Source organism: Panicum hallii, chromosome 3 (genome assembly GCF_002211085.1).
Source record: "Panicum hallii strain FIL2 chromosome 3, PHallii_v3.1, whole genome shotgun sequence".
Lineage (NCBI taxonomy): Eukaryota > Viridiplantae > Streptophyta > Magnoliopsida > Poales > Poaceae > Panicum > Panicum hallii.
Genome location: NC_038044.1, coordinates 61434810 through 61566370, shown reverse-complemented (window position 1 = coordinate 61566370; position 131561 = coordinate 61434810). Strand labels below are relative to the sequence as shown.

At 51.5% G+C, this 131561-nt stretch overlaps 16 protein-coding genes and 3 non-coding genes across 23 annotated transcripts; 7 read left to right on the top strand and 12 right to left on the bottom strand.

Moving 5' to 3' along the window:
• Positions 1 to 1914: 1914 nt before the first annotated feature.
• LOC112886087 (protein JINGUBANG-like) lies at positions 1915 to 3955 on the bottom strand. The gene has a single exon (XM_025951867.1). The coding sequence runs from the start codon at positions 3800 to 3802 to the stop codon at positions 2348 to 2350; it is 1455 nt and encodes a 484-aa protein (XP_025807652.1). The 5' UTR covers positions 3803 to 3955; the 3' UTR covers positions 1915 to 2347.
• Positions 3956 to 23072: 19117 nt separating this feature from the next.
• LOC112887936 lies at positions 23073 to 26152 on the bottom strand. 2 transcript variants are annotated; one of them, XM_025954231.1, is made up of 8 exons: positions 25919 to 26152; positions 24463 to 24600; positions 24277 to 24339; positions 24095 to 24142; positions 23946 to 24005; positions 23577 to 23634; positions 23422 to 23492; positions 23073 to 23292 (listed from the first exon to the last, which is right to left on the bottom strand). In XM_025954231.1, exons 2-7 carry the CDS (start codon positions 24586 to 24588, stop codon positions 23422 to 23424), a joined length of 426 nt encoding a protein of 141 aa, XP_025810016.1. In that variant the 5' UTR covers positions 24589 to 24600; positions 25919 to 26152; the 3' UTR covers positions 23073 to 23292. The 2 variants fall into 2 exon arrangements, with proteins under 2 accessions (XP_025810016.1, XP_025810015.1); XM_025954230.1 differs by having other exon boundaries at positions 23073 to 23492.
• Positions 26153 to 30978: 4826 nt separating this feature from the next.
• Positions 30979 to 36091, top strand: LOC112885038 (extra-large guanine nucleotide-binding protein 1). Its single transcript, XM_025950710.1, has 8 exons — positions 30979 to 32159; positions 33287 to 33424; positions 33505 to 33609; positions 33698 to 33874; positions 34050 to 34227; positions 34379 to 34626; positions 34724 to 34890; positions 35247 to 36091. Exons 1-8 carry the CDS (start codon positions 31137 to 31139, stop codon positions 35842 to 35844), a joined length of 2634 nt encoding a protein of 877 aa, XP_025806495.1. The 5' UTR covers positions 30979 to 31136; the 3' UTR covers positions 35845 to 36091.
• Positions 36092 to 36207: 116 nt separating this feature from the next.
• On the bottom strand, positions 36208 to 37673 carry LOC112885039. The gene has a single exon (XM_025950711.1). The coding sequence runs from the start codon at positions 36711 to 36713 to the stop codon at positions 36426 to 36428; it is 288 nt and encodes a 95-aa protein (XP_025806496.1). The 5' UTR covers positions 36714 to 37673; the 3' UTR covers positions 36208 to 36425.
• Positions 37619 to 37816, top strand: LOC112888220. The gene has a single exon (XR_003227761.1). It is a non-coding gene; the product is annotated as a U2 spliceosomal RNA (small nuclear RNA).
• A 140-nt stretch (positions 37817 to 37956) lies between these two features.
• Positions 37957 to 38915, bottom strand: LOC112885041. The gene has a single exon (XM_025950712.1). It carries the CDS (start codon positions 38518 to 38520, stop codon positions 38248 to 38250), a length of 273 nt encoding a protein of 90 aa, XP_025806497.1. The 5' UTR covers positions 38521 to 38915; the 3' UTR covers positions 37957 to 38247.
• Positions 38916 to 39236: 321 nt separating this feature from the next.
• On the top strand, positions 39237 to 39434 carry LOC112888218. Its single transcript, XR_003227759.1, has one exon. It is a non-coding gene; the product is annotated as a U2 spliceosomal RNA (small nuclear RNA).
• A 403-nt stretch (positions 39435 to 39837) lies between these two features.
• LOC112887208 lies at positions 39838 to 40377 on the bottom strand. The gene has a single exon (XM_025953333.1). The coding sequence runs from the start codon at positions 40291 to 40293 to the stop codon at positions 40012 to 40014; it is 282 nt and encodes a 93-aa protein (XP_025809118.1). The 5' UTR covers positions 40294 to 40377; the 3' UTR covers positions 39838 to 40011.
• A 4064-nt stretch (positions 40378 to 44441) lies between these two features.
• LOC112885604 lies at positions 44442 to 45029 on the bottom strand. The gene has a single exon (XM_025951190.1). It carries the CDS (start codon positions 45027 to 45029, stop codon positions 44442 to 44444), a length of 588 nt encoding a protein of 195 aa, XP_025806975.1.
• Positions 45030 to 45198: 169 nt separating this feature from the next.
• Positions 45199 to 45736, bottom strand: LOC112885603. Its single transcript, XM_025951189.1, has 2 exons — positions 45597 to 45736; positions 45199 to 45505 (listed from the first exon to the last, which is right to left on the bottom strand). Exons 1-2 carry the CDS (start codon positions 45734 to 45736, stop codon positions 45199 to 45201), a joined length of 447 nt encoding a protein of 148 aa, XP_025806974.1.
• Positions 45737 to 46544: 808 nt separating this feature from the next.
• On the top strand, positions 46545 to 46741 carry LOC112888222. Its single transcript, XR_003227763.1, has one exon. It is a non-coding gene; the product is annotated as a U2 spliceosomal RNA (small nuclear RNA).
• Positions 46742 to 47403: 662 nt separating this feature from the next.
• Positions 47404 to 53218, bottom strand: LOC112884302. The gene is made up of 6 exons (XM_025949680.1): positions 52536 to 53218; positions 51910 to 51986; positions 51535 to 51577; positions 51170 to 51302; positions 48447 to 48666; positions 47404 to 47932 (listed from the first exon to the last, which is right to left on the bottom strand). The coding sequence occupies exons 1-6, from the start codon at positions 52897 to 52899 to the stop codon at positions 47519 to 47521; spliced, it is 1251 nt and encodes a 416-aa protein (XP_025805465.1). The 5' UTR covers positions 52900 to 53218; the 3' UTR covers positions 47404 to 47518.
• Positions 53219 to 59036: 5818 nt separating this feature from the next.
• On the top strand, positions 59037 to 60673 carry LOC112885602 (basic salivary proline-rich protein 2-like). The gene is made up of 4 exons (XM_025951188.1): positions 59037 to 59373; positions 59515 to 59653; positions 59749 to 60226; positions 60332 to 60673. The coding sequence occupies exons 1-4, from the start codon at positions 59037 to 59039 to the stop codon at positions 60671 to 60673; spliced, it is 1296 nt and encodes a 431-aa protein (XP_025806973.1).
• A 33288-nt stretch (positions 60674 to 93961) lies between these two features.
• LOC112886615 lies at positions 93962 to 96714 on the top strand. Of its 4 annotated transcripts, none has more exons than XR_003227407.1 (4): positions 93962 to 94198; positions 94295 to 94401; positions 95393 to 95472; positions 96385 to 96714. XR_003227407.1 is itself a non-coding variant. In XM_025952561.1 (4 exons), the coding sequence occupies exons 1-3, from the start codon at positions 94035 to 94037 to the stop codon at positions 95410 to 95412; spliced, it is 291 nt and encodes a 96-aa protein (XP_025808346.1). In that variant the 5' UTR covers positions 93962 to 94034; the 3' UTR covers positions 95413 to 95444; positions 96385 to 96714. The 4 variants fall into 4 exon arrangements, 3 of the variants coding, with proteins under 3 accessions (XP_025808346.1, XP_025808345.1, XP_025808347.1); XM_025952561.1 differs by having other exon boundaries at positions 95393 to 95444; XM_025952560.1 differs by lacking the exon at positions 95393 to 95472 and adding an exon at positions 94922 to 94987.
• Positions 96715 to 96939: 225 nt separating this feature from the next.
• LOC112886610 (B3 domain-containing protein Os12g0592300-like) lies at positions 96940 to 98938 on the bottom strand. The gene is made up of 5 exons (XM_025952556.1): positions 98915 to 98938; positions 98672 to 98791; positions 97917 to 98346; positions 97525 to 97763; positions 96940 to 97277 (listed from the first exon to the last, which is right to left on the bottom strand). Exons 1-5 carry the CDS (start codon positions 98921 to 98923, stop codon positions 97002 to 97004), a joined length of 1074 nt encoding a protein of 357 aa, XP_025808341.1. The 5' UTR covers positions 98924 to 98938; the 3' UTR covers positions 96940 to 97001.
• Positions 98939 to 99756: 818 nt separating this feature from the next.
• On the bottom strand, positions 99757 to 103204 carry LOC112886614 (B3 domain-containing protein Os12g0592300-like). Its single transcript, XM_025952559.1, has 5 exons — positions 103178 to 103204; positions 102966 to 103085; positions 101698 to 102127; positions 101306 to 101538; positions 99757 to 100265 (listed from the first exon to the last, which is right to left on the bottom strand). The coding sequence occupies exons 1-5, from the start codon at positions 103202 to 103204 to the stop codon at positions 99990 to 99992; spliced, it is 1086 nt and encodes a 361-aa protein (XP_025808344.1). The 3' UTR covers positions 99757 to 99989.
• Positions 103205 to 104142: 938 nt separating this feature from the next.
• LOC112886612 (B3 domain-containing protein Os12g0592300-like) lies at positions 104143 to 106787 on the bottom strand. Its single transcript, XM_025952558.1, has 5 exons — positions 106692 to 106787; positions 106493 to 106612; positions 105516 to 105945; positions 105000 to 105235; positions 104143 to 104687 (listed from the first exon to the last, which is right to left on the bottom strand). The coding sequence occupies exons 1-5, from the start codon at positions 106692 to 106694 to the stop codon at positions 104412 to 104414; spliced, it is 1065 nt and encodes a 354-aa protein (XP_025808343.1). The 5' UTR covers positions 106695 to 106787; the 3' UTR covers positions 104143 to 104411.
• A 17665-nt stretch (positions 106788 to 124452) lies between these two features.
• LOC112886608 (anthocyanidin 5,3-O-glucosyltransferase-like) lies at positions 124453 to 126130 on the top strand. The gene has a single exon (XM_025952552.1). It carries the CDS (start codon positions 124589 to 124591, stop codon positions 126017 to 126019), a length of 1431 nt encoding a protein of 476 aa, XP_025808337.1. The 5' UTR covers positions 124453 to 124588; the 3' UTR covers positions 126020 to 126130.
• Positions 126131 to 127000: 870 nt separating this feature from the next.
• LOC112886611 (B3 domain-containing protein Os12g0592300-like) lies at positions 127001 to 129554 on the bottom strand. The gene is made up of 4 exons (XM_025952557.1): positions 129405 to 129554; positions 128341 to 128776; positions 127985 to 128220; positions 127001 to 127853 (listed from the first exon to the last, which is right to left on the bottom strand). Exons 1-4 carry the CDS (start codon positions 129522 to 129524, stop codon positions 127578 to 127580), a joined length of 1068 nt encoding a protein of 355 aa, XP_025808342.1. The 5' UTR covers positions 129525 to 129554; the 3' UTR covers positions 127001 to 127577.
• Positions 129555 to 131561: the final 2007 nt, after the last annotated feature.

Below are 131561 nucleotides of genomic sequence, written 5' to 3'. Positions count from 1 at the left end.
AAAGAGGCCGGGCAGCCGCTCCGAACCGGGCCGCTTTATCGAAGGGGCTGAGCCTGTATCTGGGCTGGACTAGACCAACCACTGTTTCCAGAGCCCGACACTTTCGGATAGGTCATTTCAAACGAGGCTATGCAGTTCAGATTGTCTGTGCAGTTCTTTTGTGCGTGCCGAGCCGTGCACGTCCGTTTGCACGGCAGGCCAAGCGTCGGTGACATGACAGCAAGGCATGACGACTTCGGAAGTTCGGATAAACAGGGACCGTCTCGTGTCGCATGCAGCACTTCTCCTGGAAGAACAAGCACTCCCCGGCTGCTTCTGCTCCTGCCGGTTTCGACGAACGTCTTGCTCCGCGGTTTCTGCAGGGAGCGTCAGCCGTGACTCAGCAGGTAATAGGTAAGTAACTTCACCGTCTTTTTCTCCGCCTGCCTGACTGACTAACTGACGTGAATCTTCCTCCTAGCTCGATTCCAAACCCAAGAGGCCAAGACCAGGAACTCCTTCCTGCCAAAAAGAAAGACCAGATGTGAAATTGCCAGATGTGGAAAGCGGTTTGGCATCTCCCGCGCGTATCCGGCGGCGGGCGTAAAAACCAGGCGGCGGAAGAAAAGAAACCCGATGGTCTAGTCGGAATACAGACCGGAGGACTTGGGATGGTCCGGCACTCCGCCCTGCTCCCGTTTTGACCCCGGGCTGTCCGGCGAGATCTCGGCAGCCACCAGCAGCAGCCAGAAACCCAGAAGGGGTGGTTGATCTTCTGAATCTCCTGCGCGGCGCGGTCAGCAACAAGTTCCTGATCTGATTTCCTCAATCATCATCTCTCTCCCCCCGTTTCTTCAACGGGCTCCGATCCAAGGATCGTAGCGGCGGCGCTGCCTGTCAAATGGATTGCACTTGCAGCATGCGGCAAGGCTCAACTTTTCGCTTACGAAATCCAGTCCTCTGATGATGACAGGGTCGACTAGTTTTTTCCATGGTGCAGATATATACTCAATTTTCCATTGTGTTTCCTTAGGAAATGTGCAGCGGCCAACAAAAATAATAAAAGAAAAACAATCACTAGCATTTCTTGTGTGTATACGACTACTGCACACGAGCTGCGTGTGTAGAAATGTACCTATAGAACAGGTGTAGTGTACGGGTGCTGGCGGCTGAAAATGGTCGACGAGTACGCCCAAGCGCGGCCAAGGAAAACTCTGAAGAATTTCCCAATGGACTTTCATCCCTTGGCCGGCCGGCGTGGCGATCTTAGCAGACTCGAGAAATCCAGACGCATTGCTTCGCGCGCACGGAACTCCGTTGCCTTCCATTGATGCCGAAAGAAAGGTGCCTGTAGACTAAAGGGGGAAAAAATTGGAAAAGGGTGGGAGATTAAAGGTGCTGGCGAGCAGTGTAGCAGCATTGTCATCATCTGGACCATGCATCACAAGCAAGAGTTCGGTTAATTGCTTTTATCCGTTCGAACGAACAAGATGGTTCATCGCTTATCCTATTTTCCCGAACCGATATGGATTTATTACTGATTTTGGTGCCACTGCTATGTCTATGTGATGCTGTATTTGTCGCGGAAAGTGTGTACATCTGAGATGCGAGCCACCAACACCAACAACCTGCATACATGTACAATGATACCATGCATTCAGCCGTAGGCTACGATGGTACGTGGGTGCATTAACCTAGTGACATGCGAAGGTTTCTAAACATACATACATGTCACCACGAAACAAGTTTAGAACTGTTAGCAGTGTGCTTGTTGTTTTCTCCTTTGCTTATTTCTTCATGAAGCAGTCAAAAGTGATGCCATTCTAATTTATCACAAGGATTACTTTTTTTCCAATCTTTCAAAACCAGTGATGCAAGGGGACCTTGTGCAGATTTTGAAGATGCAAATGTGCAACCGAACTCGTGACGATGAGATGGGAGCAAACCATCACCGTTTTTTCTTCTTTCCTTTGCTCACAAGCAAAACCAATCTGTACAGCTTTCTCACAAACGAAAAGCAAACCGAGAAAGTCCAAAACCACACAAAAAACGTTCACATCTCCCGACTGAAAACCTCCCAATTTCTCCCCCTTCAACTGTCGTGCCAGCAGGTTGCTTGGGAGCTTCCACACTCCCCCTCACACCTTCCGCGGGGCCCACCGGCCGCACCGGTCACCGACCAAATCGCAACCACACACGCCAAGCCGTCCACGTCAGCGGCCCAGCTAGAAAACACGACCGATAAAAAAAATTATTACGCAACGCCATACGTAGATACGGCGTACAAAGAATTTCCATTTCTACGTACACCCTCGTGTACACCCACTAGCCTATTCTACTCCGGTGCGCGCCGGCGGCATTGCGTCGCTCACGCCGCGCCCATGTGCTTGGGCTCCGGCGCCGCCGCGTACGGCGTCCACGGCCGCAGCGGCGACGGCGAGGCGCCCTTCCACGCGCGCGCGGGGGTCGCCGCGTCCCCGTGCGCGCCGCCGCCGGAGGCCGACACGCGCCACACCTTGACGGACCCGTCGAGGCTGCCGCTGTACACCACCCACCGGCGCGCGTCGCCGCTGCCGTCGTCCTCCTCCTCCTCCTCCTCGTCCATGGCGACGCACTTGACGGGGCCCGTGTGCCCCGTGAGGACGGCGAGGCGCGCGTGGTCGGCGCCCTCCTCGCGTCGCCACACGCAGATGGTCCGGTCGGCGGACCCGCTGACGACGACGCGCCCGGCCACCGCGAGGCACAGCACGGCCATCTTGTGGCCCCGCAGCGCGCCGCCGTTCCTGGGCGCGGCGCCGGGCGGCGCTCCGCGCCGCCACTGCCAGTGCGCGACGGCGCCGTCGGAGGAGCCCACGTACACGACCCGGGCCTCGGCGGACACGGCGATGGCCGTCACCGCGCTGTCCCCCTCCCGCAGCACCCGCTCCATGGTGTGCCACGTGTCGCGGCCCCTCCGCCCCCGCGCCCCGCGCCGCCACACCTTGACCGTGCCGTCGGCGGAGCCCGTGAGCACGAGCGCGTCGAACCCCGCGGCCGCCACCGCGTTGACGGCGTCGCCGTGGGCATACACGGACTCGAGGCACCGGGAGTCGGACGCCCGCCACACCTTGAAGGTCCGGTCCCAGGAGCCCGAGTAGATGAGCCCCGCCGCGGCGTCGAGGCATAGCGCGGAGACGGCGTCGAAGTGGCGCATCCAGAGGCCGCTGCGGCGGCGGCGCGTCTGCACGTACCGCGACGGGCGGAGCGCGCTGGCGAGCACGTCGCGGAGCCCCGGGAGCGAGCCCACCCGGCGGTGCGTGGCGGGGTCGTCGGCGGAGGCGCGCCACACGCGGACCTTGCCGTCCTGGTGGCCCGTGTAGATTCGGCCGTCGGCGGCCACCACGATGGCCTTGACGAGGCCGCTCCCCGAGCGGAGGCCGCCGAGGTCGCGCCGGTCCCGCCACACGCGCACGGTGCGCGAGTCCGTGCCCGTGTACAGCAGGTCCCCCGCCGCCGCGAGCGAGTACACGTGCCCGTCCGCCTTGACGAGCGAGCCGAGGAGCCCGGTTTTGTTGGCGACCGCGCCGCCGCCGTACCCGTCGCCGGCGCCGAAGCCGAGCCCCGGGAGCTGCGTCCAGGGGGACATGGCGAAGGGCGACGCCGCCGCGGAGGTGTTGGTCGTCGTCGGCGTGGTGGCGCCGGTGGTCGGGGTGGTCGGCGCGGAGGAGCTCGCGTAGCCGTCGTCCTCATCGTCCGACGACGACGACGGCTGCTTCTTGGCCGCCGGCGCCGGCGCCTCCGGGTCCGGGCGCAGGAACTGGAGCAGCTTGTTGTGGTTCCCCATGGCCGTAGTCCGGGTCGCACGTATCCAAGCGAGAAGAATTGCCGATAGGGGGAAGCGAGAAGCAAAGTCGCGTTGCCTTGCAGGAGGTCGACGAAGCGTCTGTCTTGTGTGTCGTGCTTGATTTTGGGATTGAGAAATACTCGTAGCTGAGGTGAGAGCGAGACGGCGCAGCTGGGGAGGGTGGAGTATATATAGAGGCGTCGGGGCGGTTGTACCGTACGGTCGCGGGGGAGGCCGTTGTGACAGGTGGACGGCTGCGGCTGCTGCTGCCTAGGCGGGGAAGCGTGCGCGGTCTGATGGGGGGCTAGTGGGACGCGTGGCGGGATGTGGAGACGGTCAGTACAAATGATTGCCGAGTGGCGGGCTGGTGGTGCGCAGTGCACTCGACTCGACTCCACCGGCCGGGGGGCCTACGCGGGAGGGAAGAGGTTGGTCGCGAGCTTGGCCCACGGGCTTGCCTGCCTGCTGCTAGCACGCTACCATACGCCGTACGCCGCCACATGTCACGCGGCACGAAATATACGTGTATAGTACGCATATACTGTACTGCTGGAATACGCTCGGAAACTTCAATTCTCGTTCGTCACGGATTCACCGTTTCTCTCCGTCCGGATTACCGCTTCCGTTGACCGGGAGATCATGTAACGTACAGTGTCTCCGGGCCCCACGCGCGCATGCCGCAGTGTCAACGCGGGCTTAATTGCAGGGCGCGCGAGAAGCTTACGCTAATTTGGCGGGAGCCACACGAGGGGGAGAAGCAGAAGCAGCGGCGTGGCGTTCGCGACGACGGTCGAGAGGCTGCTAGCACAGGCACAGCGTAGTAGTAGTAAGCACGTGCGCGCGGTAAATAGTTTGGAGCAGCTAACAGCTAGCCAATTGGCGGCTGGCTGCACACGGCGGCACGCGAACCGCCGCCGGAGGAGGGAAGCCGTGGCGGCGCACCTGGCGGGCGGGATTGACCTGCGCGCCAAAAGCAGCGCAGGCCGGCCGGGTCAAACACGAACGCGCGCGCGCGGCTGGGATTTTGACCGGATTTATTCGATCATGTGCGGATTGGAACACTAGCTCTAGATGCCGTTCTTTATTTACCACGTTTATACGTGCATGCATCATGCTGTAAGATCTCGATAGGTCGGTCCAGGACTGAGTTAAGGGGTGTTTGATATTCAGATTAAATTTTAGTTTCTGTCGCTTAACACTAATTAGGAGTATTAAATATAGAGTAGTGCGAGGCGATTTTAAATCCAGTTAGTCTAATATTTGATAATATTACGCTACCGTAAATATATATTAATAATAAATTAATTAGCACGTTTAGTCGAATCTTCTGGCCGGCGTGCGAGGATTTGAAACCCGTTTATAGTATGTTCCCGTGTGAACACGGCGGCGCCACGTCGCGTCTGGACCTGGCGGAAGCAGACAGGGACGCGTCCCGCTGCGGATACGCTAATAATTGGCGCTAGTAATACGGAGCAGCATCAGGTTTGGAACGGGGAACATGTGCCGCCTGCTGCCGTCGTCGCGGGCACCCGCAACAACGGCGTGCAGCGGCGCCGATCGATCTCGCGCGCGTCCCTGCCTGTTGCCGTCGCCGGTCGAGCAAATTTCACATGCATGCTGTGGCCTCTCACGAAGGAAAAAGGATCGGACAGACTAGCCAAGCTGTTGATTCTGCGGTGGGGCAGCGGCATCGTGCGCGCGCACTGGTGAGCGGCCTCGTACTGTCGTACCACTTCCCCCCGGCACTGGTGAGTGAGTGATCGCACTCGACGGAGACGTGTGGATTGTGGTGGGTCCACCAGGTGATGACGGACAGGGCGTGTAGGAGGAGCATGCATGCACGCCGGTAGCTCCGCGCCACCTGTCCGAGTCCCCCATGTGCAGTGCGGTGCAGCCATGGACCATCACTGCTGCAGCGCCGCTGCCTGTCCGACCCCTACCGCTAGCTAGCCTAGCCAGCCGTACGTATTGTTCCTGCCATCCGAAACGGCCACTTGGGCGGCGGGGCCCGCTGCTCTAGGCAGCCAGCAACGCACCGGGTCGACACTCGACACGTGCATGCTCCTTCACGTGATGCTACTACGTCCTCTCAGGCGCTGACGCCCGGGCCCCCCGTGCGTGAGGTGGCGTGAGGTGACGCGAGGACGAGACGCCAACGCCAGGGCCCAGGGCTAATTATTTTTTTACAGACTAATTATTTTACGCAAATTGAGAAAGAATTCTGTCGGAGGAATTCTCCAGCCGGGTGGCGAAAAGCATCCGCCTAATCCTAGTTAAGGATGGGTTTGGAGGAGACTTAGGAGCGCTCGATCGGTGGATAGATGAACGCAGGAAGGACACGAAGTTTTAGAGTGGTTCGGGCCGCCGGAGCGTAATACCCTACGTCCACTTTGGTGTTGTATTGGCTGCGTGAGCCTGAATGGAAAGCAGCATAAGCTTGTGTGCGTCTGATTGCTGAACCTTGTCTTCTAACGAGTGCACTCTCCCTTTTATAGTTCAAGGGGAGTGCTTACACTGTGCGGGACCCCGACAGGTGGGCCCGGCCAACAGGGGCCGTTCTACGAGAGATAAGGAGGTCTTCTCCTCGAGCTCCTCTCCGTAGTCCTCTCGATCGAGAAGTTGATGTGCGTATCCACAGCCAGGATATGGCCGTGTACAGCCTTGTCTTGCACAGTGTCCGGTGTCAGCGCCGCACAATAGTGTATCCGTGCTGTCACTGTTGAGATGGAACCTCCTGTCAGGCGGTGAAGCAGCGATGACCCGTCGCGCATGCACTGTTACAGCGCACGCCGTGGCTCGCCTATTACAGGCCATCATCACGCGCGCAGCGCCGTGACGGGACAGCACACAGCCCGCGCACTGTGCACGGTGACATGACGCGCCGCCTTCAGAACAGGCGGGCTTACCGTAGTGTCAGCTTACCTGCCCCGTGTGTCAGTGGCAGGCCGCACCTTTTGACTTTGGCGCGCCCGACTCAGCTACCGCATTAAATGCTGGTAGGTGGGGAGGCGACCCGCAAGGGGCCTCGGGCCGCAGGCACGCGGCGGGGCCAGCCCCGCTCCTCCCGCTGGGCAACACATGGCGGCACCGGACCCCTTCCCGGGGGAAGGGAGGCCCGGGGCCCCCGAGGTCGGTCGGAGTGGGCTGGCCTGTGATGGTCCGGTCATCACACGTGGCGGCCCCGGACCTCCCAGGGGAGGCCGGGTCCGCAGGGGCTACCCGAGAGCTCTCCCGCCCACCTGGGTGTGCAGAGACCCCGGGCCTCATGGAGCTCGGGGGAGGGTCCGGAGACCGCGGTCCTAGCTGTCAGGCCCGGAGGCCGTATGCCACGTGGCCCAGAGGCGAGGAGGAGTATGGATTATGGGAAGCCGAAGGCCTGGACACCCTAGCGGGAGGTACCCCTATCTGTATGTACCGACAGAGGCCCCCGGGCCCACCTTGGGAGAGGGATGAACCCGCAGGTGGGGCCAAATCCCAGCACCGCGCCGGGTGGACAGCTCGTTCCCGCCTGGCAAGGGCATGGATGTCCTTTCGCCCGTAGCGGGATCCCCGAAGGGCCCGTCCTCCGCGCGCACCGTGCGCGTCAGACGGTTCAGATTCTTGTCTTATTCGAGCCCGTCGCGCGGCTCGGGCGGTTCGGATTCTGCCCTTCCCACGACCCTCCAGCACCCATGCCAATGACTGGTGGGCCCGAGCCCACTGGTCATAGAGTGTGAGGGAAGGGGAAGGCGGCGCTGGCGACCGCTCGACTTCTCCTCGGTCGCCGCAGGACGCTAAGGCGGGAGCAGCCTTTTGCATAAAAGGTATGCGCCGAAGGGAACGGCTACCTTTTCGCTCTCGCCAACAACGGACGCCGTAGCGCCCCTTCGTCTCCGCATCCCTTCTCGCGATCGGCTTTCTTGCGCCCGGCTCTTCTCTCTTCCTTGCTCCTCCGCAATCCACCCCAAAAATCATCATGGCCTCGCTTCCTTTCCCGCGCCGCTTCCAGAACCAGGAACAGTTGGACGCGGTGCGGCGCCTTCTGGGGTGGACCGCGCCGGCGAACGCCGGGAAGGTCAGGGCCGGCGAGATTCCCCTCCGCGACCTTGCCGCGGGGGAGTTCGTCCTCTTCAATTCGTACATTATGTGCGGGTTGGTTCCTCCGATCTCCTCCTTCTTCCTCCTGCTCCTGGAGGAGTTTGGCCTCCAACTTCACCATCTCACCCCCCACTCCGTTCTCCTCGCGGCGGTCTTCGCCCACTTCATGGAGATGTTCGTGGGGGTGCGCCCCTGCACCACCATCTTCAAACACTTCTACTCCCTGGTTGGGACCGGGAAGAAGCGCGGCGAGATTGGCGCGTATTACTTCCAGCTCCGGCACGGGATGGCGGGCGCCTACATCGCCGCCTTCTCCAGCTCCAAGTGGGAGGACTGGCGTGAAGGCTGGGTCATCGCGGTAACCGACCCCCACGACCGCCTGGAACTGCCGGCAGAGGGTCCCCAGAGCGATCGGGGCACGTGGAAGGCCAGGCCAACGATACCGGTGGAGCTCGACCCGGTACTGAGCCGGATCAAGAAGCTGGCTAGGAGCGGCCTGACTTCCATGATGGTGCTGGGCAACTTCCTGAAGCGGCGAATCGCCCCCCTGCAGCAGCGGTCCCGGATGGCCTACGTGTACACGGGGCTAAACGACTGCTGCAAGATCGCGCGCGGGCCCAGCGGCGACTTCACCAGGGCGGAGCTGGAGGCGGCGATCCGGGCGATGACCGGCGAGACGTTCGTTCCAGAGTCCCTGGTCCTCCCGAGCGGGTGAAGGCCCTGTGCGAGGACCAGGCACTGCGGTCATCGGTCCTGGCATCGATGCCGACCCTGGACGAGGGCGGCCTGGCGGTCCGACAACTGGGGGGCGATCCCAACCGCGGGCTCCAGATCCCTGGCACCACGCCGGACCGCCAGCAACGTTCCAGCGACAGTCCCGGGGGGCCGGGACCCAGAGGTCCGGCCCCCAGCGGGAAAGGGAAAGAGAAGGCGCCGGTGCCAGAGCACCGGTAGAAGGGCCACGCCGGGGCTGCCCCAGCAGAAGGACGCGGTGAGGCCCAGGAGCCAGCACCGGCCCGGAGCTGCCAACCCGAAGGGAGCAAATCCCGGAGGCTCCAGCGAGGCGATGGCTCCTTGGTCGGGGAGCCGGCGCCCAAGCGCCAGAAGACCGCGGGAGCGGAGGAGCAGAGCAGGGCTGCACCTCCTCCACCGCAACACCGGCCTGCGCCAAGACAACAGACTCCTCCGCCTCCACCACCAGAACGGCGGGAAGAGACGCCACCACCACCGTCCGAGATCAGGCCACAGTCCCCGTCGCCGCCGCCCGAAGCTTCGAAGGGCGGGGACCCCCACCAAGGGTCCGGGGGGTCCTCGACAGGGAGGAAACTCCCCCGAGCGACACGGTGCAGGTGGGAGTGGTACGACTACGCGTAAGCATCCTCCCCAGAGTTTTTTCAATATTCCTCTTGGATTCTGGTTCTTAACTATACCGGTGATTCGGCAGGCCGCAATCCCCAGACGTACCAACTGGGGGAGCCGGCCCCCAGCCAGTGCCGGGAGGCCCGACGCCGACCCCAGCAGGGCCCCCGCCTGAGACAGCTCCAGAAACCTCCGGACCCGTGGGCCCGGAGCCAGAGGCCGCTTCACCGCCACAACCCGAAGCCGCCCCCCAGGAGGAGGAGGACACCAGGTCCGCTGCAACGACCGAGGCGCCGACGACAGCGCCGGGAGTCGAGGTCGGGCCCTCTCCTGCTGAGCTAGCAGCAGAGGGGGCCGCTGCCACGGTGGAGGCTGCAGCGCCAGAGGCAGCGGAGGCGGCAGAGGCGGCGGCACCGGAGCCAGCAGAGAGAGCGGCACCGGAGGTCGCCGAAGTTGCCAGCAGCGCCGCCCCACCGGCAGAGGAGGAGGAACCGGAGGTGGTGCTGGGAAGGCGCCTCCTCCCGAGCTCAGCGGAGGTCCCGCTCCCCCGGCTCATAGCCAAATGCCAGCAAGCTCAACAGGAGCTAGAGGCTGGCATGCGCCGGGAGTGGGAGAAGCTGGAGGCGGAGCGCCAGCGGCTCTTCGACTGGGAGGTCCGCCTAGGGGGCCGCATCAATTCTGTCTCCGCCCGCTACGCCGAGGAGCGCGCCAAACTCGTGGCGGGGCGCGAGCTCCTGCGGGAGGAGCTGGAGCAGGCACGCGACCGAGAGTCAGCAGCGCGCCAGCGGGAGTTGGCGGCCACACGGCGGGAAGCAGAGGCTCTCCAGGGGCTGATTGCCTTGGAGAGGCTGAAGGAGGCGGCGGCGAACAGGGAGCGGGCCGCCCGGGAGTTGGCAGACGCGGCGAGGGAGGCGTTTGCCACGGCCGAGGCACAACAGGCCGCCCTCGCGGATCAGGCGGCGGCGGCAGCAAAGCAAAAAGAAGAGCTGGCCGCCCGAGAAGCAGAGGAGGTGGCCCGGCTGCAGGAGCTCCAGAAGCGGGAAGAGGCCGTGGAGGAGGAGCTGGCAGCCGGGAACCGGAGGCTCCAGGAACGCGAGGCCGCGCTCCAGGAGAGGGAGGCCAAGGTGGAGGGACTCTTGGCAGAGCAGCGAGCCGGCACCGGCCGGTTGACAAGATGGGTCAACGCGGTGAACCCTCTACTAGAGGAGCTCGGAGCCAACCCCATCGGAGTGCCGGAGGCCCCTTCTCCGTTTGGTGCCGCACTCCAACTGCTGGACACCACCGCCAGGCGGCTTCAGGACGCGGAGGCGGGGATGCAGGACCTCCTGGAGACGGAGGGGCGGATAGTTGCTCGGGAAGTGGCTGAATACATCCTCACCAACTTCCGGAGCCATGACCCCTCCATCCAGCTAACTCCAGTTTTAGTTGGACCCGTCCGGGCAACGGCGGCCGCCGCGCGGGAAGGAGTCCTGGAGGCAGCGGAATGGTTGCATCACGCCTCCGGCGCCGTCCTGAACCTGCAGAAGGTGGGAGCGCCTCCGGACCGCTAGGGCAGTAGTGCCAGTAGCTTTTTAGTTATCTCTTTTGTAATGTAAATTCTGTTATTATAAGATAACTTTATATTATTGTGCACATTTTCAGTAATGCGTTTAAGTATTCCATATGTCTACTTTTTTGCAAAAAACTTAGCTGTTTTCCTGGTTGTCGATCTGCAAAGTGCCAAAGTGCTTTTGGGCACACCGAGGTCCCGTGGCCCCCTGGGAGGTAGTCGCGATAGGATGGGACTAGCTGCCATAAAATCGAGGTCCTGCACACGACTTAGGATCGACGTTTAGTAGACGTCCCCACGGGTTCTCAGTCTGGCCAGCGAAGGCCGCCTAAGTTGCGTAGCAAGCCAGAGCACTAGGACCTACATTCGAGGATTAAAAGGGGTCCCGGTCCCTTGGTACATGGTTCGAGGTACGACGGCGCTCACCCTAGGAGGGTAGGGCGTGTAGGCTTAGGGTACGGAATCAGGCTAAGCGGCTACACAACCTTGGACCCCAGCAAAGGGCGAGCGCGTCTCCCTGAAGCCGTTCACAGGGGTCCGGTATCTTTCTTCCTGTGAAACAGAGGTCCGAGGCAGAGACGTTGCGTAGCAACTTAGGGGAGGCTTTTGGCACAGCACAGACGTGAAGAACACGCGGGGGGTTAGCGTAATAAGAAGCGAAAATATAGGATCACATAGACTTCAAGGACGCATTTGAGAACAAATTTTCCCTTAATGAATTGGTACGGAAGAGTTTGTGCGTTGTACGCCAGGGGCCGGGTTTATGAGGGCGGACCTCTACCGCCCTGATCCGCACGGCAATGCTACCAATTACAAAGGAAAAATTTCCTCTCAACCAGGTCCTAGGGATAAAACTTACGGAGCTTCTGGATCTCGCGGCACTCGGTGGCGCTGTGGCGAGCCCCCGGATGAACAGGGCACGACCCGGGGTCGGTGCGCTGCTGTCGCGGGCGCTTGCCACGGGAGTTCTGGCCCCCGGTCGTCGCAGCTGCAACGGCCGGACCCCCAATCCGTGACTTGTCGAAGCCACGGACCTTCTTGTTCTTCTTCTTGCCGCTGCCAGGGGCAGCGACGCTGGGTCCGCTCGTCTGAGCGGGACCTGCCTGGGTTGCAGAGTGCCATGCACGGCCTTCTGCAGCCCGGGCGCATTTGTCCGCCAGAGCGAACAGGGTGGTGACGGCTTCCACTTGGTGGGTCGCCAGCTTCTCTAGCATCTTCTCATCTCGGACCCCCTGTCGGAAGGCCGTGATAATAGACGCATCGGAGATACGTGGGATAGTTCCACGTACCTTGGTGAAGCGGGAGATGAAGACCCGGAGGGTTTCCCCGGGTTGCTGCCTCACGGCGTGGAGGTGGGCTTCCACGCCATGCTGCTGGTACGCACTGGCGAAGTTCGCAGTGAACTGTGCGCAGAGCTCACCCCAGGACTGGATGGTTCTTGGGGTAAGATTCATGAGTCAGGTCCGGGCTGGCCCGGTCAAGGCTACATGAAAGTAACTTACCATGACGGCTTCGTTACCTCCGGCCGCCGTGATAGCGGTGATGTAGACCTGCAGGAACTGTGACGGGTTGGAGGACCCGTCATATTTTTCCGGCAGGTGAGGCCGAAACTTGGACGGCCTGGCGACTGCGCGGAGGTGGTCTGCAAGCGCTGCGCAGCCCACACCCGACACCGGCGCCTGGGGGAGTCCCTGCGACCTGACCTTAGCCGCATCGAGCTCGGGCGCAAGGTTCCGACCCTCAATATTGAGTCGTCGGTTGCGCGCCCGCTCGATGGAGACCCTGGCGCCCTCTCCCGCATGCCTGTGGTTGAGCTCCGCCCGGAGGTTTTCGGTCCGTGCACTCCTCACGGATGGTGAGTGCACGGAACCGGATGCACCGCCCTGGCGACAGCGCTGCCTGGAAACAGACCCCCCCCCCCCCCCCCGCAGAGCCTGGGGAAGCCTGTGCCAGGTTGAGGAGACGGTCGACGTCGTCACGCCATTGTTTGTGCGCGTCTGGCGACGCTGCCTCGCCAGGGGGGTTGCGGAGCAACTCCCTGGCTGCCATGAGGGGCCCGCTCGATGGGAGCACCGATTGGGCCACAGAGGCCCGCTCCGCTGCACACGGTGGAGCAGCACGCGGGGCCACTCTGGAGGCGGGATGGCGCGAGGCGTGTGGCGCCGTTGACGCCACTTCTTCACCGATCAGGAGGTCATGGTGACCATTTTCCTGCGCCATTGAGGTCGCGAAGGTCGACCGAGCGCAAACCAAACCTAAGGCCCCTACCTGGCGCGCCAAATGTCGGAGGAATTCTCCAGCCGGGTGGCGGAAAGCACCCGCCTAATCCTAGTTAAGGATGGGTTTGGAGGAGACTTAGGAGCGCTCGATCGGTGGACAGATGAACGCAGGAAGGACACGAAGTTTTAGAGTGGTTCGGGCCGCCGGAGCGTAATACCCTACGTCCACTTTGGTGTTGTATTGGCTGCGTGAGCCTGAATGGAAAGCAGCATAAGCTTGTGTGCGTCTGATTGCTGAACCTTGTCTTCTAACGAGTGCACTCTCCCTTTTATAGTTCAAGGGGAGTGCTTACACTGTGCGGGACCCCGACAGGTGGGCCCGGCCAACAGGGGCCGTTCTACGAAAGATAAGGAGGTCTTCTCCTCGAGCTCCTCTCCGTAGTCCTCTCGATCGAGAAGTTGATGTGCGTATCCACAGCCAGGATATGGCCGTGTACAGCCTTGTCTTGCACAGTGTCCGGTGTCAGCGCCGCACAATAGTGTATCCGTGCTGTCACTGTTGAGATGGAACCTCCTGTCAGGCGGTGAAGCAGCGATGACCCGTCGCGCATGCACTGTTACAGCGCACGCCGTGGCTCGCCTATTATAGGCCATCATCACGCGCGCAGCGCCGTGACGGGACAGCACACAGCCCGCGCACTGTGCACGGTGACATGACGCGCCGCCTTCAGAACAGGCGGGCTTACCGTAGTGTCAGCTTACCTGCCCCGTGTGTCAGTGGCAGGCCGCACCTTTTGACTTTGGCGCGCCCGACTCAGCTACCGCATTAAATGCTGGTAGGTGGGGAGGTGACCCGCAAGGGGCCTCGGGCCGCAGGCACGCGGCGGGGCCATCCCCGCTCCTCCCGCTGGGCAACACATGGCGGCACCGGACCCCTTCCCGGGGGAAGGGAGGCCCGAGGCCCCCGAGGTCGGTCGGAGTGGGCTGGCCTGTGATGGTCCGGTCATCACACGTGGCGGCCCCGGACCTCCCAGGGGAGGCCGGGTCCGCAGGGGCTACCCGAGAGCTTTCCCGCCCACCTGGGTGTGCAGAGACCCCGGGCCTCATGGAGCTCGGGGGAGGGTCCGGAGACCGCGGTCCCAGCTGTCAGGCCTGGAGGCCGTATGCCACGTGGCCCAGAGGCGAGGAGGAGTATGGATTATGGGAAGCCGAAGGCCTGGACACTCTAGCGGGAGGTACCCCTATCTGTATGTACCGACAAATTCGTCTGATAAATCCGAGCTAAAATATAAATAGAAGCCACGTGAATCTATTTTTTCGCTGTCACGACCCTAATTTTTAGAAAAAAAATACGTGTAAGAATTTTTTGGGAACCTGGCGTTTTTGCGCGCTTGCTGCTCGGACCACTGCTAGCTTAGCCCACGTACGCATGCATTGTACCGAGAAGAAACGTACGCATACGCGAAGGCCCGTTGGATTGGACACGTACGACGTACTGTGCTACGCCTGGCGCGCCGCACGCCGCTGGCGAGAAGCCGCCAACGGCAGCCTCCGATCACGGCCGCCGCGCGGAACGGAGCTACGCTGGTAGGCTGGTAGTGCACTAGTGCGTGAGAGGTGCCCTGGAGCACAGGTCGTCTGCCCGGATCGCAGGTTTCGTTCGAGCTAGTGGATTCAGAAAGAAGTTAAGAGGCGGGCGGATCGGTGGCTTGTAGCCCCCGGCCGCTCGACCGGGGTGTTCTGGCTTGGAGCGGAGGAGCTCTCGCTGAGCTAGGTTGCCGTTTCTTCTCCTACCGATCGAGACGCGTACGCCTGCCGTGCCGCACGCACGCGCGCTTCATTAATTACGGGGGCCAGATGCCAATGCACAAACGTCTGGCTGTCGCGAACGTCAGGTGCCCTGAAGCCGAGGTCGTCCGCTCGGATCGCAGGTTTTCAGTGGATCCGGACGAGCGCGACGGCGGCGGATGGCGGGCCAGCGATGGCCGGCCGGTGCGGCCGATCGGTACGTGTGCCGCCGATCGGCCTGTGATTCCTCGCTCCCTTCCTTATCCGTGGATGCATGCATGCATGGTGCGTCTCGCTCCATGAGACTAGCTATGCATGTAGAAAATAGGGGACAACGGTAAATTGGCCTACTCCCTCCGTCCTGCATACGTAGGGTATTCTAATATTTTTATTTAAATTAAGAAGATGTACCTCTATGGTTATCATTTTATGATTTTATAGCATGTTGGAAATAATTACTTTGCAAAATACCCTAGGATGCCTTATATTCGAGTACAAATTTTGAACCCTTCAATGCTTTATATTTCAGGACGGAGAGAGTAGTTCGTTACGTACAAACTTAAAGCATCGGGACTCAGCAACACCTTCAAGACACACTGAGCATGTTTTCTAATTAAAACAACGACATGAGCTATACAAACGTTGGATGTGAAATTCAGTTGCCAACAAGAACAAGATATCAACACAAATGCCATAGACTATATGTGGCATCCAACTTTGGGAAGCCATGTGTCAGAAAACCTGAGACCCATTTCTAATCTATTTGCCTGATTGAATGCATTTTTGCACCAAAGCATATATTGCCCCATACTTCTCGATTGGGATGATAGATCTTCCAAAAATCGTCTTCACATGGGATGAAAGTGTGGTGTGTGTATGTGCTTTTGGACAGATTACATACAACTATTTTTTTTAACAAAAATCGTACAGCAAAATCTAGAGCTTTCTCGGGGGGCACACACACCCAGCCTTAATTGAAGCAAAAGCTAACTCCTTCAAACTCTTTTCATGGAGTCTTAGGCTCCAAATAGTAATTGGCGCAAAATGACTTAAATTTTTATATCAAGGTGGAAGTAATATGTAGGGACATCAAATCAGTGAATATCCTGCTTCGGTACATATGCATCGATTGGAAAAATCTCTCGATGTCACCCACACGAAGTAAACTCTCAATCTCCTAACCATCTCTCACCTCTCGTGCAAAACTACAATGTGAAATTGTTAGACTTTGGCCTTGTAAGGAGTGGCCCAATATGTGACAAGAGCTACGTGAGCATGGAAGTCATGGGCAACTACGGCTGCAAGCCCAGAGTATTTGGGTACATGTAAATACACTCGCCAATGCATTGGAAAAAAAGGGAGTAAAGACCAAGTCGTCCGTTATTTCCTTGTCCACATTCTTTTGATGAGACATTATTTATGGAAAGAGTTGCGCATGATGCACGATAAAAATGTAACCAAACTTATATGGTTTGTCTCACTCATTTTCAAGGGAACCTATACAAGAACTACTTGAACGGATAATATTAGATGTATAATTCGATTGACAACGGGAACACTAGATACATCACCAAAAGAAATGCATGGAACCCACTAGGTCTGGAAACCTCCGCTGGCTTGCGTGAGATGGGGGAGCATGTGCCCCCCGAGCCGGCAATCAAATTGTGTGAGAAGGAATGCAAATGGCACTGCTTGGTCCTCCCAATCGGCTTACCTCTAAACCAAATAATTAATCTATAGGCTGAAACATATATGAATGATGATAACACCACGCCAGACATTTGCCTTGACGTGCACGCATTGATTAAAGGTCTGCACAGGCTTCGTGTCGCCGTCATCTGGCTATAGCTAACTTGGTCGCACCCGATCCATGCCGAAGGATTTATGAAAGATCATTTTTATTGCATGGAAACAGGTGTAGGTATAAAAATAGGTGTGAAAGATTTTGTCACCTTGCGGGGAGTAGAGCGATGAGTATAACAAATACGGAAGGTGTACATGTACTAATAATCAACAGCTAGCTGATTAATTAATAAAGCGTAGCAGATATTTTTGGCGCCAAGGCATGGCGCGCGTACTCTTGTTCATTCTAACCCTAGAGATGAGAGATAGAGTGCACATATACGTAATCAAAGTGCCGCGTGATCAGGCCGTGAACTAATGCTGAGCTCCGTACACGTGGCCCTGTCATCTCATCCGTCTCCGCCCTACAAATGCGCCGTTGTTGCTGACAGTCGCCACAAGAAGAAGCAAGATGCATAGGAGTATCATGCCAGTAGCTATCCCTAATCAGGAATAATGATCCACGTACGTACGTCGTCTCCGGCGCGCGCCCAGGCTCCTTTTTTTTCAATTCGATCATCAGGCCACGTACACATCAGTGTCCATCCTTATCCACAGCTGCCTCTCATCGTCACCATCATCATCACCACCAGCATCACAGTTGCGGAGCAAGACTTTTAAAAGGTGCCGCTGTCAGTGGCAGTCCGATCGATGAACGATGAAAGTGTCATCGGTGTATCGTCGTAAACATTGGAAATTTATGCTCCTAACGTTACTACATACAGGCAGCTTGCCTAGCTAGTTAATCCCTGCGCATGCATGCTGTCCTGGGCTACGGCTTGCTTATCATGTTGTTGTACAGGGAGACAAGCAGGAACTTCAAGACCGTGACGACATGCAATGATCATCTACTAAGCCGTAGCCCGAATAAATAAAGCAGATAATAATTAATTTAGCGCAGCCGTTAGTGGACTAGCTACTCCATGAGGCATCAGCTAGCGCCACGACGACGACGCACCAATAATAATATGATCTTAATCTTTTTGCTGCTACGTAGCTCGAGTTAATAATGGTAGCCCGATCGATCGATCGATCTGCCGCGTACCGCGTCGTGGGCAGTACGTGTAGCGTGCGCGCGTCATCCCTACGCGCGCCAGAGATCTTCCAGCTCCGGTCGGTGCCGGACTCGATCGTACCAGAGATATAAAAATGGCGGCAGAGATCCAGCTGGCAACAACGATTTTCAGGAGTACTTAGTTTTATTTTCTTGCTGTCTCCTCGTGGGGTAGCAGGTTATTAGAAGGTCCCCTATACAATATATGAATCACTACTCCAAAATTAATACGCTGCTTGGTCAAAATTATAGCTTGTTTTGACTCAATTCTCTGAACATATAGTTTTTATTATATTTCAAGATGTACACTATGCATGCAAAAGTTAAAACGGCCTACAATAATTTCGAACAGAGAAGGTGCAACGTCTCTCCTGCTTCACCGTGTTAACTGCGGCATCGACGACTGTCTTTCTCGCTCCTTTCAACACGCTGTCGGTTGGTCCGTCGTAAGCGCCGCCAAATTCGCCGCCGGATTAAGTGGGGAAGGGTTTCCACGGTTTTATATATGGTGACTACAATTTGCTAATGCCGAAAATCTACGTGACCAATTTTCTATAGGTGCTTGTAGGGATTGGGTACGCTCGCGCGCGTGTATGTATGTATGTATGTATGTATGTGTATGTGTATATATATCAGTACATCACATGCTCGTGGGAGAAAATCCAAAGAAAAAAAATTCTCGCCCGGCGGCTGCTCTCGTGAGAACTGGCCGGATTATTCGTGCATGCGCATGCTGCATGCAGCAGCGAATTTCATGCTGGTCTGGTACGCTAGCTAGTAGCTTGGTACGTACATACGGTGCCGCGATCGCTAGGTCGGTGCACGCGTGTACATATATACGTGGCTCGCTATTGTTGTCTAAACCGGCGGCCGTACGTACACGTCGTCGTACAACATACGGATAAAGACTCGATGCACATCGCCGTCGTCGTTATCTACTAACGGCCTCGTGAGTGACCACCGTGTGTACTGTACTGTACTGTACTGTACTGGACTCCATTTCCAAGGTAGCTTACGCCATGCCGATCGTGGAATAATGCCTCCAGATCAGTAGTTTTCAGAAGCAAGCAAGCGCGCTACTTAACTGTCGTCTTATAGTTCAACAGCCATTAGCAGCAGCACTCATGTCAATAGTACCGTTGCTTTGCTCAATCTAAACTTCCATCTTCTTTTTAATATAATCGGCAGCTCTCTAGAGTTGTCTGGTTCAATTCGTTTCGAAAAAACAAATATTGGGATTGAGCTTTCTGGCCTTGAATTCTTGCAGCCCCACCAGTCCACCACTCTCATCTGCACTTGCAACTTGCAAGATTTCTTGTGGAGTGCAAGCCAAATAATCGTACGTCTGGTTGGATGGAACTCTCCATATATAAATCCGTCGTCTGCAGGAGAGCTCACCTACATCGCCAGCTTATTGAGAAAACGAGATGCTGGCAGTCGATGTTGCTGCTGAATGCTGATGAAATACCACCACTCCCCAGAGGTCTGCCTGCAGGCTGCAGCAGCAGCAAACGCTGACCTTCTTGGCGCTTCATCAGCAACCACACGTACATACGTTGGATACGCATCGCTTTCGATCGACGAGCGAGATAGTTGATTTCTGGCAGTGTTTTTCTGCTGGGTGCTGAGGCTCAGCTTGGGAGAGCACTTCGTTCGTCACCTAGGCTGGACACAACACAAGCTATCTGTCCACATTACCTTATCTAGACTAGACTAGGAGTAGAAATCGACTCACACGTCTAAAGATTTGCAGTCCAGGTTTGCTGGTTAAAACTGGACGGACGGAGTTTAGAGCAGCAACAAACGTGCTATGCTATTGCGTCTGAAGCAGTCTGAACACGTATGATTCCTTAACAGGAAAAACTGAAACTGACACCAACGTGCAGGCTGCCGTTCTTGCTGACAATCAGGAGCAGCTACTAATCTATACGAGTGATGCCTGTATCTTTGTACAGCTAATACTGACAACAAAGATCAACACAGATACATCACGATCCATGCATGTCAGTGTCGCCAATCACGAACCCAAGACAAATGGCCGCCCCAAGCTCCTTGTCATGTGATCATCATCTTGCAGCAGCAATAGCGGATGCCTTACATGCATGTCACTGCATCACTCCGTTCCTACTTTCTTCTCCACAGATGTTTCGTCTTAACTAACTGTAGCAGTCGCAGCAGCCAGAGGTCAGACTTCAATTTGTGGCGTTTTCCTTCGGAAGCAACCTGAAAGAAACAGCTTAACCAATCTAATACAGCATGTGTTTGACATGCATGTTCCTACTAAGGATACACGCACTTGTAGCTACTTTCATATGTGTATCTCATGATGTAGGACGTATCTGATTCAATGAAAAGTATGTACGTGAACTATGTGATCATATTAGAACATCTATGATGGTATATACGTTGGGTATGTGACCATACATACAACATGTGGACATACTAATTTTTATATACTGGTACTAAGGTATACTTATAATATATTTAAAAAATGGGATGCTTTTGAATTTTTTTATATATCCTTTTGAAGTATCTTAGAATTAGTATATGAACATATTCAAAGTGATAAATGAGTATGCGGATATACACAGTGGTATATTGATGGTAAGAGTAGCTACATGCGAGTGTTGAATATCTATCTATCTATCTATATATATATATATATATATGAAAAATCTATTCTACACGCGCTTGTAGCTATTTCTACATGTGTATCTCATGATGTAGGGCGTATCTGACCTAATGAAGATGTACGGGGTGTATGTGATCATACTAGACCATCTGTGATGGTATATACTTTGGGTATATGACCATACATAGAGTATGTGGATATACTCAATTTTATATACCAGTACTAAGGTATAATTATAATATATATGTAAAAAATATGGATGCTTTTGACATTTTTTGTATATATTCCTTTGAAGTATCTTAGAATCAGTATATAAACATAGTCAAAGTGATAAACGAGTATGCGGACATACGAGTGGTATACTGATGGCGAGAGTAGCTACACGCTAGTGTAGAAAAAAACTCATCCTATATATAGAGAGAGAGGAAAAATCTATTCTACACGCGCTTGTAGCTACTCCTACGTATGTATCTCATGATGCATGACGTATCTGACATAAGGAAAGGTATGTACAAGATGTATGTGACCATACTAGACCATCTGTGATGGTATATACGTTGGCTATATGATCATACATAGATTATGTGGACATACTCAATTTTATATACTAGTAATAAAGTATAATAATATATATTTAAAAAATATGGATGCTTTTGAAATTTTTCATATATATTCTTTTGAAGTATCTTAGAATAAGTATATAAATATATTTAAAGTGATAAATGAGTATGTGAACATACGCACGATGGTATACTGATGGTGAGAGTAGCTACGCGTGAGCGTAGATTATATATATATATATGTGATCCGTCCTTAATCTTTGGATCCTTGGTTTGTCTGAAAGTAGCTGCAGTTGCTCAGCCAGTAGTAGTAGACTAGTTCTCATGTCCATATGACTGGAGATTGATCCACCTAGGTGTTGTCTGAATTGTAGTCTTGAATTCTTGCAGCCATCTGTCTGCAGGATACGGAGCTCATCACCTAGATTTCTGCTGCTAGCTTAATTACTGAGAAAATGAGACCCTCGAAGTTAGGGAGTGTTTGGATTCTAGGTGCTTACAATAAACTCTGTCACATCGAATATTCAATACCAATTAGAAAGACTAAATATAAGCTAATTATAAAACTAACTGCATAAGCCTAGAGTTTATTCGCGAGACGAATCTATTAAACCTACTTAATTCATTATTAGCATATGTTTACTGTAGCATCACATGGACTAATACACATGGATTAATTAGTCTTAAAAGATTCGTCTCTCAAAAAGGTTAAAAACTCTAGAGGTTATGGAATTTATTTTATCATTAATCTATATTTAATATTTCTAATTAGCATCCAAACATCCGATACGGTGGAGTTTATAATAAATTCTGTAGTAACCAAACCTACCCTTAATGCTGCCGTTGATGAGCTATCATCGGAGGCCGGCCCTGCAGCAGCACACGCTGATCTTCAACTCCTGGCGCTTCAGGGACCACGCGTACGTTCTGCGCAGAGGAAAACCCAACCGGTCCCGGCACGCCGGCGTCAACGGCGGCGGATCACATCGTTTTCGACGCCCTCGATCACCAACGGATATGGTTCGATCACATCACGTCGTTTTCCGTACAGCAGATCGGATGCTGAATCTGCCGGCAGACGAAATGGTTGATTTCTGTCAGTGTTTTCCCCCCAAGTTATCCATCTACATTATCTTTATATCTACTTCCTTCTATCGAAAATATAAGTCCGTCAATTTTTATCCTAAATTCAAGCATTTACCCTTGACTATCAATATACAAAATATATATAAACTGGCGACATAAAATTGGTATTTCTGAAATCATTTTATATTTTTGAAAAGATTTTACTAGAACCATTATAAAAAATAGTTTCTTAATATATTTAAAAGCTATTAGTAGTCAAGTGTCATATTGGAGACTGTGTCCAGGTCCTGATAACAGGCTTATATTTCCAAACGGAGGAAGTAATAACAATCAACTCGCTTGTCTAAAGAAGATTGCACTTCAGGTCAAATGGTTAAAACTGATCGTTCGGAGCTGCAAACTTGTCGTTGTGCCTCAGCCTGAAGTCTGAACTTGGACCCGGACAGGATCTGAAATCTGAATCCAACTTGCGTCATGTTTGCAGCGCTGGCGTTTTTGGTGGCGTTTGCTGCGTACCGACTACCCATCTCAAAACTTCGCAAACCCGTGAACAAATATGGTGTTCTGAATCTAGCGCTCCCAAAGCCCTGTTCACACAAAGCAAACGCGTTACCTCTCCTTCACTCTTGCCGAGTTTGAAGGAGCTGCCTCTGCCATGGGTTTCTTGATTTCCTCCAGCTTGTGCGCTGGCATGAAAACGAAACGCACACACTTTCCACCGGGAGAAACCAAAAGGTGATTAGCCTCAACGACCCGGCCCACAGGATCATCCGTGTGATGTCAAATTATCTGTGCTATTGATCATTAACCATGACAACATTTTTCACCACACAATCATATACGAAACCCCTAGGTATCTGTTGCGATGAACTTTCACGTCTGAAGTCAATGTTATTAGGTGCCATGTAAGATCCTGAAGAGTTTGACATTGCAAGCATTTTTTTTAAAAAAAACTCAGACGCTCACACGCACGCACACAAGCTCTGGTTGCAGCAGAACGACTGAAAAGAAGCATTGCAATACATCCCGATAACTTGGAAGAATGCTTTTCATTATTGGTAGTGACCTCAGTTTTTTCAAATGAAGCATTGCAATACATCTCAGTGACATTCGGAAGTGTTCTTTATTATAAGTAGTGACTCCAGTTCAAAGGGAGTTTCAACCATCGGATTCGCATGTGTTTGCATACACTTCCAGCACTGTAAACATTGTCACCATCCTCACGGACACAGGCTCGTTCCTAGCTGTTCCAGGCATCCGAAAGGCTGAACAGCTGAGGGTAGCCGCGGATATTACATGCACCACGCCTCACATCCAGCTCGAACTGCACCATGTCAAACTCACCAGTGTTTATTATACAAATCCACAGTTTACTTATTATCAAGGCAAAGGTCTTAGCATGAGCACAGCAAATGGCATCTTCCGATAAAAAGCGTAGAGCCACTCGGCATACTTATTCCTTGTTCTTGTCCTCAACAGGTTCTCCTTGCTGGCCCAGATCCTCAGCAGACAAGTTCAAAGTCTCTGCAAGGGAAAACAATGATCCATGGTAGGAATGAAATGCAAATATCAAAAGATTGTGCATTAGCTAGTAGGAGAAATGAGTACCATCACTGTCTGCAGATGCATAAGGAGCTCGACGGGCACGTGCATTCTGTTGACTAGGCTGGAAGTAGAATAGATAGGGAAAGACATTAACTTGGAGACTTGGTGTGCCATACATAGCAATGCAAGTAGGACACACAATTACTATATGCTTGATAAATTTACGATGTGTGTCAACCTTATAATGTATCAAATAATATTGTAAAATTTATCAAGATGCCTCACATCAACTTTGATAAAATAAACATGCTAAAAGACAACTATATGGATCTGCACCTATTCATAATCAAAAAGCCTGGGAACTTTTCAACCATTCACCTCATAATTGAACTGAATAAACTATTATGCATCTGATGCAGTGGAAATCGCTACCTGAAGCTTTGGTCGAAGTGCTTCAAGAGGGCCTTTAGGCTTGTTGGGAACACCACCTTGCTGAAAGAGCAAAAGAAGATAACATGTTTCACATTTCTTTGAATAGTTAATATCAAATTCAATTAAACCTTTAGGGGGAAAACTATTACCTTTCCTAGAGCCCAATCAGCAGAATCAAAGTAAGCACGTTCATGGTCCTGATAAGATGTTTCAATTTTAGATCATATCAGTATAGTAAAAAGACACAAATTTGCAACATTTATATATGAAAAAATATTACTCAGTTCAAACAAGCAGGAAAAACAATGACATGTAAGGCGATGATATTGACCTTAGATATAAGTGGAGTCTTTCTGGGTAATATTCCTCCATACTTTTTCTTAATTACTGCCTCCTGCAGATATGCATAAGTAGCAGTGATCCGTTAGAAGGCAAACCATACAAGTACATGAAACAAAGGCCATGTCAATACTAGGCACAGAGATAAAAGGAAAACGGTGCTAGGAAAAGACAGTACCTCCTCCTGTCGTGAGGGCATCCCACCAACTTCATTCTGGTCCTGAACTTCTTCTACCTTTTTATCTGCAACATCTCCTTCAACCCTCGCTTGAGCAGTTGCATCATCAGATGCCATCCCAGACATTACAAATTTGAGCTACCAGAGAAGAATTCAACTTCATGATGAGTTCATACTCATGATTCATGATAGCGACCAGGATAATTTACGATATACACTAGCTAAATTGATAAAAAAAAAATGTACACTACCTAACACATGAACTTCATGATTAGTTCATACTCATGAATCATGATAGAGATCGGGATGATTTACAATATACACTAGCTAATTTCATTAAAAAATGTACATTAGCTAAAATATGCGCAGATGTTAGGCAAACAATTCCAGAATACCAATGAGTGCTCATATTTTCACAAACAAAATATAGATACTTTATTTTCCTTTATGGCATATCAGGAGATCACCGAATAAACTAAATAAGGGGGCTAATGACAACTCTGTACGACATTAACATTGACCTCCCATCAACCAAAACTCGGTTATGAGAATGCATTCAATATTCCCAATACCAAACTTTCTTCAACAGATGATTAATAGAAGGGCAATGTTTGAGCAACTGAATACAGTTGAATAGGGACCGAAATCATGCTTGATATCAACAACAATCTCATCCCTAACAATCCCCAGCCAGCTATATTTCTTAAGTTCAGGTCATGTTGACAGAAAGTTACAAGCAGATCATCAGACAACAATAAACATCAAGTATTTACCATTACCAAAGATACTGCATTTTATCTAAACTGTTCCTAAACATGATTGATATCCTTCAACTCTATCTTCATTAGTCACCATAAAGATTTTCCATGCTGTGTTAGTAGGACTTCCAGTAGCCAAATGAACAAGCAAATTAGATTCAGAAAAACACTTAGCCAAAGTTGCGTAAAGTATTTATTGTTGGGTGTTGATCAAGTAACATTACTTTCTTACCATGCTGGCACCAGATTATGCGCCAGGAAGAGAGAGAAAAGTATCACTTTGCTATGGATTTAATGGCAACTCCACTATAGCAAGACTTACCAGCAGACAGACGAACATGTGAGTCAAAGGCATTTGACGTTGCAAAAGTAAAAATTCTCAGCAAGCCAAGCCCGAAGGAGATGGCTAGCTGATCCATTTGCTTTAAAACATTCATGATGCCTTGCTGCATATTGCCACTACAAACGCTTAAAGAAAATGGTATTGTTGTCCGGTGTGCTCCATGTTAACAATATCGAGTGACAAAACAAATGTTCGGAACGGAGGTGCAAGAACTGCTGTGCAACATGCGCAACATCATCCCCTTTTTCCTCCATATGCATAACCGTGTTATCAGGATTCTGTTGCCTAAGAAGCACCGCAGCAGCGCACGGTTCGCGGGAGGGGAAGAAATAAACGCGGGAGAAGGGGAGCTCACCTCTCGCCGACACCGGATCTGCACGGCGGAAGGTGTGGGAGGGAGATCCGGGACCTGGGGCAGCACCGCACGGTTCGCGGGAGGGGAGAGATATCGACAAGGGAGCGGGAGGCGAAGATCTGGGACAGGGAGGGCACGCGGAGAGGAAAGGGGAGGGAACTCCGGTCGCCGCCGGTGGTCGCCGCGGCCGCGCTCGTATTGCGGCTACGAGAGGGGTGGGGCAGGAGCGACGCGCAGCGACGGTGGGTTATCCTGTGGACTGGGCCGTATGAAAAAAATAGCCCAACACATATCGGCCCACTGGCTTAATTACAGGCCCGGTTCACACAGTGGCAAGTGGCAGCTCCTTCACTCCCGTGCGAACTACCAAGTGGCGTGGATTCCTCCACTCGTGCTGCATGCGCTGGCATGAAAACGATGGCCGGGGTTTCCACGGTAGAAAAGGTAAACTTGAACGACCCGGCCGGCACACGGGATCATCCGTGTCAAGCTGATGGCGTCATCGAACGAGTGATCATTAGCCAGCAGGACCTGGACTTTATTAGGCGAGCGGGTAGGAACCGAGGGCTTTTGACATTGCAAACACAAATTAACAACCAGCACTTCCTCTCGTTTCACTTTTCCTTTTCTTTTCATTTTGCAGAAATACCTTCCGTGTCCTTTTTATGATTTGTTTCGTCATGGGAATACTGTGGAATGATCATGACAAAAGAAGACTTTTCGCATGAGCTATTACCCGTGGTACGCAATATATATTGGAATTTATTTTAAAACACGATGTACACCAAGATATCGTGTAGCTCGCACCTCCGCCACATATATAGTATTGCTCCAATCCGACCTCATCTTCAACAGCGCCAACTGCCCACCCGGATGAGCCTCCCCGGCACCTCTCCTCCTCCCTCGACTCCGGCAAACTCTTCCACCTCCACCTCACAAGTGCAATTTCGTACCATCCACCGAAGGAAGGGGTCTGAAATGCGAAGAGAGGGCAAAGGGGTCAAGAAAGGAAATGTTGCGGGCTTCTTTGTTCGACAGAGACGTGAGACCTCATTCCTTGTTACTTTCAAAGTTTATTACATGCATCAGCCATCACTAGAAAACCGAATATGTGGGAGCACTATCCTACAGGCGTGCGTAGTTTGCGAATCCGTCAGCATCAGCATTTGTTCGCCTCCTATCTTTCCTGGCGTATCATGTAACACCGTGAGAGAGAGAGAGAGAAAGAGAATGCAATCAAGATCCAGCTGTGGAAGATGGTTAAACAACCCATCAATAAAATCCACCAAAACCCAGCTGATATGGCCCATTCAACATTTTACTTGAAAACATATTGGATATTCTCAAAAAAATGTTGGCCAACAATTTTTCGAAAAAAAGTTGAGCTCAACATTTTTCCAAAAAATCGAAAAAAGTTGAACCAATATTTTGTCAAAAATGTTGAACTTTAACTTTTCGAGAAAAGTTGAGCCAACATTTTCATATGTTTTCAATTTTTTAAAAAGAATTAAATATTTATTGAAAAAAATCATCGCCGGCCGCGCCTTCTTCTCGGGCTCCAGCGGCCGGCGGCGGTGGCGGAGCCCGGGCGCGGCGGTGATGCCGGCAAGCCGTGGTGGATGGCAATGGCGCGTGCGGAGCAGCGGCCATGAGACTCGGAGACGCGAGCGCGACAGCAGCAGCGGCCGGCCGCGGTGGTGCAGGGGGCGTGCGCGGCGGCGGCGCGGCGGTAGCGTTGGCCGGCCGTGGGGCACGCGGCGCTCTAGCGGCAATAGATCACCCTGTTCATGTTCCGGTTTCACAGGTTTTTGGTTAAAACCCAACCCAACCCGTGCGGGAGTCAGCTGGACGGTTTCTAAACCAGTGGGTTGGACGGTTATCATGGTTTAGTAGCTTCGCAACAATTCGCTAACAGAGCCGTACGCTGAGATAAGGATTCCTGCAGCGTCGGCATGTTTCCATGTCTGCTGATGGACAGTGCCGCCTTCGGAGCTGAGAGTTAACTCCGCTGGAAGATGGATCCCAGGACTCGCCTTTGCGACGGATGCGGCGACGGCGGTTGGGCGTGTCCGGATTCGCACTGAGCTGGAGACGGCAGATCATTAGAGGGGTCGCCGTTGAGCGACGCTCTCCTCACGACCAGTGATGATGGCACGCGGATGAGGAAGCCGCACAAAGGGGTGTCTAGGTGCTTGCTTGCTTGCCACGTGCAGGGTGCCGCCGCCATTTGTAAGCAACACAACTTCATCGTTGTTGTTGATTGGATCGCCTGTCAAATTGGATAGTTATTTGCTTTCTGAACGGGTTAGCCGGTAGGAACCGGAGACAAACCAACCTGTGTATGTTCTGCTGACACAGTTTCATCCGGGCCGTTTATACGGGTTAGCTGGGTTGTAATGAGCTGGTAGTAGCAGCTCGGGTTGAGGAAAGTGATTGATAGAGATTTGACGGACGAGATTACTCGTACGAATGTCAAACAATAGAACTTGGGAAGATCATCTTCCGTAAGATGTATAGGAATCCTGAAAAAGGGAAACCAAAGAACTTTGGCCTCCAAAACGTGCTCCTTAGCTTAGCCCAAAGCATAAAAGCCCACACATAAACTCCCTGGATCGTGGGGGCCAGACCGGCGTGGGCCCACCTAGTACACCGCCCGTAAGTTAACCCCTCCCACCCCGCGGCCAGGTCCACAAGCCAGACATGCCTATCCCATTCGGCCATTCCCCCGGTCCGGTCCAAGTCCGCCCGATCCTCCCGTCCGTCTCCTGTTTCGTCCTCCTCCTGCTCCCGTGACTCGCCACGCGGTCCGCTGGTCCCACCGGCCCCCCGTCCTCACCAGACCGCGCACGTCTAGAAGGGCGGCAGCAGCAGCGGCACGGCGCGGGGCCCGCCACCCCAGCTCCTGAGCTGCGCCGCGCCGGCGGCTACCAACCCGCATCTGGTCCGTCCGTCCGTCCGGGCCCCACGCCCCGCGACACACGCGGACGCAGCCGCGAGCCAGCCAGCCGGCCAGCTGGCAGCCCGCGCGCTCGGAAAAAAGAGGAAAAGGATAAAAAGGGAAGTAAAAAAAATAAAATCTCGTGCGCGCTGCGTGCCCGCTGCTCCGGCGGTGGCGCGAGCACACCGCGCTGCCGCGCGCCGCCAGGCTGGCCCACCTGTCGGTCACGCGTCGGCGGGCTGGCTGGAGCTGGACTTCCCGGTCCGGGCGTCGTGGGCTCGGTCGGGAGGGCCCACGCGGCTGGATTCGATTCGCTCCGCACCGCACCCCAGTCCCTCAATCGGGTGGGCCCCACCGTCAATTCCGTCCGTACCGGTCCTACCCCGGAGTCGGGGGGGCGGGGGGGTGGGTCGACCGGTTCGCGGCTCGCTCGGCGCCGCGGCCAGCGACAGCGAGCCTCGCTGGCTGCTGGGTGGACGCGGTCCACGGTGGGTGCGGCCTGCGGGGCCACGGGAGCGGATCACGAGATCGTGCACCGCAGCGGAGCGCAAGCGCTTTTGGTGGCGGGGGTTTAAAAACTCCGGGGCTCCATTTCGAGGCTGAAAAGCGGAGAAGCGCGGCCGGGGTTGCTGGCTGCCTCAACCAAAAGCTCACCGGAGGGATGCGATCATTGATTTTAAATTAGCTCGCCGTCGAGGTGAATTTCAGTGTGTTCAAACCATTAGCGGCGGGGACGGCTCCGGCCGATCGTAGAACTTTTCATCTCGGGCGGAGATTCTTTTCAGAGGAACCAGCTGTTTGAAATCAGTTTGCGAGCTGTAGGCACGTACGAGATGAAAATTCATGTTGTCTCACTGTTGATGCGGGTAGAAGTCAATCTATCTAGCACATGGTTAGAAAATAAGCATACGGCCAATTGACACTTCGACTTTTGTTACTTAACACTTGTGATAAACAACTAGACAAGTGTACTTTTCGTTAGATATATAATTTATGGACAAACATCTGGATAAGTGAATGAGCCATGTAATATGAAGCAACTTGTACAGACTATTATATATATATATATAATATACATGAACATACTTAAACCTTTTGTTTTAAAGGATCAATATTTTTGCATCCAAAGCTTTATATTTTTTTCTTTCCCATATGTAATTCTAACCCGCTTCTCATTTTCAAGGTATCACGATCTCCTCAATCGTGTGTTCGTATCAATTTTCCATGCGCTCCTAGATATCTCTCCACATCACATTCCGTTGTTTCACTGACTCACTATCGCCATCCCTAACACTAGCAAACACCACCAGCCATAACGGTTGCAACCTATTGCTATATACTTAATTTGTCCTTGTTATTGGGCTATATTTTTACAACTTTCATATTCTCCACTATGTAAACGCCTTATCCCATTGCATCATCATTTGGTTTGGCGCTAAAATGGAAGCGTCTGCAGTTATCATTGTCCACTACTACCATTGTAGACAGTATCCCTAATATCTCAATATTGTTTCCATCTTCTTGCTACTTAAAGCGAGCCAACAACCTCCCCCATTATTCCTATATTGACATTATTCATGTATGGACCGAATGCTAAATATCTTGGAGTCATATATTGCTCCCAACACGAATCTCAACTCCAATCATAAGGTGAGGATGTACTTATAGTTTCATGATCTAGTGGCCGATTAATATCAACCTTCGCGTGACTATGGTTGTAGTCTAGCTATTCGTTGTCCAATCATATCCATTCTTAAATACTTATCATAACCGAAATTTATAGTGATAGCTGACGATACTTTTATTATCTCATTCTATCACTACTGGTTTATACAGGTTATAACTAGTTTAGTTGTTATTTTTTTTGAGGGTGGCTTCTTTAAGTGTGGCTCGGTTGCTGGTTCTCGTTGACTCGTTAAAAATATAGCATGGATAGCTCGTTGATATATAATACCAAAATTTTCCGTTCCCCAGCGAAAACCGGAGCTCGCGGACGAAGAAACAGGGACGCCATCTCAACCGCAGCAGTTGGTCTACCGGTCCATGAACCCGGCTCAGGGGCAAAAGCCGTTGCCTTGTCTACCACCACCTCTGTCTCTCTCCCCTCGCTTTCGTCTCGTCTCCTCCCTCGCGCATGCTCCAAAAAGCTTCTCCTCCTCCCCTCCCCTGCTCTGCTCTGCTTTCCCCTCCTCGCCTAGGGTTTCCCACCCCCATGCCTCTCCCGGAACCCTAGCATCCTCCTCCTGCCCGCCCTCCTCGCCGCTGCAGCCGCCTCCGGCCATGGCCGCTGCAGCCGGCGCCCGCCCCGGCGCCACCGACTACTCCTTCGCGGCGGAGTACGACGGCCCGCCGCTCCCCTACTCGCTCCCACGCGCCATCCCGCTCGACCTCTCCCGCATCCCGCTCGCCGCGCTCTCCTCCTCGCCCCCGGGCTCCCCCTCCGCCTCCTCGTCCCCGCTCCCCGTCGTCCGCCCGCTCACCCCGTCCTCCCTCTGCTCCGCCATCCACCCCCGCGCCCACCCCGCGCCCCGCTCCGCCGCGCCCGCCACCGCCGCGGGGGGAGCCGTGGTGGACTCCCCCACCTCCGTCATCGAGAACCACCAAGCCGCCGCGCACCACTCCGCCGAGCTCCCGCCCTCCTCCCCCTCCGACGACGAGGGCGCCGGCGACGGCGGGGCCCAGGCGCTGCCGCCGAAGCCCCGCCACCAGGCTGCGGTCACCTTCGCCGAAACCAGCGGCTCCCTACTCCAATCCTCCTCCGACGAGGGCGAGTACGAGGATGAGGAGGACGACGACGACGATGCCGCCGCGGGGGAGGCCCGGCCCCGCGCCGCTGCCGGCCAGTCGAGCGGCTCCCTCTCCCCGGCGCACTGGAGGGGCGGCAGGTCCCGCGGCTGCTACAGGTGCGGGAAAGGGGGCGGCTTCTGGGGCCGCGACAAGGAGTCGTGCCTCGCCTGCGGGGCGCGCTACTGCGCGGGGTGCGTCCTCCGGGCGATGGGCTCCATGCCGGAGGGGCGCAAGTGCCTGGACTGCATCGGCCGGCCCGTGGCCGAGTCCAGGCGGGACGCGCTGGGGCGAGGGTCGCGCGTGCTGCGGCGGCTGCTCAGCGCCCCGGAGGTGGAGCTCGTTATGAGAAGCGAGCGGGAGTGCGCCGCGAACCAGCTGCGGGCGGAGGACGTGTACGTCAACGGGTCAAGGCTGTCGCCGGAGGAGCTCGTGGTGCTGCAGGGGTGCCCGTGTCCGCCTTCCAGGCTCCGGCCTGGCTTCTACTGGTACGACAAGGTGTCCGGCTTCTGGGGGAAGGTACTTGACTAGTGGTGATCTGAATTTTCGTTTGCTCATCCGAAACATCTAGTAGCTGTTTGATGCAACAAAGACAATAACTGAGTTGATTGTGATTTATGTTCATTGTGTTAGTCTTAATAGTAGAAATAGGGACATTACGCCTGCAATGTGCAGATATGAAGTGAAGATTTCTTCTTTAGGGGGTGTTTGGTTCCCTGGGGCTTATCTTAAGCCCTGTCACATCGAATGTTCCAATGCCAATTAGAAAGACTAAACATAAGCTAATTATAAATCTAACTGCATAAGCCTAGGGCTTATTCACGAGACGAATCTATTTAGCCTAACTAATCCATGATTAGCACAACTGTAGCATCACATGGGCTAATCACGGACTAATTAGGTTTAATAGATTCGTCTCACGAATAAGCCTAGGGATTATGGAATTTATTTCATCATTAGTCTACATTTAATACTCCTAATTAGCATACACAAATCCAATGTGACGGGGCTTAAAATAAGCCCCTGAGGAACCAAACACCCCCTTAGGTGTTATGTTGGGTAAACTCTCTTTGCAGAACAACTTATGCCATTTATTATAGCCGGAGTTCACTAGATTTATATTATTGTGGGAATCATGATGCATGGTCTGGGACTCTGGATGCCTGGTGCTGCTGAACGTGATATGAATAGTTGACTTTGATGGGACTCTGTCTGATGAATCAGCTTCATTGGGTGTCGTATCATGTTCTGAATGATCTCATTGTCCTAGGAACGATTGTGGATAGTGTGCTGTCTAAATCAGGAGAATCTGATATTTTTTTGGTTCAGAGCTGCACAAGGTTGCACATCAAGGTTGGCATGTCTGTGATATTACATCTGAAATTATTAGACACAGTCTTTTTGGACAAATTGGCAGCAATTTAGTCATGATACATAGAACATGATTTTGGTCTCTGGTGCCAGCTTTGGCTAGGCTTGTGAATTTGGGAGAAATTGAACATAATAGTGACTTTTTGGGTCATTTTTATGCCATTTCACAGTTTCTATAATTAAGTTGCTGCATTTTGCTTGTTTCTTCTTACAAATCCTGTAATAATTTGTCCTCGACAAATCTGACAAGATTCTTCTCATTGAAAATGTTCTAGGAGGGACACAAGCCCCATTGCATAATTAGTGCAAATCTCAATGTTGGAGGTTCACTAGATCAAAAGGCAAGCAACGGAAACACCGGAATATTGATTAATGGACGAGAGATTACAAAGTCTGAACTGCAAATGCTTAAGGTTTGGAATCAAATGCTACTACCTCATCTTGAGATATGCTACTGTTTGCTTGTTTTTCTTAAAAAAATGTTTGATTTTAGTTGGCTGGGGTCCAATGTGCTGGGAAACCTCATTTTTGGGTGAATGCTGATGGGACTTACCAAGAGGAAGGCCAAAAAACTGTTAAAGGGAAGATCTGGGATAAGGTAACGCTGGGATTCTTCATATGTGGATGCCTTGTAATATTTCGGAGGGAAACTAACTAATTTTGAATTTACCTGCCTTTCTCACCAGCCTATAGTGAAGCTTCTTAGTCCTGTCCTGTCATTGCCAACACCGAACAAAGCAACTAATCAATGTGGTGAAGAAGCTGCTCACATGGTAAATCGAGCCATTCCTGACTACCTGGAGCAAAGGACAGTCCAGAAGCTTTTGTTGGTTGGGTCAGGGGCAAGCACCATACTCAAACAGGTACAGTGTTTATGGACATCTGCTAAATTAATGTGCACAGACATATAAGTTGATCAGCTGCACTAAGATCACCATCCAAGATATGCTTTGCACATAAATAATGATTAGTTTTCTGAAACCCCACAAATTTACAATGTTGATGTGCAATTGATGTTGAATCTATTGAATATATTAGGCCAAGTTCTTGTACAAGAACAAACCATTTTCGGTAGATGAGCGTGAAGATCTGAAACTTATCATACAAAGCAATATATACAACTACCTTGGTATATTACTTGAAGGCCGTGAGCGGTTTGAAGATGAAGCTTTAGTTGATAGAAGAAGAAACAGTCAGCATGACCCTTCTAGCTCTGGTATGTCCCAGTTTGTTACAACTCTTAAAACAATTGAGAGTTTAAGGAAACTCCTAATTGTTTCCTTGTTGTGAAGTAATGTAACAAAAGAAAAGATTTCTGTGTTTGCAACTATGCCTGGTACAAGTGATTTTTTGTTTGTTTTCTGCAGGCCGTTGTGAATCTGGGTTCTCTGATGAAGTTACTGAATACTCCCTTATTCCGCGCTTGAAAGCATTCTCTGATTGGATTCTAAAGGCAATGGCTTTAGGTAACCTTGAAGACATTTTCCCTGCAGCTAGTCGTGAATATGCACCGGTTGTTGATGAACTATGGAAAGATCATGCTATTCAAGCTACATATAAACGAAGAAGTGAACTGCCATTCCTTCCACCTGCTGCCAATTATTTTCTTGACAAGGTATTACTGGGAAACAGCAAAACTTTTTTCTTTGGTTACTATAGAATTGTTTATAAATTGCGATTGCTCATTCTTCAACCTTGTTTGGAATGGCCAGGCTGTTGATATTTCTCGAACTGAATATGAGCTCTCTGATATGGATATACTGTATGCTGATGGAATTACATCCTCGGATGGGCTAGCATCCACAGAATTCTCTTTCCCACAGATTTCTTTGGGTGGACAGGGTGCTGATGAGCCTGATCCACAAGACACCTTGCTAAGGTCAGTTCTGTCACTCTGAAGGCAATAGTAGTCTGCTACAGTGATGTATTACCTATCTCACTTTCTGTTTCTACAGCTTCGTGGTTAGTGCGTCGTACGGTGTTATCTAGACTAGACACCTCTTAAATGTGAATAATTTTTTTAATGTATGGGCATGTGGCATTTTCATGTAGAGCGACTTAGGATGGGAACTCACATGCACGTTTGTTAAACCTTATATTCTAGGTTTTAATTCTTGACTTCTGTCAGGGATTGTGATAGCTGTTATTCTGTTTCATTTTCCTCTCTAAAATAGCTTCAGGTTGCACTAGTTATTCTCCATCTTTGCCCAAATCAACTTTTCCATTTGCTTTCAGGTACCAGCTGATCAGAATAAACAACAGAGGTTTGCATGAGAACTGCAAATGGCTGCAAATGTTTGATGATGTGAGGCTTGTTATCTTCTGTGTTGCTGCTAGCGACTACGATGAGTACTATGAGGATGCAAATGGCACGATTGTCAACAAGATGATAGAGAGCAGGGAGCTGTTTGAGAGCATCGCCCTTCATCCAACATTTGAGCAGATGGATTTCCTCCTACTCCTCACCAAGTTTGATCTCCTAGAGCAGAAGATTAACAGCTCCCCTCTAACCTCATGCGACTGGTTCGACGACTTTACTCCCCTGATCAGCCGCAACCTGCTCAATGGCAGCAGCAGGAGCACCCGGAGCAGCCAGACCGGCGCGACGCTGGCCCAGATGGCCGCGCACTACATGGCGACAAAGTTCAAGAGGCTGTTCAGCTCCCTCACGGGGCGGAAGCTCTACGTGTCGTACGTGAACGCGCTGGACCAGGAGTCGGTCCGGTCCGCGATCTGCTACAGCCGGGAGATCATCAAGTGGGAGGAAGAGAAGCCCGTGTTCGGCGCCAGCGAGACGGTCTACAGCGAGGAGCCGAGCACCTTCACCCACTGACCTGATCCCCCCACCTTTGCTGCGTGCGGAGAAGAGGTGTAAATATCTGTGCATTTCGCCATTGCTTAGAGTTGTACCCCCCCCCCCCCTCTCCCCCCTCCATCCCCCACATTCCTTTTGTTCGTAGCTGATCATCGGCTTGTAGTATGGCTGCTAGTAGTTTTGCAAGTAGAATGATGAGGTGCGAGAAGACCGGCCCATTCTGATTCTTGTAAATTGTATTATGAGTTGCTTGCGTTTGATTTGATGCATCTGGCTGGAGCAAGTCTTGCAGGAGGATGCATCCTACATTGCTGAGATGTTTCGCTGGAGATGCATCCTCCACTATTGAGACGCATCATCTTCAATTGTTACTCTGGAGTATAACCTGTGCGACCACATCTTGGATTGTTCTACGAAATTTCCGCGTCCCTGTTCATTGCAGGGGAACGCCCATGGAACGAAGAAATGGGGGAGATGAGCAACCAACAGCAAGATGGCATCACAATCCACAACATTTACACAACCATCGCCTGCCATTGTTTCGTTTCGCCTGTATAGATGGACGCAACCGGTCGCCGGAGCGCGGGGGCGAGCTGAGCTCAGCTGGGCGCGAACCGGTCGAGCAGCAGGAAGACCGTGGTGTCGGACATGGCGCCGCCGCACCTCCCGACGTCCCCCTCCTTCGCCGCCTTCCCCGCGGACGCGGCGGCTCCTTGCACCGCCACCGCCGCCGTCCTCTTCTTCACGGCTCCCAGCTTCTCCTGCTGACGGCCCGGCCGCCGCCGCTCGCCGTGGCTGGAGGCCATCGCCTGCCACGCCCCCCGCGCCGCGGCGGCGAGCTCGGCGAGCCACAGGCCGGCCAGGTTGGACGCCGCCGTTGAAGACATGGTGACGCAGGCAGAACCGAGAACTGATCGGATGTGAGGCTGGCGAGTACCGAGTACTGCGACTGCGAGGAAGGTTCAGTGAGCGAGGAGGACACTTGGTCTGGATGAGTGAGGTTGGTCGGGCCCTCGCCCGCGCTTATATAGCGCGCCAGCCGAGGCGAAGGCGAACGGATCAGGCTTCTAGGTGTCGTCGACGTCGACGGCGCAGCGCGCGGCCGGCCACGACAGCGGCAGCGATACGGCAGGCGCGCGGCGCGCCCCGCCCCGCCGGCTTGCCGAGCCCGCGGTTTCGTCCGCCCCGCCCCGCCGTGTCGCTGTCGATCGGAAGTCGGAACGGGGCCAGCTCATCTAGCTGCCAGCCTGGCCGGCGCGTGCCGCGGTCGTTGTCCTGTTGCGCTGATGATAAACCTTCCAGCTCCACCGTCGCCGTCGCGATGCGGACAAGCCTTGACGCGACGGCGGCGAAGGTAATCTTTAACGACCATCCGGAACCCCCGTGCGCGCGGGGTGCCGTTCCTCCTCCTCGTTTCGGCCGCCGCCGCCGCCGCCTTCTCGAAGCATCTCGATTCTCGACGGCCGCAGCAGCGGCGGCAGGGTACGCGGCCGGACGGCGAGATGGGTGGGGATCGGCTTTCGTCGCGAGTTGTTGGGCCAATTCTACGGGCCTCCGCAAGGACTCACGGGTATTGGGCCGGGCTTGTTCATAGGCCGAAAGCAGGCTCATGTGTTCCCTCGAACGGAACATGAAGCCCAGCAGGTCGACGCGCCGTCGCGCCTCGGTTTTGATCCGCGCTAACCGGTGTCGTTCGCTCGAGAGCCTGTGTAGTTTAGTGCCACCTCGCTAGACGAGATAGTAGAAGACGGCTGGATAGGATACAAAACGAGGTGCAGATGTATTTCAACTCATACCTTTCTCGGCCTTTTGGCTAAGATCAAGTGTAGTATCTGTTCTTATCAGTTTAATATCTGATACGTGAGGTCTCGCCTTCACAATGATATTAAATTTACTTTTTGCGGGGGAGATCTTGCCGTGGTAGCTTGCTACCTGGGTTCTCAAGTGTCGCCCTAGTTTTGCACTGTATCTCGGGCCTGGCACACCCCATCCAAGACCAATGCAAATTTTATTATGTTTGCTGGTTTTAAGCAATCTAATCTGATTTGGCATACAGAAACTGCAGGAGGATCGAGAACATTGTTGCTTTGGACTGTAGGATTTAAAGATGATAGAAATGGCCATGAAAAGTTCTTGAAAGATCTTATCGTGATATACGTTTTGGGTGGAAATCTGTTAAAGAGTTTCTGTGAATATTTGGACAACACTTTGACAGTAATCGGTAGAACATCACTGCTTTGGTTGCATCTTCAGCGATGCTTGCTCCTGGGACGCCATGGAGCGGAAGGAAAGGGACGCGAGCATGGCAGCAAGATGCCACTACAATCCAGAACACTTGCACAATCATCGCCTGCGATGATCTTGCCTGTACAGATGAACAGTGGACACGAACGCGCGCCAGTGAAGGCCACGCAGCTGAGCTCAGCTGGGCGCGAACCGGTCGAGCAGCAGGTAGGCCGTGGTGTCGGGCATGGCACCGCCACAGCTCCCGACGTCCCCCTTCGTCTCCGTCGCCGCCTTCGTCCCGGCCGCGGCGGCTCCTAGCACTGCCTTCTTCTCGCTTCCCAGCTTCTGCTGCTTTCGCGGCCGCTGGTCGCCGCGGCCGGGCGGAGTGGCCTGCCACGTCCCCTGCATCGCCGCGGCGAGCTCGCCGAACCATAGGCCGGCCAGGTTGGTCGCCGTCGTCGAAGACATGGAGGTGAAGTCCGAGCTGAACTCAGTTGGTGCGCTCTGGAAGAAGGTTCTCGGTGAGGAGAAGAACACTTGACCTGGCTGATGAGTGAGTAGGTAGCTTGGACCCTCTAGCCTGCGCTTATGTAGCGCGCCAGCCGAGCCGAGCGCGAACGGATCAGCCTTCCAAGCGTCGACATCGCCGGCGCGGTGCGGGCAGACCACGGCAGCGGCGGCGAAACGGCTGGCGCCCCCCGCCCCGCCGAGCCCGCGGTTTCGCCCGCCTCGCCGTCCAGATCCTGTATAAGTAGTTTTAGTTTTTCCGTGGGTTCCTGGGCACCCACTGCTCTCTACATAGATTCGTCTCTGTCGTCGGGTCGCTGTCGATCGGAACCCGGAACGGAGCCCCACCTCGTTCCGGCCGTCGTCGCCGCCAAGTATCTGGATTGTGGATTCCCGTCTCCCGACGGCAGCGAGACAGAGGGGCTTTCGCCTCGAGTTGCTGGGATTACATGGGCCTCCACACCTTCCTCACGGGTATTGGCCCACCTCATAGGCCGAAATTAGGATCAAGTGCACGAAGCCCAGCAGGACAGCGCGCTCCGGTTTTGCTCAGCAAACCCATGTCATTAGCTCCGGATCCTGTAGTTATAGTTATAATTAGTACCACATCGCCCCACGAGGTAGTAGAAGCCGGTCGAGGAGGATACAAAAGAACAGGCGATGTATCCAAGCAACTCATACCTTTCTCGGCCTTTTGGCTAAGATCAAGTGTAGTATCTGTTCTTATCAGTTTAATATCTGATATGTGAGGCCTCGCCCTCACAACGGTATTAAATTTATTTTTCGTGGGGGAGAGCTCGCCGCGGTAGCTTGCTACCTGGGCTCTCATGTGTCGTCCTAGTGTTGCACTGTTGCTTGGATTTGGCGCACCCCAACCAAAACAAATTTTGAAATTTTACAACCGCTGCAAGTGCATGTCCTAGAGCTTTGAATGTGTACAAATGCTCCAGAAATAAGATCGTCTGTGCTGTGAATTTTGATGTTTTGCTTTTGAAAATTTTCTTGGGAGTTCCCGTAAATATCTTTCTACCAGTCGATCGATGCAACAGCGTTGAAATCCGTACGACGTTTGCGTGTGAACCATTGGCAGCTGCTGATTGTTGCCTCCAAGCTTACGCCGCCAACGCCAAGACCGGCCGACTCCCCGTACGTGTCCCCTTCGACTGGCGGATCATCGCCTGCCCGTTCTGATTCTCCCAAACTGGGAATCACAAGCTGCGTTCTTCGTAGCCGTATTTGATTTGATGGACGGTTATTACCATTTAAAGACGGTAAAAATGGCCATGAAAAGTTGCTGAAAGAACAAATGATCGGTAGAACAGCATTGCTCCGAGTGCATGCTCAGCGATACGACAAGCTCATCGTCCAGCAAAAATGCAAGATGGCATTTCAGTTTTAGTCACAGCGTTTATTTACACAGATCTGCCGCGGCGACGGCGAGTCGGCGACGAATCAGCTGGGCGCGAACCGGTCGAGCAGCAGGTAAACTGTGGTGTCGGACATGGCGCCGCCGCACCTCGCGACGTCCCCCTCCTTCGCAGCCTTCCCCCCGGCCGCGGCGGCTCCTTGCACCGCGGTCGTCTTCCTCTCGCCTCCCAGCTGCTGCTGCTTCCGCAGCTGTTGGTGGCGCGGCCGCGTGTCGCCGTGGCCGGCCGCCATCGCCTGCCACGCCCCCTGCACCGCCGCGGCGAACCCGCCGAGCCACAGGTTGGACGCCGCCGCCGTCGAAGCCATGGAGATGCTTTAGGCGCAGACCTGAGCTGAATTTGAGTTGGTGCCGTGTGCGTGTGTGCTTGAAAGAGAAACAAAGCCGCGGTGAGTTGGTTTTGCTCGTCTTGGGGGCCTCGGCCTGTGCTTATATAGCGCGCCTGCGTCGAACAGATCAGGCTTCTAGAGTCTAGACTAGACGTCGGCGGCGCGGCGCGGGCCCCGCACGGCCGGCGACGACAGCGGCCGCGAAACGGCAGGCGCGCCGCCCCGCGCCCAGCACGCGGTTTCGCCTCGCCAGGTCGCTGTCGCCCTGTCGGAACACAGTACCGGCTCGGCTACCCGCCCTTGCCAGCCTGCCAGGCCACGTTCTAGTCGTCGTCCTCGTTGTTCTTGTCGCGTCGACCGCGCAGACGACGTGGCGGTGTCACCGAGTGGTAACTTCCCGGCCGCCCGGCACCGTGCCGGTGACCGGCGATCGCTTCGAGGGCGCGCGAAGGGGAGAGGCGCGGTGGCCCGGCGCGTGCGTGCGTGACCTCTGACGTCGTTGCCGATAAACCAACCCTCCAGCTCCACGTCGCCGTCACGATGGGAACATGTGGTGGCGCAACGTGTCCGATTTTGATTGGGTGCTTGATGCCAATGATCTCCTCGAAGCATCTCTCTCTCTGGCCGCGCCGCGCGACCAGGAAGCCCATCAGGAGATTCGGACCGTCCTTCTTCTGTGTGAAGATAATGGGCCGATAACATGGGCCGCAAGCATCTTCCTCAGAAAACTTGGCCCGGAACCGAGCTGCCGATAACGCGTAGCTCAAAAAAAAGTAGCAGCGGTTTTCCTCAGCGAGACCCTAGCATTGTTAGGCTGACTCCAACCGAGTATGCAAGGGGCATGCAAAGTCAAAATGCCTAGGTCGGGTGCACTGTAGCGCGAGGCATCATCTCCAATCGACCATGCATACCGGGCGTGCAAAATGAATCTGAGGTGAGAGAAAGTGCAAAATAGCACTCGCTCGGCCGCAAGGCAAATGATAGGCCTCCAACCGTCGACCCAGGAGAGAGAAGAACAGGCGGGCGACGACGAAGCGAAGCGCGTGGCGGAGCTCCAGGCGGGTGCGTTCGGGACTTCGGCCTCCACACGCGGCGGGACTCCAGGCGGGCGACGACGAAGCGTGTGGCGGAGCTCCAGGCGACCGACGACGAAGGAAGCGGCGGAGGCAAGGCAGTTTGCAAGGTGAGCTCCGCCATTCCCCACCTCGATTCGTTCTTCCGGCGCTAGGGTGTAGGGAGATTTTGGTCGCGTGGTGCAGATCCATGGGATTGGAACCAACTTGTCTCGATTCGCAGTGCTTCGAACTGATTGGGGTCGGATTTGGTCGATTAGGAATGTTTTGCTTGGAGTATGTCGTAGTCTAAGCTGTACTATCGTAGATTATTAGTGGAACGATCTGAATGTTTAAGGAATTAAGGGGAACGAATGTACTATTCTTCATTTTGTGGGATTGGTGAAGCAGTGGGAAGTGTTGGCATTCTCTAATGCTGGTGTTTGACTGACTGGGAGATTTACTAGTGATGATGGTGAAGTTTTGGGCTGGCTAAGTTTGCAACTCCACCATTATGCTGTGAGTATTGTTTTATATTCTGTTTCAGAAATAAGGTTGCAAACTATTTACATTGAAAGTAAGCCATCTGCTTGCCTTGGCTCGGCCGTCCTACGCTGCACCTGATGCAACTTACCTAATCGGCCTGCAGCTATCTTTTAAAGCACTGACTGTCAGTGCAACTCTGGACTTCAATTTTGATTTTAGTCACCATAAATTTGCGTGACCATTCCATCTCCAGCGGCGAGCGGGGAGTTTCCTTGGGACACACCATCCTCTGGAATCCACAGCTCGGACTTTGGGGAGGACTCCGAGCCCGCATGGAGCTACCACCCTTCATCTGACAGCGACGACTAAGATGAAGGCAGCACCCACCGGACGAGTTGCTAACTTTTGTTTAACACTATGATGTCGTGCGCAAGTAACTTGTTTCAGTTTGCCTAGTTCGTTAATTACGTACTGCTGTTCTAGTTTAGCGTCGGCATGATGTAGCAACTCATGTAATGTTCTTAAGTAATCATGTTTGGTTCTCAGTCTTGCTGTAGTGAGGCCATATCTGTGTAATCTCTGTGTTAGATGGTCGAAAACTTTGTGCAACCACTAATGTTAAGCAATCATTGTGACCTTGTTGGTATCTAATATTGGTATTATGTTTGAACTTGCAATGATTGTGTGCATGTGGGCATGGATAGTGAATTATTTGTATGGACAGTGAACTCTTTCTCTAATCTATGACACTTTTTTGTTTCCTACTCTCTTATGGCAGAATGGATCGTCGATTCAGCGCATGTGGTGGTAATGGCCAGGCCTCCCAAGTGGGCATGGACAGTGAATTTCAATTGGACCTAGATGTTTCTCCCATGGTACCCTGCAGTACTTGTTTGTTCATTCTTTGTATGTTGAGTGTCTAAACAGGTTTTCATTTTATTTTGGGCAGTTTTGTGAGCAAATTCATGAACAAAGCTTTAGTACCCCACCACATGTGCCTATGAGGTCAGGTGATCAAATTGAACCTCCAAATTGTGAAGATATTCACTAAATTGATGGCGACCAGTTTGCCAACGGCACTGGCAACAAGAGAGGTCTCACAACGAGGAAAAGCATTCCTGCCTCCAGAGGACAGAGTTATAGTGTCTGGTTGGCTGAATATTTCTACGGATGCAGCCACAGGTATCATCTGAAATACACTTCTATTGACAAGCAGTTTGTGGTTTGACAACTATTTAATTGTTGCTTTCTCGTTGCAAGTTCATCTCAGACGAGCAATGCCTTCTATGCAAGGCCGCATCGTTATTTCATTCAAAATTGTGAGACGGGTAGCAGTAGAACCCAACTGTCTATTCAGAACCAATGGACAACTATACGAAAGGAAGTCAGCAAATTCCAAGCTATCCACTCGGCTATTGTTAGAAGGAATGAAAGTGGCAAGAATGACTATGATAAGGTATGTTCCGATAACTATATGCTGCATGTTCCTGAATTCTATCTACTTGTTCATGAACAATTTATTTCTGTTTTGGGTGCAGATAAAAGATGCTATCAAAGTTTATGAGCAGAAAAAACCTTGGCATTTCGCGCATTGTTGGGAGATTTTGCGGGATGAACCGAAATGGAATGATTATATGTTGGAGTGTAGCAAGCCTAAGCAAACAAAGAAGGATAACCAGGCAACTCAACCCTTGAACACTCCCCCTGCACCAATACCTACTGCTGGTGCACCTATTGAACGACCAGAAGGACGTGACAGCGTGAAGAAACGTCGAATATCAGTAGAAGAGTCCTCATCTAGTGTTGCCATAGAGATGTTAGAGAAGATACATGTGAGAGGTCAGCAGATGGATGAATTGGAAGCAAAACAGAAGGAGGAGTTGATTGATATCGAACAAGCCAAGTTTGATCTGCAGCAGAAAGCATTGTTCGCGAAGATTGAGCAGGGTAACAAGAAACTTGAGCTCCAGAGGGAGATTTCTCATGACAAGAAGGAGATTTCTCGGGAACAGATCAAACTTCAAAGGGACATTTTGGAGACAACTAGGTTCCAGACAGAAGCCCAAATCATGTTCACTGATCTGAATTCATGGCATCCTGCTGTTCATTTCTGGATTACCAAGAAGCAGAGGGACATTTTGATCAAGGAAGGTATAAACCCAGATGAAGTTGAATCCGCTTCTGGTGCTAGTACCCAACACCAACAGCCATCAGGGGACAACTAGCTTCTGTTAATTCTTTGCTTCTGTTAAAACTGTTGTACTGTATGAAATTATTTTTTTTGATTTGGACACCTATTTGTTTGCTTTGACAAATGTTGTAATGTATGAAAATGTTTGCTTGATCTGGACACATATTTGTGTACTTTCTTCATTAGATCTTGGTTCACAAATACATGCTACCATCTACACTACTTGCAGGGATTCATTACATCTTGGTGCTCCCAGCAACAAAAGACATCCAGCTGCTGTATTTCACAAATACATGGTACCATCTACACTACTTGCAGGGAACCATTACATCTTGGTTCTCCCAGCAACAAAAGGCATCCTCCTCATGCATACAGAAACAAATACCAACAGGTGCATACTAGTGTCGAGATCGGCGTGCATATGGCCCTAATTCATTGCCTTTTAACATCCAATGATGCTCAATTAGATCTTGTTGTAGGCGGTGGGATGTAGGGCGGTCCTGGATCTTGCGGTATGCAGACATGAAGGCGTTTAGCTCGGCACCATTCCTGTCCCTTCGAATTGGTGAATCATAGGGTTCAGCAAACTCGTCCTCATCCAGCTCTCTGTCTCGCTCGGACTCGATGATCATGTTGTGAAGAATGATACATGCTCGCATAATCGTGTTCATGTCCTGAGCACTCCACAGTCGGCTAGCTTGTTGAATTATCCGAAACTTCGAGCGGAGGACACCGAAACAGCGTTCAACATCCTTTCTTGCAGCTTCTTGGGCCTCGGCAAATGTCTTGTCCTTGGGACTGATAGCTTCACTCTTGGTTTTCACAAAGGTCACCCAATCGGGATATATCTTGTCCGCGAGGTAATACCCCATGTCGTAATTATGGTTGTTCACTGAAAATTCAACTTTGTCAGTTCTTCCATTGGCAAGATCATCAAATATAGGGGAGCGGTCCAAAACATTGAGATCGTTGCAAGACCCGGGCATTCCGAAAAATGCATGCCAAACTCGCAAGTCCTTGGTTGCAATAGCCTCAAGAACAACAGTCGGTCGGCCCTTCCTTCCAATGTATTGCCCATGCCAGCCTACCGGACAAGATCCCTACTCCCAATGCATGCAATCGATACTTCCAATCATCCCGGGAAAACCTCTAACTTTATTTTCTTCGAATCCGCTTCAACTCAGCCTCTTTAGGTGGTCGTAGGTACTCTTCCTCGAACACGGCAATGACAGTTCTTGCAAACTCCTTAATGCACTCCAAAATAGTGCTCTCGGCCATGGCATAACCGTCATCAAGTGCGTCGGCTATACTTCCATACGCAAGCATTCGCATAGCGACAACACACTTATGCTTTCCATGAAATCCCATTCGGCCAAGACCATCAGGTTTCTGTCGAAAATACTCATTGTTCGCAGCAAGCATTTGGTAGATCATATCGAACAAGCTTCTTTTCATTCGGAAACTGCATCAAGCAAACAACCCAATTATGAAAACAATAGCTACACTACTTGAGCTTCAATTCAACAGAAAGAAGGACATGTCGCTGCTGTTACCGGCGCCGGAACATGGTGTCGTCGAACAGCGGCTCCGACGCGAAGTAACATCGAACAAGCTCAGCCCAAGCGCCTTCCCTGTCTCTCCGACGAACCTTGTGCTCTGGGACCGAACCACCCCATTTCCGATGTCGGCGCATCGTCGCCAAGACAGCAGCATGAGTAGCTGCGGCTTGCAGGCGGAGCCTCCTCTTGCACGAACTTGAGAAAAAAATCTGAAACTCTGCAGGACGCCGACATGGTGGGGGATTGGGGAAGAACCTGACGATGCAAACCGAAATGCGACTGAACTAGTGCAATACAATCACACCGGCTACAGCAATGGAGCGAGGGAAGGAGTACCTTCGTTCCTGGAGTGATGGAGAGCGCGCGCGGAGAGCGCGCGCGAAGCGGGCGGCGCTGCGGAGAGCGCGGGAGCGGGCGGCGCTGCGCTCTGCCACCCTCGCGTTGCCTACCTGCGCGCGTCGATTTGGGGCGGAGCGGGCGGCGCTGCGGAGAGCCCGCGCGGAGCGGGCGGCGCTGCGGAGAGCGCGTGCGGCGCTGCGCTCTGCCACCTCCGCGTTGCCTACCTGCGCGCATCGATTTGGGGCGGAGCGGGCGGCGCTGCGGAGAGCCCGCGCGGAGCGGGCGGCGCTGCGGAGAGCGCGTGCGGCGCTGCGCTCTGCCACCTCCGCGTTGCCTACCTGCGCGCGAAATATCCCTGCTTTGCCGCCAACAGCTTGGAGGTGGACCAGACAATGCTTTTTTGCCTCTCACGATTGGAGGACCGGCAGTGCAAAGCGGCCCGGCAAAATGGCCCAGCCATGCAAACGGCGAAATGCATGGCCGATATGCCTCGCGCCGGTTGGAGTCAGCCTTAGCTCCGTGATTAGTCCCACATCGCGTTACGAGATCAGCTAAGCCGGTGGGGCAGGATACAAAGCAAGAGGTGCTGCTGTTTTGCAACTCATATCTTTCTCCTCCTTTAGGCCAAGATCGAGTGTAATATCTCTTCTTGTCAGTTTAATATCTGATATACGTGGTTTCGACCTCACAACGATATTAAATTTATTTTTTGGGGGCGAATTTACCGTGGCAGTTTGCTACCTGGTTTCTCAAGTGTCGCCCAAGCCTTGCACTATTGCTTTGGGCTTGGCGCACCCCAACCAAAACCAATTTTAATTTTTTAATAAATTAATTTGTTTGATAATTGATAATTTGCTTTGAATTTGAATTTTGGTCATTTGGCCAAGAGCCTAGATGTTTGACTCAGCCATGTCAAGCAATATAGAAGTTTATTAAATTCATTAACATTTCTGAAAAATCAATCGGTTAGTTGGAGGTCGTTGTGTAGAGTCGTGCCACGATTCTCTAGCTGGTACTTCCTCCGTTTTAAAATATAGATCATTTATTGACTTTCGTAGATTCATACATTTTTACTATGCATCTAGATATATATTATATCTAGATATATAGCAAATACAATAAATTTAAAAATCTCCAAACGACATACATTTTGGAACGGAGGAAGTAGCTTCTTGCTATCCAGGCTCTTGCGTGATCATCGTGTAATAGGATTGACTTTTTCATTCTTTTGGTTTTAGTATTTGAACTGCATTATCTTTGATTCAGAAAGGGCTAGAAGATCTGCATTTCCTTTCAAGAAAAGAAAACGAAAAAGTCACTATGCCATATTTGAGACATTTACATACTGGCCCATGTTCGTTGTTGTGGTTACAAATGGTTTGGAACGTGACAGATAACGACGATCTTCTCGGCGGGGAAAGCGAAGAAACAAACAAACAAAAAAAAGACGGCCAAGATAAGATTAGCTCGGACATTGATTTCATCAGCATGCCGCATGGCTAAAGTCTTGACTGCAAATTAGGCTTTAAGCAGTTAATTAGCAAGAAATCAAACAATGGAGTACTCCATCTATCGTTTCACAAGCACTTGAGCATGGTTAGCTCGTTGGGCGCCGGCGCCGGCGGCGACGACTCGAACTCGAACTCGACGCCGACGCCGGCGTGCTGCTCCATCTGCCACCCCTGCCTCCCCAGGCTCATCTCCAGGCTCGGCGGCGGCGGGGCGGGCAGTAGTCCGGCCGCCATCCCGACGCTCATGCCGCCGCCGTCGCTGCAGTAGTGCCGCTGCTGGAGCCACTCGGGGCTCGAGACCGTGTCGCCGCTGCTGCTCGTGTTGTTCGTCGGCGACGGCCGTTGGAACAAGCCGCTTCCTGCGTGGTGGTGGTCATGGGGTGGTGGCTGGGATGGTAGTTTCTCCCGAGCCTCGTCCGCGAGATGATGAGCAGCGACTGCACCTTGCCCGTGATGATCTTGCTCTCCTACCTTCGATCCCTGCATGTATACTGTACATGATGAAGCGAATTCGAATACCGATTTCCATGAAAAATATTGTCTCATGATGATTCTGGTTCGAAGTATATGTATCATCAAACTGAAGCTTAAAATTTGTTCAGTTATTTTGGTTATGGAAGGTCAGAGCTAAAAAGGCTTGGCTTAAGACAAATCTAAAGCAACAATGTGATAGGAGGCTACTAGTCCACCATCAAAATCTTCTAGGTTAATGTTTGACTATGACATGACCTAAATAAAGTAACTGTAAGCAACATTATTCAAGATATCCTCTTTGCCTCCAAGAAGGACGACCAAGATAAATGCAGTACCGGTATTGAATTGCTTGCACCTGCAGCACCTGATCTAAATTAAACCGTACACCGCCTCTGACTCTGATCGATGGATCTTGAGGAATTATTGAATGTTGATGTGCATGCGGTCGTGATCCGTATAAATTCCTAGCTTGTTTTTAATATGTGTGCGGCAGCCAATGCAAGTGGAGTAGTAACACTACCTGCTGCTGGGCATGGCTTTGCTCCGTCGTCGTCGTCGTCATCAAGAGGCGATCAGCTGCTGCAGGACGCAGGCGGCATGGCGGTGGCTGCAGCGTCGTCAGTTCATCGCTGCCGCAGCTCTGGAGCAGCTGGTGGGCGTGGATCCAAGCACAAGCGGCCGCTGCTGCTTCTTGATGATCCAGACGCTGCTGCTGCTCTCCTGATGGAGACCATGACCTCCTGCATCAGTAGTCACTCGCAGCAAATCATCAATAGTGCCAGTAGAAGCAGTAGACCATCAGTAATGTCTCTCCTCACCGTCACTTATAAAGTTCCGACTTCTTCATCATCAAATGCATACAGCCATGGGCAGTTGATTAAGAAAATATGGATGCTTAAAAGTTAATAAAACCCTAAGTAAGATTAAGGAAGGGTATCTAGCTAGGCGATGGGGCCGGGGACACGCATCTGAATCCTGAGGAGGTAGGCCTGCTGGGAACACATCCATGCCATGCCATCCATCCATCGATCGGTCAGTATTCAGTCCTACGGCCTGCAGGTCAGGTAGCTGCGGTAACGCTGCCAAGTGGTTTGTCCATGCTCGCCACTACAACTGTTCAAGCAGCAGGCTTTCCCCGCGGTCAAGGCCGATGGAGCCGCCCCTTGTCCCGTAGCGCCCGTCGCAACGCGAGATTCCCACCGGCACCGGCACCGGCGCGACGCCGGTAGGGCCGGGCCGGCCACCGCCGGCAGGAGGGACAATTGATCGGTATGCATGGATCTGATCTGAACATGTCGATCCAAGCATCTCTTTCCTTACCTGATCATTGGCTATCAGCAGCCACATACAGCAGCAACAACACTAGGAGGAGCTAGCTGCTACCAACACTGATCTGACGATGCCATAGCAGTGAGGAGGGTCTCTGAGGGATGGGGGGCCTCTGCTAGTCTGCTGCCTCCCTCCCTGTCCTGATGAGAGGGAAGCATCAAGCATGGACGCGTGCAGGGAAGGGTTGGGAGGAGAGTCTTCCTGTGCATCATGACCCTTCCTGAACTGCAGCACAGTGTTGGCATGCACGCTACAAGCAGCCTCTTGCTGCTTTTCTTCCATCTTGTGTGTCCCCCGGCCCTCCTTTGTACTACACTACATAGCTTGATGCATCCATGCTCAATTTTGTTCCCACTAGACCTAGAGGTATATAGTGCCTTTGCCTCTCTCTCTCTCTCTCTCTCTCTAGTCTGTACTGCACTGCACCAGAGGATCAGTACAACAAGCTTCAAACGTGCATGGGAGTTTGAAATGAGGAGCATGTTGAAAATGGGCGCAGGAGTAGGAGGGCGTGGTGGTTTCAGACTTGCAGCACGGCAGGCATGGAGAAAACGTCACACCTGATGGATACCTAGGCTTGCTAGTCTGGGCATGCATGCTCTTTCTCAGCGATGTGCTACCAAAATAAAAGGAAGAGAGAGGAAGATGCTGATGACTGACTGATGAGCGTGATCGATGACAAAATATGATGGAAATTTTCATTTCGAGCTGGAAAGGAGCTCATGATCGATCCAAAGGCAGGCCGAAGGCTGCAGTAGTGCTGCGAGCAAGCGCATAGGGATCAGAGAAACATGCACGCACGCACGGCAAACTATCATGGCTTTGGCTGCTGCTTCAGGCCTTGTTTAGATTGCAAAAAATTTGCAATAGTGATACTGTAGCATTTTCGTTTGTATTTGATAAATTTTATCTAATCATGGACTTAATCATGGACTAATTAGGCTTAAAAGATTCGTCTCGTGACGTATAATTAAATTGTGCAATTAGTTATTTTTTTTACATACATTTACTGCTCCATGCATGTGTCCCAAAATTGATGTGATGGAGAGAGAGTGTAAAAATTATAACATTTGGGTGCATCTAAACAGGCCCTCAGTTTCAATTAATTAGCACGTGTCAGAGATGCATGGACCAAAAACTTCAGTTTCAAACATATTCTCACACGTTTTCAGGGAACCTTTTTGAAACACAGGGATTTGTCGAGAATTTACGATAGAATTTTCAAGGAACAAAAGAATTGTTCTAATATCCCCAAAAAAAGAAATAGGGCTTTAAGGATGAGGAATGTCTCATTTTGTAAATCGTGTTCCCTTGTTTTGTGAATGATAAGACACATGATGCTTGGTTATTGCTCTCCTTTCCTTGGACTTATAAGCTACAGAGTAGCTACCAATAAACTACATCACCAAGAATAAAACCTAAAACCTTGGACTAAAGGACACGGCTAGAAACCTGGATCATATACAGTCCAAAGTCCAAACGGTCTGCCATCGATCGACTAGAATAATGCAGTCAAATTCATCTAGATCCTGCCATCACACTTTACTAGTTTCCATCATCCGTATCCCCAAATCACACAAAGGCATGCATCCACATGCATGAATATAAAATATAATGAAGATCACAGTGGCTTCAATGCACTCAAACAACACGTCCATACGAACCCTCCAAATTGGCTGTACGTCGCAGAGGCTAGCTAGATACCGTTACTTGTTTGCTAGGAAAAAGAAATGAACCCTCCAAATGCAGCAAAGATGCAGACTTGCGCAGACACAAAGACCGAGAGATGGAACAAAACATGCGTCATATTTGTACAAAATATACATACAGATTTGTAAGTGCTTACATTACTTAATTAATGTGGTGCTAGAATTAATTAATTATTTTGGCAAAAAGGAAATGCAATGTGCTAACCTAGCAGTGTTAGTGTAATTGTTGAAGGTAGTGGTGGTGTTGACCGATCTGCTGCTGTTGAAAACATCAAAGCCATCCACTTCACCAGCACCTCTTCTCAGAAAGGCCATGTCTCTGGCCTGCTGCCCAAGGCCTGCAACACATGATACATGCATATGTCTCATCACATTGCAAACTACAAACACACACACATATGGATCACATACAGTGCTATGGTACAAGCTGAGATCTATAGTTGAACATCCCATGCATGCCAATAATTCAGCACTGTTTGTGACATGACCATGAATCGATCAACAACTACTCGGCCATGGGCAGTGCCAGGACATTAGGATCTAGGCAATATGTGTATGTGTTTTTTTTACCTGCAACGCATGATCTGTCTGTGCCCTTCACTGTTCTGTACATCTGCAGGAAAAGAAGGATATATGTGTCAAGAGTCAAGACTGTCATACTTATTCCTTGTGTGCCATATGGTTTAGTCTTGGAGCATGCGTAATAAAGGTAGTTAGCCGTGTGATGCGTGTATATTTAAATGAGTTGGAGGACAAGAAGGACAACAGGTACTTTGTATCAACTAGCAACAAGAATCTAAGGTACGAAACAGGGTATGTATGTCAACACGTATTTTTTTCTTTCTAATTTTACTTAGTTGGGTGATCAGATTACTGTCAGTGAAAGTGTTTGAGTGGATAGACATGTTACACATGCATGCTGGTAAAAGAGGAGAAAAGCCTTGCCTGCAGGTGGCTCTTGACATGGGCTAGTGTAAGATCCTTCACGTTCATCAGTTCCAATACTGACTTTGGTGTTGCTCCTAGAAGATGCAACAAAAAACAAAGCAAGAAAGTTTCAGAACCAAGAATATGCACATGCATGGAAGAACCAAATAATAGAGTAAACTCTCAGCGTGCACAAAACCATGTGTTAATTGCAAAGTAGTATATTTTATTAAGAATGAGTAGAAGATACATACATAATTAAGATTATTAAAATCTTCTTGCAACAGGAAAGTAAGAAAAACAAATTATTAGAAGAGCTAATTTATGCTAAAAATTTGCCTTTTAAATCCTTAAACTTTGATGATGTTCAAAGAAAATAGTACGTGTGATATTTAAATTATCTTCAGTGTTCTCAATTCAATCATTGCCCTAGTAGAAACTCAAAGTAGCAAAATATAGTTATAGCAATAACAAAAAGTACATTTATTAAATGTTTTTTAAATCAAACACAGTTACTTTAAGCACAGACAAAGTAAGAACAACTCCAAGAAAATTAGCAGCAAGGGCAAGATCAAAAACCCCATCAAAGAATTCAGGTAGATGCATGAGCCAGAGCCATGTTATTAATTGTGCTCTGAACATACTCTCATGGCCGCCGAGGAGCTCGACGGCGTGCACGAAGTGCGCGTGCAGCGCGGTGGTCCACCGCATCCGCGGAGCCCTGGCGCTCCTCCTCCTCCCGCCGCCCCCGCCCGAGCTCTTCTTGAATCCGTGGGCCGTCTGGCTCGGCTGGTGCAGCAGCCGCTGCTGCTGCGCCTGGAGGCCGCCGTGCCGCTGCGCAGCCGCGTCGTCCGTCTTCGCCGCCGCCGTGTCGAGCTCTAGCCCCAGCAGCAGCCTCGGCTCCACGGCCTGCATCTCGCCGGCGGCTTCTGGTGGCGACGGAGGGCTGATGTGGAGGGAGAGGTCAGGAGTTGCCATCGTCGTCGCCCTGCTAGTCCTGATGCTCATCGGAGGATCTTGTTGCGACGAGCTAGCCAACGATGAGCTCGAGCTGAACTTGTTGGGTGTTGCAAGGAGGAGGAAGAGCAGCTGAGAGCGAGGTAGTGGGAATTGAGTGATTAGGTCATGAGTGGCGTATCATTCTTGTATGGGGGTTTGCGTTTGAGCGTGTGACTGGTGTGGTGAGATAGAGGGGAAGAGGGAGAGGTTACATGTATAGGAGCTAGAGAGAGAAGATGATGCTACCCTACTATAGTAGTACTGCAAAGGCAGGGACCATGATGGAGAGAAAGATGGGATTGGCAGTGTCCAAACCTCCCAGGTAGGGAAGAGAGAGAGAGAGAGTTAAAGAAATCAGAGGAATAATGCCTAGAGAGAGAGAGAGAGATAAGGGGAGAGGTAGGATATAGAGGGGCTCAGGTTGCATGAAATGGGAAAGGGGAGACAGAGAGCGGTTGGAGTGTGACATGCTCTAACGGATCTGACTGTGAGCGCCATGCGTCTCACTGTGCAGAATTCAATACCCGTTTTCCATGGAATTGACCAAGGGGGCCTCCCACAGTCAGCAATGGCAGTCAATAGTGTATCGATTTTCTATCTTTTGAGAGAGGTCCTTCTGAATGCGCGAGCGCGATGAACGTTAAAAAAAGATGTATTTTGTTGAAGTACAAGTGAATTGTCAATATATTTACTTATAAGATTTGGGATTGATTCCGGTCGCTCCTCATCGGCTAAAGGGTCTAGGCAGATTCTAAAAGAAAATCATCAGACATCAGGTGGGTAGAATGGTTCTTGTCGAGATTGTTTTTTCTTATGCTGTAAAACCTCTTGATTCACTTTCTAGACGTGGATGTTTTTTTTAGCTAGCTTCTAAAGCCACAGAAGCTGCATTATTATTCTTCAAGCAAGTGACACTTGAGCCATGAGTATGCAGTGTTGCAATCAGCTGATTGTGATGGACCAAAAGGCCGGCATACATGCAAAAATGAGAAAGGGAAAGAAGTGAAATGCTACCACACTCTATATATACATCCTCCATCGATCTACCCAACAACCATACAACACTTAGCTAGCTGCATCATTTGTGCCCTAAATCAAACTGTAGCTAGCAGGCATACACGCACACATTCATGACAGGCATCAGCATGGACAGTACACTAGACTACTGCTGGTACAGTGGAATTGATGAGCTGCATGCATGCGAGGGTTAGAACTGCAGACCAGTTGGATCAGAGATGGGACTTGCATTGGGGCTTGTCAATCTATTGCACACAGTGGGAGCTGTCTGAGAGATGGTAGGAGCTAGGGAAGTGTGAGCTTTGACGTGAGAGGTAAATTATTGAGCTGGAAAAGGGGTGAAGGAACCGAGAAGATCCGACGAACGAGCACGGAGGGCGCAACAAACAACAACGAGAAGAAACATCACGCGTTGGAGATCGGTGACGGCCGGGCACGTCTGTCCATGGATAACTACCTGACAATGCATAGCATAGGACTCTGATCCTACCTGACCTTTTATAACTTGTTCACAACTCTACCGTTCTAATACTTGACTTCAAGCAAGTAGTATCAGCTCACTTAAGCATGTACCAACTCTACCATTCATTTTGACAAATGCTGCAAGAAAGCGTTTTGCAACAATCTGCATATAGCTAGTGTGATCTGATCCAGTGCCTGTCCATCAAAAAACAAGCCTTAATGGAAAAAAAATTTGGATACACCTAATTTAAATGATATCATAGCCGGTGTAGCCCTGCAAACGAGCATGGGAGTTCAACTTTCTCCGGACATAGTCGTCCTGCATGTCATCATGGCAAAAGTTGTTCACTTCTCTCTCTCTCTCTCTCTCTCTAACTCATTGAAATGTTTTTCTTCTGAAACCGCGCAACTTTCTTTCTCTCACTCATTCCCCTCTCGATCAGCTAGCTAGCTCAGCTGAATGTTTCGGCATCTTCTGACTACGACCTTGAGTGAAAGGCACTACTCCACTCCCCATTTTTTCCATTTTAGGTGTAGGAGAACATCACATGATCATCATTATAATAATACTGTTTCCCCACGATTATTCACCTTCCTTTCACTTAATCTTTATTGAAATATTATTAAAGTGAATAGGTAAGGAGCGTCTGCATCTATATTACATTTCGCAAAAACAAAATAAAATAGATAATGCCCGCGCGACACACACTATTATCCTTGGCTACATGCCAGCCCAATATAATTTGGCTGACGGTATGAATATTCATGACGGGTTTTATCCGTCATGAAAATTCGAGTTTCCAGCAGTGACAAGGAAGCAAACCCAGGTAGCTACCTTTCAAAGAACAGATTTACCTACAATATCTTTCTAGATCTCATTCTTCCAAGTAGGGCAGTGATGCCATTTGGAATGTAGTTTAGCTCACTAACTGGGATTGCAATTTGTGGGACAGAAGCATGCAGTGATGTAGAGAGGAATATTCCACATGATTGAATAATGGGGGGATTTTATTCATATATGTTTAGAACCTTGCATATGCTTGGCTCTATATGATACACCCGACAGCAATTGTACATATTGCTAGGTCTTCTAGCTAGTTAAGCTCTAGGACATGTGGAATAATGGTCTCCGGAATGAGGCATCATTGACATGTTCTTGGACAAAACTGCACCCACATTTGCAAGTTGTTTGGAGTTACTCTTTTTAAAACATATACATTTATATAAATACCGTAGATATGGACCATTTGTAAATATTATAGGCAATAGCAGTTGCTAAAGTTCTAAAAGATTAAAAGGGGACAAGTTTCTGTAAAATTTCTTTGTTGCTTCTGTAAAATTTGGGAGGAAGAAACAAACAAATCCAACAATTGGGAGCTGAGCATGGGGGGTAGCTAGGGGACAAGTTCTGAGATGCACTATGCATTTTGGTGAATAATAATGTTGGTTTGATTGAAAAGGGCACTCTATCCTAGGGCTAGCCGGGGCTTTTGGTCTCTTGCATATATACAAGGAATAAAAGAAGAAAGAGATGTGCCAACCCCCAGGTGGGACATGCAGCAAGTTGGAATTTTTAGAGGGGGAGAGAATGAGAGAGATTGGAGGCTTCACCACAGAGTAGCAAATGGAGGCAGTGTACTGCTGTAGTAGTGAAGTAGCTAGCTAGCCATGAACAAGTTAATCCTTGGGAGCATATGCAATGTCACCAGACAGGATGCTCCATCTTGCTTGGAAGCATGCTTTTGGACCCTTGTTGGTTGTGGTGAATTGTCACTTTTTGGTGTTGTGGATGGATGTGGATTGCCCTCACAGCTGCACAATTGGAGGCTTCTGGCTCTCTCTCTCTCTTTCCAGCGTATACTTGGGGTTACTTTTCTTTGGTAATTAAAATATTACACAGGCATGCTTATAGGAAATGTTAGCTGGTGTGTTCTGGTCGTACCAATCAGGCATTTTACCTGATATTGACAGCGTTGAACTACCTACATTAAAATTCCAAGGCCTCCGACTAACTAGGCCATAGAAATTTCACAGGACTCTGATATAGGAACTAGAAAAATAACCCTCTTGTCGGAGAAAATCTCCAGCCGGGTGGCGGAATGCACCCGCCTAATCCTAGTTAACATGGGTTTGGAGGAGACTTAGGAGCACTTGATTGATGGGTGGATGAACGCAGGAATGACACGAGGATTTTCGAGTGGTTCGGGCCGCCGGAGCGTAACACCCTACGTCCACTTGGGAGTTGTATTGACTGTGTATGCCTGGATGCAACTTAGCTTGAACTTAGCTTGAGTTCTAACAGGTGCACTCTCCTTTTATAGTCCAAGGGGAGTGCTTACACTGCGCGGGGCCCCGACAGGTGGGACCAGCCAACAGGAGCCTGTTCTATGAGATATGGAGATCTTTAGCTCCTCACTGTAGTCTTCACAGTTGGGAAGTTGATGTGCGTATCGACAGCCTCGATATGGTTTTGTGCCACCTTGCCGGCACAGTGCCTGCTGTCAGTGTTACGTACAGTGGAAGACGTGCTGTCACTGTTGGGCTAGAGCCCTTTGTCAGGCGTAGGAGCTGCGCTGACCCGCCGCGCCGTTACCTCCGCGCGCACTGTGGCAGCGCACGCCTTGGCGCTCCTGTTGCAGGCCATCATCACCCACGCGCGCGGCGCCGTGATGGGACTGTACGCCGCTTGTGCACAGTATATAGTGATACGACGCGCCGCCTTGGAAACAGGTGGGCTTACCGTGATGTCAGCCTACCTGCCTCGTGTGTCAGTGGCAGGCCATACTTTTGACTTGGGCGCCCCCAGCTCACCTACCCGTATTTAATGCGGTAGTTGGGCTGGAGCCCCATGAAGGGCCTTCCGCTACGGGCACGTGGCAGGGCCTGCCCCGCTCCGATCGTGGAGGCGGCACGTGGCGGCACCGGACCCCTTCCCGGGGGGAGGGGGGTCCGGGCCCCCGAGGCCGGTCGGAGCGGTCAGACCCGTGGAGGTCTGGCCCCCACACGTGGCGGCCCCGGACCTCCCTGAGGAGTCCGGGTCCGCGAAGGCCACCCGAGAGCACTCCTACCCTCATGGGCGCGTGGAGGCCCCGGACCTACAAGAGCATGGGGAAGGTCCGGAGACCATGATCTCAGCTGTCAGGCCCGGGCCGTATGCCATGTCACCCAGAGGACGAGGAGGGGGCTACGGATAACGGGACGCTAAGGGTCTGGACACCCTAGCAGGAGGTACCCCTGTTCGTATGTACCGACAGAGGCCCCCAGGCCCACCACGGGTGAGGAACGAACCCGTAGGTGGGGCCATATCCCAGCGTTGCGCCGGGTGGACAGCTTACTCCCGTCGGGAAAGGGCATGAATGTCTTTTTCCCCTTAGGGGAATCCTCGAGGGGCCCATCCTCCGCCCGCGCCGTGCACGTCAGGCGGTTCAGATTCTTGTCTTATTCGAGCCGGCCCCGCGGCTCGGGCGGTTCGGATTCCTCCTTCCCCCTGCCTCCAGTGGCCACTCCTTTGACTAGCGGGCCCGGCCCACCGGTCATTGAGCGTGAGAGGAGGGGGCCTGGTGCAGGCAGCCGTCCGGCTTCTCCTCAGTCACCGCGGAGCTCGAGAGGGCAACAACTTTTAGATAAAAGGTAGGCTCCGGAGAGACTGGCTACCTTTTCGCTCTTGCCTTCAGCAGACGCCGCAGCGCCCCTTTGTCTCCGCACGCACATTTGCATTCAGCTTCCTTGCGCTCGGCATCCCTTCTCCTTCCTGCTCCCTTGCAATCGCAACGCCCATCACCATGTTTTCGCTCCCTTTTCCGCGCCGCTTCCAAAGCCAGACCCAGCTGGACCTAGTGTGCCGCCTTCTGGGATGGATTGCACCGGAGCACGCCAGAAAGATTAGGGCCGGCAAAATCCCCCTCCGCGACCTTGCCGCGGGGGAGTTCATCCTCTTCAACTCGTACGCCATGTGCGGGTTGGTGACTCCGATCTCCTCCTTCTTCCTCCTGCTCCTGGAGGAGTTCGGCCTCCAGCTTCATTACCTCACCCCCCACTCCGTCCTCCTCGTGGCGGTCTTCGCCCACTTCATGGAGATGTTCATGGGGGTCCGCCCATGCACCACCATCTTCAGGTATTTTTATACCTTGGTCGGGACAGGGAGGAGCAAGCGCGAGGTCGGCGCTTACTACTTCAAGCTCCGGCACGGAATGGCGAACTCCTACATCAGCGCCTTCTCCAGCTCCAAGTGGGAGGACTGGCGTGAAGGTTGGGTCATCGCCGAGGCCGACCCCCACAACCGCCTGGAGCTGCCAACAGAGGGGCCTCAGAGCGACCGGAGCACCTGGAAGGCCAAACCGTCGATGCCGGAGGAGCTCGTTCCGGTCCTAAACCGGGTCAAGGAGCTGGCGAGGGGCGGCCTAACATCCATGATGGTGCTGGGCGACTTCCTGAAGCGGCGAATCGCTCCCCTGCAGCAGCTGACCAGGATGGCCTACATGTACAAGAGGTCAAACGACTGCTGCAAAATCGCGCGTGGGCCCGGCACCGACTTCACCAGGGTAGAGTTGGAGGTCGCGATCCGGGGAATGACCGGCGACGCGTTCAGCCCGGAGTCCCTGGTCCTCCCAAGCGGGGTCAAGGCCCTGTGCGAGGACCAGGCGTTGCGGTCGTCTGTTCTGGCGTCGATGCCGACCCTCGACGAGGGTAGCCTGGCGGTCCGACAGCAGGGAGGCGACCCCAATCGCGGGATTCACATCCCTAGCACCTCCCCCAACCGCCAGCAGCGCGCCAGCCAAGGTCCCAGGGGGCCAAGTCCCGGAGGTCCGGCCCCCGCCGGGAAGGGGAAAGATAAGGTGGCGGTGCCGAAGCACCGCCACAAGGACAACGTGGGTGCCGCCCCGACTCGGAGGGACGACGAGGCTCAGGGGGCAGCCCCCGCGCGGAGCAGCCAAGCAGAGGGGTCCAAGTCCCAGAGGCTCCAGCGCGGCGACGGCTCCTTCGTCGGGGAGCCGGCCCCCAAACGCCAGAAGACGGCGGAGGCGGAGAGGCAGAGCAGAGCTCCACCACCTCCGCCGCAGCGCCAGCAGCCAGAGAGGAGACCGGTAGGAAGCGCAGCGGCTTTCTCCGGAACAGCAGATTCTTCCGCTGCCATTGATGTCGCAGCGTCCAGTTACACCACCACCGCTGGAGCCGAGGCCGCAAACCCCGCCCCCGCCGCCAAGAGCGCCAGCGGCTGGGGACCACCACCAAAGGTCCGGGGGATCCTCGGCGGGAACAAAGGTCCCCCCAATCGCCCGGGGCGGTTGGGAGTCGTACGATTTCGTGTAAGTGGTCTTCCTTGGAATTTTTTATTTCTCCATTTGTCCTCCGGGCCCTAACCCCGTTGGCATATGACAGGCCCGCATCCGACGTGTCTGCCGGCGACGCGCTAGCTGGGGGGTCCGGCCCCCAGCCAGTACCTTCCTCATCCCCTGCTGGGGAGTCAGCGACAACTCCAGCAGGGTCTCCGCCCGCGCCAGCACCAGGAGCTGCCGGACCCAAAGGTCCGGAGCCGGAGGCCACCACACCTCCAAGGCCCGAAGCCGCCCCCCAGGAGGAGGCCACCGGACCTGCTGCGACGACCGAGGCGCCAGCAGCTGCAGCGGCGCCGGACGCCATGGCGGAGCCCCCTCCAGCCAAGCCAGCAGCAGAGGAGGCTGCAGTAATGGCAGAGGCGGCAGCGCCGGAGGCTGCGGAGGTGCTGGAGGTCGCAGAGGTCGCCAGCACCACCACTCCACCTGCACAGGAGGAGGAGCCGGAGGTGGTGCTGGGGAGGCGCCTTCTCCCGAGCCCAGCGGAGATCCCCCTCCCCCGCCTCTTTGCCAAGAGCCAGCAGGTACAGGAGGAGCTGGAGGCGGGCATCCGCCGGGAGTGAGAGAGGCTGGAGGCGGGGCGCCTCTGGCTCTCCGACTGGGAGCACTGCCTGGGGGACCGCATCAAGACCGCCCGCGACGCCGGGGAGCGCACCGAGCTCGCGCTGGAGCGCGAACTCCTGCAGGAGCAGCTGCAGAGGGCTCTCGACCAAGAGGCAGCAGCTGCCCAACAGGAGAGAGCGGCCGCACGGCGGGAGAAGAATGCCACCGAGCGGGAGCTCGTGGTGGAGATGCGGGTGAATGCGGTGGCGGACAGGGAGAAGATCACCCTGGAGCTGGCCAACCAGGCCAAGGTGGTGGTGGAGGTGACCAAGGAGCAGGAAGCTGCCCTTGCAGAACGGGAGGCAGCCGTGGCGGAGAGAGAGGCCAAGGTTGCCGCCCGGGAAGAAGAGGAGGTAGCCCGGCTCTAGGAGCTCCAGGAGCGGGAGGCGGCCGTGGAGGATGAACTGGCAGCCAGGACCCGAAGGCTCCAGGAGAAGGAGGTGGCCCTCCGGGAGAGGGAGGCCAAGGTGGAGGAGTTCCTGGCGGAGCTGCGGCACCCCAATCCAAAGATTGGTGCTAACAATGTACGAGTACTCGAATAGACACAAAGTACTCATACATTACTCAAATGGAGACAGAGTTCATACATAGCTTACATAGTTCACGGGATTACAACGGTGCAAAACGAACGATATACACGACAGCTAACAACATTATGATAATAAGAACTAAAAACACATGCAGCAGCAGCTCTTTCTCCAACGACTGCTCCATCTACCACCTTGGGTGCGGACGCGCCCTACTCGTAGTCCTCCGGGACGTAGTCTGGATCGGGCTCCTCTGAAGGGTATCAACAACGTTTGAGTACAAACGTACTCAACAAGTTCCACCTCGCCACGGAGGGGATTGCCAGAATAAATGCAATGCACAAGAAATAACATGCAAAATGCAAATCAAATGCCTCACCCTGAGACATTTCCCTTACCAGTTCATCTCAGGTAGCTCAATCTAGTTGTTAGGACCACACCACAACTTGTCCTAACCGAGGACACGGACCATTCGAATGGATTGTACACTCTGCAGAGGTCGCACAAACACACACGCTCGAACTTCTCTAGCGAACAGCCCGACATAGCTGACACCCAGCCATAGCATCACCCCAGCCTAGCCGTCCAATCCCTCGGGTCCTAACCACGCTCAGTCTACACCCATATCATAAGCAACCTCAACTAGACGACTGTCAGGTGAGCTAGTGGGATTAAGCTAAACCCTGCCCACACAGGGACGTGTGGCCGCACTAAAATAAGTCAGGTGAGATGTCGAAACAACTCGGTCCTTAGGCTCACCAGGGCAGCCTCCAACTCGAGTCCACCACCAAGGTGGCACTCGCACGTAAGTCTACCACCATGGTAGCGCTTACTCCCAACTCACCCATCTGCCCTGGTCTCACATCCCATACCATTCCATCATCAAATATCCAAGGGCACCAAGTATGATCATGCAAGACATCATAGCAATATGCAAGCAAAGCTCATGCAGGGGGGGTTCACTCAATCACTCGGCTCAATATCTCATGTGGATCCTATAATGCAGGCTTCTACAGGTAGCCTCACTTGGGTTCAACGTGATCAAAGGGTCGGTGAAACTTGCCTTCGTTCTCGTCGTCGTCGGCGTCGCCGCGCTCCTGGTCTCCTGGCCCCTGGTCCTGCTCCGGGACGGGCTCTGCTTCGGAGTCCGCGTTTCGGGTTGTTTCCGGCTGGGATTTTGGCACTAGGACGTGGTGCAGGGCACAAGGAACGTGTGGGGAGGCTCGGCTGAGGTAGGGAGGGGCTGCCGTCGGCCAGCGACGAGTCGCCGCGGGCGGCGCCATGGGCACACGCGGAGGGCGCGGGGAAGAAGGGCTCTTGGCTCGGCTGCAGGCTGGACAGGTGGCTCGGGTGGAGGGAAGGCTCGCTGGGTGGCTGGGCTGGCCGGCGCAGCTCCAGTAGGGAGATCGATGGTGCACTTGGTGGCTCAACGGGGAAGAAAGAAAAGAAAGAAGGGCTCGGCTCTTACCAGCAAGATGAACGAACAAGAACGGCGCGGCAGGGGGTTTCTATGGCAGCTCACGGCGACTTTTATAGACGGGAGTGCAGCGGCGTGCAGCGCTGGTCGCCGGTGTAGCGGGGACCCGCGGCGCACCGAGCACGTGGGCGAGCGGCGAAAGGCGCGGCTTGCCGCTGTAGCTTCGAGGTGCGCGTGCACGCGGCGCCGTGACAAGACGGGGAGCAGCGGGGTGACGGGTTAGGTGGGGCAGCGAGACGCTCGGCGGCGTGGAGAATCGCGACGGCGGGATGCTCGGCTTGGTCGCTGACCGGCACGCGCACGCGGCGTCACGATGGGCGGCGGCCACGAGGAGCTGGGCAGCGAGGCAATGCAGCAGCGATGGGCAGCAGCGGGATTCTTGCCTTGGCGTGCCGTGTGAACGGCGACGAGCGGCAGCAGGTCAAGTGGCGTTGCTTGGTGCTGCAGCGGGGTGTTGGACTTGGAGAAAGTCACTGCAACGGAGGGCAGCAAGGCAGCAAACAGCGAGGAGGCGGCGTTGATTTGCAGCAGCAGCAAGGATGCTGGTGTAGAGCAAGAGGAAAGCGACATGGGCAGCACTGTGCTGTTATAAGAGGAAGAAAGAAGAAATGCCAGCAAGGATGATAGTAGCAGAAGCAGCAGCATGCATCAAAGTTGCCAGGAAGAAGACGATGCATGAATGGAGTAGCATCGAGCTGCTTGTGGGAAAAGAAAGGCGGAGCAGGCTGGTCGGCAGGAGAGAGAGAGAGAGAGCAGAAGGGCCTAGCCCAAGGGAAATTATTCATCTTTTCTTATTTACTTGCTTGCTTAGCTGGTTGATTAATTAGTCAACTAGCTGATCTGATCTTGATTGACCTCGCTTAATTAGAAGATGAAAACTGGGGCGTTACAAATCTACCCCACTTAGAAGGAATCTCGTCCTCGAGATTCGCCATCTTCGAAGAGGTGGGGGAACTCTGCTCGAAGCGCATCTTCGCATTCCCACGTGGCTTCCGCTTCCGTGTGTCGACTCCACTGCACTCGGCAGATGGTGACACTGGATGTCCTGGTTCGCCGGGTCACCTTGTCCAAGATCCTCACGGGTACTTCTTGGTACCGTAGGTCTTCTTGCAAGTCGATGGTATCTTGAACCACTTGCTCTTCCGGTACTCGCAGCCACTTCCGCAGTTGGGACACATGGAAGACATCATGTATACCCGACATCTCATCCGGCAAGCGAATCTTGTATGCAACAGCTTCAACTTTCTTGAGGATTGGGAAGGGTCCGATAAAGCGTGGGGCTAGCTTTCCTCGCACTTGGAATCTCCGAGTTCCACGAATCGGGGAGACCTTGAGGTACACGTGGTCCCCGACGTCGAAGCTGATGGCGCATCTTCTTTTGCCGGCATAGCTTTTCTGGCGTGACTGAGCTTCCTTGAGGTTCTCCCGGATTTCTGCCACTTTATCTTCCGCAGCTGCTATGAAGTCCGGTTTCTCGATAATGCGGTCTCTGACCTCTGACCACATTAACAGGGTTCGACACTTCTTTCCATAGAGCGCTTCATACGACGACATCTTCAAGCTGGCTTGGTAGCTATTGTTGTAGGAGAACTCTGCGTACGGCAGGCTATCTTCCCAATCCTTGCCATACGTGAGCACACAAGCTCTTAGCATATCCTCCAAGATTTGATTAACTCTTTCTGTCTGTCCGTCTGTCTGAGGGTGATAAGCAGAGCTGAAATCCAACTTAGTACCAAGGGCTTCATGCAAGCTTTTCCAAAAACTGGACGTGAACTGTGCTCCTCGATCAGACATGATCCTCCTTGGTATACCGTGTAGCTTTACGATACGGTCGATGTACAGCTTTGCTAGTTTTTCTCCGCCAAAAGTGGTGCGCATAGGGACGAAGCGTGCCACTTTCGTGAGACGATCAACTATCACCCATACAGAGTCATTACCGTGCTTGGTTCTGGGTAGACTGGTAATGAAGTCCATACCTATCTCATCCCATTTCCACACAGGTACGGGCAATGGCTGAAGCAAACCATTTGGCTTCTGATGCTCTGCTTTGATCTGTTGGCATACGCCACATCGGGCAACAAAACGAGCAATGTCACCCTTCATACCATTCCACCAATACTTCTCCTTTATAGCCAAGTACATCTTGGTACTACCCGGGTGGATGGAGTAGGCCGAGTTATGTGCCTCATCCAGAATGGTCTGACGGAAGTGACCATGTCTAGGGACACACAACCGGTTTCTGTACCACAAAACTCCATCCTCATCCACTCTAAAGGCTTCAGACTTATCCTCTTCCATTCTGGCCTTGATGTTTGTCAACCTTGAGTCATCCTTCTAAGCTTCCTTGATCTGATCATCCAGGACGGGCTGCACACTAAGGTTGAAGTTGCATGCACGAGACACAACTCTTAGGTTCAGCTTTGCCATCTCTTCACTCAGCTCCGGGGCTTGAGTTATCAAGTGGTGGCAATACGCTTTCCGGCTTAGCGCATCAGCCACTACGTTGGCTTTTCCTGGATGGTAGTGTATCTCCAGGTCATAATCCTTGATCAACTCTAACCATCTTCTCTGCCTGAGGTTGAGATCCGTCTGTGTGAAGATATACTTGAGACTCTTGTGATCTGTGTATATCTCACACTTATTCCCGATCAGGTAGTGTCTCCATATCTTCAGAGCATGGACGACAGCAGCTAACTCTAGGTCGTGTGTAGGGTAGTTCTGCTCGTGAGGCCGGAGCTGTCTTGAAGCATAAGCTACTACCTTTGGCGAGGAGGCAATCACCAAATCACCGGGGCCAGAACAACCCGAAGCCTCCCGACACACGGTGGCTTCAGGGTTTCCGTCCCGGAGCAGCAGGTCCAGATCCTTCTCTAACATGAAGAGGGATCCAGGCGCGTTGGCCTCCTGAAGATCAGTGGCCGATTCGCACAAGCCGGGTTGAGTCCGACCATGCGAATCCCTAGATTGGAACAAGTCCAAACCAGGGGAAGTTGTCGCGACACCAGAAGAAGTCGAGCTTGGAACAGATTCCATCTCGACCTGTGCCGCGGAAGCGTGGAGCGACAAGTTATCGAGCTCGTCGACAAACTTGTCGAGGCCGCTGCGAAGATCCGCAGCGACGGTTTTTGGCGTCATGTCGACGAGGAATCACCGAAAGTTGCCCGCACCATCTGCGATGCAAACCCACGAGCCAAAAACAAGCGTCGTACCCTGAGAGGGAACTGACCTGATGAATTTAAAAGATGCCATCGAGCTCGCCGGTAGATCTTCAACGCGCTCCCCTACCTGGCGCGCCAGCTGTCGGTGTTTAACCGACTGCCCACCGAGGGATATACCCAAGGTGGTAAGTTTTGGGTGAGTGAACGTCGAGATCAGGAACTCGAAGGTGTGAAGAACACAAGACTTTAGACAGGTTCGGGCCGCATGGAGCGTAACACCCTACGTCCTGTGTGGTGGTTTGTATTCTCTTTGGTGTAGAATGACCTAATGATCTTCCCCTTTGAGAGGGGTCCCTGACCTCCCTTATATATCCGAGAGGCCAGGGTTACAAAGATGCTAACCAACCCCCTCCGAGGAATCACACTAGAATTGATCTCGAGTAGATCCTATCCGTGTTGGTTAGCTCTATCTCCTATTTAAACGGGATAAACAAGAGATAAACAAAATGAATAAGAGATAAGACGGGCTTAATCTCTTAAACTCCGTAACATGCCCAGCCCGGTGGCCCCGGGTCTGACAACCTTTCCCTCTTGCATGAGGACACAACCACGACCTTGTCTCGATGCTTCGCAATAGATAACAAAGTTCTTGTGATTATCTGGCAAGGTCAACACTGGAGCGGTCGTCAATCTCTTCTTCAACTCTTGGAAGCTCTTCTCACATGCTTCTGACCAAACAAAAGCTTTATCCTTCCGTGTTAACTCGGTCATAGGCTTGGCTATCTTGGAGAAACCTTCAATGAATCTCCGATAATAACCAGCTAATCCCAAGAAACTTCTGACTTCTGTGGTGGTGGTTGGTTGCTTCCAATCTGCAACGGCTTTCACCTTCTCAGGATCCACTTCAACTCCCTCTGCTGTGAGAACATGTCCCAAGAAGCTAACTCTCTGCAACCAAAACTCGCACTTGCTGAACTTGGCATACAGCTGGTGGCTTCTCAACTTTTCCAAAACAACTCTAAGGTGTTGCTCATGCTCCTCTGCACTCTTGGAGTAGATCAGGATGTCGTCAATGAAGACAACAACAAACTGGTCTAACTCATCCATGAAAACCTTGTTCATCAAGGAAATGAAGAAGACAGGAGCATTAGTTAAGCCAAACGGTACTACGGTGAACTCATACTGTCCATACCGAGTCCTGAAGGCAGTCTTCGAGATGTCTTCTGCTCGGACTCTCATCTGGTAGTACCCGGATCTCAAGTAAATCTTGGAGAAGAACTTGGCCCCTCATAGCTGATCGAACAGATCATCTATTCTTGGTAGAGGGTACTTTATTGTTCTTGATGGTGACTGCGTTGAGTTCCCGGTAATCAACGCATAACCTTTGACTTCCATCCTTCTTCTTGATAAAGAGAACTGGAGCTCCCCATGGTGATGCTGCTGGTCTAATGAAACCCTTCTTCTTCAGCTCTTCCAACTGCTTCTTCAACTCTGCCATCTCAGGGGCTGCTAGACGATAAGGGTTCTTGGAGATGGGTTTAGCTCCTGGCAGCAGCTCTATGGTGAACTCTACATCTCGTTCTGGCGGCATACCGGGTAAGTCTTCAGGAAACACATCCTCAAACTCATAGACTACTGGCACATCTGCTGGTGACTCTGCTTGGAGGTTATTCAACACAGCCTTGAGCTCGGGCAAGTCACGTGGAAAGGTGCAAGTAACAGTGATTCCTTTACGGTTGGTACATGCTATGTTGCCACGGTGTCTTGTCAACCAATCCATCCCTAGGATGACATCAATTCCACGGGAGGCAAGAACCACTAGGTTGGCTCGGAACTCTACCCCACTTAGAATAATGGGGACGCTATTCACTCCCATGTAACAAGGGATATGACCTCCTGGTGACTTAGTCATTAAGGGCCTCTTAAGGGCTACCATAGGTATACTATTTGCTTCCACAAAGTGTGATGATATGAAGGAATGAGATGCTCCAGAATCAAAAAGTACTGATGCAAGAACTGATCGAACCAGAAACTCACCAAAGAGTACTCCTGGGGCATCTTCTGCTTCCTCTACATGCACATGATTCACCTTTGCCTTGCCAAAGGACTGCTGACTCCTGGAGGGTGCACCACGGTTGTTCTACCATCCTGGTGCTGGCACGGAGTTGGAGTAGACCGACGTTGTTGGCTGCCTCTTGTAAGGACAGTTGGCTATAAAGTGACCGGTCTCTCTGCAGTTGAAGCATGCCTTTGGGTTGGTCACCTGGCTAGCACCCGACTGCTGAGGGCGGCTATTAACCTGAGTCTTCATCTGCGGAGCTGTCTGTGTGTGCTGGGTGTTCTGACTTGGCTGCCTGAATGAGCTAACCGGTGCCCTGAAGGTGGTGGCACTCTGAGCTCTCTGCCTCGACTGTGCTGGGTGCTGAGTCCTTTGAGTCTTCTCTGTCTGGAAGGTCCTGCCCTCAAACTTCCTCTTGCGTTCCTTGGCTTCTTCTATCTTGCTCTCCTCAGCTGTGAGAGCCGCATTATACATATCCACAAAGCTGGCATGCTTGGTGGCTTGGACTATTGTCTTTAACTCGGGCTTCAGGCCACGGAGGAAGTAGAACTGCTTCTTGGCATCATCCTTGCATTCCTCAGGAGCATAGCGAGCCAACTCGTTGAACTTCTCAAGGTACTCCCCAACTGTCAAGTTTCCCTGACGGATGTCAATGAACTCCTGCAGCTTGCGAGTCATGACCTGCTGGGGAATATGGTGCTCTCTGAACAGCTTGACAAAGTCATCCCGAACCATGTTCTCGGCCGTGGGATCTATCTCATAGTGAGCCTCCCACCATGCTAGGGGTGCTCCTATAAGCTTGTCAGTGGCCAAACGAACCTTCTCCTGTTCATCTGCCTGTATATTCCGTAACTTCCTTGCCATTCCCTCAACCAATCTTCTGCATCCATAGGGCTATCCTTCTTGCTAAACTATGAAGGGTGCGTGTGGTTGAACTCCTTAATCTTGCTCATGCGGTTGTGGGCTGGCAGTCGACGTTTGTTCTGGTGGTGCTGGTCATCCTGATTATTCTCATTGTTCTGATTATTCTGATTATTCTGGTTATTCTGGTCATCCTGATTATTGTTGTTCTGATTCATGAACTGGCGTAGCTCTGTTCGAAGGCCATTCATCATCTCAAAGAAGTCACGGAACATGCCCACCATGTCACTCGGAAAAGGGAGTGGCGGGGGTGGTGGAGGTGGCATGCTGCTCGTTCCTTCTACAAAGTTCCGGTTCCGGTTCTGGTTCTGATTCTGATTCACCTCTCTTCCTTGGATCTGGCTGACCTCATCCTCACCAGCCGTGTTGAGACGGTTGGAGCGACAAGACATCTGTAGTTAACAAATGCGAACGATTAGGTTAACGCGTTGCATTTTTAGGGTGGATATTTTTTATTAGATTATTAACAGATTATTTGGCATATTATTAAGCGATTTATCGCTATTATTACTACTCTTGTGATGATCTTCTCTTCTCTTATACACACAAGATACACACAAGCAGCAAACATTCAAGCAACACACATGCATTCATTCAACAGGAAGTCCAAAGAACACAACAAGACAACGATACAGCGATCCGATACAGCGATACGGTACAACTGGAACAAGCTAAGGCTCGACTTTAAGAGTCGGCCGGACCAGCAGGCTGGGAGGGTCCTACGAGCGGAATCCCATCAAGGATTGGATATTCGACGGTATTCTCGTGTTGGCGGTCCTTGCACTTGGCGCTTGGCGCGCTCGGTCAAGTGCATCTCTCGGAGGAGCTGGCTGTGACGATCCGCCTGCTCCCTGAGCTTCTCTTCCGCCAAAACAACGCGACATTCGGCTTCGGCGGCTCGAGCTTCCGCCATAGCCAGAGTCACTTTGGCCTTCCGCCAGCGGGTTTTTGCGTCCTTAGCGCATTGGGTGAGAACCCTTAAGCGCTCTCGCAGCATGTCACACAGGTCATCCAGACTGAGCAAATAGCCGGACATGGCGACAACTATGGGGTCCTTCTCTGATGCAGCGAGTCCCCAGGTTCCCAAGTTGCGGATCCTTGCTGCCCAAGCTGGACGGTTCCGATCTAAGGGTGGGAAGTACTTCATGGGGGTGCAGCCTAGCTGCCACTCGAAGATCTGGCATAAGTACCGCAGGGCCTTGCGCGCGGCAAGTTGGTAGGTGTCCTTCAGGCGGTGTCCCATGGTGGTGACACTCCACGGCTTCATCTCCAAGTACTTCTCGCTAGCGCCGACATATACTGTGACTTCACAGTACTCGGTGCCGCATTCCATGAACTCTCGCCCTACGTACTCCTGAAAGGACCTCAAGATGCCTAGAGGGGGGTGAATAGGCTACTCTGCAACTTAAAAACACTTCGAGCACGGTTAGCAACACAAGTGTCCGGATACTCCGGATATATGTCCGGATACTCCGGATATAGTGTCCGGAGTTTCCGGAGATAATGTCCGGACTATCCGGGTATGAAAGAAAGTGCTACTAATCACAGATAGAGATGCTGTAAATTGAATCCAGTAAATTTAGAGGGACTAGTGGTACCTCTGAGATGTTTCTCACCAGTTGTCTTACTCCTGAGACTTATACAATGATAGATCGCCCTCAAACCCTAAAAGGTTAGTCTCACAAGCAAACAAATGCAAATGTACACTAAAATTGCGAGAGAGACACAGAATTTGTTTCTCGAAGTTCACTCCCAAAGGAGCTACGTCTCCGTTGAGGAAGAATTCAAGAGACGGTGCTCAAGAACTCCTATGCTCCTCTTCCAAGGGTGAGACCAACGCTCAAACCCTAGGGTCACTTACTATGGATTCCTCAGAGAGGAAAGAAGATTACAAACCAGCTGTGATGCTCACAAATCAATCACGCAATCACAAGCGACGCCTAGCCGTCTAGGAGCTTGGAGCTCCAAGAGTAATAAACTAGAATCCATGGCTAGACTTGGATTGATGTGCTCAAGAGATGAAATCAAGGCTTACTTGCACAATCTTAGCTCTTGCAACAATCTCACTTCAAACCCCAAAGAAAATCACTCAAGAATGGAGCAAATGGGGAGTGAGAGGGCTCTCTTTTGTTTTTCTGCAGTTCTGGTCGAAAATGAGCAAGAGAGGGAGAGTGAGTGGGGGTATGGGGGTATTTATACCCCCTCTCCCAGAAACTAGCCGTTGGGAGAGCGGTACCCGGAAACTCCGGGTATATGTCCGGATACTCCGGACAAGGGAGTTTTGCAGACCGGTATCAGTAACCCGGATACTCCGGGTATACGTCCGGATACTCCGGATATTCTGTCCGGACATTCCGGATTGAGACCCGGACACTCCGGGTTAGACATAGAATTTCACATGCAGATCCTTTTTGAGTGTTGAGATAGTTTCTATGATTTTTGAGGGTTCTCTTGAGCACAACCACCATGTCTACACTAGTGGATCAAAGTTCCCCTTGATAGTACGGCGTTCCTATACTCAATTTCAAAAATAAAATATAGTCTTTTAGTACTCTTGAGAACGCCGCTTTTCTTATCCTTTTTGAGGGTTCACGTTTTGCCATATGCTTTGCTCATTCACCATTAGCACCTGCACACATACTTAATAACACGATTAAATATACATGTGCTTTGTCATTTATCACCAAAACCCACTTAGGGGCCTAGATATCTTTCAATATCCCCCTTTTTGGTGATTGATGACAACCCACATGTATCTCATTTGATAACCATAGAAATATAATCTTAAGCATGTAAAGAGCTCCCCCTTAATGTATGCCATGAATTTGAATTTCAAATTGACTTTTCTAAAGTCAAGATTGGCATATTAGAAGAAGATATGGAAGCTCTTTATACATTCTACAGTGGGGTGAGCATGTGTGTGCTGAAAAATGTGTGATGCAAATATCATGTTATATAATCAAGAAGAACTAGCGTTTGAACAACATAACCCGGAGTCTCCGGGTTTAAATCCGGAGACTCCGGACCATGTGTCCGGAGTATTCGGAAGAATCTCCGGACTATCCGGACCATCAGGTCAAAACACAGAAAAATAACATTGCATCATAATCAAGTTAAGATCACACTATTAGCTCATCCTTAAAAACAAACTACAAACTAGTAAACAACAGAGTAGCACACATTACAAAGTTCCTCACACCACATAGTTCTTAATGAGAATTGTTCAAGAGAAACGATAAGACATAAAGTTGATACAAAGCCCAAATGAGTACATAAATGACATTTTCACTCCCCCTTTATCATCAAGTGCTAAAAAGGAAATGAAAAGTGGCAAGAAGGTCTTCTACTCATCATCATCTTGGGCATCTTCATCGGAGGTGTCCTCATCCTCATCCGAGTCGGGAATTTCGCGGTAGTTTGGAGGTGCTTCTTCCTCGGTCTCTTCCTCTTCATCAAATATCTCTTGGCCACGAGGAGGAGAGCAACGAGATCGTGTAGGGGCACGGGTGCGCTGACGTGGGCGAGGAAGAGGGGCATGAGTAGCAGCAATGGCGGCCTCATCCGCAGCATCCCATTCGGCAAATGGGTCATCAAACTCGGGCAACTCATGGTATGGATCCACCGGAAGCCCCAAATGACTTTTAATCTCAATAATGTCACGGCGGTTTTCATTTATCTCTTGAGTTGCAGTGTTGCACATGCAGAAAATGCTCTTAAGAGCCCGCTTGATAAAGGAGTCATGGTGACCACGGCGAGAAGAAGATGGACCCGAATAAGATGGAGCTGGGTCAAACCTTGGGTTTCTTGTGGCACCGGCATGAAGAGGAGGAGCGTGCGGTGCATCACCGGACCGAGGACGAAGGTGTAGAGCAGCATGCTTGCAATCCTTAGGAAATGTGACCTTGGTAACCCTCTCAATCATATACATAATGTAAGGAGCAGATGGTAAAAACTTCTGTGGATCATTCATCGTCCTCCTTAACTCATTCCAAATGAAGTCCATAATGGAGAAGGGTCGCCCACCGGGCATAACACGGGCAAGGAGATTGCAAGCAAAGTACCTAAGATCAGTGGCATCACCATCCTTAGCATCAATGGTGGCACGAAAGAATTGGTTCATGGTGTAGTAGAAGGGTTGGAGAGTGCTTGCATTGCCGGCTTCCACTAGAATAGGATTGTAGAAAAGAGCCGGTAATTGACTTGGCTTCAACTGATGTTCCACATGAATAGGATCTCTCTTCTCATCCTCTGAGCCAAGTCCAAGGAGTCTAGAGAATATCATGTAATCAACTCCATATTTCACTCCCTCGGTGGTCCAAAAGAAGGCAACTTGCCTTGCATCATAAAATAGAGAGGAGTGAAATTGAGCAAGAATCTCCTCATTCCAATCATACCGAAATCCCATGATGTCATAGAGACCAAATTCCTTGCACTTTGCAATAGCTTGATTGAAAAATAGGTCATTCATCTTCTCAAAATAGGCCCAATCAATATACTTGCAAGGGACAATAGGAGCTTTGCCCTTGCGCATAACAACAGAGGAGTAGAAATCTTGATGCAGCTGACACCAAAATCTCCTTTTCAAATTCTCGGCCTTCTCATATTTGTAAACATCCTCCTTTCGTGCATCAGTGAGAGCCACAGTTTGCTTGAAATAGTTTCTTCCCATGGAAACAGTAAACTCAGTGAGAATTTGAGGACGGGCAAGCTTTGGGCACCTAGGATATTGGTGTTGATCTTGTGGATATTCAACTTGAAGACGAGGAGGAGTGCGAGGGCAGATATCCCAAGCAAGTCCCCGTCTTGATGGATTTGCCCGAGAAGGAGGAGGCACTGCCATGCTTGGCATCATATATGGAGCTTGACGAGGTGGACGAGCTTGTGAGCTACTTCCAGCAGGCTCTTTGCCCGGACGGTGACGAGGACGAAGTTCTCTTGGAGGAGGACTAGGAGGTGAAAATTCCTCCTCTTGGATTTGAGGATCATGACGGCGTTTTTGCCGCCTCTGACCGGAAGAAGCCGGTGCACGCTCACGTCCCATAGCCTGGACATAGGATATATCGATTAGGAGCAAACTAGAAGCAATAGGAATGAGACTCGTAGGCTGAAACTCTAAGAGTCCGGAGAGCCCGGATATATGTCCGGATACTCTGGACCATTCGAAGTATCCGGACAGTACATCCGGAGTCTCCGGGCATCGACATATAAACCCTACTTTCATGAAATCTAGAGATTTGACCATGGGATTTGAATGAAATTTGGGGCACAAGCTGCTGCACATGAGGGAAGGTAATGCCCCAAAGGATATCTAGTTTTGACCACTACATTGAGAGATCGGGCAATTTGAAGTTGAATACCTTGATGAAGAGGAAAACACGGGAAACTTCAAATCCAAAGCGTCTCCGGAGATTCCGGACGAGAGAGAGCACTCCCTTCACCGATTTGCAATCCTTATGGGAAGAGATGGTGGAAATCGCCCCTTGGGCGAGTGGGAGGCAGTGGAGAGGAGTTGAGGCGCGGTGGAGGTGAAAAATAAGAGATAGAACCGTGTTTGACCGACCCCCCCCCCCCCCGCGGTATATATATGATGGTTTTACCATCCGGAATATCCGGCTCCCCCTAGAACTGAGATGAATTTCAAGGATGATAGAATTGAATTTTGATATGAGAGATCTAGAGATTTGAGAGGCTTACTTAACTTGAGACTAACCAGCAATCAACAATGGGAACAATAGTCTCAAGTAAGCAAGAGAAGATTCAAATTATTTTGAAAGTCACACTCCTAGTGGTTCTAGTAGATTTTTCAAAAACAATTTCTCTATAGCACTCAAACATATGCATGATCTCAAACTAAGTTACAAGAATCCAAAATATTTAGCTCACTCCTCAAGGTACAAAACCTTTGCTCATCAAGTGGTTTAGTGAAGATATCGGCTAGTTGTTTATCGGTGCTCACATGACTTAAAACGATATTTCCTTTGGCTTCATGGTCTCTCAAGAAATGGTGCCTTATGTCAATATGTTTGGTTCTTGAGTGGTTAACGGGGTTGTTAGCTAGCTTGATCGCACTCTCATTGTCACACAAAAGTGGAATCTTGCTAAACTTACAACCAAAGTCGCTCAAGGTGGATTTCATCTAAAGTAATTGTGCACAACAAGCACCTGCAGCAACATATTCGGCTTCGGCAGTGGATAAGGCAACAGAATTTTGTTTCTTGGAACTCCAAGACACAAGGGACCGGCCAAGAAATTGACAAGTCCCCGATCTACTCTTCCTATCTACTTTGCAACCGGCATAATCCGAATCGAAGTAGCCAAGTAGATTGAAAGTGGAGCCCTTGGGATACCACAGGCCAAGGTATGGAGTGTAAACTAAATATCTTAGAATTCTCTTAACAGCCATAAGATGACATTCCTTAGGATTAGCTTGAAATCTTGCACACATACACACACTAAGCATGATATCGGGCCTAGATGCACAAAGGTAAAGAAGGGATCCAATCATGGAGCGATATACCTTTTGATCTACGGCCTTGCTATCTTCATTTAGATTGAGATGTCCATTAGTCGGCATGGGTGTCTTGATAGGCTTGGCATTCTCCATGTCAAACTTTTTAAACATATCTTTGGTATACTTGGTTTGACAAATAAAAGTTCCTTTCTTGAGTTGCTTAATTTGAAAGCCAAGAAAGAATGTCAACTCTCCCATCATGGACATCTCGAATCTCTTTGTCATGATCCTACTAAAATCCTCGCACCAAGATTGATTAGTAGAACCAAATATAATGTCATCGACATATATTTGGCACACAAAAATTTCTTTGTCAACTTTGCGAGTGAAAAGAGTAGGATCGGCCTTGCCTATCTCAAAGCCTTTCCTCAAGAGAAAATCCTTAAGACATTCATACCATGCTCTAGGAGCTTGCTTAAGCCCATAGAGCGCCTTATGGAGCTTGTAGACGTGATTAGGTAGCTTGGGATCTTCAAAACCCGGTGGTTGCTCAACATATACCAATTCGGAGATTGGTCCATTAAGAAAAGCACTCTTCACATCCATTTGGTATAGCTTAAAATCATAGTGAGTTGCAAAGGCAAGCAAGATACGAATTGACTCAAGCCTAGCTACGGGTGCATAAGTCTCACCAAAATCCAAACCTTCAATTTGTGTGAAGCCTTGAGCAACCAACCTTGCTTTGTTTCTTGTTACCACGCCATGTTCATCTTGTTTGTTCCGAAATACTCACTTTGTTCCAATGACGTTTTGCTTGGGTCTTTCTACCAAGGACCAGACTTCATTCCGTGTGAAGTTGTTCAATTCTTCTTGCATGGCCATCACCCAATCCGGATCATTCAAAGCTTCTTCAACCTTAAGTGGTTCCAAAGAAGAAACAAACGAGTAATGTTCACAAAAGGTTGCTAAACGAGAACAAGTAGTTACCCCTTTGTTTATGCTTCCAAGGATGTTATCTACGGGATGATCCTTTTGGATAATTTGATGAATTCTTGGATGAGGAACTTGAGCTTCATGTTGTATAGGCTCGACTTCTTGTTCAGCCTGAGGTTGATCTTGATGTGGAGATGACGGTTCTTCTTCTGTAACCCGGATACTCCGGCCCTGTGTCCGGATACTCCGGACAGGGGATCCGGAGTCTCCGGACATATTACCGGAGTTTCCGGGTTGCGCCGCGGAAGTCGATGTAGATGACCCTTTGAACATCAACACATCATCATCATCTTGATCCTTTTGTTCTTGTGGCTTTATTTCACCAGTGGCTAGCTTCTTGATCGCCTTGCTTGGTGATTCTTCCATGCCTACAACATCATCAACTTGCTCTTCTTAAGAGCCATTAGATTCATCAAATGTCACGTCACACGCAACTTCAACACAACCGGAGGTTTTGTTGAAGACACGATATCCATGAGCATTTGAGGCATAACCAAGAAGAAAACCTTCATCAACTTTAGATGCAAATTTAGAGTTCTTGGGCTTCTTGTTAAGAATGAAGCACTTACTTCCAAAAACTCTAAAATATGACACGTTAGGCTTTTTACCAAGAAGAAGCTCGTAGGCCGTCTTGTTCAAGATCTTGTGAAGATAAAGACGGTTGATAGCGTGGCATGCCGTGTTGATTGCTTCCGCCCAAAATTGATCCGAGACCTTGTATTCATCAAGCATTGTCCTTGCGGCTTCAATGAGAGTTCTATTTTTCCTTTCAACAATTCCATTTTGTTGTGGAGTATATGGAACGGAGAACTCATGCCCAATGCCCTCTTCTTCTAAGAATTCTTCAATGTTGGTGTTCTTGAATTCGGTGCCATTATCACTTCTCACTTTCTTGATCTTGGTTTCGAATTCATTTTGAGCTCTTTTTGCAAATTTCTTGAATGTCTCTTGCACTACACTTTTGTAATGCAAAAAGAATACCCAAGTGAAACGAGAATAATCATTAACAATGACAAGTCCGTATTTATTACCACCAATGCTTATGTAAGCCACCGGGCCAAAAAAATCCATGTGTAGTAGTTCAAATGGCTTGACGGTGGTTATGATGCTTTTTGACGGATGAGGAACACCAACTTGCTTTCCGGCTTGACAAGCACTACAAATACGATCTTTCTCAAAAGAAAAATTTGTTAGTCCTAGAATGTGATCCTCCTTTAGGAGCTTGTTGAGATTTCTCATCCCAATATGAGCTAGTCGGCGATGCCATAACCAACCTAAGCTAGACTTTGCCACCAAGCATGTATCAAGTTGAGCCTTTTCTTGTGAAAAATTCACTAGATAAAGCTTTCCCTTGAGTACACCCTTGAAGGCAACGGAGCCATCGCTTCTCCTAATGACGGTCACACCTTCGTTAGTAAATAAACAATTGAAACCCGATGCACAAAGTTGTAATATGGACAACAAATTATACCCAAGAGATTCGACTAAGAGAACTTTTGAAAGAGAGAATTTTGAGTTTAGACCAATGTTACCGGTACCAAGCACTTTTCCCTTTTGATTTCCGGCAAAAGTAATGTAGTGATCATCATTTGATTCTTTCAAACTTTCAAACATGCTTCCTTCTCCGGTCATATGATTTGTACATCCGCTATCAATCACCCATGTTGATCCACCGGAGAAATATTCCTACAAAATAAGATTATTCCTTTCTTTTAGGTACCCAACAATACTTGGGTCCTTGAGTGTTAGTCAAAAGTACTTTGGGTACCAACACATGGCTTTTCACCTTAGTGTTCCATGAGCGGTGACCCACAAATCTAGCAACCACTTTACCATGGTGGTTCCTAGTTAAAACATAATCCGCATAAAATGACATTTGAGATAATGTTTTTAGTGTCTTTGGTGCTTGGAATTTGTCTTGCTTCAAAGAGGATGCAACAATTTTGGCACCTTCATCACATGTTGTGCCTCTCTTGATAAACTTGATTTGACTTAACCCTTGTTTCTCACTACTTCTCCTATGGATGGGAGTTGTCATGTTCACTAGGCCTCCTCTTGCCCCTAAGGCGGCCTTCTTGTTATTCTTGACATAAGGAATGGTTTTAGAAGTGCCATCTTCATTTTTTCCTAGTCCCTTACCTTTCTCAAATCCATATTTGCTTAAGTATCTTGAACCAAATCCCTTTGTGTGCTTCTCAAACTCACCTACCTTTGGTGAGGGATTTGTCTTGAGTACTTCCTTGTGAGATAGTGCCTCTTCTTGCACCAATTGGGTGAGCCTACTAATCTCTTTCCTCATGGCTTGCATTTCGGCATGGTTAGTCACACAAGTTTGAATATCAACAATAAAGCATCGTGCACAACCATTACTAGTTGAAGGACTAGATGACTTTGATGCCTTACAAGTGTTAGAGAAACTTACTAAGAGAGTGCTAACTTTAACTTCAAGTGCCGTGTTCATGACTTGCAAGCTTGTTAAGCTTTCTTGAAGTTTATCATTGTCTCTCTTTAAGCTAGCATGAGTGTCTTCAACTAAAAGAAGTTCTTTAGTTAAGTCATCCACTTTCCTCTTTTCACTAGTAAATGACTCTTCTACCTCAAGAAGCATGTTATTCTTTGCTTTTAGAGATTCTCCAAGCCTCTTGTTTTTCTTCCTTTCATTGGTAAGGTGCTTTTCAAGAGTTTTGGACTTTTTTCTCTCAAGCCTAAACAATTCCTCTTGTGATTCAAGAGTCTCATCTAGATCATCTAGTTTCATTATTAATTTCATTATTGTAGTTGCCGCACTCTTGCCATATTGTTTAATAAGACTAGCAACTTCATCATCATCATCTATTTCATCATCCGATGAGTTCGGGGATATTACCTTTGAGTTCTTTGCCATCAAGCATATAATTGGATCTTGATCTTCATCATCGGTGAGATCTTCAAACAAGCTTGATTGATGTGAAGATAAAGTCTTGAATGCCATGGTTGTAATATCTTCATTGTCGGAGTTGCTTTCTTCATTTGAATCCTATTCTTGACCAAGATGAGCTTCACCAACATGCTTTTTATATCTTGGCTTATCCCTCTTGGATGAACTCTCCTTGGCATTCTTATTCTTCTTCTTTTCCTCCGGACAATCCACAATGAAATGTCCAATTTTCTTAAAACCAAAGCATGGCTTGCTTGATCTTCTTCTTGATTCATGCTTGTTTTTGCCAAAGTTTCGAAAATTGCCCTTCCTTAGAACTCTTCTAAAGTTCTTGATGAAAAAGGCCATTTGCTCATCATCAAGCCCATCATCTTCACTATCACTAGAGTCATCAATCTTTGAGGGTTGGATTGCTTTTTCCTTGCCTTTCAACTTAGCTTGAAGAGCCAACCCATTATTTTTTGCAGCTTGCTCTTGTAGATCGGCCAAATCTTAATTTATTTTGACTCTCTTCAATTGATCATGATGAGACTCAATTCTTCCAAGAACATTCTCGGCAGTGAAATGCTTGAAACCCCTCTCCGCTCTTATCAAACTAGGTAATGTGACATCCCTAGCCATGTAGACGGTTAAAAGCTTATCCACTATCTCACGATCACCCCATTTGTCTCCACCAAGAGACTTGATTTGATTGGTGATCTTTTTCATACGGTTATACATCTCCTTGACGGTTTCATCTTTCTTCATGGAGAATAGACTTAGTTCATCTTCCGAAGTCTTGATTCTTGATTCTTGGACTTTTCTTGACCCTTGATGATTTATTTGGAGTGTGTCCCAAGCATCCTTGGCGGTAGAAGAATCTTCAATTTTGTCAAACTCTTCCGGACTCACGGAAGAGTGAAGAATGTTCAATGCTTGGTAGTTTCTTTGTAAGACATATGCTTGCACGGGTGTTGTAGCTTCTCCATCTTCTGGGATCTCACACCCTACTTCAATGATTTTCTAAAGATCCTTGTGAATTGCACTTAAATAACCAAACATTTTGGTCTTCCATTGATTATACCCCGTTCCATCAAAATAAGGGGGCTTTCCCATGTGAATTGAAGCATTGTGATCACTAGGAATTTGAAATGTGTAGTCATGAGCCACTTGGTGATAGTTGACTCTTTTCTTCACCTTTGAGGAACTTGAAGATCTTCTCTTGTAGTCATTATCCGAGTCATCACTTGACTCGATTATAACTTTGGTGCCTGATTTCTCTTTCTTTCTTTGCAATTTCTTCTTCTTCCTCCAAGCCTTCCATTCTTGAAATGACATCTCATCGTCGGTTGTTTCCAATTCTTCTTCCTCTTCTTGTAGCCTGTTCTTTTTCTTGTCTTCTGATTTTTCAAATGACTTCTCCTTCTGAACTTCAACCATTGGATCGGTTTGACCCTTGGATGAAGCGTCACTCGACATCTTGACTCTCCAAGCGGTTAAGCTTCAAATATGGAGAACCTCGCTCTGATACCAATTGAAAGGACCTCAAGATGCCTAGAGGGGGGTGAATAGGCTACTCTGCAACTTAAAAACACTTCGAGCACGGTTAGCAACACAAGTGTCCGGATACTCCGGATATATGTCCGGATACTCCGGATATAGTGTCCGGAGTTTCCGGAGATAATGTCCGGACTATCCGGGTATGAAAGAAAGTGCTACTAATCACAGATAGAGATGCTGTAAATTGAATCCAGTAAATTTAGAGGGACTAGTGGTACCTCTGAGATGTTTCTCACCAGTTGTCTTACTCCTGAGACTTATACAATGATAGATCGCCCTCAAACCCTAAAAGGTTAGTCTCACAAGCAAACAAATGCAAATGTACACTAAAATTGCGAGAGAGACACAGAATTTGTTCCTCGAAGTTCACTCCCAAAGGAGCTACATCTCCGTTGAAGAAGAATTCAAGAGATGGTGCTCAAGAACTCCTATGCTCCTCTCCCAAGGGTGAGACCAACGCTCAAACCCTAGGGTCACTTACTATGGATTCCTCGGAGAGGAAAGAAGATTACAAACCAGCTGTGATGCTCACAAATCAATCACGCAATCACAAGCGACGCCTAGCCATCTAGGAGCTTGGAGCTCCAAGAGTAATAAACTAGAATCCATGGGCTAGACTTGGATTGATGTGCTCAAGAGATGAAATCAAGGCTTATTTGCACAATCTTAGCTCTTGCAACAATCTCACTTCAAACCCCAAAGAAAATCACTAAAGAATGGAGCAAATGGGGAGTGAGAGGGCTCTCTTTTGTTTTTCTGCAGTTCTGGTCGAAAATGAGCAAGAGAGGGAGAGTGAGAGGGGGTATGGGGTATTTATACCCCCTCTCTCAGAAACTAGCCGTTGGGAGAGCGGTACCCGGAAACTCCGGGTATATGTCCGGATACTCCGGACAAGGGAGTTTTGCAGACCGGTAACAGTAACCCGGATACTCCGGGTATACGTCCGGATACTCCGGACATTCTGTCCGAACATTCCAGATTGAGACTCGGACACTCCGGGTTAGACATAGAATTTCACATGCAGATCCTTTTTGAGTGTTGAGATGGTTTCTTATGATTTTTGAGGGTTCTCTTGAGCACAACCACCATGTCTACACTAGTGGATCAAAGTTCCCTTGATAGTACGGCGTTCCTATACTCAATTTCAAAAATAAAATCTAGTCTTTTAGTACTCTTGAGAACGCCGCTTTTCTTATCCTTTTTGAGGGTTCACGTTTTGCCATATGCTTTGCTCATTCACCATTAGCACCTGCACACATACTTAATAACACGATTAAATATACATGTGCTTTGTCATTTATCACCAAAACCTACTTAGGGGCCTAGATATCTTTCAACTCCGGACGTTCTGGAATACCGAGGCGGGTAGTAGCAGCGTGGAGCACCTTGGGAAAACCATCCTGGTCTTCGCAGAAGGTGGTGATCCATTCGTCAGACATCTGGCTTATCAAGGAATACGGTTAACAAAACAAGGAGTAGGGTTAACCAAGGTAGGGTATAGGTAAGCAAGGTCCAATCTAGGCTCCTACAGGCACGAACGGTCTACGGTACGCGTCCTTCAGCCAAGTATGGCTCTGATACCACTTGCGGCGCCCCAATCCAAAGATTGGTGCTAACAATGTACGAGTACTCGAATAGACACAAAGTATTTATACATTACTCAAATGGAGACAGAGTTCATACATAGCTTACATAGTTTACGGGATTAAAACGGCGCAAAACGAACGATATACGCGACAGCTAACAACATTATGATAATAAGAACTAAAAACACATGTAGTAGCAGCTTTGGCTCCATCGAGTGCTCCATCTACCACCTTGGGTGCGGACGCACCCTACTCGTAGTCCTCCAGGACGTGGTCTGGATCGGGCTCCTCTGAAGGGTATCAACAACGTTTGAGTACAAACGTACTCAACAAGTTCCACCTCGCCGCAGAGGGGATTGCCAGAATAAATGCAATGCACAAGAAATAACATGTAAAATGCAAATCAAATGCCTCACCTTGAGACATTTCCCTTACCAGTTCATCTCAGGTAGCTCAATCTAGTTGTTAGGACCACACCACAACTTGTCCTAACCGAGGACACGGACCATTCGAATGGATTGTACACTCTGCAGAGGTCGCACAAACACACACGCTCGAACTGCTCTAGTGAACAGCCCGACATAGCTGATACCAAGCCATAGCATCACCCCAGCCCAGCCGTCCAATCCCTCAGGTCCTAACCACGCTCAGTCTACACCCATATCATAAGCAACCTCAACTAGATGACTGTCAGGTGAGCTAGTGGGATTAAGCTAAACCCTGCCCACACAGGGACGTGTGGCCGCACTAAAATAAGTCAGGTGAGATGTCGAAACAACTCGGTCCTTAGGCTCACCAGGGCAGCCTCCAACTCGAGTCCACCACCAAGGTGGCACTCGCACGTAAGTCTACCACCACGGTAGCGCTTACTCCCAACTCACCCATCTGCCCTGGTCTCACATCCCATACCATTCCATCATCAAATATCCAAGGGCACCAAGTATGATCATGCAAGACATCATAGCAATATGCAAGCAAAGCTCATGCAGGGGGGGGTTCACTCAATCACTCGGCTCAATATCTCATGTGGATCCTATAATGCAGGCTTCTACAGGTAGCCTCACTTGGGTTCAACATGATCAAAGGGTCGGTGAAACTTGCCTTCGTTCTCGTCGTCGCCGGCGTCGCCGCGCTCCTGGTCTCCTGGCCCCTGGTCCTGCTCCGGGACGGGCTCTGCTTCGGGTCGACGCAAGCGCACGAGAATCCATGCAAACAATACAATCAATTATCATGAAATTGCACTAATTTGGTTTCATATGATAGAGTTTGATTTTAGATGAATTTTAAAAAAAGAATCGTCGAAATCGGAGTTAAAACGAAGAAGATATGAATTTCTCAAGGTTTCTGGAAAAAGAAAAGCGAAAAAGAAAAAGAGAAAGGTTGCTGTGCTGCGGACTAAGTTCACGGGCCATGGACCAGCGTGGGGGGGGTGTGAGGGCGGTCCACCGCGGACCAGGTGCACCGCGTGGGGATTGGTCGCCGGAGATTGGCTGTGCAGCAGTGTATTTCGCCGATTTCCTCGCTGCCGGCGAGGTCCGGGGACTAGGGTCAAGGAGGACTACATGCCGGTGTAGATCTCGAAGAGACGAATCTTATGGTGGGTTCGGCATCACCGGAAGTTGAACGGAGAGGTGCCAGCTCATCGCTGGAGGTGGGTCGGGCAGCAGAGGAGTTCGCCGGAAAGCTCACTGCCGGCGAACTCGGGGCTCTAGGGGTCAAGAGGACATGATGCCGGGGAAGGTATCGACGACGCGGAGCTATTGGTGGGGTCGGCCTGGCCGGAAGATGGCCGGAACAGTGTCAGTTCACCGCCGAAGGTCGGTACAGCATGGCTGCGCATAGGAGTCCGCGTGTCGGGTTGTTTCCGGCTGGGATTTGGGCACTAGGACGTGGTGCAGGGCACAAGGAACGTGTGGGGAGGCTCGGCTGTGGCAGGGAGGGGCTGCCATCGGCTAGCGACGAGTCGCCGCGGGCGGCGCCATGGGCACATGCGGAGGGCTCGGGGAAGAAGGGCTCTTGGCTCGGCTGCAGGCTGGGCAGGTGGCTCGGGTGGAGGGAAGGCTCGCTGGGTGGCTGGGCTGGCCGGCGTAGCTCCAGCAGGGAGATCGATGGTGCACTTGGTGGCTCAATGGGGAAGAAAGAAAAGAAAGAAGGGCTCGGCTCTTACCAGCAAGATGAACGAACAAGAACGGCGCGGCAGGGGGTTTCTATGGCAGCTCACGGTGGCTTTTATAGACGGGAGTGCAGCGGCGTGCAGCGCTGGTCGCCAGTGTAGCGGGGACTCGCGGCGCACCGAGCACGTGGGCGAGCGGCGAAAGGCGCGGCTTGCCGCTGTAGCTTCGAGGTGCGCGAGCACGCGGCGCCGCGACAAGATGGGGAGCAGCGAGGTGACGGGTTAGGTGGGGCAGCGAGACGCTCGGCGGCATGGAGAATCGCGACGGCGGGATGCTCGGCTTGGTCGCTGACCGGCACGCGCATGCGGCGTCACGACGGGCGGTGGCCACGAGGAGCTGGGCAGCGAGGCAACGCAGCAGCGACGGGCAGCAGTGGGATTCTTGCCTTGGCGTGCCGTGCGAACGACGACGAGCGGCAGCAGGTCAAGTGGCGTTGCTTGGTGCTGCAGCGGGGTGTTGGACTTGGAGAAAGTCACTGCAACGGAGGGCAGCAAGGCAGCAAACAGCGAGGAGGTGGCGTTGATTTGCAGCAGCAGCAAGGATGCCGGTGTAGAGCAAGAGGAAAGTGACATGGGCAGCACTGTGCTGTTACGAGAGGAAGAAAGAAGAAAGGCCAGCAACGATGATAGTAGCAGAAGCAGCAGCATGCATCAAAGTTGCCAGGAAGAAGACGACGCATGAATGGAGTAGCATCGAGCTGCTTGTGGGAAAAGAAAGGCGGAGCAGGCTGGTCGGCAGGAGAGAGAGAGCAGAAGGGCCTAGCCCAAGGGAAATTATTCATCTTTTCTTATTTACTTGCTTGCTTAGCTGGTTGATTAATTAGTCAACTAGCTGATCTGATCTTGATTGACCTCGCTTAATTAGAAGATGAAAACCGGGGCGTTACAGGAGCGGAGCGCCAGCATCGGCCGAATCGTGAGGTGGGTCGGTGAAGTGAACCCCACCCTAGATGCACTTGGGCTAAGTCCCATCCAGGTCATGGAGACCCCACCCTCACTCGGAGCTGTCCTCCCGGCGCTGAATTCCACCACCGAGCAACTTCGACGCATGGAGGCCGCCATCTTCGACCTCCTGGAGACAGAGGGACGGGCGATCGCCCGAGGGATGGCGGAGTACATCCTTACCTGCCTTCGGAGCCACTACCTCTCCTGCCCGATGACTCTAATTTTGGTCGGTCCGGTCCCGGCGACGGCGGCCACTGCACAGGAGAGTGTGCAAGAAGCAGCGGATATGGTGGCGACCCGTGTTCAGCGTCGTCCCGAACCTACAAAGGGAGAAGCTTCCTCCGGACCACAAGCAGAATAGAAGTAGTATTTTTTTGTTTGTTGTTTTTGTAATATAACTTTATGATGTAATGTATATTGTGTACATTAACTGTAATGCATCTAAGAGTTTCTTGCGTCCATATGTTGCGGAAAAAGCAAAAAAACTTAGCTGTTTTTCCAACTGCCGATCCTGTAATGTGTTCTCAAACGTTCCGAGGTCCCTTGACCCCTTGGGAGGTAGTCGTGATAGGTCGGGACTAGCTGCCATAGAACCAAGGTCCTGCATATGACTTAGGATCGACGCTTAGTAGACGTCCCCACGAGGTCCCGGACTTACCAGCGAGGGTCTTCTGAGTTGCGCAGCGAGTCAAAGCACCAGGGCCTAGGTTCGGGGATTAAAGGGGTCCCGGCCCCCGAGTCCGTGGTTCGAGGTACAATGGTACTCGCCCTAGGGGGGCAGGGCGTGTAGGCTTAGGGTGCAGAACCAGGCTAAGCGGCTACACAACCCTGGACCCCAGCAAAGAACGAGCACGCCTCCCTGGAGCCAGTTCCCAGGTGTCCGATTCCTTTTCTCCTGCGAAACAGAGGTCCTGGGACAGAGACACAGCGTAGCAACTCAAGAAAGGCCTCGGGGACGTCACAGATGTGAAAGACCACGTGGGGGGGTTAGTGTAGCGAGAAGCAAAGAAAAAATAGAATCGCATAAGACTCAAGGACACACTGAGAACAAATCTTTCCTTAATGAATTGGTACAGAAGAATTGTGCGATGTATGCCAGGGGCCGGGTTTACGAGGGCGGACCTCCACTGCCCTGGTACGCACAGTGATGCTACCAATTACAAAGGAAAAATTTCCCCTCAACTAGGCCCTAGGGATAGAACTTACAGAGGTGCTCAATGTTCCATGGATTGGGTTGCTGCATGCCTTCTTCTGTAGCAAACGAATAGATTCGGGTCGGCACACCTTTGTCACCTTGAAGGGCACCTCCCAGCTGGGGGAGAGCTTGTGCAGGCCCTCTCGGTTCAGGATTCGCCTTAGGACTAGATCCCCAACCCGGAGCTCCCTACTACGCACGAACCGTTGGTGATAGCGCCGGAGTGCTTGGTTGTACCGTACGTTTCGGACTACTGCTCGCCACCTTCGCTCGTCGACGAGGTCCACGTCTTGGTGACACTGCTGTTCCTGCAAGTCCTCATCAAAAGCTTGGACTCGTAGAGAGCCCATGGTGATCTCCGGGGGAAGGCACGCTTCGGCCCCGTAGACCAGGAAGAAAGGGGTTTCCCCAGTTGCCTGGCTGGGTGTGGTTCGGTTCCCCCATAGCACACTCGGAAGCTGATCAATCAATTTTGTGCCATGTTTCTTAAGATCGCAGTAGGTCCGAATCTTGAGCCCTCTGAGGATCTCAGCATTAGCCCGCTCAACTTGGCCATTGCTCCTAGGATGCGCCAATGAGGTGAAACAGAGCTGGATGCCAATGTCTTCACAGTACTCCTAAAAGTATTGGCTTGTGAACTGAGTCCCATTGTCGGTGATGACCCGGTTCGGGACCCCAAACCGGCATACAATTGACTTGAGGAAGGCAGTCGCTGACGCCTTGGTGATGTTGACCACCGGGGTTGCTTTCAGCCACTTGGTGAATTTGTCAATGGCGACGTATAGGTACCGGTATCCGCCAACGGCCCTAGGGAAAGGTCCCAAGATATCCAACCCCCATACAGCAAAGGGCCAAGAGGGAGGAATCATCTGCAGTGCCTAAGCTGGAGTGTGTATCTACTTTGCATGTAACTGGCATGCCTTGCAAGACGTTACCAACTCAGCTGCATCCTGGAGCGCTGTCGGCCAGTAAAAACCATGCCGGAAGGACTTACCGACCAGTATGCGGGATGAAGAATGACTTCCGCACTCGCCTCCATGGATCTCCGCGAGCAAGTCGCGGCCCTCTTCCTGGGTGATGCACCGCATGAGGATGCCGTTGGCGCCACGGCGGTAGAGATCCCCTCTACCACCGTGTAACGCTTAGCCATCCGGACTATGCGCTCAGCAGATGCTTGGTCTTCAGGAAGGAAATTATCTTTCAGGTAGTCCCGGACCTTGGAGATCCATGCATCAGGACCTTACTGAGAAACTGGGCGTGGCTCCCTGAGGTCTTCGGGACCCTCGAGGGAGCACACAACCCTTGGCAGGCTCCACGGATGGAGTGCCGTCGGGGCCGCTAGCTTCGAGGTGGTAGTCCGACCCCCTTCGCCCAGTTCGGCAGGCTGGGCAGAAGGCTTCAGCAGACGTCTTTCGAAAACTCCCTCCGGCACGGGTGCCTGAGTCGATGCGGTTGCGGAGAGTGCATCAGCTGCTGAGTTGCCTTCCTGTGGATCATGTTGCAGTTCCAGCACATCGAAGTCCGCCTCCAGCCTCCTCACATGAATGAGGTAGGCTGCGAGCTGGGGATTGTTGTAGCAACACTCCCCCCGGACCTGCCTGATGACGAGTTGGGAGTCTCCTTTGACTAGGAGCTCCCGGACCCCCAGGGACAGAGCCACCGTGAGTCCAAAGATTAAGGCCTCATACTCCGCCATGTTGTTGGTGGCCCCGAAGTCGAGGTGTACCATGTACTCCAACTGCTCGCCATGTGGGTCGATGAGGACCACGCCTGCCCCTGCCTTCTTGCTGCGGGCGGACCCGTCGAAGAAGAGCGTCCAGTGGGGTCCGGTGAACACCGGTGCCCTGGCTTCCAGACGTGGGGAGTCCGACCCGTGGTCCGGACCCCTTGGGACGCTTGGTGCTGGTGTCCATTCCACAACAAAATCAGCAAGGATCCGGCTCTTGATGGTGTGACGCGGCTGGAAGTCAAGTTGGAAACCGGCAAGCTCAGCTGCCCACTTGGCGATATTGCCCGTGGCGTTGGAATTGTGGAGCATGGCCCTTGTCGGTACATACGGACAGGAGTACCTCCTGCTACGGTGTCCAGGCCCTTAGCGTCTCACCATCCGTAATCTCCCCCTCATCTTCTGGGTGACGTGACGTACGGCCCGGGCCTGATAGTTGGGATCATGGTCTCCGGACTCTCCCCGTGCTCTTAGAGGTCCGGGGCCTCCATGTGCCCGTGAAGGCAGGGAGCCCTCGGGTAACCCCCGCGGACCCGGACTCCCCACGGAGGTTCGGGGCTGCCACGTGTGATGGCCAGACCATCACGGGCCAGACCGCTCCAACCGGCCTCAGGGTCTCGGACCCCACTCCCCCCGGGAAGGGGTCCGGTGCCGCCACGTGCTGCCCCTGCGGAGGGAGCGGGACTGGCCCTGCCACGTGCCTGTGGCAAGAGGCCCTTTGCGGGTCCCCAACCCACCTACCGGCATTTAATGCGGTAGCTGGACCGGGTACGCCCAAGTCAAAATGTGTGGCCTGCCACTGACACACGGGGCAGGTAGGCTGACACCACGGTAAGCCCGCCTGTTTCCAAGGCGGCGCGTCCCGTCACCGTATATTGTGAGCAGGCGGCGTACAGTCCCATCATAGCGCCGCACACGGCGTGATGATGGCCTGTAACAGGAGAGCCGAGGCGTGCGCTGCCACAGTGCATGCGGAGGTAACGGCGCGGCGGGTCAGCGCTGCCCTTCGCCTGACAGGATCTCACCCAACAGTGGCAGCACGGCACCACTGTTGGGTAACACTGACAGCAGTCACTGTGCTTGCAAGGCAGCACACGGCCATATCCTAGCTGTAGATACGCACGTCAACTTCCCGATTGAGAAGACTACGGAGAGGAGCTGGAGATGAAGGTCTCCATATCTCTTATAGAACAGGCTCCTGTTGGCCGGGCCCACCTGTCGGGGCCCCGTACAGTGTAAGCACTCCCCTTGGACTATAAAAGGGAGACTGCACTCGTTAGAAGATAAGGTTCAAGATAGACACACACGAACACAAGCTCGTGCTAAGTTCCATCCATACTTACACAATTAATACAACTCCCAAATGGACGTAGGGTGTTACGCTCCGGCGGCCCGAACCACTCTAAAATCCTTGCGCCCTTCCTGTGTTCATCCGCACATCGATCGAGCGCTACTAAGTCTCCTCCAAACCCATCCTTAACTAGGATTAGGCGGGTGCATTCCGCCACCTGGCTGGAGATTTCCTCCGACAGCCCTCAACGGGTAGGAGGTCACCACCACAATCTTGTGAGCCTGGAAATAATGACGGAGTTTCCTGGACGCAACAAGGATAGCATAAAGGAGCTTATACGTCTAAGGATACCTGGCCTTTGCCTCATGAAGGACCTCGCTGACATAATAGACCGGCTTCTGGACGGTCTTGACTTTGCCTGTCGGACCTGGTCCTTCTTCATGTGCTGGGGACTCGCTGGCCCCCAAGTCGCTTGGTGTTTTCTCGGGTCGGGACCCGACCGGACCTCCCGAAGCTGGGCCGGTTGACTCACTAGTAGAGGTCGGACCTCCTTCCCCAGTGAGAGAACCCGCAGGGGCCCCCTGCTGGAGCTGCTCAGACCTCTCAGCAACCAGCACCATGTTGATTACTTCAGTCGTTGTTGTAAGATAAAGAAAACAGTGTCTCACCTGGGTCCAGTGCAACCAGCACCGGCAAGGAAGTGAGGTACTGCTTCATCTCCTGAAAGGCTTGTTGTGCCTCTTCAGTCCATGCGAATGGACCGGACCCCCTCATCAGTTTGAAGAAGGGTAGCGCCCTCTCTGGCAGCCTTGAAATGAAGCGGCTGAGAGCTGCAAGGGACCCCGTCAGCCTCTGTACGTCCTTGAGGCGTGCAGGGGGTCTCATTGCCTCGATTGCCCGGATCTTATTTGGGTTGGCTTCGATCCCACGGTGGAGGACCAGGAAACCAAGGAGCTTACCTGCCGACACACCAAAAACGCATTTCTCGGGGTTAAGCTTGGTGGAGGTCGCGCGCAGCTTGTCAAAGACTTGAGCTAAATTTTCTAGGAGGGAATTTGATTCTCTAGTCTTGACAACGATGTCATCAACATACACCTCCACTATATCTCTAACCAAATCACCTAAAGTGATGTTCATTGCACGAGCAAAGGTGGGTAGTGCATTAAGCAATCCATAAGGCATCACTATATAACAATAGAGACCATCCACTGTTACAAAAGCAATATGCTTCCTATCATCCCCAGCCATTTTGATTTGGTGAAAACCAGAATAGGCATCTATGAAGGACAGCATATCACACCCGGAGGTGGAGTCTACAATCCGATCTATTCGTGGAAGTGGATAAGGGTCTTTTGGACATGCCTTATTGAGATTGGTGTAGTCGATGCACATCTGAAGCTTTCTGTTAGCCTTCGGGACCACAACTGGATTGGCCAACCACACTGGGTGGTAGACCTCCTCGATGAAGCCAGCCTGCAGCAGCTTGCGGACCTCTTCACGGATGAAGTTTTGCCGCTCGATGGACTGCTTGCGTGGCTTCTGCCGGATCGGCCTGGCGTCGGGGCGGATCTTCAGATGGTGCTCAATCACCTCCCTAGGGATCCCGGGCATCTGTGACGGTTCCCAGGTGAACACATCGACATTTGCCCGGAGGAAGGCGATAAGCGCGCTTTCCTATTTCTCTCCCAGATTCCCACCGATGCGGGTGGTCTGGGAGGCCTCCGCTCCAACCTGGATGGTCTTCACGGGAACATCGTCTGTATCAGACGGACGGACCTTGGGTGCCTTGGCCAGGGCCTTGGCACGCGAGGATGAGGGGTCGGACCCCTCGGCGCCGGCTGCGGGGGCAACTCCTGTTGCCAGCGCGTGGAGCTTTTCAACCGCCACGACGGCAGTAGCCCGGTCGCTCTGGACGGTGAGGACGCCTGCCGGAGAAGGCATCTTCAGGACCAGATACCCATAATGGGCCACGGCCATGAACCGGTACAGGGCCGGTCTGCCGATGATGGCGTTGAAGGGGAGGTTAACTTCCGCAACCTCGAACTGCACGTTGTCGGTGCGGAAGTTGTCCTCCGTCCCGAATGTAACCGGCAGGGAGATGGTCCCTACTGGGTACACAGGATCCGGGCCCACTCCGGAGAATGGGCACGAAAGATTCAGCTTGGACTCCGGGATCTGCAGGTGCTTGAACGCTGCGTAGCTGATGACACTGAGGCCTACACCTCCGTCGATCAGCACGTGGTGGAGGCGGACGTTGGAGATGGTGGGTGCCGTGACCAGCGGCAAGACACCTGCGCCCGCCATGGTCTCCGGGCAGTCAGATGGCCCGAAGGAGATGGTGATGTTCTTCCACCGCTGGTGGGGTGCCGCCTTCGGTGCCACCTGCTTCACCGAGAGGACTTCTCGGCGAAGGGTCTTGACGTCTCGGCGGGAGACGAGCTCCGAACTGCCACCGTACATGACGTACAGCTTCTTGTGGCACTCGTCTCCACCAGACTCGGAGTCGGACTGGTGGAAGAGACCCTTGAGATCTTTGTTGGGGGTTTGATACCCAACTCCCGCTCCGTCGCGGCTGCATCGGCATCGGAGGCTTTCTCCTTGCCGGACCGCCGCGGAGGGGAGGAGCCTTCCCTTGAGGCTTGGTTTTTCCTCTTGCTAAGGTGCTCCGCGAGCTTTTGGATCTCGCGGCACTCGGTGGCGCTGTGGCGAGCCCTAGGATGAACAGGGCATGACCCGGGGTCGGTGCGCTGTTGTCATGGGCGCTTTCCTCGGGAGTTTTGGCCCCCGGTCGTCGCAGCAGCAACGGCCGGACCCCCGATTCGTGACTTGTCAAAGCCACGGTTCTTCTTATTCTTTTTCTTGCCGCTGCCAGGGGCAGTGACACTGGGCCCGCTCGTCTGGGCGGGTCCTGCCTGGGTTGCAGAGTGCCATGCACGGCCTTCTGCAGCCCTGGCGCATTTGTCCGCCAAGGCGAACAAGGTTGTGACGGTTTCCACCTGATGAGTCGCCAGCTTCTCCAGCATCTTCTCGTCACGGACCCCCTGGTGGAAGGCCGTGATGATAGATGCATCGGAGATACGTGGGATGGTTCCACGCACCTTGGTGAAGCGGGAGATGAAGGCCCGGAGGGTTTCTCCGGGTTGTTGCCTTACAGCGTGGAGGTAGGCCTCCACACCATGCTGCTGGTACGCACTGGCGAAGTTCACCGTGAACTGTGCGCAAAGTTCACCCCAGGACCGGATGGTCCCTGGAGTGAGGTTCATGAGCCAAGTCCGGGCTGGCCCAGTCAAGGCTACATGGAAGTAACTTACCATGACAGCTTCGTTACCTCCAGCCGCCATGATGGCGGTGATGTAGACCTGCAGGAATTCTGACGGGTTGGAAGTCCCGTCGTACTTCTCCGCAGGTGTGGCCGAAACTTGGACGGCCAGGCGACCGCGCGAAGGTGGTCCGCGAGCGCTGCGCAGCCCACCCCGGACACCGATGTCTAGACAGGTCCCTGCGGCACCGATGCTACCGCAGCAAGTTCGGCATCGAGGTCACGACCCTTGATGTTGAGTTGGCGACCGCGCGCCCGCTCAATGGAGACACGGGCGTCCTCTCCTGCACGTCTGCGGTTGAGCTCCGCCCGAAGGTCCTCTGTCCGTGCACTCCTCACCGATGGTGAGTGCACAGAACCGGATGCGCCGCCCTGGCGACGGCGTGGCCTGGACACAGACCCCCCCCCCTGAGCCTGGAGAAGCCTGCGCCAGGTTGAGGAGGCGGTCGACGTTGTCACGCCATTGCCTCTGGGCGTCAGGCGAGGCCGCCTCATCAGGAGAGTTGCGAAGCAACTCCCTGGCTGCCACGAGCGGCCCGTTCGGTGCGGGCACCGATTGGGCCGCGGAGGCCCGCTCCGCAGCACGCGCTGCCGCCCTGGACGTAGAACGGCGTGAGGCGTGTGGCATCATGGATGCCACTTCCTCACCCAACAGGAGGTCGTGATGACCATTTTCCTACGCCATTGCAGTTTTGAGCTTCGACAAAGCGCCAACCAAACCTAGCCCCCTATCTGGCGCGCCAAATGTCGGAGGAAATCTCCAGCCGGGTGGCGGAATGCACCCGCCTAATCCTAGTTAAGGATAGGTTTGGAGGAGACTTAGGAGCGCTTGATCGATGGGTGGATGAACGCAGGAATGACACGAGGATTTTAGAGTGGTTCAGGCCGCCGGAGCGTAACACCCTTCGTCAACTTGGGAGTTATATTGTCTGTGTATGCCTGGATGCAACTTAGCTTGAACTTAGCTTGAGTTCTAACGGGTGCACTCTCCTTTTTATAGTCCAAGGGGAGTGCTTACACTGCGAGGGGCCCTGATAGGTGGGACCGCCCAACACGAGGATTTTAGAGTCGTTCATGCCGCCGGAGCGTAACACCCTACGTCCACTTAGAACTTGTATTGACTGTATATGCCTGGATGCTAACTTAGCTTGAGTTCTAACTGGTGCACTCTTCTTTTTATAGTCCAAGAGGAGTGCTTACACTGCATGGAGCCCTGATAGGTGGGACCGCCCAACAGGAGCCTGTTACATGAGACCGTCAAGGCCCAGCAAGTTTTGCAAAGAATTAAAGCCCAATAGTTGGTTACTTAATTGGGGCCCCAATTTCTGCAGAATCCGGCCCACGACATTTTTCCTGTACAAGCCTCATAAATAAAACCCTATACCCTCACCGCCGCCACCCTCTCCCCCGTTCCCCACCTCCTCCCATTCCCCCTCCTCCGAAACCCTAGCAATGGCGTGGCGCGGCCACGCCACACGGACCGTCCTCGCCGCCGTGCGCCGCCCGGCCGCCGCGCCAGCGGCCGCCCGCCTACGCGCCCCGCTCCCGTTCGCGGCCCCGCGCCGCCGCGTCCCGTCCGCCTTCACCACCTCCTCCGCCCCGCTCCCATCCGCGCGGTAAGCGATGGAGCGCTCCGCTCCTCCCCCCGTAGTGCATTCCGGTGGAGCGCTGAGGCGGTGATTCTGACTCGGTGGATGGTTTCGCGTGCGCAGGCCTCTGGCGTCGTTGATGGGGTCCCCGGTGACGGTGGCGGCGGTGATGGCGCGCCTCACGGCGCACCCGGGGGCCAGCGCGCGGGCGTGCTGCGAGCTCTCACAGGGTAACATTCTTCCGCCACGCTTGTTAAGATCGCTGATCAAGCTGGTAGTCGTGTTGCTGCATGGTGTATTGTCACTTGCATTGCATAATCTGACTTTAAAGACTGCACCTTTAATACCACCTGGATAGATGCCGCGCCGAATTTTTGTGTTGCAGCGTTGATCTGTGCTTGTTTCTGTTGATAGCCTGCGAAATTCACTTGGGCTACTAAATGGATGTCTGTTATAGATCCATTTAACCACTGAATTGTTTCATGGTTTGAAACAAGTGTGGCTTAGGAATAGAATGTGGTGGTAGTTAAAGTGAATCTAGTTATGTTGTTGATTGCATGGTATTTGAATAATAGGAATTAGGATCATAAAACTACAGTAACTAATAGAAACTTAGCTGCCGCTTTTAAAGTTGAACTTCAAGCAATGCAGGGCTGCGCTAGGGGTTATTGCAATGCGTGCTTTATTTTCTACTCTTATAACAAAATCAAGTGGAGCTGATTTAAGGAGATTAAAATTGGGATTTTATAGGGAGTGGGAAAGATGGTTGATGCTGGAGGCTGTACAACTTGATGGGGACCTTGCTCCTAGAATGATGTAGGTCCCCCTTCTCCCAATTCTTTTCCCCATTTACCCATTGAATCCTCAATTACACGAGTATATTTGACTAGTTGTAAGTTGGGAGTTATTCTGAATATAGGAAGTACATTGAGTGCTGCTTTGGCTGTTAGAACACTATTGCTTGGATGCCTTGCTTGTGTTATGATTCTTCACTAGCCTTTGTGTATTGCATTGCATTCCTTTTATCATCATTCTGAAGCATGAGATCCCTACACTGATGCAGATTTATCTATATCTGGCATCTAGAGTTTGGTTTTATGCTAATTTGAACTAAATTTGCTCCATTGCACCACTGTTCCTTTGTATTTGTACTCGAATAAGATAAATATTTGCACAACATTGAAACTTTAGTTGATTGAGGGTATGGTTGGGATTTGTTAGGAACTGGAAAGGATGGGTGATGCAAGAGAGGCCATTGTAGAGCCTGCCAAAGGTGCTGATTTGAAGCATGTACTCTTTTGGTAATCCTGTTTTTCTCATTCATCCTAAGCCGGACTTTTGACAGAACTGGACCAATTAGTAATTCACTGTGAAACATTTCAGATTATAAATGACAAATCAGAATCATTCTGTAGTGCCAACGCCATAAGTCATGCAACCTATGTCTAATATCCTATTTTTTGTTGGATATCTATTGCTTTTTTGTGTTTATTTTCTGCCAGAAAGCGTGGGAGAGCTGTGTTTCAGTTCGTTATAGAAAAAGAAATACTCAATGGTCTATAGGATCCAGTTCAAAACATCACATGTTAAGGAAAAAGCAGATGTGCCACGCACCAAATAGCCATGACCAAAACATGACCAGATCAGGCGCTAGCTTTTCCATTCAGCCAGCAGCTTCTATAGCTGCATAGCTCCTGCAGCTCGCCACAGGCTTCCTTCCTCCACTGATCTCATTCCCCCACTAGGGTTTGCTCCTTAAAAAAGCAATTGTTCCTATGTTTCCAGAGTTCTTGAGTGATGAGTGTATTCAGTCCTTTCTGTTGCTCCTTGATTACACATGAAGGTTGCCCTCCTTTGCTGGTGTCTAATATAGTTCCAATTGTTTCAGTCTTAAAATTTATTTTCTTTGACTTAGTTTATTTGAGGTTTGTACTGTTTCTGTCAGTGTGGTACTTTGTCTTGATTGCTCAAATGTGGAGCAACAAGAATCTTCTCTCCTGTTCGTATGCTTACTGTGTGCCCTGATTGGTTCCTATTTGTGCCTTGATGTTTCATTTTTGTATTTCCGAGCCCAGAAGCTTTTTCAAATTTCTCCATTTGCAGTTCTTGACTTCACATAAATTTCTCCATTTGCAGTTCGTTATCTCATATTATTACAGTAAGGTCGAAATTTTCCAAGCCTTTGCTTATCATGTGATGCTGCAATTTTGCAGGTACTTGAAGCTGTTGTGTAGATTCCATCCTTTTGAAAGGATAAAAGAGATATCTTTTGGAAAGCTATTCTGGCATTTCATCTACTGCAAAGTTAGATGACTTTACCCAGCATTAGCCAGTTTCCTCCTTAGGTTTCTAGATTAGACTGAAATAAATTTTATGCTACATGGCATGGCGTGTGCCCGTGGACTTGTATTTTCTTTCTACGGTTTGTGATGTCATACGTCTGCTGAGATTCTTTGGTGTCAAATTTCAGTTGACCTGTTAAATTATAGTGTTACTACCGCCTTTGTGTACCTTTGCATGAGGTGTCAGCGCAGTTTGCATTATCATCTGGAGTTGCTTATCATTCGTTGATGAGGGCACAAATCTGGGATCTGCATTTTGCCCCTCCTGAGATATTTTACTGTCCCATATTGCTTAAAGTCAGTTGTTGGCCTCTGAAAAGTTGTCTCCAGAAATACTCATGGGTGACGAAACCATTTGCTTTAGAGTTCATGATATCATGGCAGGCACCAGTGCCTACTTTGAGTTGAGTTCTTCAGTGGCACAGACGTACATAAAATACAGCACAAAGCTACACATGATACAACATAGCAAACTAGGATACATGAACTTAGGCCACCAGGACAAGCCTTCCATCAACCTTCCTGAGGACATGGACAACCATTGTTGTCATCCTCGCGCCTTTCATCAGCTCAAAGATGCAGATGTGATCCTTGCGCAGTCTGTTGTCGCGGATGAACTTGACCCAGCGACGGCAGTTGAAGCCTCTGGTGTGGCTCGCATGGTAGTACCTGACATACCACTTGTCTTTCCTCTTTGGTCTGAGGAGCAGGATGTCATGGGATCTTCCCTCAAGGTGATCTGCAGCAAATCCATGGTGGATGGTCTGCATTGCAAATGCATAACTGATTCAGCACTGACTGCATAGTTAACGATAGAACAAATGTAGGAACACAGCGCACATTGCAGTCAGAGTGCCAGACATCAGCTACAAAGTTCACAATACTAAATACTGATTATGTAAACCTCTAAAGAAAGACTGCAAATGGAAGTAACCAATTAAGTACAAATTAGTAAAGATGAAACAAATATCTAAGCAATTGTGATCCTAATAGTTGAATATATGAACTGACCAGCAAGTTGTTCTTGTGCCCAATATGGGTCTTGTGCAGGACAGCCACAAATGCTGGATTGCCTGGTTGAATCGACGCCAAACCAAATATCTGATCCCGTTCATCACCAGTTAGGTTGCTGGCAGACCTTGAATAATAGTAGTTGGAATCGAAAAGCCTGTCGCCGCTCTGCTCTTCATTGCTGATGGGCTCTGGCTTGATATGGTAGCTGCCACTGCTTGGAGATTCAGGCTCTTTCCCTGTAAAAAAATGTGACCGAGTAAAACACATTATCGATCGCACATGATGAAAGCTGTATATAAACTTAATGAGTGCACGCAGCTTTAACCCAGTGCTGTCAAGCTTCAAAACAGATGTCTGTGAGGATACCACGGATATGTACTGCTACTTACTTGGTTTAGTCTTGCCACTCATCTTCTTTGAAGTAGATGCCTTGTGTGGGGATCCAATGAGGCGCAACGGCATTCTTAAATCATCTGAATCACTTAAAATGCAGTGCTCAGCGTGCTGATCCACTATGCCATCCAAGTGCTTGTGCATACAAGGACCCTTTTTACTGGTGAAGAAACAAGGCACTTTCTCGCAGCCACTGGCGTCGAAGATCTGGACATCAAAGGAGTATTTGCCACTGCGTGTGAAGATGAGGAGGTCATTCTCTTGCAGCTCATTTGCTTTGGCAAAATTATCCCATCCCGACATGAACAACAGCTCATCAGCATTCTTGGCAACCTCGATGAGCCATGTTTCGCCGCTGGGTGCTTTCAGGTTTAACCCTTTGGTGATCTGCCCATTTAGATTACTCACAAACTTCCTTGGTATGCTCTAAGGTAAAAACAGGAGGCAGATAATACAATTAGGTTGCCTTTAGGGGAATATGGTGTCAATAACTTGATTATATGTCTAATATAAAGAAATCCATGTCCAATTAGAAAATCAGTGACTAATGTAAACTATTTATAACTGTTCATATAAAAAAGAAGTTTCCATAGACTCATCCTTGAGGGTATAACATAAAACCACAAGTGTGTCCTTTTTTGTCACACATATCCAGCAACAAACCAGAAAATATTCTCCAAATTTGCACAAGCACAGTTAAGTAATGCACAACATGAACAGCTACCAACTAGGGAGGACAATGGATACTTACAATGCTCTGTGCAAAATCCCCGGTCATGAGCTTGAAGAAACGGACCTTGCTTGCGCCCATGTGTTTCAGGTAGCAGTGCTCTTGCCACTTCCTGCAGCTCTCACACCACTGGTGAATCATCTGCAATGCAAAAACAGAGCATCGTCACAGCACAAATCTTGCAAAGTTTCTCTTAATATATATTTGTCGCGAATCATTCACATTTGATGGATAGAAGGAGATGAAGATAGAAATAGTACTCACCTTGCTCATCCTGCATTCTCTGGAAGGCATAGATGCTCTCTGTTCACCTTGATGTTAACGAGGGAGTATTTTGATGGAGGTGAGAGGAGTTGTCACTGGTTACTGTGAGATTGGACATATGCTTTGGTTGGAGGCTGGTGACCAACTGTTCATGTACCTTGCCCTTGGTCACTGACAAGCGGGTCAGGGTAGCTGATGCACTTGGATTCTTCCTTTTCATTGTTTTGGGCGATGAGCACTAGGGTGTAGTTTGCCTCATCTTGGGGGAAGATAAAGTTGGCAGTAAGTGCGGAGAACAGTGAACAAAACTTTATTTCCTTTTGGTGGTACTTCTGGGAAGAAAATAAGACATTTGGTTTAGCTGCTATCAGCACACAACTATTTCAAGAGCTAGGTTGTCACGATATGATTGTTTCGAACAAGAATTAAGCAAAATCAGTGTGAGTTTAGATAATTGCTTGACCAGAGCTGTTCAATATTCAGACTTATATTTAGTTTATTTACACAGCGTCACCAAGAGATAAGGCTCCATTATCCTAAAACCAAGCTGAAACCTACCAGCTCAGCTGAAACTTCAGAGTGCCAGCACATGCCATGTCACCATTCCAGAACTTCAACAGCTGCACGCATCAATCACCACATAGAAATGAAACGGAACTCACAGCAATGCATGAGAAGCACATCACTGCAACGAATTCCACCATGGTTTCTACACAATCAAGCTTCCACTGAACTTAGAAACTTCCTATAGAACAAACACTTCTGAACCGAGTACAATAATTTTCAGCAGAAGGGAGAACTGAACAGGGCACAAAAGCACAAGCCATAACCTTAGGGCACCATTTGCTTAGAAACATTTACATTACACAGGTCACAACTTGTTCTAGCAGCCATACTCCTGCATCAAGAACTTAACTTACAGGATACAGAAGTGCACTTGCTACAAAGCAAGGCATATTGCTAGGCACTTCAAGTTTAAGTTTCCAGTGCTACTCTTACATAGTACATACTGCAGAAACTTCACCAGTACAAGAGCACATCCTACATGCCAACTCTTGGGAGGATACAACACAACTTATCCCACCAGAATAAACCGGTCACTGGCCTTTCTGATGACATGGACGGCCATTGTCACCCTCCTTTTGCCTTTCATCAGCTCGAAGACGCAGATGTCACCCTCGCAGAGCTTGTTGTCGCGCACAAACTTGAAAAACGCCAAGTTTTGGAAGGATCGCATGTAGCACGAGTAGTAGTAGCTTACGAGCCACTTACCTTTCCTGTTTGGCCTATGAAGTATGATATCATGTGATCTTTTATCGAGATGATCAGCAGCAAATCTACAGGGGATGATCTGCACATTAAATTGGCTATCTCAGCATTGTACGGACAGAGCATGATCTGATAATATGACATCATTTTATCGAATTAAAGCGTAGATGAAGATATCACCCATAAAAGTAGAACAGACACATATTTACTGTGAGATTAAGATTTCCTTATAAGCAGTATGTTAGGGTTGCAAATATTCAATTCTTGGGATATACAGTTAGCTGCATTGAGGTAGCTGAGGATTTTCAGTATTGGCCATTGTCAGATTGGCAGGACACAAATGACCTAAATAGCTGCCATTTGGTAGTTTCAGAAAGGCAAAATAGGCATTTTGGTCCCTCAACTTTATCCCAAGGTTCAAGTCCGTCTCCCAACTTTTAAATTGGCCTTGGCTAATATAGTCCCTCAACTTTTGTTTTGAGGTCAAACTCGTCCTTAAGCTGATATTATACTCCATAATAACCTAAGATAAATGTAAAAAGTCCTTTTTACCCTTGGTTTTTCTTTTTCCCCTCTCCAATTTCCACTTTTACGTGTCACTGTTCGCTCAATTTTTCGCAACATTTTATACGGTGGTACGTAGTTATGCAATAAGAAGTTTTAGTTTTACTTTCCATGCGTCCGCAATACAATATGATGCATGGGTAAATAAAATTGTATGTTCCAAATTAAACACTTGTGATGTTCAGCTCCTAAATGAATTTAGAAGGGAAAGGAGGCAAGGGCAAAGAAGACTTTTTGTAAAAATCTCATGTTATTACAGAGTATAATATCAGCATAAGGATGAGTTTGACCCAAAAATGAAAGTTGAGGGACGATATTGGTCAATCTGAAAGTTGAGGGATGAACTTGACCCTCGGATCAAAGTTGATGGACTAAAACGCTTATTTTTTCCTTTTAGAAAAGTTGTGGCTATTGGCAAATTTTCACCATACTAGCTACCATTTGAAAGAGGAAAGCTTCTAACAAATCAAAACGTTAACAACCTACAAAGAAATCAGGACTTTCATGTAGGTACTGTATTCAATCATTTCACTTACTCTAGTTGAACGGATAACTCACCAGAGAGTTCTTGTTGCGCTGAATGTGCTTTTTCTTCAGAACTGTCACAAAAGCAGGATTGTTTGGTCGGATGGAAGCCAAACCTATTATCTCCTCCTTTTCCTCATCTCTTAGTCGGTTGGCAAACATCGAGTAGTAGCAGTTAGAGTTGGCACATTCGTCATCACTATCCTCATCACCGATTGCAGAATGATTGACAATAAAGTTGCTTGTGTTTGGATTTTCAGGCTCACCTGACAAGAAAGATGCACATTATGTATATCAGCTCACATATATTGAAAAATGATCAACACCAACATATATTAAGATTTAAGACATGCCATGTGCAAATTATTCAAAACAAACAAAACATGCCTAGTGATGCACTGCAAACTTGTATTACTTCTACTCACTTGGTTTAGTCTTCCCACTTGATTTCTTCGAAGAAGAGGCATTGTGAGGGGATCCAACCAGCTGTGACGGTGTAGTAGTGTCCTCAGAATCATTCTGAGAGTAATGCATACCATGTTGACCCGCGATATTATTGACATGTTTGCACATATCAGGACCAATTCGGTTGCCAAAAATAGAAGACACTCTCTCACAGCCACTTGCTTCGAAGACTTGGACCTGAAAGGAAGAGTTACCACAGCATGTGAAGAGAAGGAGATCATTCTCCTGCAGTTCATGAGCCTTAACAAAATCCTCCCATCCTGACATGAGGAACAGTTCATCTCCACTCTTATCTACACTGATGTGCCATGTTTTGCCACTGGGCGCTTTCAGCTCAAACCCTCCAGTGATCTGCCCCTTGAAATTCTTTGTAAACTTCTCTGGTATGCTCTAAAGATGAAAACATAAAAAGTGACCACTCCTTGATTATATAGTTAAGTTTCAGATGATGACAATGTAGTAATTAGGGCAATATTTGCTTCATAATCATCTATAATAGAAATCTTGACCCCCCGAAAAACCAACAAATATCTTGAAAATTAATGAAACAAGCTTGCCATATAATGAACGGCAGAGCTCCTGCCGTATCTTTTGAAAAAAAAAAGTCTAACTGAAACCTGGCAAGTGTATATAGGATTAATATCACAATTATATTACTTACAATATATTTGCCATCTAACAAGTGCTCCTAGCCTCCTAGGTATGATAATATTTGGGCCCATATATACATGAGATTTAAAGCAATATATGCGTCCATTACTCCTTTTACTGTTTAAGCTCCTTTCAGTAACATATCTCCATTTACAGGGATAGCTCACTAGTGCTCACCACAATCACAAGTTTCAAGAGCTAATAGAAGCACAGCTTGTAACCTTGTATAAGAAATGTACCCTCACTCTACTTGACTTTGTGGTTTCAACATTGACAAATGGTCTTGTTGGACTATTTCATTTCCCCCCTGTTATTTGTTATTAAAAGTTACAGGGAAAATTGAATTAATGAATACTTGCAATGATAGGTCTGCTACTAATTACCATTTTGACATGACAGATGCACACACATTTTTTTCGTTGCCAAAATTTGTAATGTTTTATTGTTTTAAGCATATTTTCTAGAACATCTGTTTTAGAAAACAAAAGTAATGTAATATTTTAAGCATGTTTTCTAGAACTTAGCAGTGGAAGATTTGCCTTAAAAACAAACAGAGTAGTAGGCTGTGGACACTTACAGTGCCCTTGGCAAAATCTCCCGTCATGAGCTTGAAGAAGCGGATCGTGCTCACATCCATGTGCTCCCAGTAGTAGTGCTCTTGCCACTTCCTGCAGCTCTCGCACCCCTTCTCAACAATCTGCCGGAATGCAATCACACAACACTGTCAGAACTCACAACACAGATATTTCAGAGGATCAGATACAGAGGGAGAGAAAAATAGAGTTTTACTGAAGCTTGGCCATGTTCTTGTTGCATCTTGCGAGCCTGAGCTTCCGAGGTGAAGCTGGCCCCCCTCTTCTCGATGTTAACGAGAGTAGTGTGTGTGTGTGTGTGTGTGTGTGTGTGTCTGATGAGGGTGACCAGAGTGACTTCATATACAGCAGAAAGTTTTTCTGAGACAGTACACCACCAAGTCGAGTACAGCAAATTCTCGTGGACCAGGCGTTCCTAGACCTAGGTCACTGTGATGAGCGTCACCACGGTAGGTTCACCATGGCAGAGCGTTTAACTCATCTTGGACAGCGGTAAAAGCAGACAGTAGGTGGAGTGAAGCCGTGAACAAGATTCGTCTCGTCTGTCGGGTTGCGAGCTGAATAGTGTCACACCATTCTGCTCGGTTGCTCGTATACTGTTTCCTTTGTTCAGTTGTTCTGGGACAACAGTATCAAAAGATTACTGTATCAGTAAAAAGATTACACAATCTGCTGTAAGACTTCTTCTGCTTCCTTCTTATATGAATTAGCAGTGCTCCTGCTTTCTTAAAAAAAAAGATTACTGTATCAGGGAAGCCGAGACGAGTGAAGTGTTACTATGATCTGTGGCAGTTGCCTATTTAGCTGCTAAAGATACTACCAGCTTTGGAGAAACTTTCAGTCAAGGGTCTGAAATCTGAAGCTAACCAGAGCCGCACGTTTGCCTACGAGCTAACATTGGAAATTCCATAACTTTTTATGAGAGTTTAAATGAAGTTAAATTGTAGTGCTCAATATCTGGTTTATCAGTTCTTTTTTTCACTTGAAACCATCCAACCAGTACGCCATCACGTACCAAAGCCACCGTTTCAGAACTTCCACAAATGCAGATGAAAACAGAGGCCGCAGCAACCACTAGAGACTAGAGAGTGTAGACAGTAGCACTGCACAAATTGAAAGCACAAGCCACCATACCATCAATTGGTACTATTACCATAGAAACATTCACATTCACAGATCAAACCTTGTTCATTCACAGATTAAACCTTGTTCTGGTACCCACACGGCAAACTGCTTCAAGAGGTTACCTTACAGGAAACAAAGTGCACATTCCATGCAAGGAGCCAAGGAGAACTAGCCACACTAGGCACTTCCAGTTTCAGTTTCCAGTGCTACGTCTACATAGTACATGCTTCAGAAACTACACCTGTACAATTATCAGAAACTACATAGTACATGCCAACTCCTAGGAGGATATATAGAACAGTAACTTAGCCTACCAGAACAAACCGGTCGCCAACCTTCCTGATGACATGGACCCTCATTGTCACCCTCTTTGCCCCTTTCATCAGCTCGAAGACGCAGGCATCTCCCTCGCGAAGCTTATTTCCATGCACAAACTTGAAAAACGGCAGGCTTTGGAAGCCCCGGGTGTAGGTCTTGTAATAGTATCTGACAGACCACTTGTCTTTTCTGCTTGGCCTACAAAGTATGATCTCTTCTGTTCTTTCCTGGAGATGATCAGCAGCAAATCTACTGGGGACGATCTGCACACACGAACGTCGTGATCGTGTCAGCATCATTGGATTGCGTACAGTGATATAGTAATGTCATGATATCTACAAATTCTGTATAAATGGAGACATCAGTCCATGTAATATGTATACATGGAGGACCCTGTTTCAGACAAATTGCAGCTACTGTATTTGACAGAGAAAAAGTTCTCTCTAATTCCTATGAACAGATTTCATCAAAACATCCTATGAACAGATCAACTACCGGCAAATATTACATGGGTGTAAACTTTCACAAGTCAAGAATTTTATGTAGGTAAATAATCTCACTTATGATTAAGTTACCAGAAAGTTGCTCCTGCGTTGACAATGGCTCTTCTGCAGAACAGCCACAAATGCAGGATTTTCTGGTTGGATGGAAGCCAAACTGAGAATGTTCTCCTTTTCCTCCACTGTAAACTGATTGGCCATCCTTGAGTAGTAGAACTTGGAGTCGGCATACATGTCATCACTCTCCTCTTCCTCAATCCCTTCATGTTTCACATGATAACTGCTGCTGTTTAGGGATTGAGGCTCTTTTCCTGCAATGAAAATGCACATAATGTATATCAGCTTAAAATTAGCTAGTTGACCAAGCAAAACATCACTGATGGTGAAGAAATTAAGGTCTTCTATTTAGCTTGACAGTGTTAAACTGGAAGAAGCTTGACAGCTTGTAATGATTCTACTTACTTGGTTTAAGCAAAATCTTAAATGAGAAGGCATATATTGACATATCTCAAATTATAATTGCTAGTGATAAACAGACACTGTCAGTGTTAAACTGGAAGAAGCTTGACAGCTTGTAATAATTCTACTTACTTGGTTTAGTCTTGCAGTTATATTTCTTTGAAGTAGAAGCCATGTGTGTGGAGCCAACCAGCTGCGGCGCCATGCTAGCCTCCTCGGAATCGGTTAGAGTGTATGGCTCAGCGTGTTGACCCGCTGTATCATTCAAATGTTTGTGCAGATTAGGACCAATTCTGTTGGCGAAGAGGGAAGACAGTTTCTCGCAGCTACTCGCTTCGAAGATCGAGATCTCAAAGGAAGAGTTGCCTCTGCATGTGAAGATAAGGAGGTCATTCTCCTTTAGTTCATGAGCCTTCACAAAATCCTTCCATCCTGACGTGAGGAGCAGCTCATCGTCACGCTTGTCCACGCAGACATGCCATGTTTCACCACTGGGCACTTTGAGGTCAAGCCCTTTGGTGATCTGCCCATTGAAATTCTTTACAAACTTCGCTGGTATGCTCTAGAATGAAAAAAGAATGAGGACCAATTACTCACACTGCTAATATTTTTCAGAGGATAATGCTGTAATAGCTAATAATGTGAGTAACAACTCATTGCTCGATAATCATTAATCAACCGATAACTGTTAGAATTCTCTGAATTAACTGGCTGCGATTATGCAAATGAATATAAAATTATTTAAGACCATCTTTTTTTTACTCGCTGTAAGCAAAAGGTATTCATACAAGTATTAGAACCCGTAGTATGTCCTTTACTCCTTTTGTTGAATGCTGACTCCTTGAGTCCTTTCAGTAACACAACACCACTTTAGCATTCACGATGTAATAGTAGTATCTTCTCTTTTACTATATGTAGGTAAAATCATTAAGAAAAAGAAGTGAAATACAAGTACCTGTCACAAAACGTACTGATACAATTTTCAAATGAAAAAGCCAAATATTTTTGTGAAATCTGCAAAAGCTCTACGATCTCCTTTCTGAACAACATATATAAGAACACAAAGCAGTCATTCACTTGACAGGGTTCTGGGGACAGTGGACACTTACAATGCCCCGGACAAAATCTCCGGTCATGAACTTGAAGAAGCGGATCTTGGTCACATCCATGTGCTCCCGGTAGTAGTGCTCCCGCCACTCCCTGCAGCTCTCACACCCCTTCTCAACCATCTGCCAAAATCCAATCACAAACACTGTCACAGCACAAATATCTCACAGGATTCATATGCGCAGAGAGAGTTTTCCTGACCATGCCCTTGTGGCATTCTTTGAGAGTGTCTGAGCTTCCGAGGTGAAGCAGATCACCTCTCCTGGATGTCAACGAGAGCGTGTGTTTTGATGGGGATGGCAGGGGTCGTTGCAAAGCTTTGATGAGGATGGCACCTACAAGTTCAGTAGAAACTGCTAGGCCAAACGTTCATGGACCTTAGTCACTGAGAGGTGGGGTCCACGGTCGCAGGTCCACCAGGGCGGCGTTCGTCTCATGGTCCCATCTCGGCCGTAGTGGCAAAGATTAGCGTTCCCTGTCAGTAAGTTGAGTGAAGCAGTGGACAAGATTTTTTCTCCTTGCGTTTGCTTGTGAGGTGGACTGAAAACAACAGTGTTCTGTTCTGTTCGGTTTCCTGCAGCATCTGACTATTTCAAGACTTAACTTGCTACACGATCAAGAAAAAAAAAAAACTTGGGACACTGTCGACCGGAGTTGGGTCATCAAACATACAGAGATTCTAAAACAAGTACCAACTTACCAAGTAGAGTAGAAAAAAAAGCAAGAAATGCACGGTGGATCTACACCATTTCAGAACCTTCACTGTTCAATGGCAACGTAAGCTTTTATACAATTTGGAAATTATCTTGCTCAATCATATTGTAATCCAGGCAGTTGCTGCAACTGAACGGTCGTGTGTTTTTTTCTCTAAAATGCTTGCCATCCTCAAGGTGTCCAGTGCTAAAAGTATGTTTGGATCCGAGTACTTTTCCCGTCACAATGAGTCTCCTCCGTAGCTTTGTTTCACTTGAATCGGATTGGAGGTACGGTTACGGGAGCTTTTTCATACCTCGCCCCGTGTCACTGACAGGGGATTGTGATGATTCCAGAGTGCAGGAGCATACGTAAAGGCTTTAATTTAAATAGACGGTGCGCCGACTACTTCACTTTTACCTGCGGTACCTACGGCATCCCTGTGCGGTAAGACACCACCCTGCTGTGCCAGCAGCCATATCTCCACTCCTTTCCTTAGGACTAGATCACATCAGATATTTAAACACTAATTAAAAATATTAAATATAGATTAATTATAAAACTAATTGCATAAATGGAGACTAATTCGCGAGATGGATTCATTAAATCTAATTAGTCTATAATTTAACAATGTTGTGCTACATTAAATACATGCTAACGATGGATTAATTAAGTTTAATAGATTCGTCTCATGAATTGATCTTCATTTATACAATTAGTTTTATAATTAATCCATATTTAATACTTCTAATTTTAATTGGTGTCCAAATATCCTATGTGACGGACTAAAGTTAGTTAAGTAATCCGGATTGTCGGAGTAAATCTCCAGCCGGGTGGCGGATTGCACCCGCCTAATCCTAGTTTAGGAAGAGTTTGGGGGAGACCTGGCAGCGCTTGATCAAAGGGCGGATGAACACGGGAAAGATACGAGGATTTATAGTGGTTCGGGCCGCCGGAGCATAATACCTTACGTCCACTTTTGATTTGTATTGCTTGAGAAAACTTGGAAAAGCTTTCTGTGTGTGTGACTTGTGAGAGCTTGTCACTCCCTGGAGCTTGTGTTCTAACGAGTCCACTCTCCCTTTTATAGACTAAGAGGAGTGCATACACTGTGCGGGGACCCGACAGGTGGGCCCGGCCAACAGGAGCCTGTAATATGAGTGATATGGAGGTCTTCCTCTCCATCTTCTCTCTGTAGTCCTCTCCATCGGGAAGTTGATATGCGTATCTACAGCCAGGATATGGTCCTGTGCTGCCTTACCGGCACAGTGCCTGCTGTCAGTGACTACGCACAGTAGAAGACGTGCTGTCACTGTAGGGCTAGAACCCTCTAACAGGCGAAAGAGCTGTGTTGGCCCGCCGCGCCATCGCCTCCGCACACACTGTAGCAGTGCACGCCTCGGCTCTCCGACAGCAGACCATCATTATCGACGCGCGCGGCGCTGTGAGTTGACTGTACGCCGCTTGCTCGTGCACAATGCACAGTGATGCGACGCGCCACCTTGGAAACAGGCGGACTTACCGTGGTGACAGCATACCTGCCCAGCGTGTCAGTGGGCAGGCCACGCCCTGTCTTGGGCATGCGCCGCCCACCAACCACCGCATTTAATGCAGTGGTTGGGCTGGCACCCCATGGGAGGCCTCTGCCGCGAGCACGTGGCGTCCCCTTGGCAGCTTGAGGCGGCACGTGGCGGCACCGGACCCCTTCCCGGGGGAAAGGGAGGTTCAGGCCCCCGAGGCCAGTCCGAATGGATAGACCCAGAGGGGTCTGGCTCACACACGTGGCGGCGCCGGACCCCCTGGGGGGTCCGGGCCTGTGGAGGCCATTCCAGAGCACCCTGTCCTCGTGGGCACGTGGGGGTGCCGGACCTATATGAGCATGGGGGGAGGTCCGGAGACCATGATCCTAGCTGTCAGGACCGGGCCGTACGCCCCATCACCCATAGGATAAGGGCGAGGTCACGGATAACCTTGCGCCCATCTGGTTGGAGACCCTGCCAGACGACTTTCTGACAGACAGGGTTTGCGGAGAGGCAGATCTCCTCGCAGCGGGCCACCACGACCTTCTGGTCATTGAGCAACTCCTTGGCGATGATGGAGGATAGGCGGCCGAGCATGTGGTGGCGTGCGTCCACCACGATGCGCTTGGCGCACATGCTAGAGCCGGACACCATCGCGCCCTTACCTGTGAGGCGGCAGCGACACGCTGAGGGTCTGGACACCCTAGCAGGAGGTACCCCTGTCCGTATGTACCGACAGAGAGCCCCGGGCCCACCTCGGGTAAGGAACGAACCCGCAGGTGGGGTTATATCCCAGCGTTACGCCGGTGGACGGTTTGCGCTCGTCGAGAAGGGGTAGAAAAGACTTTTTCCCCTTGGCGGGATCCCCGAGGGGCCCGTCCTCCGCCCGCGCTCCGCGCGCCAGACGGTTCAGGTTCTTGTCTTATTCGAGCCCATCCCGCGGCTCTGGCGGTTCGGATTCCGCCTCCCCTCCCCCCCGCCTCCAGCGGCCACTCCTCTAACTGGAGGGACTGGGCCCACCGGTCATAGAGTGTGAGAGGAGGGGGCTTGGTGTAGGCAACCGTTCGGCTTCTCTTCGGTCGCTGCGGAGTTCGAGAGGGCGAGCAGCTTTCCTTAAAAGGCAGGCGCCGAAGAGGTCGGCTACCTTTTCGCTCTTGCCTTCTCCAGACGCCGCAGCGCCCCTTCGTCTCCGCACACACATTTGCAATCTGCTTTTTGCGCTCGGCATTTCTTCTCCTTCCTGCTCCCTTGCAATCCACCCCCCGCAATCGCAGCGACCATCGTGATGTCTTCTCTTCGTCATCCCCGCTGCTTCCAGCGCGAGATCCAGCTTAACTCGGTGCGCCGCCTTCTGGGATGGACCACGCCGGAGCTCGTCGGGAAGGTCCAGGCAGGCAAAATTCCCCTCAACGACCTGGCCGCGGGGGAGTTCGTCCTCTTCAACTCGTACGCCATGTGTGGGCTGGTGCCGCCGATCTCCTCCTTCTTCCTCCTGCTCCTGGAGGAGTTCGGCCTTCAGCTTCAGCACCTCACCCCCCACTCCGTCCTCCTCGTGGCGGTCTTCGCCCACTTCATGGAGATGTTCGTGGGGGTCCATCCCTGCACCGCCATCTTCAGGCATTTCTACGCCCTGGTCGGGTCAGGGAGGAGCAAGCGCGAGATCAGCGCCTACTACTTCCAGCTCCGGCAAGGGATTTCCGGCTCCTACATCAGCGCCTTCTCCAGCGCCAAGTGGGAGGATTAGCGTGACGGCTGGGTCAATGTTTCGACTGACACCAACGACCGCCTAGAGCTGCCGACGGAAGGGCCCCTCAGCGACCGAAGCACCTGGAAGGCCAAGCCGTCACTGCCGGAGGAGCTCGTCCCGGTCCTGAACCGGGTCAAGAATCTGGTGAGGGGCTACCTAACGTCCATGATGGTGCTGGGCGATTTCCTGAGGTGCCACATCGCCCCCCTGCAGCAGCGGTCCAGGGTGGCCTGCATGTACACGGGGCCAAACGACTGCTGCAGGGTCACGCGCGGGCCCGGCATAGACTTGACCAGGGCGGAGCTGGGGGCCTCGATCCGGGCGATGACTGGCGATACGTTCTCCCTAGAGTCGCTGGTCCTCCCGAGAGGGATCAAGGCCCTGTGCGAGGACCAGGCGATGCGGTCGGCAGTCCTGGAGTCGATGCCAACCCTCGACGAGGGTGGCCTGGCGGTCCGGCAGATAGGAGGTGACCCCAACCGTGGGATCCATATCCCCGGCACCTCGCCCGACCGCCAGCAACGCGCCGACCAGGGTCCCGGCGGGTCCAGCCACGGAGGTCCAGCCCCCGCCGGAAAAGGGAAAGGGAAGGAACCGGAGCCGGAGCGCCGCCACAAGCAGAATATGGGTGCCGCCACTAGCAGAATATGGGCGCCACCCCAACCCGGAGACACGACGAGGTGCAGGGAGCGGCCACCGCCCGGAGCGGCCAAGAGGAGGGGTCCAGGTCACGGAGGCTCCAGCACGGTGACGGCTCCTTCGTGGGGGAGCCGGCCCCCAAGCGCCAGAAGACGGCGGAGGCAGAGGGGCAGAGCAGCTCCCAGGCTCCACCACCTCCGCCGCAATGCCCACAGCCGCAGGCCACCACCTCCGCCGCAATGCCCACAGCCGCAGGAGAGGCCGGAGGGGGCGCGGCGGTCTTCTCCGGAGCAACAGATTCCACCACCGCCGCCAACAACGTAGCGCCCAGCGACGCCGCCACCACCACCATCACCAGGGCTGCATGCCCCGTCCCCGCCGCCGAGAGCGCCCTCGCGGGGGGCCGTTACCAGACAACCGGGGAGTCTTCCACGGGAAAGAAGGACCCCCCGATCACCCAGGGAGGTTGGGTGTGGCCTGACTTCAAGTAAGCAGTTTACTCAAGCTTTTCTCTGTTCCATTCAGTTTCCAGGTCCTAACCATGTTGGTGTGTGCCAGGCCCCTTTTTCCAGACATGCCCGCCGCACCTGTTGGTGATTCGCCGGCCGAGGGGTCCGGCCCCCAGCCAGCTCCATCTTCCTCTGCTGGGAAGTCGGCGACAGCACCAGCAGGGCCTCCGCCCCCGCCAACACCGGTAGAGAACGGATCCAGAGGTCCAGAGCCGGAGGTCGCACCCCCGGGGGCCGAAGTCGCACCCCAGGAGGAGGCCGCTCGACCTACTGCGACGGCTGAAGTGCCAGCTGCGGCGGCGGCACCAGATGCCATGGCGGAGGCCCCTCCAGCAGAGCTGGCTGCAGAGGAGGTTGCGACGGCGGCAGAGGCAACAGCGCCGGAGGTCGCAGAGGTCCCCAGCTCCGTCCCACAACCCGTGCAGGAGGAGGAACCGGAGGTGATGTACGGGAGGCACCTTCTTCCGAGCCCGGTGGAGATCCCTCTCCCCCGCCTCCTGGTCAAGGCCCAGCGGGTGATGGAGGAGGCAGAGACGGGCTTCCGTTGGGAGTGGGAAAGGCTGGAGGCGGAACGCCTTCGACTCTCCGACTGGTAGCACCGCCTGGGGGACCGCATCAAGACGGTCACCTCCCGCCACGCCGAGGAGCAAGCCCAGCTCGAGCAGGAGCGCGATGACCTGCAAGAGCAGTTGTAAAGGGTCCTCGAGCGAGAGGCGGCGGCTGCCTAGCGGGAGAAAGCTGCCATCTGGCGGGAGGCGATGGTCATCAAGTGGGAGCTCGCGATGGAGGAGAGGTCGAAGGTCGCCCTCGAGCTGACCAACCACGCCAAGGCGGCGCTGAAGCTGATCGAAGAGCAGCACGCCGCCCTCGAGGAACGGGAGGCAGCCGTGGTGAAGGGGGAAGCCAGCCTCGCCGTCCACAGGGAAGAGCTGGCGACCCGGACCCAGGGGCTCTAGGAGCAGGAGGCATCTCTCCAGAAGAGGGAGGCCAAGGTGGAGGAGTTCCTGGCGGAGTAGAGCGCCGGGATCGACCGGGTTGTGAGGTGGGTCGGTGAAGTGAACCCCTCCCTGGATGCTCTCGGGCTAAGTCCCATCCAGGTCGCTGAGGCCCCTCCTTCACTTGGCGCCGTCCTCCTGGTGCTGGACTTTGTCGCCAAGCGACTGCGACACATGGAATCCCCTGTCCTTGACCGCCTGGAGACAGAAGGGTGAGCGGTTGCCCGGGCGATGGCGGAGTACATTCCTACCTGCTTCCGGAGCCACGACCCCGCCATGCCGCTGACTCCAGTCCTGGTTGGCCCCGTCCGGGCGATGGCGACCGCTGCGCAGGAAGGAGTGCAGGAGGCGGCGGACACCGTGGCATCCCGCATCCAGCACCGTCCCGGACCTGCAAGGTGAAGGGATCCCTCCGGACCACCAGAATAATAGGAGTAGCTCCTTTTTTGTTGTTTTTGTAATGTAAAGCTGTGTACATTATAAGTTATATATTTTCTTTGTTATGTTATGAGTCTATTTTTGCGAGAAAACTTAGCTGTTTTTCCGATTGCTGATTCTGTCATGTCGTTTTAGGTCTGTCGAGGTCCCTTGGCCCCCTAGGAGGTAGTCATGATGAATCAGGACTAGCTACCATTAAACCGAGGTCCTGCACATGATTTAGAAACGGTGCTTAGCATCTTTCCCACGTGGTCTCAGACCTTGCCAGCGAGGGGTCGATTGAGTTGCATAGCAGATCAGAGCACCAGGACCTAGGTTCAAGGAGTGAAGGGGTCCGGGTTTCCGGGTCCATGGTCCGAGGTAGTATGGTGCTTATCCTAGGGGGGCAGGGCGTGTAGGCTTAGGGTACGGAACCAGGCTAAGCGGCTACACGACTCTGGACCCCAGCAAAGGACAAGCACGTTTCCTGAAGCCAGTTCCCAGAAAGCCGGTCCCTTCCCTCCTGTGAAGCAGAGGTCCCTGGGGCAGAGACACATCGTAGCAACTCAAAATAGGCCTCGGGCACATCATCGGAATAAAGGACCATGTGGGGGTTAGCGAAGCAAGAAACAAGGAGAAACAGAATCGCACAAGCCTTAAAGACATACTGAGAACAAATCCTTCCTTAATAAATTGGTACAAATAGAGTGTGTGATGTACGCCAGGGGCCGGATTTATGAGGGTGGACCTCCACCACCCTGGTCCGCACAGGGATGCTACCAATTACAAAGGAAAGAATTCCCTCTCAGCTAGGCCCCTAAGGGTATAACTTACGAAGGTGCTCAATATTCCACAGATTGGGTAGCTGCATGCCTTCTTCCGTAGTCAAGCGAACTGATCCGGGTCGGCACACCTTCATTACCTTGAAGGGACCCTCCCAGCTGGGGGAGAGCTTGTGTAGCCCTTCTCGGTTCAGGATTCGCCTTAGGACTAGGTCCCCAACTCGGAGCTCCCTACTATGCACGAACCATTAATGATAGCGCCGGAGGGCTTGGTTGTACCATGAGTTTCGGACTGCTGCTCACCATCTTCGCTCGTCGACGAGGTCCACGTCTTGGCGACGCTACTGCTCCTGCAAGTCCTCATCGAAAGCTTGGACTCGTAGTGAGCCCATGGTGATCTCCGGGGGAAGGCATGCTTCGGCCCCGTAGACCAAGAAGAAAGGGGTTTCCCCAGTTGCCTAGCTGGAAGTGGTCAAGATCCCCCACAGTACGCTCGGAAGCTAGTCAACCCATTTCACGCCATGTTTCTCAAGATCGCTGTAGGTTCGGATCTTGAGCCCTCTGAGGATCTCAGCATTAGCCCGCTCAAATTGGCCATTGCTCCTGGGATGCGCCATGGAGGCGAAACAGAGCTGGATACCAATATCCTCGCAGTACTCTTGGAAGTATTGGCTCGTGAACTGAGTCCCATTGTCAGTGATAATCCAATTCGGGACCCCAAACCGACACACGATTGACTTGAGAAAGGTGGTTGCTGACGCCTTGGTAATGTTGACCACTGGGGTTGCTTCCGGCCACTTGGTGAACTTGTCGATGGCAACGTAGAGGTACCGGTACCCACTGACGGCCCTAGGGAAAGGACCCAAGATATCCAACCCCCATACGGCAAAGGGCCAAGAGGGTGGAATCATCTGCAGTGCCTGAGCTGGAGTGTGTATCTGTTTCGCATGGAACTGGCATGCCTTACAGGACCTTACCAGCTCAGCTGCATCCTGGAGCGCTGTCGGCCAGTAAAAACCATGCCGGAAGGCCTTATCAACCAGCGTGCGGGATGAAGAATGACTTCTGCACTCGTCTCCATGGATCTCTGCGAGCAAGTCGCAGCCCTCTTCCCGGGTGATGCACCGCATGAGGATACCGTTGGCGCCACGGTGGTAGAGATTCCCTTCCACCACCGTGTATCGCTTAGCCATCCGTACTATGCGCTCAGCAGATGCCTGGTCTTCAGGAAGGAAATTATCTTTCAGGTAGTCCCGGACCTTGGAGATCCATGCATCGGGACCTTCCTGAGAAACTGGGCGTGGCTCCCCGAGGTCTTCGGGACCCTCGAGGGTGCACACAACCCTTGGCGGGTTCCACGGATGGAGCGCCGCCGGGACCGCTAGCTCCGAGGCGCTAGTCCGATTCCCTTCTGCCAGACCGGCAGGCTGGGCGGAAGGCTTCAGCAGACGTCTTTGGAAAACGCCCTCTGGCACAGATACCTGAGTCGATGCCCTTGCGGAGAGTGCATCAGCCGCTAAGTTGCCCTCGCGTGGAACGTGTTGCAGTTCCAGCACATCGAAGTCCTTCTCCAGCTTCCTCACGTGGATGAGGTACGCTGCGAGCTGGAGATTATTGCAGCAACACTCCCCTCGGACTTGCCTGATGACGAGTTGGGAGTCTCTTTTCACCAGGAGCTTCCGGACCCCCAGGGACAGGTCCACCGTGAGTCCAAAGATTAAGGCCTCATACTCCGCCATGTTGTTGGTGGCCTCAAAGTCAAGGAGCACCATGTACTTCACTTGCTCGCCACTAGGGTCGATGAGGACCACGCCAGCCCCAGCCTTCTTGCGGCGTGCGGACCCATCGAAGAAGAGTGTCCAGTGGGGTTCGGTGAACACCGGAGCCCTGGCTTGAGGTGGGGGGTCCGACCCATGGTCCGGACCCCCTAAGACGCTTGGAGTTGGAGTTCATTGTACAACGAAGTCCGCAAGGACCTAGCTCTTGATGGCATGGCGTGGTTGGAAGTCAAGCTGAAATCCAGCAAGCTCTGCTGCCCATTTGGCGATATTGCCTATGGTGTTGGAATTGTGGAGGATGGCCCTCAGCGGGTAGGAGGTCACCACCACAATCTTGTGGGCCTGGAAATAAGGACGGAGTTTCTGGGACGCAACGAGTACAGCATAAAGGAGCTTATGCGTCTCAGGATACCTGGCCTTTGCCTCATGAAGGACCTCGCTGACATAGTAGACCGGCTTCTGAACAGTCTTGACTTTACCAGCGAGACCTGGTCCTTCCTCTTGAGCTGGGGACTCGCCTGACCCCAGGTCACCTGATGCTTCCCCAAGTTGGGACCCGGCCGGACCCTCCGAAGCAGGGCCGATTGTCACACTGGTGGAGGCCGGACCTCCATCTCCTACAAGGGGAACCACAAGGGCCCCCTGCGGGAGTTGCTCAGACCTCTCAGCGACCAGCACTATGCTGATCATTTCAGTTGTCGCTGCTAGGTAAAGAAACAACGTCTCACCTGGGTCCGATGCGACCAGGACCGGCAAAGAAGTGAGGTACTGCTTCATCTCCTGGAAGGTTTGTTCCGCCTCCTCTGTCCATGCGAATGGACTGGACCCCCTCATCAGCTTGAAGAAGGGAAGGGCCCTCTCCGCCAGCCTCGAGATGAAGCGGCTGAGGGCTGCAAGGGACCCCGTCAACCTCTGCACGTCCTTGAGACGCGCAGGGGGTCTCATTGCCTCGATTGTCCGGATCTTATCTGGGTTCGCTTCAATCCCTCGGTGTGACACCAGGAACCCGAGGAGCTTTCCCGCCAAAATGCCAAAGACGCATTTTTCGGGGTTAAGCTTTGTAGAGGTCGCGCGCAGCTTGTCGAAGACTCGAGCTAATTTTTCTAGGAGGGAATTCGATTCTCTAGTCTTGACAACGATGTCATTAACATACACCTCTACTATATGTCTAACCAAATCACCTAAAGTGATGTTCATTGCACGAGCAAAAGTGGGTAGAGCATTAAGCTGTCCGTATGGCATTACAATATAGCAATAAAGACCATCCACTGTTACAAAAGCAGTATTCTTCCTATCATCCTTAGCCATTTTGATTTGAGGAAAACTCGAATAGGCATCTATGAAGGACAGCAAGTCACACCCGGAGATGGAGTCTACAATCTGATCTATTCGAGGAAGTGGATTGGGTCTTTTGGATATGCCTTATTGAGATTGGTGTAGTCGATGCACATCCGAAGCTTCCCGTTAGCCTTTGGGACAACGATCGGATTGGCCAACAACACTGGGTGGCAGACCTCTTCGATGAAGCCAGCCTGCAGCAGCTTGCGGACCTCTTCACGGATGAAGTTCTGCCGCTCGATGGACTGCTTCCGTGGCTTTTGTCGAACCGGTCTGGCATCAGGGTGGATCTTCAGATGGTGCTCAATCACCTCCCTAGGGATCCCGGGCATCTGTGACGGTTCTCAGGCGAACACGTCAATATTTGCCCTGAGGAAGGCGATGAGTGCGTTTTCCTATTTCTCTCCTAGGTTCCCACCGATGCGGGTGGTCTGGGAGGCCTCCGCTTCGACCTGGATGGTCTTCACGGGAACATCATCCGTATCAGATGGACGGACCTTGGGCACCTTGGCTCGAGCCTTGGCACGCGAGGATGAGGGGTCGGACCCCTCTGCGCCAGCTGCCGGGGCAAGCCCTGCTGCCAACGCATGGAGCTTCTCAACCGCCACCACGGCAGCGGTCCGGTCACTCTGCATGGTGAGGACGCCTGTCGGGGACGGCATCTTCAGGACCAAGTACCCGTAATGGGCAACGGCTATGAATCGGTACAGAGCCGGTCTGCCAATGATGGCATTGAAGGGGAGGTTCACTTCCGCGACTTCGAATTACACGTTCTCCGTGCTGAAGTTCACCTCCGTCCCGAACATGACCGGCAGAGAGATGGTCCCCACCGGGTAAACGGGATTTGGGCCCACTCCGAAGAATGGGCGTGACGGGGCCAACTTGGACTCCGGGATCTGTAGGTGTTTGAACGCTGCATAGCTGATGACGCTGAGGCCAGCGCCCCCGTCGATCAGCACGTGGTGGAGCCGGACGTTGGCAATGGTGGGGGCGGTGACGAGCGGTAGCACCCCAACCCCCGCCATATTCTTTGGGTAGTCGGATGGCCCGAAGGAGATGGTGGTGCTCTTCCACCTCTAGTGGGGCGCCGCCTTTGGCGTCCTCGGCTTCACTGAGAGAACCTCTCGGCGAAAGGCTTTGACATTTCGCCAGGAAACGAGCTCAGAACTGCCGCCCTACATAACGTATAGCTTTTTGCAACGCTCGTCCCCACCGGACTCGGAGTCGGACTCGTGGAAGAGACCCGTGAGGTCTTTGTTTGGGACTGATACCCCAACTCCCTCTCCGTCGCGGCTACATCGGCATCGGAGGCCTTCTCCTTGCCGGACCGCCGCGAAGGGGAGGAGCCTTCTCTGGAGGCCTGGTCGCGCCTCTTGCTAAGGCGCTCCGCGAGCTTCTGGATCTCGCGGCACTCGGCGGCGCTGTGGCGAGCGCCAGGATGAATAGGGCACGACCCGGGGTCGGTGCGCTGTTGACGTGGGCGCTTGCCACGAGAGTTCTGGCCCCCGGCCGCTACTGCTGCAGCGACCGGACCCCCCCCCCCCCCGTGACTTATTGAAGCCACGGTTCTTCTTGTTCTTTTTCTTGCCGCTACCAGGGGCAGCGACACTGGGCCCGCTCGTCTGAGCGGGTCCTCCCTGAGTTGTAGAGTGTCATGCACAGCCCTCTGCAGCCCTGGCGCATTTGTCCGCCAAGGCAAATAAGGTGGTGAAAGTCTCCACCTGATGTGTCCCCAGCTTCTCCAGCATCTTCTCGTCACGGACCCCCTGATGGAAAGTCGTGATAATAGATGCATCGGAGATACGCGGAATAGTTCCACGTACCTTGGTGAAGCGGGAGATGAAGGTTCGGAGGGTTTCTCCGGGTTGTTGCCTCACGGCGTGAAGGTGGGCCTCCACACCTTGCTGCTGGTACACACTGGCAAAATTTGCCGTGAACTGTGCGCAGAGCTCACCCCAGGACTGGATGGATCCTGAAGTGAGGTTCATGAACCAAGTCTGAGCTGGCCCGGTCAAGGCTACATGAAAGTAACTCGCCATGACGGCGTCGTTACCCCCAGCCGCCGTGATGGTGGTGATGTAGATCTGCAGGAATTCTGACGGGTTGGTTGACCCGTCATACTTTTCCGGCAGGTGGGGCCGAAACTTAGACGGCCAGGCAACCGCACGAAGGTGGTCTGCAAGCGTGCGCAGCCCACCCCCGACACCGGTGCCTGAGCGAGCCCCTGCGGGCTCGCCACGGCCGCATCGAGATCGGGCACAAGATCCCGACCTTCAATGTTGAGTCGGCGATTGCGCGCTCGCTCGATGGAGACACAGGCATCCTCTCCCGCACGTCTGTGGTTGAGCTCTGCTCGGAGATCTTCGGTCCGTGCACTCCTCACTGATGGGGAGTGCACAGAGCCAGATGCACCGCCCTGGCGACGGCGCTGCCTGGACGCAGATCCCCCCGCTGAGTCTGGGGAGGCCTGTTGAAGAGCCCCGACCCAGAGGATCGGTGCTAATAATGTATTGATATACCAAAAAACAGTCTCTGGTACAATAAATTACATAGGTGGAACCAAAGTCATACGAGCTTTATTTTTACACAGTTCATCACGAAGATTACAATCACTAGGAACACGATCACAAACAACATATAGGCATTAAGCTGCTCTTCACACGTCATCGGCACTACCGCTAGACTATGGCTCCACGAACACAGACTTAGGTGCGGGCACGGACTACTCGACGTCTTCTGGAACGTAGTCAGGATCCTCTGAAAAACATATCAACAACAGGGATGAGTACAAAAGTACTCAGCAAGTCCCACCTCGCCCTACTGGAGGGGGATTCAAAGCAGATAAACAATGCAATGATCAAGTAGCTAAATAATGCAATAACAAATGCAACAAAAGGGTGACAAATAACAAGCATTCCGGGTTCATCTCACCAATAACCATCACATAACAGGGCTAGGATATGCTGGATAGGCACCTCGTTGTTATGTCCACACCGTAACCTGTCCTGTACCGAGGACACGGCTATTCAAATGGATTTGTACACTCTGCAGAGGTAGCACGCTGTACCCACACGCACGATACTGCCAGAGATAGTATCGACATAGCCGACACCCAGCCATGGCATAACCTCGCTTAGCTGCCCACATACCATCGGGTCCTGACCACTCTCGGTCTCCACCCATACATAAACACATCCACCTCGGACGACTACCAGGTTAGCTAGTGGGATTAGGCTAAGTCCGTCCCATTCCAGAACACGTGATCGCACTAAACATAGGTTAGGTGAGATGGCAAAACAACTCGGTTCTTGGGTTTCACCAGGGCAGTAACCATCCTCAACATCACAACCTCGAGCCTACCACCACGGTAGCACTCGAACGTAAGTCTACCACCACGGTAGCGCTTACACATCCACTATCCCACACTGCCCCGGTCGACATCTCATCTCATATCAGGTTCAACTCAATATATCCAAGGACAATAGGCAATCATCATGCAAGACATCATAACAACATGCTATCAACATAGTACTAGGTCCATCTCAATCACTCGGTAATTATCAGCAGCACATGCAATGACCTATACTAAAGGTTATAACAGGTAGTTCATCACAGTAGGCACAATATGATCAAGTAGGGATCGATGAGACTTGCCTTCGCTAGCGTAGCGATTCTCCGCATCGAACTCCGGGTCGTTTGGTTCCTCTGGTTCTCCTTCTCGTACGGGTTCTGATTTTGGTTCGTAATCACGCAAACAAACCACATACACATACAAGCAAACATCAGCACATCATACAAATATTGGTTTCATTTGATAGCTCTTGATTTTATATGAATTTAGGAAAAAGAATCAGGTCAATCGGAGTTCGGATGGGTGAGATACGGTCTAAACAGTGTTGATGTTTGGTTAACTACGAAAATAAAAAGAAATGGATCGGCTTGGGCTGTACGAGTGCATTTGGCCTGCTGTGCAATCGATTTGGATCCAGCTAATTAGTGTACATGGGCTTAGGCATGGTTAGGCTGTGTCGGCTCCATTTACTCAGCCCATCACGTGGGACTAATTGGCCTCAACGGAGAGCAGGGAAAACAGGAACGGGGATATATGCCTGTGTCTTCTCGGCTTGTCGCCTCTGTTCCGCCATTGGAGAGCTCGAGCGAGCTCTGGCCGGCATGGGGGAAAGGGAAGGAGATGGCCAGGGAGCAGGGAAAATCAATCCTTGGTTCACAGCTTGATCATTTGAGGTGTCAGCTCAGGGAATGGCCATGGGAGATAGCAGCTGCGGCCATGGAGGCAGAAGCTCAACGTGGCCTCGGGAAGACGATGGGCAGGTGATTCAACAGAGGGGATAGGTAGAGGAGGAGCTGCTGGTGCTCACCTTGCTCTCGGCTAGCTCGGAGAAGACTCGCAGCGCAGATCGACGGCGGCGACTGCGACGGCTCGAGGTTGAGGAAGAAGTACGAGCTCGGCTTGTGGTTCACTGCAGCTGGTCTCGGTGCGCTCGGCAAAAATCTCCGTCGGTAAACGAGGCTGCTGTGCGCGCGTGCTTGAGCACAGTCCGAGCGTGGACTCGCTCGAAGCGGCACTGCCCGATGGGTCGCGTCACGGCCGGCGGACAGAGCTCGGGATGGGTCCGACTGGTTCAGCGGTGATTGCGGTTGCGGCTTGGTCTCGGGGGCGCCTGCGGTTGTCGAGTCTTGCCGGTAAGAATCTTCACCGTGGCTGCTGTGCGCGCGGACGCACACACAGTGCAAGCGCGGACTCGCTCACCCACAATTCAGACTGAGCTGCTCAACGGGTCACGACATGGTTAGGAAGGCGGTAAGTCCCTACGGCATGCAGAGGTACTGGTGACCGTTTACCGGAGTAAAGGTTGCGTACGGCTGTCTTCCGGAGGCTTTAGGCTTCGGCGCGTGCGTGAAATTGGTGAGGTGCGCGGCTGCTGAGGCTGTCGGTCTCGCCGTCGCGGCGTGCGTAAAAGCAGAGGGGGGGACAGGCAAATTTGCCGGAACACTACGCAAGGCTACCGGGCATGCTGGTGATACTTCATCGGCTTCGACTAGAGGTAAACGGTGAATGAGATTCTACGTTGTGCGGTGGACTCGGAAAAATTACAGGGATGGCAAGAAAGAACGGTGAGCTCTACTGATGATATTCTGGACTGAGGAGGAAGAAGGGTAATAGGATTAGAAGATTAACACGGTCACGTTGGAATGAGATAGAAGGAATTCGGTTGAGTTTCCAATTTAATCAGATGGAGGTCAAGATGAGTTGGATTGTGGGTTGACAAGGAAAAATACAAGGGACGGGTTGCATTTGGGATGAGAACAAAGTTTGAGCGACTCATAATTATTTTATCCAGAGTACTTTTATTAATTTAATTAATTTATTTATTCTTAAGTACGGTTTTAAGCATGCGCAAAATTCGGGATGTTACACCTGTACCAGATTGAGGAGGCGGTCGACGTCGTCACGCCACTGCCTCTGCGCATCAGGCGAGGCTGCCTCACCAGGCGGGTTGCGGAGCAACTCCCTGGCTGCCACGAGCGGCCCGTTTGGTGCAGGCAGCGATTGGACCACGGAGGCCCGCTCCACAGCACGCCGTGGTGCAGCACGCGCTGCCACCTGGATGGGGTACGGCGCGTGGCGTGTGGCGTGGATGACGCCACTTCCTCGCCCAAGAGGAGGTCGTGATGCCTATTTTCCCGCGCCATTGCGGTCTTGAGCTTCGACCAAGCGCGAACCAAACCTAAAGGCCCCCTACCTGGCGCGCCAAATGTCGGAGGAAATCTCCAGCCGGGTGGCGGATTGCACCCGCCTAATCCTAGTTTAGGAAGAGTTTGGGGGAGACCTAGCAGCGCTTGATCAAAGGACGGATGAACACGGGAAAGACACGAGGATTTAGAGTGGTTCGGGCTGCCGGAGCGTAATACTCTACGTCCACTTTTGATTTGTATTGCTTGAGAAAGCTTGGGAAAGCTTTCTGTGTGTGTGACTTGTGAGAGCTTGTCACTCCCTAGAGCCTGTGTTCTAACGAGTGCACTCTCTCTTTTATAGACTAAGAGGAGTGCATACACTGTGCGGGGCCCCGACAGGTGGGCCCGGCCAAAAGGAGCCAGTAATATGAGTGATATGGAGGTCTTACTCTCCATCTTCTCTCTGTAGTCCTCTCCATCGGGAAGTTCATGTGTGTATCTACAGCCAGGATATGGTCCTATGCTGCCTTACTGGCACAGTGCCTGCTGTCAGTGACTACGCACAGTGGAAGACGTGCTGTCACTGTTGGGCTAGAACCCTCTGACAGGCGAAGGAGCTGCGCTGACCCGCCGCACCATCACATCCGCACACACTGTAGCAGTGCACGCCTCGGCTCTCCGGCAGCAGACCATCATTAACGACGCGCGCGGCGCTGTGAGTTGACTGTACGCCGCTTGCCCGTGCATAGTGCACAGTGATGCGACGCGCCGTCTTGGAAACAGGCGGGCTTACCGTGGTGGCAGCATACCTACCCAATGTGTCATTGGGCAGGCCATGCCCTGTCTTGGGCACGCGCAGCCCACCAACCACCGCACCGCATTTAATGCGGTGGTTGGTGGTTGGGCTGGCGCCCCATGGGAGGCCTTCTGCCGCGGGCACGTGGCGTCCCCTTGGCAGCTTGAGGCGGCACGTGGCGGCACCGGACCCCTTCCCGGGGGAAAGGGAGGTCCGGGTCCCGAGGCCAGTCCGGATGGATAGGCCCAGAGGGGTCTGGCTCTCATACGTGGCGGCGCCGGACCCCCTGGAGGGTCCGGGCCCGTGGAGGCCATTCCAGAGCACCCTGTCCTCATGGGCATGTGGGGTTGCTGGACCTATATGAGCACGGGGGAGGTTCGGAGACCATGATCCCAGCTGTCAGAACCGGACCGTACGCCCTGTCATCCATAGGACAAGGGCGAGGTCACGGATAACCTTGCGCCCATCTGGTTGGAGACCCTACCAGACGACTTTCTGACAGACGGGGCTCGCGGAGAGGCAGATCTCCTTGCAGCGGGCCACCACGACCTTCTGGTCGTTGAGCAACTCCTTGGCGATGACGGAGGATAGGCGGCCGAGCATGTGGTGGCGTGCGTCCACCACGATGCGCTTGGCGCACACGCCGGAGCCGGACACCATCGCGCCCTTACATGTGAGGCGGGAGCGACGCGCTGAGGGTCTGGACACTCTAGCAGGAGATATTCCTGTCCGTATGTACCGACACGGATCAAAAGAGATCCTAAATGGAAGAACTTCGTACTGTATCAATCTATTCAAGACCGGTTCTTTCTTCTTTTTATTAGCTTCTTGCAATTAAGTACTCCCTTGACAAGGTTTTTTCTGTTTGACGGAACGAGAAGAAGAATTTAAGGAAGCACAACTGATTCGCGTCATCTAAGGCCACTCTTCTCCACCACGACGTCGGTCAAGCCCATCCATGTCAGATCACGACACGTTTGGACACGACGCCGGCGGCGGCCACACACTTGCTGGCTGCTGCCAGCATACTAGCTAGCTACCATATTGTCCACACACGGCAGGACCAGACTGATCGCCATGGTGGTAGAGGACTAGAGGTAGAGCAGTAGCCCGGCAGCTCACGTGCGTTCGGGTGGAGCTTAGCTACGACTTGCAATCGCCACCGTGTCGCCGTCGTCGTCGGGCGGATGGCGAGGAAGACGGTGGTGCTGTTCCCGGGCGTCGGCGTCGGCCACCTCGCGCCGATGCTCGAGCTCGCCAAGGCCTTCCTCCGCCACGGCGGGGGCGCGGTCGACGTCGCCTTCGCGGTCGTCGAGCCGCCCGTCATGGGGAACGGCTTCGCCGCCACGGTCGCGCGCGCCGAGGCCGCCAACGCCTCCGTCGCCTTCCACGTCCTCCCCACGCCCCCGCCGGCATCCGGTAGCGAAGGCGACGGCGAGCCGGAGCAGGACCACCTGGCCCGGATGGTCGGCTTCCTCCGCGCCACCAACGCGCCGCTCCGCGACCTGCTCCGCTCGCTGCCGTCCGTCGGGGCGCTCGTGCTCGACATGTTCTGCGGCGACGCGCTCGACGTCGCGGAGGAGCTCGGCGTGCCCGCCTACTTCTTCTTCCCCTCGGGCGCGGCCGGCCTCGCTGTCTTCCTCGCCCTCCCCGGCAGGCGGGCCAGCATGAGCACGAGCTTCGCGGGGCTCGGCGCCTCCACCGTCCTGTCGTTCCCGGGCGCTCCCCCGTTCAAGGTCTCCGAGATGCCCGAGGGGATCTCCGACGACGGCGAGGCGTTCCAGGCCATCCTCCGCATTGCGGCGCGGATGCCGGACGCCCGCGGGATCCTCATCAACTCCTTCGAGTCGCTGGAGCCGCGCGCGGTGCGCGCGCTCAGAGACGGGCTGTGCGTGCCGGACCGCCCCACGCCGCCGATCTACCTCGTCGGGCCGCTGGTCTCGCCCGGCGGCGGCGACAAGGAGCACGAGTGCCTCCGGTGGCTGGACGCGCAGCCGGACCGCAGCGTCGTGTTCCTCTGCTTCGGGAGCATGGGCGCGTTCCCCAAGAGCCAGCTCGCCGAGATCGCCGTCGGCCTGGAGAAATCCGGGCAGCGGTTTCTCTGGGTCGTGCGGAGCGCTCCCGGCGCCGGCGAACCATCCGCCGCCGACGACCTCGACGCGCTCCTGCCAGCCGGGTTCCTGGAGCGCACAAGGGACAGGGGGCTCGCCGTCCGGTCCTGGGCGCCGCAGGCGGACGTGCTGCGCCACCGCGCGGCCGGCGCGTTCGTGACGCACTGCGGGTGGAACTCGACGCTGGAGGGCGTCGCGGCGGGGCTGCCGCTGCTGTGCTGGCCGCTGTACGCGGAGCAGAAGATGAACAGGGTGCGGATCGTGGAGGACATGAGGCTCGGGGTGGGGATAACGGCGGCGGACGACGGCGCGGTGAGCGCCGAGGAGGTGGAGACGAAGGTGAGGTGGGTGATGGGGGACTCCGACGGCGCGCGGGCGCTCCGGCAGCGCGCGGCGGCGGCGAGGGACAAGGCGGCCGAGGCGATCGCGGAAGGGGGCCCGTCCGACGTGGCCTTCGTCGAGTTCCTCAAAGACTTATTGGAGGCTTCTCAAGACATGCATGGTTAATGTTTGAATTTATTTTTCACTTGATTGTAGTATATAATGTTTCAAATTTTCAAAAGAAACTTGATTGTAGTATACATGGATGTGTAGTATTTTGATATTTTTCAACTGGAACTACTCGATTAGAAATTTTTGAATCATGCAAGGACCAATGATTCTCCTTTCAGCTCAAGAGCTCGGAATCATAGAGCTGTCAGCAGCTACTCTATTCTACCATTTTTTTCAGTTTCTTGTTCTGGCTGCAAGTGCCTGCATGAAACGGCACTCTGCACCTGCGTGCACCGAGACATGGTGGACCACGCCGCCGGCGTTTCCACGTAGGTGCTCGCTCTTCGTCCGACTCGAACCCGCACCGCACCAAGTCCGGCCGCCTGCGGCCACGTCGAGGGCAGTCTTCTTCCAGGTCAGGGTCGTGGCCATTTCGACCTTCGATTGGTTCAGACTTCAGAGTTGAGGAATCGACAGCTGACCATCTGAGTATCACCGCACACCGCACGAGCGTGGCCTTGATTAAATGCAAGCGGGCGCGTCGACGAGGCGCACGCGAGCGGCGTGAAGCAGGGGGCGGCGATGTTGATGTTCTGGAAGCTAGGATTGCTGCCAGACCGGAAGGAGGAAGAAGAGGTACCTAAGCCCGCCGTGAGGCGGCGCTCCGGCGAGCGGCGGAGACGAATGGACGATTAGCTGACCATCAGGAACTTTTCCAAAGTGCCCCCTAATATTTTCATATGTCCCCCTCATTTGGAGCGGAGCAGGTCGCGGAGCGGCGCGTTGGTGGCGCGGCCCCTGCAGCATCTGCCGCCGCCGTCCTCAGGCCCCCGCTGGAGAGGGCGAGCGCGCGGACAGGTGAAGCGTGGAACGGTGGTCCCGCATCGCCGCGTCCCATCCATCGCGTTTCTCACGAGGGGACCGGAGATGGAGGAAACGAAGCGGCGACGAAAGGGGCGGCTAGATGCAGCTGACCGGCGGCGAGGGCGAGCAGTTTGCGGCGGCGGGGAGCCGGATCGGTTCGTGGCCGCCGCTGGCCCTCGGCGAGGCGCGGGGCGGGGTGCATGGAGCGGTGCGCGCTGGCAGCGGGTGCGGGTCGCCGGCCGGCCACCTAGCCCGTTGGTCTTGGCCCCATCGCCATAACGGAATAACCTTATTCGGATGAGGTAAAATCAGTTCCGACAAAATTCTTCATGGAGAACCTGAATTTTTGGAGCTGCTGTCCAGATGTCTACGGCACCCCCTCAGTATTTCCTGCTCAGCCTGGCTTCCAGCTAATTGTTCCATCTGAACATTGTAGACACCACCCCCTGGAAAGCCACCATCTGAACATTCTAGATCACACAGGTCCCAGTTTGTTCTAGTAACCACATTGCTCATGGCTGCATCCAGAAGTTACCTTTTTACAGGACACAAAATGTGCACTTGCATTGGATGCAAAGCATTACTAGGCACTCCCAGTTTCAGTTCCCAGCCGCTACTCCTACAGTCCTACATACTAGACATGCTGCAGAAAACCACACCTGTACATGAGCACCTCTCAGGAGGTTACAGTTGAACAAACAACAACCTTTTAGCCCACGCGAACAAACCGGCAGTCAACCTTCCTGATGGCATGGACGGTCATGGTCACCCTCCTTGCCCCTTTCATCAGCTCGAAGGCGCAGATATCGCCTTCGCGGAGCCTGTTTTCCTGCACAAACATGGAGAAGGTGTAGTTCCGGATGCCTTGGGCGCCGCGTCCATAACAGTACTTGACGCACCACTTGTCTTTCCTATTCGGCCTGACAAGTGTGATCTCGTGCAGTTTACTGTCAAGGTGATCAGCAACAAATCGGCTGGGGAAGATCTGAGCGAAAACATCAGTTGTGTCAGCGGTTGCTTCCAGATACAGGGTAAGGATCTACAAAATTCACATTCTTATGGTGTAGTTAGCGATGTCATGGTCAATTGTATGCACATGCACCAAAACAGACTAACCAGAAAGTTGCTCTTGCGTCGAACATGGCTCATCTGCAGAACAGTCACAAATGCAGGATTGTCTGGTCGGATCGAAGCCAAGCTGATTATTTTCTCCTTTTCCTCATCGCTCAGCCGGTTGGCGACCCTTGAGTAGTAGTAATTGGAGTTGGCATGCTCTTCATCACTATCCTCTTCGCCAATCGCATCGGGCTTAACATGATCACTGCTACTGTTTGGAGATTCAGGCATTTTCCCTGTGAAGACAATGTGCAGAATCAGTATGTCTATCAGCTTATGTATATGAAAATGATCAATGGAGACATAACATTGCTGACGAATAGTTTCAGGTGTAAACTTGCAGTCACTCTACTTACTCGGATTCCTGCTACCAGATTTCTTTGAAGTAGAGGCATGATGAGGGAATCCAGCCAGGTGAGACCGTGTGGTAGTGTCCTCAGAATCAGTCAGAGCGTAATGCTCAGCTTGTTTACCCGGTTTACCCCTATCTGCCATATCATCTAGACGTTTGCGCATATCAGGACCAGTACTGCTGCCAAACAGAGAAGAAACCTTCTCGCAGCCGCTCGCTTCAAAGATCAGGACATCAAAGGAAGAGTCGCCACTGCATGTGAAGACAAGGAGGTCATTCTCCCTCAGTCTATGAGCCTTGACGAAATCCTCCCATCTAGACACGAGGAACAGCTCATCGACATGCTTGTCGACACGGATGTTCCATGTTTCACCGCTGGGTGTTTTCAGGTCAATACTTCCAGTCCCGTCGAAATTCTTTGCAAACTTTTCTGGTATGCTCTGACAGGAAAAAACAAGTCATTGCTGTATAATTAAGGCAAATATTTTTCTTCATAATTATTAATCAACTAATAACTGCCACCTTAAAATGAAATTGAACTTGGCAAGTTGGCATCAGATTAAGACCATGCTTTTATTGAATTGAAATGCATTTAGTTGCATAAGAATAAAATAAAATAAGAATAAAAATGTGTGTCCTTCACTTTCTTTCAGTAGCATATCTTCTTTGCCTCAGAGGAGTAGCACAAATAAATAACCAGAGTTATAAACTTATAATGCTACATGACCGCAGCTTGTACAATTAAGATGCCCTCATTCTTGTTAACTTTTGATATTTGCTAATTTTTGTAACTCCTATATGCTAGTACTCCCTCCAGTGACTCCAGTCAATAAAGCAAGATGTTTCATACAGCAAAACCAACTTTCTTTCCACTTGTTTTGTTTGTCTGAACGTCAAGTGACATTGACCGGAGTAGTAACAGTTAAAGATAAAAATATGATGAAATCCGTGCCTGCACCTGTAAACGTTTAGCAGCAAGTTTTCTAAAGCGGCATCTATCTTTGAACACAAAGTAAGTTATTACTATTCACTTGCCAGGAACAGGGGTAATTGGATACCGACACTTACAATGCCCTTGGCGAAATCTCCGGTCATGAGCTTGAAGAACCGGATCTTGGTCACATCCATGTGCTCCCAGTAGTAGTGCTCTTGCCACTCCCTGCAGCTCTCACACCCCTTATGAACCATCTGCCAAAATCCAATCACACAACACTGTCACAGCACAAATATCTCACAGGATCATATGCGCGCGCGCGCGCAGAGAGAGAGAGAGAGAGAGAGAGAGAGAGAGAGAGATCTTGACCATGATCTTTGTCGCATTCTCTGAAGAATTCTGAGCTCCCGAGGTTAAGCGAGTCTCTTCTCCTTGATGTTAACGATGACGATGAGAGGGTGTGACGAGCGGTTACAGAGCGTTTATTGAGAGTTCACCTAGAACCTCAGTAGATACTGGTGAACCAAATGTTGGTACCCTACCGTCACTGAGATGTGGGGCCAATATAGTAGTTTCACAAGGACGGTACGTCTTCTTTTTTCCACCTCGAGGAGTGGTAAAAATTAAAGCTGACGGTAAATGGAGTGAAGCAGTGAACAAACTTCATTTCCTCTGTAACTGAACAGGTGGATTGCAGCACCGTTCCGTCAGTTTCAAGAACTTCGCTGTCAGGACATGATCACCATTCACCATTATTAAATTGTCAAAACAGGCACAAGTAAAATGGTTTTTGATCTCTCAAACGAGAGTTTGTCAAGTCTCATGTTTTCCTGCAGTTGCAATACACTGAGGCCCTGTTTGTTTTCTACTCTCTAAACTTTAGACCCATCACATCAAAGAGAATCTTACTATTTAGAAATATTAAATAAAATCTATTTATAAAATTTTTTCACAGCTGGGTGCTAATTTGCGAGACAAATTTAATGAGCCTAATTAATCCATAATTTGCCACAGTAATGCTACAGTAATCATCCGCTAATTATGGACTAATATACCTCATTAGATTTGTCGGTTTAATACATACAGATAGGGGTACCTCCCGCTAAGGTGTCCAGGCCTTCGGCTTCCCATAATCCATACTCCTCCTCGCCTCTGGGCCACGTGGCATAAGGCCTCCGGGCCTGACAGCTGGGACCGCGGTCTCCGGACCCTCCCCCGAGCTCCATGAGGCCCGGGGTCTCTGCACACCCAGGTGGGGGGGAGAGTTCTCGGGTAGCCCCTGCGGACCCGGCCTCCCCTGGGAGGTCCGGGGCCGCCACGTGTGATGATCGGACCATCACAGGCCAGCCCACTCCGACCGGCCTCGGGGGCCCCGGGCCCCCGTTCCCCCGGGAAGGGGTCCGGTGCCGCCATGTGTTGCCCAGCGGGAGGAGCGGGGCTGGCCCCGCCGCGTGCCTGCGGCCCGAGGCCCCTTGCGGGTCCCCTCCCCACCTACCAGCATTTAATGCGGTAGCTGAGTCGGGCGCGCCAAAGTCAAAAGGTGCGGCCTGCCACTGACACACGGGGCAGGTAGGCTGACACCACGGTAAGCCCGCCTGTTCTGAAGGCGGCGCGTCATATCACCGTGCACAGTGCGCGGACTGTGTACAGTCCCGCCACGGCGCTGCACGCGTGATGATGGTCTGTAATAGGCAAAGTCAAGGCGTGCGCTGTAACAGTGCACACGCATCGGGTCAGCGTTGCTTCGCCGCCTGACAGGAAGTCCCATCCTAACAGAGACAGCACGGCTTCACTGTTATGCAACGCTGACGCCGGATACAGTGCAAGACAAGACTGTACACGGCCATATCCTGGCTGTGGATACGCACGTCAACTTCTCGATCGAGAGGACTACGGAGAGAAGCTCGAGGAGAAGACCTCCTTATCTCTCGTAGAACGGCCCCTGTTGGCCGGGCCCACCTGTCGGGGTCCCGCACAGTGTAAGCACTCCCCTTGAACTATAAAAGGGAAAGTGCACTCGTTAGAAGACAAGGCTCAGCAATCAGAAACACACAAGCTTATGCTGCTTTCCATTCAGGCTCACGCAGCCAATACAACACCAAAGTGGACGTAGGGTATTACGCTCCGGCGGCCCGAACCACTCTAAATCTTCGTGTCCTTCCTGCGTTCATCTGTCCACCGATCGAGCGCTCCTAAGTCCCCTCCAGACCCATCCTTAACTAGGATTAGGCGGGTGCTTTCCGCCACCCGGCTGGAGAATTCCTCCGACATTTGGCGCGCCAGGTAGGGGG

Coding starts and splice junctions, on each gene's coding strand:
- LOC112887936 (XM_025954230.1), bottom strand. CDS start 24,588: ATGTCTGGGATGGCATCTGATGATGCAACTGCTCAAGCGAGGGTTGAA. Junction 24,340..24,462: donor TGCCCTCACGACAGGAGGAG/GTACTGTCTTTT, acceptor GCATATCTGCAG/GAGGCAGTAATTAAGAAAAA. Junction 23,493..23,576: donor TGCATCTGCAGACAGTGATG/GTACTCATTTCT, acceptor TTTCCCTTGCAG/AGACTTTGAACTTGTCTGCT.
- LOC112884302 (XM_025949680.1), bottom strand. CDS start 52,899: ATGAGCATCAGGACTAGCAGGGCGACGACGATGGCAACTCCTGACCTC. Junction 51,987..52,535: donor GCTCCTCGGCGGCCATGAGA/GTATGTTCAGAG, acceptor TGCATCTTCTAG/GAGCAACACCAAAGTCAGTA. Junction 48,667..51,169: donor AATTACACTAACACTGCTAG/GTTAGCACATTG, acceptor CTACTGATGCAG/GAGGTCATGGTCTCCATCAG.
- LOC112887208 (XM_025953333.1), bottom strand. CDS start 40,293: ATGGCTTCGACGGCGGCGGCGTCCAACCTGTGGCTCGGCGGGTTCGCC.
- LOC112886615 (XM_025952561.1), top strand. CDS start 94,035: ATGGCGTGGCGCGGCCACGCCACACGGACCGTCCTCGCCGCCGTGCGC. Junction 94,199..94,294: donor GCCCCGCTCCCATCCGCGCG/GTAAGCGATGGA, acceptor TCGCGTGCGCAG/GCCTCTGGCGTCGTTGATGG. Junction 94,402..95,392: donor GTGCTGCGAGCTCTCACAGG/GTAACATTCTTC, acceptor GGGATTTGTTAG/GAACTGGAAAGGATGGGTGA.
- LOC112885039 (XM_025950711.1), bottom strand. CDS start 36,713: ATGTCTTCAACGGCGGCGTCCAACCTGGCCGGCCTGTGGCTCGCCGAG.
- LOC112886611 (XM_025952557.1), bottom strand. CDS start 129,524: ATGGTTCATAAGGGGTGTGAGAGCTGCAGGGAGTGGCAAGAGCACTAC. Junction 128,777..129,404: donor GAGATTTCGCCAAGGGCATT/GTAAGTGTCGGT, acceptor TTTTCCTGTCAG/AGCATACCAGAAAAGTTTGC. Junction 127,854..127,984: donor GACGCAAGAGCAACTTTCTG/GTTAGTCTGTTT, acceptor GTTTTCGCTCAG/ATCTTCCCCAGCCGATTTGT.
- LOC112885604 (XM_025951190.1), bottom strand. CDS start 45,029: ATGCCCGGGTCTTGCAACGATCTCAATGTTTTGGACCGCTCCCCTATA.
- LOC112886614 (XM_025952559.1), bottom strand. CDS start 103,204: ATGCAACAAGAACATGGCCAAGCTTCA. Junction 103,086..103,177: donor AAGAACATGGCCAAGCTTCA/GTAAAACTCTAT, acceptor GCATTCCGGCAG/ATTGTTGAGAAGGGGTGCGA. Junction 102,128..102,965: donor GAGATTTTGCCAAGGGCACT/GTAAGTGTCCAC, acceptor TTTCATCTTTAG/AGCATACCAGAGAAGTTTAC.
- LOC112885602 (XM_025951188.1), top strand. CDS start 59,037: ATGCCGACCCTCGACGAGGGTAGCCTGGCGGTCCGACAGCAGGGAGGC. Junction 59,374..59,514: donor CGGGGAGCCGGCCCCCAAAC/GCCAGAAGACGG, acceptor TTGATGTCGCAG/CGTCCAGTTACACCACCACC. Junction 59,654..59,748: donor CCCCCCAATCGCCCGGGGCG/GTTGGGAGTCGT, acceptor GGCATATGACAG/GCCCGCATCCGACGTGTCTG.
- LOC112886612 (XM_025952558.1), bottom strand. Junction 105,946..106,492: donor GAGATTTTGTCCGGGGCATT/GTAAGTGTCCAC, acceptor TTTTCATTCTAG/AGCATACCAGCGAAGTTTGT. Junction 104,688..104,999: donor AACGCAGGAGCAACTTTCTG/GTAACTTAATCA, acceptor TCGTGTGTGCAG/ATCGTCCCCAGTAGATTTGC.
- LOC112886610 (XM_025952556.1), bottom strand. Junction 98,347..98,671: donor GGGATTTTGCACAGAGCATT/GTAAGTATCCAT, acceptor TTTTTACCTTAG/AGCATACCAAGGAAGTTTGT. Junction 97,278..97,524: donor GGCACAAGAACAACTTGCTG/GTCAGTTCATAT, acceptor TTTGCAATGCAG/ACCATCCACCATGGATTTGC.
- LOC112885038 (XM_025950710.1), top strand. CDS start 31,137: ATGGCCGCTGCAGCCGGCGCCCGCCCCGGCGCCACCGACTACTCCTTC. Junction 33,610..33,697: donor AAGGGAAGATCTGGGATAAG/GTAACGCTGGGA, acceptor CTTTCTCACCAG/CCTATAGTGAAGCTTCTTAG. Junction 34,228..34,378: donor GCATGACCCTTCTAGCTCTG/GTATGTCCCAGT, acceptor TGTTTTCTGCAG/GCCGTTGTGAATCTGGGTTC.
- LOC112885041 (XM_025950712.1), bottom strand. CDS start 38,520: ATGTCTTCGACGACGGCGACCAACCTGGCCGGCCTATGGTTCGGCGAG.
- LOC112886087 (XM_025951867.1), bottom strand. CDS start 3,802: ATGGGGAACCACAACAAGCTGCTCCAGTTCCTGCGCCCGGACCCGGAG.
- LOC112885603 (XM_025951189.1), bottom strand. CDS start 45,736: ATGCGCCGACATCGGAAATGGGGTGGTTCGGTCCCAGAGCACAAGGTT. Junction 45,506..45,596: donor GACACCATGTTCCGGCGCCG/GTAACAGCAGCG, acceptor TGCTTGATGCAG/TTTCCGAATGAAAAGAAGCT.
- LOC112886608 (XM_025952552.1), top strand. CDS start 124,589: ATGGCGAGGAAGACGGTGGTGCTGTTCCCGGGCGTCGGCGTCGGCCAC.